Source organism: Haemaphysalis longicornis, unplaced genomic scaffold (assembly GCF_048455015.1).
Source record: "Haemaphysalis longicornis isolate Haplotype H1 unplaced genomic scaffold, Haemaphysalis longicornis Haplotype H1 scaffold_3, whole genome shotgun sequence".
Lineage (NCBI taxonomy): Eukaryota > Metazoa > Arthropoda > Arachnida > Ixodida > Ixodidae > Haemaphysalis > Haemaphysalis longicornis.
The window spans coordinates 46,386,770-46,505,836 of record NW_027526335.1 but is presented as its reverse complement, the minus strand read 5'-3'; the positions used below and the strand labels follow the sequence as shown (position 1 = coordinate 46,505,836).

At 47.9% G+C, this 119,067-nt stretch overlaps 3 protein-coding genes across 4 annotated transcripts; all 3 read right to left on the bottom strand.

Annotated features, from left to right (window-relative positions):
- Window positions 1–4,308: 4,308 nt before the first annotated feature.
- Window positions 4,309–42,778, bottom strand: LOC144174402 (uncharacterized). The gene is made up of 16 exons (XM_077703086.1): window positions 42,620–42,778; window positions 39,125–39,247; window positions 37,740–37,858; window positions 36,256–36,360; window positions 35,109–35,204; window positions 34,385–34,465; window positions 32,108–32,200; window positions 31,053–31,103; window positions 30,143–30,269; window positions 29,997–30,070; window positions 28,097–28,279; window positions 27,266–27,342; window positions 19,616–19,772; window positions 15,149–15,273; window positions 12,837–13,128; window positions 4,309–4,513 (listed from the first exon to the last, which is right to left on the bottom strand). Exons 1-16 carry the CDS (start codon window positions 42,660–42,662, stop codon window positions 4,412–4,414), a joined length of 1,848 nt encoding a protein of 615 aa, XP_077559212.1. The 5' UTR covers window positions 42,663–42,778; the 3' UTR covers window positions 4,309–4,411.
- Window positions 42,779–56,709: 13,931 nt separating this feature from the next.
- Window positions 56,710–89,123, bottom strand: LOC144175202 (uncharacterized). Its single transcript, XM_077704304.1, has 7 exons — window positions 88,474–89,123; window positions 79,118–79,315; window positions 77,563–77,783; window positions 75,597–76,795; window positions 59,266–59,467; window positions 58,375–58,675; window positions 56,710–57,064 (listed from the first exon to the last, which is right to left on the bottom strand). The coding sequence occupies exons 1-7, from the start codon at window positions 89,121–89,123 to the stop codon at window positions 56,710–56,712; spliced, it is 3,126 nt and encodes a 1,041-aa protein (XP_077560430.1).
- A 6,857-nt stretch (window positions 89,124–95,980) lies between these two features.
- On the bottom strand, window positions 95,981–115,963 carry LOC144174401 (uncharacterized). 2 transcript variants are annotated; one of them, XM_077703085.1, is made up of 6 exons: window positions 115,495–115,963; window positions 115,197–115,417; window positions 112,296–113,497; window positions 98,517–98,679; window positions 97,637–97,937; window positions 95,981–97,090 (listed from the first exon to the last, which is right to left on the bottom strand). In XM_077703085.1, exons 1-6 carry the CDS (start codon window positions 115,503–115,505, stop codon window positions 96,736–96,738), a joined length of 2,253 nt encoding a protein of 750 aa, XP_077559211.1. In that variant the 5' UTR covers window positions 115,506–115,963; the 3' UTR covers window positions 95,981–96,735. The 2 variants fall into 2 exon arrangements, with proteins under 2 accessions (XP_077559211.1, XP_077559210.1); XM_077703084.1 differs by having other exon boundaries at window positions 95,983–97,090; window positions 98,517–98,718.
- Window positions 115,964–119,067: the final 3,104 nt, after the last annotated feature.

Sequence of the window (119,067 nt, the reverse complement as noted above, 5' to 3'; positions counted from 1 at the left end):
TGCATGTGGCGAGGAATACGCTCAATTACTAAGTTTGGGAAGAAGGACCAAGGAGGAGGCTCGGGAGGGATTGGGGGAAGACTGACTGTTGGGTAGTTTAAGAGGGTCAGAATCACACGACCTGAAGCCGAGAGCGCTCGAGCTGGACCTGGAGGTGAGATGCGATCCGTTCCTCGAGGGTATTGTGGATGCCTATCCAAGCAACCACGGACGTCCGTGGGACGTCCGAAATACAGCCGAACATACAAGGCCCAGTTTGGACGGCCACTGTTGGACGTACATTTTCGGACGAACACTAGACATCCAGAAACGGATGTACGAGTCCGAACGACATCCGCCAACGGACGTAAAAAGTTACTATGAAGCATCAAATAATGGCTTAATTTAAATATAAAAGCAAAAACAAAAAGGTACTGTGCTTTTCAATTAAATAGATTTTGTACATCAACACCCTGGCTTGTAGGTTGCAAGTTTCATCTGCATATTTTTAATATCAGGCCTAATGTTTTTAATTTTTTTGAAGCACTTCACTAACTCCAACCATTACCTGTTTGGGGAAGGATATATAAGAATTGAGAACCGCTAACGAAACATGTGAAGCTTGCAAGTTCAAGCCCGGTAGTGCCTTAGCCTTGCTTGCTTGCAAACCATGTGTAGCGTGCTGGCCGTACGCGCAGTGTTCGACCTTGTGGACTCAACTGAGTACCCAGGGAGGGCGCTTCTGCAGTACTTTCTGGGAACTTACTGCTCAATGTCTTATGACGAACGCATTGCCGGTACCTATGCTGAGCAGTCACCACCATTTTATGCCTATGTAGTCAAAACACTGAGGAACGTCCAGTCTACCTTAGCCTAAATTTCAGAGAAAGTACAGCAAGCGAATTGTGCGAAAAATTGGCAATAAACCAATTAGATAATCAGCAGACAGCAAGATCACGCGGTGTCCGTTGGCATCAGCTGGCTTCGACGGAGCTTCCTTCTGATGTTAGGGATTTCGGATGTTTGCGTGGCTGGCAAGTTCTTCCGACGTGTGGCCGTCTGGCGATGATTCGGCATTGCGCGTTCCTCACGGTGCCCGCACTGCGGGCACACTGAAACATTGGAACATGCCTTGTTTCAGTGTCGTGTACCGGTAACGTTTTGAACTGTGCTAAGCAGGTTGTTTGGTGTTACACTTAGAATGAGCACACGTTCAAATGACACGTTGGTGAACTTCCTAATGTGTGCTGGTGCATTTGTATTACGGCGAAATCGTGGTGCCACGTGTCTTCGTGCCCGAACGCAACAGGCGATGTTTCCATTGTTGTGGCGTGTGCGGTCAATCCTTATGAATCACTTAGACAATGAGTTGGTAGTTCTAGGCGAAGAAGCCTTCCTGTTACGCTGGTCCACGTGCTTCATAGCGGTCAGAATAACATCCTGAGCATCACTATTGTGCCGTATTGACTTTCAACGAGTTTGTGAACTCTTTCTGTGAACGCACGTGAACTTTTTATGGATTGATTTCGGAGTAGCTTGTTTTACCACCATAGACATTTGTCGTGCAAAGTGTTGACTGCCCGGAGTATTTGGAAAGTGATTGGATTTTGTTTTTCTGTTTTTCGGGCAGCGCTGTTACCACTAGTCGCTGCGTGCTGATATGTGGTTTTATAATAAATTCTCTTCTCGCCTTAGCCTTGCGCGGTGTACTGTACTATTCGTTGTAAGAACATTAGCTTGTTATGTGATTCTGGAAATTTGGACTGAACATCCAAAATACAGCCAATTTCGGACGTCCGACTGGACGTGCGGAAGTGTTAAAATGGCACGTCCAACGGACGTACATGGTACGTCAATCGGCCCTGAAACGGACGTCACACGGACGTCCGCTAGAGACGGAATGGACGTACGGCGGACGGCCGGCGTCCGCCACAAGGCGTCTTAGCCCTATAGGGCTGGCTAAGACGCCTTGTGTGGCGGCATAATCACAGAAATGACCCTTGTCACGTTCAAAATCCTCGGAGTACGGCACTACTTGCACAGTGCGGAGTAACAGACCGGCTGCGGTGATGAGGCGCAGGGGCAACTGCCGCAACAGGAAAAAAAAAAAAAAAAAAAAAAAAAAAAAAAAACAGGAAAACGAGTATTTTGTGCCCAATAAGTTTTTTGTGCCTGCCCTAAGCAGCGCTAGTATTAAACCAAGAGTATAAAACATAGGTATATCCTTTTCGGTAAGATGATACGTCATCACCCCGCTACAAAGAGGAAACCAATAGCAATCATCATCGTAATCATCAACACCATTATCATCGTTGCCATTAGAGAGTTTTAGCAGTCCGTTTGTTCCGTCGTGTACGTAGTTACCGTGTTGACCGGGACCCGTCTAGGCACTGGGGCATTCGTTGCGGTAGGGGGATTAGTTCCGCAGGCCGGCCTTCGCCATGTCCGCGCATTCGTCACGGTGGAGTGCGCCTCCTCGCCCTTCCTCCTAAGGGGACGCTCCCGCGCCCTGGCCAGGTCGCTGATTAAGCACTCGAGCTCCTTAGAGGGGCCCTGCAGCACTTACCAGCGACTACTCGGAATGTATTTTGGGGTAAAGTCTACTGTCCCAGCAATCTCCTCCCGCAAGAATTATGAAAATTCGTTCACTATCAGCGAAACTACGCGCGATGAGAAATCGCGCATAATTGTTCTCTCTCAACTCGACCGCGTACAACGCTACGAAAGCTGCGCACGCTCTCCCGGAGAGAGAGGCGCGCGGCTCGCGGGTTTCTCTTCGGCGGCCTTTGATATATCACAGGCGGGGAGTTTTCTCCTTTTCTCCGCAACGTGGAGGGGTCTATTTCCGGTCTGGTGCCACAAAGAAGCAGGCATGGCTGCCTGCTCGCAAGCAAGCGCTCAGGCTGGTAGGGCGTTTTTGAAGCAATAAACGCTTGTTGACAAGTGGTCTCGGTGAAAGGAAAATATCGAGTTCGTCACTCAAACTACGCGTGCAATCAAAACACAAAAGAAACCCCAAAACTGTGCGTACGGTTTAGACATAGAAGAGGTTCAGCTTAAAAAAAAAAAAAAAACATGCGCTATCAGGGATTCGAACTTGCGAATTGCAAAACAATACACCTAGTGCTACAAACCACTCGGCCATAAGCCAGCGCTGCCAGGGGCGGAAATATGAAGTATAGGTAGTTACATTTTTATTTAGTTTTAGCACTCCAAGCAGCTTAGACGACTATTTCTTGATCAACACTCGTGCAGTAAGCGTCCCCCAAATTTACAGAAATATCTCGTCATTATCGAATGCATTTTTTAGGCTGAAAAGCGTCCGCAGATGTGTGCCTGTGCTGCTGACTGCTGTGCTAGTTCACCCAGCGCAAAAAGTGCTTCCCGCACTTTGGTTTTACACTGCACAATAAAAGTTCCAGTTGATTTTAATTCCTTAGTGCCTATTTTATTTTTCTGATTCTTCTCCCACCTTCAATTGGCCTTAGATTTTTCTACCAGTGTACCAGTCAGCAAAGTGTCGCATGTGCGCTTGTGTGGAGCCACTCGGACTTAGAGCTTGATACAGTCTACAAACTCATTCTTCCAGGCACAAACGAGTCGTGGCTTAGTTTCAACTGAGAGAACGAATTGTGACGACCCGACGGTGGATGGGTGACTAAATGCTGGGCCGACTGATTCTGCCGGAGGGTCGGCATGCCGCGCATCTTGTTTTGACGTTATACAAAACATCATAGGAAATCGGCAAGGAGGATGCAGAGAGGAAGAAAGCACTTTCTGATTGATTTTTCTACTGGATAAAGTCGAGTAAACGCAGTGAGAGTGGTCGAATCATGGCCTAGAGACCCGAGACTACAATTTGTGCCCGTAATCCCGCAATGTTTACAAACCACTTCAGTGTTTCTTTAAAGGTATGTATTGTGTTGATGACAGCTTGTCGGAATACATAGCCATGATTCTACTAACACTAAAACACTTGATATTGAAGTCATCACTTGAGATGAAAGTTACCTCCATATAAAATATATCGTAAACAAAGTTAAAAGCAGCAGAATAGTTTTTTGAGCCCATTTTCTATGATGAAGTAATTTTTCAAAGATGCTTAAACAAGCCCGTTTTGCATTGTCCTACAAGCTAGTTACTGAAGCCTGCTTGAGAAATTTCACATTCCAGTTCTCTACAATTTCTGCTTTGAATACGAAAATGACTGCACAGCGCTAGCATAGCATACTAGTATAAGTGCAAGCACAAATGTTATGAAAAATTAGTAAATGCTGGAATTATGTACCTTATTGCATGGTACTAACCATGACACCCTTCTTGTTGAAATCGCATAGCTCGTTTATTGAGCATAATTTTGAAGTTTACAGAGTTTTGAAGTTTACATGTTTACATTTTGAAGTTTACATGTTTACAGAGGTCAGTTGTGCAGTCAAGGAGCTTCTGACCACCTGGAGCACCTCCACAGAAGCTCTGCCGTGTGGAGATGGTAGCGTGCCACAATGGAGACGAAAGCCTTCCACATTTTTTGGTCCTGAAACAAGGAGGAGGGAACAATAAGACACCTATTTGGCTTTTAATCGGAGTGGAAGAGAAAAATAAACCATTGCCAGGACGATCGTGATGGCAGGTTGAGACTTTGAGTGGCAGCTGAAAAAAGATGAAGACCAGAGTTTCCCCCGTTTTGCATCCTTAGTTCTTTCCACTGCTCCGTAGGCTACACAGCTCTGCTTCGCACGCTGACGCTCTCGTTCATCTCCTCTTCCAACAACCAGGGATCTCCCAAGTATTTACAAGTCGCATTGTTCAGAGAAGCAATGTAGACATGTCCAGCTACAGTTTTGCTTGACTGAAAATGATGCTTTCTCTATAAAGGAATCCACATTTATTAAGAGGAGAAATTTCCAGTTAACCTCATCCAAAGCCATACAATGTACCAAAAGAACACCGATGCACCTGGGCAGACAGACAAAGAAAGCTGGACAACTACCATAACGTCCCAAAAGAACACGCACCCAAATTTCAGGGATATCGTGTGAAAAATATGGGATGGGCAATCTTTCGGGTCAGGTGCGAAAAAATACAAAAAGTGGCCGCACTGACAACCAAAACTGCGGAGAAATAAAAAAAAATACCAGATGGGTGAATTTTCGGGTAAGTGCGGAAAGGACAAATGAGTGATCGCATCAACACATGAATAGATGATTTGCGTTTATTTTGTTCACTCATCGGCGCTAAAGCCATCGATTTTAGGGGGAGTGGGTGACGTTTCGGGGGTGGGCTTTCGCTCAGAACTTTAACAGTGGTATGTTGACTTCATCTCGGAAGACACAGCCAAGCAGAAGCCGCTAACACTGTTTAGGCTGAAACAAAACAAAGTGCTTCAACCGACCGAAGGCACAGCCACAGGTTGCACGCTTGCTTTGGACCATTAAGATCAGGTATGGGTTTAAATTTGGCTCGTATACGACAACTAGAGCCCACATAAACTCTCAATGCTCCAATAAGAAAACCGGCAACCTGGGTTCCCAATAATTCGTCCCGATTTTCATGGCTCTCCTTCCAGAGCCACTCAGAGTTGAAATTCTTCACTCGGAAATAATTTTTTGATTTCACGCGTTTTTCCACTGCATCCATCTATTAACTGCCTTGACACCACAAAATACTGCCACAGTGTACACTGCTTAACGTATGTCGTGGGAGCTGCAAAAATCTGCACTATAAGCAGTACTGCGCTATAAACAAAACATGCGCGAATCCAACCGTATCGCACCTTTCAATGATTTTTTTATCATCACTCAAACGAACGCCACTGAAAAACGAAGGTACAGTCTTTATTTCGTCTTTCTATTTTTTTTTTTTTTCCACATCAGAGGCTGCTGCACAGTCTTACAAACCACTTGCATGTCTTTAACTTATACTTTGTGTGTATGTCTGGAGGGATCTGCGTTTCTTGTAGAAGAAAGGATGCGGCAGAGGGAGAAGCGACCCAGCTTATGCCAGTGAGACAACGTGATAAGAACGCAAGACAGATTTTTCTTTTTTTTCTTGTTTATCCTCGCCTTGCGTTTGCAATGCCGAAGGCGGTTGCTTATCAGCACAACGTTAAGGTGGTGGAAAACTTTGGTGTTGTGCCTCCGCTCGCTTCTCCAGATGTTCAAACAGGAAAAGGATGGCTGCTTATCTGCACAAGATTCTAATTGCAACAACTTAAAACGCCTGAAAGAGGGGGGGGAGCTCGCTACGCTCAGAGGTGTGCCGAGGGTGAGGGCAGTTGCAGTTATCACATGAGTGTAAATAGAACGTGTGAACTAAAGGGTGCTTATTTTTTTTATTTCCTGTGTCTACTTACAAGAGCGAAGGGAGCGCGGACTGCGTCGGACGGCCGATTCCATCTTTCTTTCTTTTTCTTTTCGTGACCCTAAAACGATGCCTCAGCTGCACCCGTCGACCAGCAGACCCACCAAAAAACTGCACTATGAACAGTGCGCTTATGCATTGAATTCTATCGCAGGCCTACTGGTGGTCAGGAAAACTCGCATTATACCTGGTCCCACGCTATAACTGGTTACGTTATAAATGGTCTGCACCGTATTTTGAATTTCAAGCTCAGTTATTCAGAGCCTGAAGCCCATAATATACTCAAATTTATGACGTCTCTTTTTGGTGGCAATCAGCCACGCCGTAATGTCGCCGGGCAAATGAAGGGGTGTGCCTTGAGATTTCTCCACTTTTTCGCTCTTTTATAATTATTCCGCCTCATTAATTTCAAATAGAATTAAGCTTCATGCATTTCTTAATCCCTGCATTTAAAGGGGTCCTGAAATACCTTCCGCCGGTGCATGGATGTACATGTACCCAAATAAAGCAATGTATTTGCAATCTCCTCCCGCAAGAATTTTGTTAAAGCGATGAGTATTAGCTGAGAAATCGTAAATCAAAAAACCGCGCATTATCGTCGCTCCGCGTTTCCTCCTCCTTTCGACTTACTCTCCGCTGTTGACGGCGCGCGAGCTTTGCCTTCCATCATGCTGCGCTCCGCAGCGGTGACGTACTTCCGCTATTGCGCTGCTACTGTCGTCTGCTACGGGCAAGCTTTGTTGACACCATGAATCCCGCACTTCGCTCAATGCTGGAAAACCGAACGAAAAATCTGGCCGCATGTGTGCGGCGGCCTCGCCTTGCCCTTTCGCGGTGTTCGTTGGTGCAGTTGCTATCGGTGGCACGTGACTTTTTATCGGCGGCGAACTCGCAGCCGTACGGGGAAGATTGTGCGCTCGTTCCCTTTGATGCACCGACACTGTTTATCCAAAAAGTGCCGTATCAGATGTGGCCCCGCTGGTGCCGGGTCTTATTTTGCGGCGGTCGTAATTCCTGCCGGCGACATGTGAAAAAGACATTTTAAATCGATACAGAACCCGTGCACAAAACACTTCAATCATGTGACCAGTTCAGCTTGGGGCGACGCGTGGTGGAGAGCGGCAACGTTGGCAAAGCATGCTCCACCGCGGCTCTGAGCTTTCTAGCGCTGGAGCGAGCGCCACTTCTTTGAGAATCTCAAACATCGGTTGCCTTGACAACAAGGCACAAACCACTGTAGAACTCAGTTACGGTTGCGTGTTCCCGGTTCAGCTCGGGGCCCCACCTCGCGACATGTGGGCACTGCAGGCGTACCACCCACTCCCATTGGGAAGTGCGAGATGCGTTTGACATTACAGGAGGCGATGGTGTGTGTGTGTTGTGGATGTCTTTGTTTCGCGATGCAATGCGACGTTGTGCTTCTGCGGGTGGATAGTGCTTCCCATGGTCTGGGTTATCTTTCTCGAGCGACGTACGACTCAACTTCGCATGGGGTATGTGCAGTGTGCGTGGCTAAAAGCCATCTCGGCTTGTGCGCCGGAGTTAAGTGACTTGCTGTTCGTCCCCGCAAACCGCGCGCGAGGTGAGTGCCGAATTTACGACGGGCAGGAGGAGGCAACCCATCGTCTTTCAATCGCGGTTCAGACTTGCAACGCATGTTGTGACGTTGTGTTCGTTCAAAACCCATCTCTGGATTGTTTTGAAGTAGAATAAAATGTATGCGTCAAACCCGGGCATTCGGCTCAGGGCGTTCTCTGCGATTGCACGAAAGAAGTGCCACGGGGCTTCAACGCTTTCTTTACGGAACGTACTCAGGTAAGGGAATATCCATGTCGTGTTATGGCCGTGCTGCATTTAATACAAACGGTTAAACGTTTGTTTACACTTGTTTCATTTGTCGTAAAATGTCCAAGCACTCCGGCACTCCGCCGGCAGATCAGCCGGCGAGCCGACGCTGAGCAGACGACTCATCTCTTTGCCGGAAGTGCGTGAAAAAGCCGCCCAATAGCAGGATGTCTAGCTCATGACGAACATCTGGGAATCGATGATGTAGACATGTGAAGATGGCGGCGTCCAAAAACACGAAGGAAAGGGTGAGAAAAAAGCGACAAACTTTGCAACAAAAGTGTGAGCTTTCCGCTGCGCGTAAAAGAGTAATACTTGGCACAGATGACGTTGACGACCCAATCTAACGATTGCGCTAGTTCATTTAGTGTGCTCAAAACGCCTTTCAGGGCCCCTTTAAATTTGCTTACTTCAGCAGTATGCTGTCCTCAAACCGCTCTAAATTGTAGCACGGATTGATTGATTGATAGTAGGATTTTATGTGCCGACACAATGCAGGCGATGAGGTGCACCGTAGTGGAGGGCTCTGGATTAATTTTGGCCGCCTGGGGGTCTTTAACGCGCGCTGAAATCTCGTACACAGGGGCGGAACAGGGTCCATGGGTTTGGGAGCACTCCTGGGAGCAGGCAAAAGTGCCTTTTGTAGCAGGCTTGGAGCAGCCAGAAAGGCATTTTTGGAGCAGGTTTGGAGCAGCCACAAATGCCATTTGGAAAAGATGTAGCACCATTTCACAGCACTATGGTGCGTCCCTAATCTCCGTGCAGGCCGCTGTGCAAGTTCCCTGCCAAGTACCTAATCTCGCTACTACTCTCACGCGTTCTACCATGCACTAGAACCTAATTTAAACCAGGAATGCAGTTCTTGTACTATATCTGGAGGTTTACAAAATGCGGAGTCATCTACCCTCGGCTCCAGAGTGTGCGTTGCATTATTACCGTTCGAAGGCCAAACCTCACGCGGAGAGTCGAAAGGGATCAGATAACAGGCCTTGCTTCGTGTCTAGCAAACGGCAGTGTTTATGTGACCCCACGGCGAAATTCCGTAAAACAAGGTGTCTGCTTGCATTTTTTCTATCAAACAGCGGTTTCAGTGCGTGCAAAGCTGAACATAGCTTTTTCTTCACCCGTCACAGGGATGCAAGAGTCTACAAACGTACACCGCAGACAACGTACCTAACTAGAGGGTGTCAGAAGGCCCTATTAATATTAGGACCACCCCCCACTAAGCAAAGCTAACTCCAAGGTTGAATTGAATTTCATTTAATTGAAGTTTATTTGTTCTTTTCTGAACACAGAAAAATGGAGGGGGGGGGGGGGAGGCAAAAGGCAACCAGCATCCCTCCGTTTAGCAGGGAGTTCATTTCAAGTTTCAAATTCATTTCCGTTTCAAGTTTATGGGCAAAAATGAGTAGATACCTCAAAGCAAAAGTGCACCGAATTAACAAGCGAGGGCAAAGCGTCCAAGCCCCTGTTTGTTCAATACGTGCAGCAACGCAAAGTTGCCGGCAGCAAAGCGAGTATCGTCAAAAATGGGCAATAAATTGATGTTAACCTCCAATAAACTATAACCTTCCATGCGGATATACACAACCTTGCAAATGCAACACACAAAAATTACCCCACCTTCCCGCGAGGGGAACCCTGTGCAGATGCGACACATCTTGGGGGTTCACTTGGTGTTTCCGTTGGGTTGATTCTCTAAATGCGTGAAATGTGTGAGGAACGGGTATGATGTATTCCTTATTTCTTTGGCCGGTGCTGGAACGACCGCGGCTATGACGCAACGACGCAACACAATCCACTTTAATCCAATCCAATCCAAGCTAACCCAATCGAATCCAATCCAATGCCCCTCGCGACAGTGTTCGCTATCGGAGAGGAGAGGGGGTGAGCGGCAGAGAGCGCAGCTCGTGCGGTGAGGAGAATGGGAGAGGGGTGTGGACGGACAACAACGCCGTATGGAGGGACAAGGCAAGCGAATGAGATGCAGTCGCATCTAAAATTTCAAACAGATGGCGCGTAGTGCCTGCTGCCTTATGGCTAAACCAAAGCCCGGTTCGATAGCTGCTCATATTCTTCATGAAACCGAAACCACTAATGCATTGATGAAACCGAAAACACGATGTTTCAGTCAAGTTTTCGGGCGCTGGGCATCATGGCGTCAGGCCCACGCGAAGGTGGGCCTCTAGACATTTTCTTTCTAAATTTTTAGTGCCAGATGGATAAAAATTAGCAGCCTTGATGAGCTGCTACGCTGATTTCAAATATGCAATTGGTTTTAACATAGCTTCATTTCTTCATGAAATACAACGTTTTAAAATTTATTTATTGAGGCAGTCCTACAGGGGTTTAGATCAAATTCGCTTGACCAAACTCAATAATGATTTGTATGGATATAATGAAAAAGGTCTGCTCTGCCAGGCTATGCTGCGTTTGCCTATTTTGAAGACTTCTGCAATGCATGAAGGAGGTGAACATTAAATATCAACAATTCGTGTAAAATTGTCTAAACTTTACTCATTTTTGCAAATAGGTGCGAACAGACAGAGTACTAATAAAAATAGCGTCACCTGCTAGATCAACTCAGTACGATTTCAATGGTACCAGTCTTGTCATCCTAGCCCAAGAGCAACATTACAAAACCCTTCTTAAGGCAGAGCATGGCCTTGCAAAAAAAGAAACTGAGAAAAATGCATTTGAAGTTTCAGATCATCGTAACTTTTGCTACGGCATAGCTCCAACAATATAATTAGCATCATTTTGAATCTGTTCTTCAAGAAAAAAAGCACACCAAGTATGTGACAAGGAGAACTCTGGAAAGACTGACATAAATTTACAAGAAAGCCGTACAAATTTTGAAGGTAAATAAAATTTTCTGCTGTTAAAACTTCAAAAACTGTATATCCTCTTTCACTTTTTTTTAGTGTCTTTTCAGAGTTGTTCAAATCACGTTATTTTTGTGCTATCAATGAGACTAAAGCACAGCAGTCACCCAGGACCAGACATTGTCCTGCAATGCATCTCAAACCTACAGCAAGGAAGGCTGTAGGTGATGTGCACTTTGGTGATCAACGCTTCAGTGATACAAATAGCATCACCTGCTAGATCAATTCAATACAAGTGAAATTATACCAGTCTTGTTATCCTAGCTCAAGAGTAAGATAAGAGAAACATCCCGTAAGGAAGAGCGTGATCTCACAAAATAAGAAACTGCAGAGCTTCAGGTGGACTTTAATTTGGCGATCAATGCCAGAGTGATGCAAACAGCCTCACCTTCTAGATCTATTTATTGCAAATGAAATAATACCAGTCTTATCATCCTAGGCCAAAATCCAGGTAATGAAACACTCCGTAAGGCAGAGCATGATGTCGCAAAATAAGATAGAGAAAAATACATCTCTAGTTTCTAACTCTTGCTACAGCATAGCCACAATATAAAAAGCACTGTGTCACTCTGTTCCTCAAGAGAAAAAAAAAAAAAAGGAATGCGACCGTACCACAAGAATAACCGGAAAAGCTCTATGCAAGTAATGAAAACCTTTGCGAACAGTGCTGGAAAACTACTTTTTGCTGAACTTCACAAACGGTACTTGCTACTTTGCACTTTCTTCAACGTCTATGCGAACTAAAGAAAAGCACGAACATATTGTGCTGCCAACTTTTTTTTCGCAAAGAAGACCAAAGCACAACAGCTAACTAAATCTGAACGTTTCCACGCGGCGCTTCTCGGACCGGATTTGTACGTAACAGCCGATCCCAGCACCGCCATTTACGGCGTGTTTTGTTGTTTTTTCGTGCACTTGCAGCGCGTAAATCGTTGAGGTAAAGGTCTCCAAGCATTGCAGCACGAGACAAAAAGATTGTGCCAGAATCACAGTCACTAACAGCAGAGAAATCGGACCCGAATTGAAAATACTACGGCAGCGGACGCGCTTACAAAAACAAAACGTAAAAAAAAAAAAAAAAAAAAAAGGCGGCTCAACCGCACCGGCCAATCAGTCACAAAACAGGGGGCTTGCCTCGAGCGCGCGTGCTCCCGTCAATCAGCGGCTCATAAACGATCTTTGCAAAATCGGCGGTGACGCTCATTCTTCTCATGGGACGCCATTTTGAGATAGCGCAAAATACGCACAAAGAAAGCAGCTACAAGGCTAAACCCAAGATGGCCGCCACGGGCAGTCTGCTTCGAGTGTGGCGCGCGCGCGAAGTTCAAGTTTTTTAGCCCGATTCTTGGCGTTTTGCGGCTCCCGCTGCGTTTACAAAGTCGATTTTAAGATCTTTCTCGACAAATTCAGCGGTGAAACTTTTAGAGTAGGTGCTTGAAGGTATGGAGACTTCAAAAATGTGTTTTTCCCAAAATGCATTTTTTTGCGATTTTCGACCATTTTAAGACCCGCGTCCCCCTTAATTTAGGCGGGTTTGGCACAACAGGGGTGGTTCGGCGCAGGATGGTGTAGCTAAACACGTTTGGCGCTCAATGGCGCAAATGGCGCAGCTGTTCCACCCCTGCGTACACACGGGCGTTTTTGCTCTTCGCCTCCATCAAAAAAGCGGCCGCCGCGGCCTGCTGCGGCACTACTAAACACACAAAAACAACGGGCCGTGCTCAGCTTTGCATCAGCTGCAAAGGTGGCAACCTTTGCATTACGAACCGTAGGAAGGTCTCGGGGCAGCACGCTGTATTTCCGGCAGAGAGCCTCGACGTCCCCCTGAAGTGCAGGCTGCCACCACAGAGCCAGGGGGCTGTCCCGACTGCCAGGCTCTGGGAGGCCTGCCGCCTGCAGGGTTTCTGACCGCAGGCACGGGCCAATGGCCCCCGCCTCTCGCATACCACCACGGAGCACCAGACCCAGCCAGGCCACCTGGCAGTCGTGCTCCACTAGCATCGACCGCACCCACGGTTGTGCCACGTGATCCCGGAGCTGCTCCAGACTTCGCAGATGCCTGCGACGGAAGCGAGAATTGTGCCACGGCCGCACAGTAAAAAAGTTTAGAGCCTTTCAACTACAGTCGAATCATGCTACAACAGAATTGACAGGACGTGCGAAACATTTCGCTGAAGTGGAAAGTTGCTGAGGCGAAATCAGCCCCAAGACACCACGAAAGGGCAAAAAAGATGGCACCGTATATTTTCCGCATCATTGACAGCATAATGCAATGTTTAGAAAAAGGAGTGACAGTCAATTACATCGTGTTTATTCAGATAGCAAACGTACCAGTGGTTATCTGTTTTTTTCCCTGGACATAAAGAGCGCATTACAGGGGGGAGAAATGAAGAAATGCAGTCGCAAAACATATTGCTGTACAAAAAAGCATATCGACTGAGCTGATTACTTGCACATAGCTGCTAGGCTGTCAGAAGCCACCTCTTGCTTGTGGCAGAAGCGGTGCCATTATCCTCTGACTGGGCACGGTGACAGCTGACTTTGGCAGGCAAGCCGCACGTGCTTGCATTTATCACGACTGTGTGCTCGCGACTAAGATAGGATGATGCGGGTTCAAGACTAAACACGAAAACATTATTTTTGCTCATGACTTTGAAAAATTGTAGAAGGAAAACTGCAATGACAGCTGCTCACAGCGTATACATGACGGCGCCGCACCAGCAGCAGAGTACATTCGCACGATTTCAACTGGATATGGATTGGCTGTAGCTCCGGCTTGGCAAACTGGGCCTGCGCCTCATGTAAAGATGGTCAGCCACATCGTCAGCACCAGCCAACAATGGTGGCCATCTATGTGTTTGTTTTTGTTTAGGGGTTGTGTGAACTGATCAAGAGTACAAATAGGGCATGATAATTCATGCAGGAGCACCTGTTTACCACTCTTTATACAAATGCTTAATGGCTGCGCGACTTTTGGATTACACGCACACTGTAACACGTCTCATTACTTTGCGGGTTCACTCCTCTGACTTCAGACATAAGCCGGAAATCTGACAGCCCATCGGACATTTTTGTTTAACCAAGATTCGTAGTTTTGCGGTTTTGAATGATAGTGGGGCGATACTGTTTTGGGCAGCTCGCCTAAGCGGTTGTGCTGTAGTCAAGTGGATGCACCAGGCCAATGCCATTTACATCCATTTGGCCAAATTGCAGCCAGTGCTCCTATGGGCAACTGAGAACGCTCCCAACAGAAAACATTCCCACCTTGTCCCCAACTGGAACCATTCGTAAATGGGATCAGCTCAATTGGGACCAGTTCAACTGGGTACAGTTCTATAAACCAGTCTAACTAGAACCAGTTAGATTCCAACCTGGAAATTTTTGCCTGGGGAAGGAATGGGTCCCTGCTGCTCCCTGCTCAATGCAACTGGCATTGAACATCACCTCGCAGTTTCGGCGCAATCCTGCCTTTCTGAGCAGGGCGGCGCTGGAAAAGCAGATCAGCGCAGCGTGGCACAAATGGCGCAGCACTTCGCCGCTGTATCTGGGACATAATTAACAAGTTTTTTTCTTTTTCTACACTGACATATGTGAGAAAAAAAATCGGTAGACAATATCGGTTTTTTTTTAAGCATAGCGAACAGTGATTAGATCCCTAAATCTTGCCAGGGCTTCGTTTGCTGGGCCAGGCTAGGCAAACGTTCTAAAAAAAATTCAGGAACTTCCGGCATGTAGCAAATGACCTCTAGGCATGCCTTGTTTTCCCGAGAAAGGCGCATTGTTTTTGTGAGCACAGCTGAAACCAAGTAGAATACATCTCTAATTGTGAATAAGTTAATTCAAATGTACAATTTAATTCAAATATGACTCGCAGTGTCTTTTATCGCCAATCTTTATCTTTAGTAATGAAGATTGCAGTGATGCATGTAAAACTCGTATTTGAACTACACGGCCAAAAATAACTCAACCAAGGCCCTTATTAGTGTGCAATTCGATTCAAACCTGCAATTTTCTGTTTGCCCGTATGTAACTGTGCTCACACGATCTCGCTGAGCATGTAGGCAACAATGTATGCTCACCTGTACAGCACTTTGCTGACACTTTCCAGGAGCAAGGGGCTGGACGAATACGCCGATATTATCAAACACTCCCACAGGGGCTGGCTGAGAACTGCAACTCTTGTCTGTTTCTGCACTTCCAACCGCTGCATAAAAACAAGCGGGCATAAATTCGTACAAATGCTCAGGTGGGAATCGTGAGACAGCGAATAAGCCTCTCTTCCCAGGGGCTCATTTCCGCATACATGCATTCCTCTACATACGTTTGCCTGGGAAGACCCGCTTTATATTAAAAAAGATAAAATTTATTACGGTCAAACCTGGACACAACGAAGTTGACAAAAATTCGCAATTTTTCATTACATGCCAGTTTTTGTTACATGCAGGTTTCAAGTTAAGGCTCATGAATGAAGCAGAAACGAAAACAAAATGCTAGACATCAGTGACGGTGAACTTACCCCTCAATAATTTATTCCACACTGAAAAACTGCGCGAGTTGCACTTGCCGCTTTCCCACAAGCTTAGCCACTACACGGCACTCCAATGAAGCAATGCCACTCACCTTCGTAGCTTACATATAACTTTTGCCTTTTGACAATCTTCGGTGCCTTAATGCGTTTCAAGGACCAAGCGTATGCTGAAAGGGCACCTTATTATGAACATGATGCTTTTTACCGCTCTCAAAACTGGTGAGAGGGTGCTAGCTGGTACCGGGCGGCCCTGCTCTTCTTGCTCGCCGGCGGAAACGGCATTTAAAATTGCAAGCTTGTGTTGGAAAGAAAAAAAAAAAAAATTGTTCTCTGGTAGCAGACGAATCGACGAACTGACACCACAGATAGCAGTGGAGACGTTCGACTACATGCTGACAAGCAGGACTATCACCTAACCGACACAACACTCCCACATGGAAACACACGGTAGTTTGCGTTGCGGACGAAGCTCGCTAAGTAAGTGGATTCCTCCAGCCGATTTTTAAGAAAAAGTACAAAAGACAATGGCTCATCAGCGTACAGAATTCGTTACATCAAAGTTAACCATCGCAACTCCTTCGTTACATAGAGTTGAGAAACACATGGGTTTCAACGTGGCTGGCCATTGGAAATGGAGGTTCGTTACATCTAGGTTTAACTGTAAACCCCAATACAGACTGTGTGTACAGTCTTCGTCAAAATTTTCTAGGCCAAACCGGAAACACGCAGGCCGCAAAAAAGCCTATGTAGTACAACCTCCCGCCCCTGGCGAGGCTGAAACTTTTGATGCCGGAAAGCTGGAGAAAACACCTTTCTTTCTTACTGTCATAAACTATTAGTATTGTCACATTTAAAGGTAAAGCTTGTTCTTTGCATTCTTTGTGGTCGAGAAGGCTTAGCATTGGCCTAGAAAATTTTGACAAAGGTGTACTTATGAAGTGCATGAGGGAGTTTCCGAAGGCTGCTTACGCATTAAAGTTATTACGCAGAACATGGATGCCATCTCAGAACCACTTTTGGCGGCAGAGCCAACCACCTACAATATGACACCACTAGTGGAACTGAACACAGCACTGGGCGGCTGATTGCGCACACACAGCCACCTGTTCTTGATGGTGCTGACAAAAAGCTCACGATGCCTAGTCGGAGTCCCCAGTTACCTTCAGGACTTGAAACTCAGATTCACAAATTGATGTGTCAAGTGCTACCAACTGCCTTTGCAAGAAGCCCACTTGAAAGAGTCTGCTTCACACTGCTTTGGTTCTTTCACATCCACACAGCTCCACTTATTCCTACTGGCTACTTTCACAGGGGCTTCACACATGGAGGGCTTGGCCCAAGAGACTGGACAGGGCCCATAGGCTGTAGGCCTATAGGCTTTGGCCCTGCAGGCCTTCCAGCAAGTCACTGTAAGTTTCTTTTACGAGATCGAACACTGAGATTATGTGTTAGGTTTCATATAGACTTCAGTGGGAGCGACTTTAATTTGACGATTGGTAATCATGTCCTAATTGAGGCTGGTACAGTCAAACCCCGCCATAACGAAATCCCACGACTATGAAATTCCTGTAGCAAAGAAATATTTTCGGATCCCTGGCAAACATCCATAGAAGCCCACGCATTTACAAAATGTTTTTGGACAGGGACCTTGCATTAACAAAATTCGCTGCAAGTGTGGTTGGCATTTTATCTCCCCATTTGAGGCTAACAGTGTCCAAAAAGTGCTCAAATGCACTTTTCGCATTTTGCAGTTTTTTGCGAACTGAAATTGTGTAAACTTCTGCCACAGCTCGCTCACATGGCTTCTGCCACATTTTTATACAAAAAAGGCCATGCAGCAGGCAGCCCACGAGGCAGCCTCGCAGTGACACCATTAGGGGGCGACACAATTTTGGTCGGGGTAGGTCAGGGCCGTCAGGGTGGTAACTCACAGCACGGCTTAGGCTATGGCTTGGGCTAGATGAACAGCACGTGTGCATTCACTGTGTGTGTGGCATTCAGTGCAATTGCTTTTGATAAGATGCCTCTGCCAGCCCAAAAGCACAAGTTTTTGCCACTAAAAGATAACACAGCCATCACTGAGACCCAACTGAAGGAAGGGAGGATAGCGCCAACAAGTTCGGAGCCACCTGCAGCTCGCTCCTTACCATTTTAAGGCCCAACCACATGAAGCGTATTTTCGGCGTCGCGCAAGTGTCAGCGTCGTTCAGCGTCGACGAGCGTCAGCTCACGCACCAAAATGCATGGCGACGCGGGCTGACGCTCGGGCAACGCCGATATCTACACTCGCCAGATATCGGCGCGAGCGGCGGAAGCGGCGCTGGTGCCAGTTTCCGGTTGTGCCAGTCCGTCTCGCTGTTTTAATGGTGGCCGGCATGCCGAACATCGACGCTGGGGCATTAATAACTGCAGTCGCAGCCCGCCCCGCTCTATGGCAGGCTAAACACAAAGATAACAAGAACAAACCCTGCAAACAGACGTTGTGGGATGAAGTGGCAGCAGCCGTGGCGCCTGGTGTTGCGGACGAAGGTAAGGCACTTGTCACCTGCGCTGCAGCCTGTGCGCATAGTTATTGTAACAAGTCGTCATTGTTTTCGTGTGTTTGTGCCGCAGAAACCATGCAGAAAAAATGGAAGTCCCTGTGCGACAAATACCGGCGACTGTTCAATCTCGTGCTGGACGCCGAAAGAAGCGTCGAGTGCGCACGCCGGCGCATGATTTCGCCGGTCCCATGCGGTTACTCGCCCTCTCCTGCGGGACCGCGCGTTGACGCCGAACGACGCTGACGCTCGCGCGACACCGAAAATACGCTGCATGTGGTTGGGCCTTTAAAAAGCAAGGCCACCATACTATAAAAAACAAAACAGTGACGGCTGGAACCTTTTTGGACGTCAACAAAGTGATGTTCCCTTGGTTTTGTGACCGGCACTGGAACAACAAGGTGCCACTGTCTGACAAAGTTCATTTACAGAAGAAGCTGGACTTCAACTGCACTCACGGGCACGCTTGGAGCTGAAAACCGGGGACAAAAACGTGCAGATGTGGCAAAGTGGGATGTTTTGAATGCGTGTGGCACGATTCGGTCTTTCTTAGGCATGCGTGACAACTAGCAATGAACCACTTCTTGGAGAATGAGAGCTGTGAAGTTGCTGCAAGGTTAGACTCGCAAAGTAATATGTTTGAGTGCGATTTCTGTCATTTAGATTTCATTCTAGGCGCAACGAAATTCTCGCAAAAAGCAAATTTTTTGGCTTTCCCCGTTGGGTTTGTTATTGCAGGGTTTGATTGCAATTTATTTTGGCAAAGACGTCTCCAGATGCTAGTTTCTTTGCTTTGTGGTTCCTGCATATAAATAATAATACTTTTAATGAACCTAGCAGAAATAATAATTTTGATGTGACTGGGTTTGACTCAACTACAGATTCGGTAATAATAAAACAAAAAAGACGGGCAGAGTTGAATAATGTTGAAAACGCTTGGCTGGCCATGGTGGGAGATTTCCTACAGTGTGGAACCCCTTCGGGCTGCAAGCAAACTTGAAAGAGCATTTTTAAAATACCATACGATGTGGGAAAAAAAAAAAGGAAGGTTAAGAAGAAAGGAAAGATAAAAAAAGAAAAAGAACGAGTGTGGTGAATGAAGACAAGGTGATTATAGCCCGCCCGAAATTGTCCACAATATAGGCTTGACAAAGATCAATTTCATTATTCATTTGTTTTATTTAGCTCAACTATACCGTGCGATTTACTTTATGAGACAATCGGTTAAATTCTTGAAAAAGTCTCGGTTTTTACCTAAGTGCAAGCTCGTACAGTTCTTTGGTACACCGAAATTGTACTACAAGCTTACAAACATACGATTTGCCGCAGCCTATTTTTTTTTTATTAGCAAGCTCATTATAAGTGCGTGTACAAGCTTTCATGCACAAGCTTGCGCATACATTGCCTTGAGTTCAATAGATGTGTATCTCTCCCCCTCCATAGGATGAGCACTTATTCCAAAAAGAAGCCATCCTCACCAGAAGATATAGGTCGAGTACGTGCATGGTAACCTCCACCATATGGTCCGGATTCAGCTGCAACAATGCCATGGCAATGAGGTCGAGGTTGACAACTAGTCGTGGCAGAGCTTCTATCATCACGTCAGGCTCGTACGTCCGTTCAAAGAAGGATCTCCTGAAATGTGGGACCATCGTTTCGGTTTCAAGAGGACCACATCTCACAGAATACCGCAAGGGTCTATGACAGCAGCCTGAATCACACTTTGGAAGCAGCAGTCAACATGGTCCAAAGACATTGATACGGCAAAATGTGATTTCACAATTAGAGTAGTCTTGCGATAATCCAAACTCCAAGGGACTCCAGAATTTTGTTTGAATTATCACAAAGTTGATTTACCAGAAGTGGAAACAGATGTGAGTCTCGGGGCAACATACCAACTTTCATTGTAATGAAACATTTACATACATTTAGTAATACAATATTCATACACCATACTAAAGTGCTATTCCCGTTAAAAAAAAAAAAATTATGAATGGATGACTACTTTGTCTTTTCATGAGAGTTCACAACAATGTTTTCGATGCCAGCACGTTTCGCCTTGACACGTGTATGCAGGTAATCGGCTTTATTTATGACTGCCAGTGACATAAGGATGCAAGTGTGCAGCTAGAACCGGCAAATGTAGCAGATATTATCCCACAAGGACAAGCAAAAAGTACAAATTAATCGAATTTACACAATGGGGCAGTGTGAATTAAGAAACTTTAAAATATATTGAATATATAGTGAGGAAGAGGAGAATAAACGTTTAATGGAGCAGTCAATGTTGTTGGGTTGACCGCCGGGTGGGGGACCTCCTTAGTCCAGGAAGCCCTGGGTCTTGGCGGCCTGTCTCGCCCCGTCTACCGGATGTTGTTGGTGATCCGGGTTGGAGCTGGTCAACCTTCCCTCCCATTGCTCAAATGAGGGATTTTGGTTTGGGGCAAGGGATGATATGTGAAGGCACTCCCATACCATGTGGTAGAGAGTGCATGGCTTCATGCAGAATTTGGAAGTGTATATGTACAATGTCGGATGCATTGAGTGTAGTAATGTACCATGTGGAAATGCGTTAGTTTGTAGCTGCCTGTAGATGCCCGTGTCTTCGCGAGACATGTTGAGATGTGGAGGCGGAAAGGTTCTTCGTCCCAAGCGGTAGTGGGCCAGGATGTCACTGTACCTTCTGGGGATTAGTTCTTGTGTTGGGCTTATGGAAGGACTGGCTGACATCCCAGAAGGAGGCACCCGGCGAGTATGAACTCGGGCTACGGCATGAGCCACCTCATTCCCTTCCAGTAACGAATGAGCCGGTGTCCATATGATGAAAATTTCGGGTAAGTCAGGGTGGACTGATAAAATTTTTGCTGCTGTTGATGAAATGCGTCCAATTTGAAAGTTTCGACACGCCGTCTGGGAGTCTGATAGGATGGTGACACGTTCTGTGCAAGTGGTAGCTGCCAGGGCAATGGCTGCTTCTTTGGCGGTGTCGATGAGGCAGCAAAAATTTCGACATTTGTTTGAATTAACCGAAAGTTCACTTATCCGAGTTTCAATTATCGTGAGCCAACTGTATTTTCATTTCCCAATTACCTTTTCATTGCAACATAAAAGCCTCACCTGGCAGCCATTTGCAACCTGGTAAAGCTTTCCCCTGAAAGGGGTCCTGAAAGGCGTTTTGAGCACACTAAATGAACTAGTTCAATTGTTAGGTTGGGTGGTCAACGTCGTGTGGGACATTTATAACATTTTTATGTGCAGCGGAAAGCTCACACTTTCGTTGCAAAGTTTCCTGGCGCTTTCCCACCCTTTCCTGCGTGTTTTTGGGCTCTGCCATCTTCCCACATGTACGTCATTGATTGTCCCATGAGCGTCACGAAGCAGAATATTCCCAATTGGACGGCTCTTTCTCCCACTTCCGGCAAAGAGAAGCATTGACGGGTCGCAGCAGCGCCTTTGGTTAATTACCACTTCCCGCAGCCCGCTTAACGCTGTCATGTTCATCCATATTTATCTTTTTTACTCTATTACCATGCTTGTCGTTAAAGAGGCCTTACAGGCAAAACATAAGTTTCGCTCATGAGAAAGACTGCCTCACTGAATCATACTGGCACCATTTTTAACGTAAACTTCACTCAAATAAGCTATATAATTAGGAAAAAAGGAAATGGCTATGTGACTCACTAGCTCATTTCACCCAACAGAACCCACGATGTCATATGCCCAGCGGTGAGATTGGCTGAGGCCGGCAAAGGTAAAAGCAAATGCAAATTAGGCAGGGCTTATAAACTTGCCGAACGAGCTATTCGCGCTTAAATTTAGGGCACATTATTTTTATAGCAGTAAGAATTGTGGCGTTATGAACGAACACGTAAACACTTATGAACGAACACATAAGTTATGAACGAACATGTAAACACTGAGCAGTTAGTGCGGCATGTTGCCGTCTGACAGTGCCGAACACAGCTGTCGGACGCGTTGGACTTGTCTGACACAACACTGACCAGCTGACATAAGGGGACACTGGTCTTAAACAACTTGTTTTAATTTCCAATTAAAACTTTGTGAAACTTGTCAGTCTTGCTGTTTGTTTCCCACTGATTTCAAATAATGCCGTTATTTCTTCAGTTGGTCAGTTAGTTCCCAAGATAATGACAGATAATTAGCCATTTTTGGTAAAACAATAGAAAAAAACAGTGGTGGTCATAAAAGTGTAATTTTTTACATTTTTCGATACTATGAACCTGGAGAAGGCAATAATTGAAGCAGTTTTTGATGCATCGCTTTGAACTAATTTTACAGCTCATTATACTTTGGTAGCACAAGTGGCACGCAACCATTTTGAGTGCCCATTTCAAACACCGAAGTTGTAGAATTAGTTCCAAGCGATGCATCAAAAACTGCTTCAATTATTGCATTCACCAGGGTTCATAGCATTGGAAAATATAAAGAGTACAGTTTTATGACCACCACTGTTTGACCAAATATGGCTAACTATTTCTAATTACCTTGGGAACGAATTCACCAGCTGAAATAATAATGGCATATAAACCAGTGCGGAAAAAGCAGCAAGACTGACAAGTTTCACAGAGTTTACTTGAAAATTAAAAGAAGTTGTTTTAAGACCAGTGTCCCCCTTCAGTGGCACGGTCACTTTCATGACCATGTTTGTCGAGTGGGAATCGTCAGTATGAACCGTAATAAAAATAAGGCAGGTATAGAACTCCGGCCAAAAGCAAAGTGCGAGCACTGGCACTTTAGCGGTATTGCAGTGCCATATATGAAAGTGGACAATAAGCAAGATAACCAAATGGCCGTCTATGTGTCACAAACTCCTCCCCCGAGTAATTGCGTCCGCTTGCAAATACCAAAGGAGGGGCGCGAGACAACAGTTATTTATATTTTAGCAGGGTGGCCGGCCCGTGAGTTTTCACGTGTGCCGAGATTGCTGGGGTGAATGAAATCACAACGGAGATGCTCGGCTACGTTTTGAACTATAAAGGTTTACTGTACAAACAAAAAGACTACAGGGCAACGCCTGACGCAAGAAGAGAAAAACCTTCACACTGCCATCGGCCTGTGTGCGCAGGCACTAATCCGCCGTGGCCTACGACTTAACCTTCTACCTCAAATACATAACTCAGACAGCTGTACGCGACACACTCTAGAGGCAAACACTTGTTTAAACCTCGACAACGCAACTACCAAAAAAATACTAACAATTACGCAACACGCAAAACACTCTAGGGGACAAACATCGTTAGTTACAAGTGACGCTAGAAAAAAAGCTGAAGCCGGATATCTTAATCCAATACGACAAACAGTTACGAAGGAGGGAGCGCGGGAAGAGAAAGTCTCTATGAGGCAAGGAGAACCCGCCGGTTCACCGACGGAAAGTCACGACGAGGTGGAGACGGCCTCGCCGGGCAGCAGCTCACGTGTTTCAGGGGTCCGGGGTGCAGAAGCTGGTCGGCCATGGGACTCGCGGCGACGGGCGAACTCGAGCGCTGAGCCGAGGCGTGGGCCGATCCGTCGCGAGCCTACCGATGCGCTTCCGCTAAGGCGCGTCACCCCCGGACTCTTCCCCACGTAGCACGTTCTCGAATCTCCGCCGACTGCCCCATGCGATCGCTTGTGTCCGCTTAAATAACCTCCGCCGGCCGTCCCGTAGCCCCACTTCGAAGTATTCCCATTGTTCCTTGTCACAAACTCGAGCGTACAACGTCTAAAAGTATCGTATAAATTTTTCATTTTATTGTACAGCGCCTAACTCTTCTTCAGTCGTCCGATTCATTCAGTTCGGTTCTATTCGCCCGAGACAAGGCTGGAACTTTCGCGAACGAAGGGGCGGTAACACGACCGCTTGCCGGCCCGCCGGCAAGAAAATACCAAAATAAAAAGCTTCGCCGCTCAACTTACACCGAAGCTTCGAGCACTATCGAGGAGGCACGGGTGGCCTTGCCAGTGCTAAAGAGCGTCGATGATTCTAGAAGGGAGAAGAGTGAAGTTATTCGCTGACGGCGGCGGGTGCGTTGTGCTCTCCCTCTTTGCGCCGGCACGGTTAAAAAAAGAGAACCCACGCCTAAGCAAACCAGCTACGTTTGGACGTCGTGATTGACAACGGCACCTGCCAGTTTGTACATCACACCATCGGCGACCCGCGCCCTGGAGGACTCCAACGTACTACCGGGCCTTGAATCACCGTGATCGTCTCGGACGGCCTGGCCTACAACGACGCCACGCTTCCCAGGTAGCCAAATCGCCTCCGACAGCGGTGCATCGTCCGGCCCGGTCGGTGAATATGCTGGGACTCTGTCTCTCATAAGCATCGAACTGGTCGTTTTTTTTCTTTTAGTTAACTACTCCGCTTCGTAACATTCATTTGTTAACACTCCTGTTTGTATCATTTTGTCTAATTGGACTGTTTCTTGTATTTGAATTCCATCTAAGTTGTCTGTCATTATCGATCCGTTACCTCGTGCTTGTGTTTCTGACTTGCCTGTCTAAATATAAGTCTTTGTGCTGTTTTTTCGTTCAAGGCTCTTGCTCATTCTTGCCGCTCTGGTCGGCGAAACCCGCACATCAGACGGCCACCCCCTTTGTCACCTGTGCCCTGTGGATTCGGTGGGGTTTGTTGGCTCTCTGGAGTCGACTCCACATATCTTCCGACAGTGCACCCGATTAAGGAAACGGGTGACATTCCTCTTTTCCCCCTCCTGGGGCCCTCGCCCCTTCGCTACGATCGCAAGCGCGCGTCCATGCCAGCGACCGTGACGTCACCCTCCGACAACAGCGCTGGAATGCGGCAGCTCGCATTGTCCTCGTAGCAGGCAGGGCGAAACAAAGGAGGTGCGCACAAAGCCGAAGGGGGACCCCGAATTCCTCCGCGCGGCGCAAAATGGCCGACTCCGTCCGGGAGGCCGTCCGAAAACAAAAAATGGAGGGCCTGGCCTGCAGTTTGTGACACTATGAGATGGTAGCAGCCCTGCTCAGCAGGCTATCTTTAATTTTGATGCCCTGCTCTGGATATGTCATTGTCGACGCCACAAAAACACACAAGTTTGTGTTTAGTGGGAGAATTAAAATTTCGGTTTAAAATGTTTAATTTCTCAGTGATTACAGCATCGTTTGCTGAAAGGCAAGCGCTAGGGGCACTATAAAACACTAAATCTTTCGAATAAAATAAACTTGTATTTTGTCTGCAAGGTGCGTTGGCTAGGCCGACACGACGACGACACGATGGCGACGCTGACTTCAAAGTTAGGAGATCGCCTTGTTGCACGACACCGACATGAACACGTTGGCCGATCGAAAGTCTGTGTGATGTGACTGGCTCGCTGACCGAATACGCCGACAATAGAGATCGGCCGAACAAACGGTAATAGGGAATCGATTGAGAAGCAAAAACTGCACCCTGACAACATTCGTGCCGTAATAAATGCGGCTCTGTTCTGTTAGTTCCTTAAGTGTAATAAACATAGTAAGGTTCATGAAGTTCATACCACTTAACACTAGCACTAACGCGATCCGTATTTCAGCTTACGACACTTCGGCTGTTCGCTCTGGCGGCAATTCGTTTCCCGGAATTGCAAACAGCATATTCGTGTGCAACCAGCAACGCTTGGAGAAAATATAAGCTCAGTTAAGAGCAGAAGAGGAGTTACGGAAGGTTTATTAGGTAATAAGGAATCAATATTAACCAACAATCTTAGTGTAAAGGGTAAAACAAAAGCAACTATTCCCACAGGGGAAATCGCAGTCGCAGCCGAAACAGTGATGTTGCTGGAGGTCAGCTAGGGTGGGGCGAAAATGCGGTGTCTTGATTTGCAATAGTTATTAACCCTACAAATACTCATCGCTTTACTAAAATTCTTGAAGGAGGTGATTACTAGGACATTGATTTACCTGAAAATGTGAACACTCATGTGTCGGTAAAGCACCTTTCAGGGCGCCTTTAAGTATAACTTCCTTATAGCATTGAGGTTCAGCTGTACTGCACAAGCAGGGAAAAACTGGAGTGAGGGTTTTGTTACCAGAACTGGACACTGCAAAATCAGCTACATAGGTGCACTTGCTTAAAACAGCTGTTTAAGGGGGCACATGGGTCTTAGACCAAAAGTGTTTATTTTTACAGTTATGATGATAAAAATTAGAGGACATATGTAGTTTTTGATTGTGATTGGAGGTATAATATTTGTTTTTGTGTAAAACCACTACATTCAAATTCATTTGGATTTCTATATTTGATTCTTTGACAGCTTTTGTAAAAGCACTGCTGGAGTGATGCAGCTGAACAAGGTACCAGTGAAATGTGCACAGATCAAGGAGTGCAATAAGACTGACCGTATCATTCTACCTGGTCTGTAGCAGAAGTTACGACTGTTTGAAGTTTAGGCTTGGAAGGTGGGAACCAGGAAAACCGGTTTTGCCTTCCAAGCCCAAACTTCAAACGGTCGTAACTTCTGCTACAGACCACATAGAATGATACGGTCAGTCTTATTGCACTCCTTTATTTGTGCACATTTCACTGGTACCTTGTTCAGCTGCATCACTCCAGCAGTGTTTTTACAAAAGTTGTCAAAGAATCAAATATAAAAATCAAAATAAATTTGAATGCAATCGTTTTACACAAAAAACAAATTTTATACCTCCAATTACAATCGAAAACTACATATGTCCTCTAATTTTTATCATCATAACTGTAAAAATAAACACTTTTGGTCAAAGACCCATGTGTCCGCTTAAAATAGAAGAGCAGAGAAGAACTTGGCATCCTTCTTTCTGCGAGACTCCGAGGGTAGCATTGCTTTGGCCTTGCAAATTCCTCTCTGTGAGCCATTCATCTGACGGCAACTAATAGACAGAACCAAATAATACCCTGCAATGTAATGGTTCTTTTATGATATTCTGAAGGTTAAATCTTTCAAAAGCATTGGCAAAAACTGAAGGGCATAGAGGGTGGTGGGGTTTTGTACTTCCCTGCGTCCCGCTAAACTTGCAACAAGTCATTTGCGAAAACCATACACACATAAGCTGACCTAGAAAAAACAAATGCTCTGTGAATCTGCATCGTACGTTGGTGTGAGCCAAAAATACCTCCAGGAAAGAAAAAAAGAAAGAAAATTGCAAACCTCCTTCCTTGTAGGCGGGGAACTTCCACGGCACTCCAGAAATGGCACAAATTGCTGAGGCACTGGAAAACTTTTATCTACAAAAAAGAATGGCACCACACGGAAAATCAACACTGCATGAGTTAAGGGAGGAAAAAAACAGGAGAAGCCTTATTATTCTTAGTTAATGTGGTCTACATTATTAGCTTTTTTTTTAAAGAAAACAAAGGCTTTTATTTAAATAACCCACACATCAAGGTGCAAGAAAGCATCCTCGCTACTTAAAGTTTGCATAAGAATTTTTTGCGTAAGAATTTTTAAATTAACATGAACAGGGCCTTTGGAGGAAGTAGTCCATAAAAAAAACAGTGGTCCATAAAAAAAAACCATACAGCAAAGCTATACCCACTAACGAAAGAGAGACCCTTCTGCCACTTGCAAGAAGACATGAACATCAATTGCCTCGCCTTTAGCCTGCATTCCCAAATAATAAAACTGCCTTTCGTGGGGCTTTTTATCCGACTTCGTGAAATTGTGATGTCTGATCCAGTGCGTGGCTTTCCTTCAGTGCGAGCAGCATGCTGAAAATTAGATTCTTTGAGCTCCCTTTCAACGTTCTGGTGTCCTCCCTTAGGCGAGACAAACTACGCCTGCTGGTGGTCTTTCCTTTCCTTGTTAACAATAAATTCATTCATTCATTCATTTCAACTGTGATGACAGGAATGCTACAATGTGCACAACTACTAACAAATGTTTCCCAAGATCCAGACACACATCATATTTTTGTAACAAAGTTGGGCGCTTGTCTACTCAGAGGGCAGGAAAGGAAGAAAAGGGTAAAAAGGCCTTCACCTGCATGTCGAGGCCCAAGAAGAAGGAGCGGAGAAACAGAGGCTTGAGGATGCTGAGGAAGAAGATTTCCGGGGAGGCCATGGGGAAGAGCGAGACCAGGGCCAGAATCTCCTCTGCATACTGGTCCCCGTCCCAGAAGTTCAGCCACACCGCCAGGCACGCCTCCACACAAGGCGGTATTTCCTGGTGGGGAACGCACACCGACAGGCTTGTATGCCACAAAGGCGGGGACTGGGCAGCATAAAAGGAACGCTGAACGAAACTTCTTTACCCGAAGTTTCAAGTTTCACTGACAAACGTTTCCTGTTGGTACACCACAACAGTACTACGTAGAAGCCCAGGCCTGTCTCATGAAAAAAAAAAGAGGGGAGGGGTTGAGCTTTTAGAAAAAACTCCCACCTCCCCTCGCGGGAACCCCTGTGTAGATGCTACGCATAGGCGGAGCGGCGAAGGGACAGCGTTTTATAGCGCGCATAACGTTGAGGGGACTGCGTAAGCCGGTCCCAGTCTATGACGACGTTGGCGTACTTGTAAAGCGGCGTGGACTCTAGGTGTTTGAGCCAAGGGTATATGTTGCTTCGCCGAAGAACGGTGCACCGGTTATTTGCGCAGCGCGCCCGAAGGAGAGGAAACCGCGGAAGAGAGAGTACTGCACGTGCGCCGGCCCCAGCGCGTCTGCCGCGGCTATGACGCAACGTGCCGCGGCTATGACGCAACACAATCCAACACAATCCACTTTAATCCAATCCAATCCAATTTAAGCCAAGCCAATCCAATCCAATCCAATCCAATCCAATCCAATGCCCCTCGCGAGAGAGAGAGAGAAAACATCTTTATTTGTCCTGCAAACGCGACGCGGCCTCATGTGTAGCCCCTCGCGAGAGAGTGTTCGCTATCGGAGAGGAGAGGGGGTGAACGGCGGAGAGCGCAGCTGGCGCGGCGAGGACAATGGGGGAGGGGTGGACAACGCCGACGACAACGACGACGACGCCGGAGGGACAAGGCGAGTGAATCAGATGCTCTGCATCTAAAAGTTTATCAACGGTGCCAGGGTAAAAAAAATTCTCATTTATTGCTGTTTATTTTCAGAGGCTAACATAAAAAGAAAAGGTACGGTGCTGATTGCAAATCAGCGGCACGGGTTAAAGGCCAACTGCACTCAAATTTCACCTCGACCAAATTTATTTTTATTGTGTAGTACATACCACCAAATCAGCTGGGACACGGGTTGTAGCCCTGTGAAATGCCTCGTCAATCAGTCAGGAGTGTTTAAAAACACTCCGCCACAGACCACGCTGCACCTGCCGGCGGATCGCGTCAACAGCCATGACACGCCTGTGATGCTCCGGCCGGTTGGGGCTTCTTCCTCTGACCAGCCACGCAGCTGGAGAACCGGTCGAGCTCTGCTGCGAACGCTTCACCTATTCACTGCCCTGTGCACGCGTAGAGCTTGCGCGCAGGCTTGCTCCCAAGCTGCTGATCGCCCGGCCACTTGCTGGACAGTTGAAAGGTCACTTGAATGGCCGTGCTGTCCTTAAATTTCGGTTTCAAAATCGCCGATTTTTGCTGGTCGCTTGCGGCATCCACGCGTGTATTCCGGCTGTTGTATTTTGCATCTTGCTTTCTTTTTCAGCAGACAATACGGAAACAGTGTTTTCAAGAAGTCGAAATTTCGAGTGCAGTTGGCCTTTAAAATGCCAAGACCACATATTCACAGAAGGATCTAGATTTCCACAGTTCAGGCTACTACAACATTTCCGTCTTTTCTTTTGACTCTATTGAAAAAACGGATGCCATAAGTTCTTTTCAACATCGTGGCTTTGTGCATAGCATCGGATCATATTAGTTAGTGACGGCCACAACAGCAGACGACTATTATGAGGTCATCTGAGCTCCTCACCTGTAACGTCTTGGACAGGACAACTACTTGGCCAAGCAGCTTCTTGCCCGTGTCGCTCTCCGGGCTTTGGAACACTGGGAAATTGGTGCACAGGACATGTGATCACCGCGTGCTCGCACGCCAAGCAACTGTGGTTGGCAAGGCACCTTTGTTGAGCTCGGCACGTAGCTGGCGGTCAAGACGGGCCCTCAGCTGCTGGCCCCCTTCGTTGGCAAAGCACTTGGCAATGCTGGGACTTTCAAGCAACGCTGTCAGGCTTTCTGGACTGTTGTTCTGCAGAATTGCGCGGAGGGAAGTGCCCTCAGAATGGGTCAAACAGACTCAGAAAAAGCCTCTGTCCAAAGACACAAAATGCTTTTGAAGTACAGAAAGCACTGGTGCAGTTACAGCAGTAGAGCAAGGACAAGTTGACGCGACATTGCCCAAGAATCACTAAGCTCCACTCAAGGCCAAGGTTGCTGTTGATTACTACGTTGCCTTCCTTGATTTTGTTCAGTTGTTTCTATTGAAAAACCTTTTTGTTATTGCACTGAGTGAGACTGTCCTAGTCCGGTCACCCTGAAACTACAAACCAACCCATACCCACACCCAACACGAATACGCACCATCTGTCCTCCACACTGTGATCCCCTCTGTATTTGCTGCCAAGCCCCACGCACACTGTACCATATTGTCTAAGAATGCCAGCTGAACCTAGATCTTCCCCCAATCCCAAACCGCTCACGCAAGCAGTGGGAGAGTACGCTGGCCAGCATCTATCCGGAAACACAGCTTCTCCTACAGAAAGGGTGAAGACAACAAACGAGTGCTTCCTTTCAATAAGCATGTGCAATTAACAGTAATATATAAGATTAAGTTATTGGTATAAAGCAAACATTCTTCATAGAATCGCACCTGGTTCACATAAACATGGGTGACTGTTCTCAGCATCAGCAGTTACACTTGCTGGTTGGTGCGCAAATCTCAGTGCTTTGCTTGATTGATGCCACAAGCGAGCAGCGTTGGAAAGCTTTATTGCATGCGTTTTAAAGACAGTAACAGTTGCAGTCAACCTACCATCTTAAACCCAGTGTCACCATTGTGGAAAATGTCAGGGGGAGGTAAAGCCTAGAAAGAAAAAAATACAAGCTTGAACTGTACCATTTTCTTTGGCTCATTTTCGCATTTCGTGCAATTCCAATTTCGATAAGCAGATAATGTTTTCCTAGGAACAGCCTCGCAGCACATAGCAAATGACTAAATGCACGTGCACGTTCACAATTTTCGAACAGCAATGTCTCAGTCCAGTCAAACCTCATCAATAAGTTCGTTCAAGTTGTTGCAATTTCCCAGAAAGCTCAGTCCGACAACTATTTGTGCACTACAGTTCAATGTATGTTCATTTAATGCATTTTCTCGTATCATGCCCTTTCTTTTTTTTCATTCCCCTAAATATGTAGCTCAACAAAATTCCCTATCCCGTTCGCTGTTCAGGAAAGGACAATGCAAGAAAGACAATCACATTATCTGGCAAAAAAGCCATCTTAGAAAAGAGTATTTCTTTGCATAGGGGCTCAACTGCCCTCGTAATATTTGTTTGAGTGCAGAAACTTGTTTGTGTACTTTTACAAGCTTACCTAACCCAGTACAGGGTTTCACAACATTGTTCCCAGGTTAACCTTCTGGCCCCACCCCCCTCTGCATTTATGCCTTTTCCACCCACTGTTGTTTGTTCCCTTCCTTAGTTAATCGACAATTATTGTAGCCAGTTGCTGTCAATCATGCTCCTTCCTGCGATTCTGGTTCATGCCAGATTCTGTTTCCGATTCACACCACTATGGTGTGCCGTAATTACAGCTGGCCAGAATAGAGAGACCCGGTTATACCCCAACTCAAAATTTGAAGTTTAACAAGTCACCACATGTTAAAGGGTCTCCTCAGAGTAACACATTCAATAAAGTCTAGAGACAAGTTTGAAAACTAAATTTTTATCTACACACTTGCAGTTGCAAAATATAAAGTTTGACTCAAAACTATTCAAACTAATTCCCCATTTACTCAACAGAGGTAGCTTTGGAAGCAAACAATTGAATATTTGGCACCGCCACATGCCTAGGGGGAAGTGCACCTACCTTTGCTGTGTATGGATGCATGATATACCCAAACAGATCCCTTTGCATCTGATGCATGCACTCTTGCCATGCCATGCCAAGGGCATCCACACTCTGCAAAAGGGTCAAAAGCAGCTGTCTCCCTCATTGGACTCAACCGCCACTTATCCGCAACTGCACAACAACCTCTATTAACCTGCGCTTCTCAAAACTGCCAGAAGTATGTAGCAGACCATGGTTCCACACTCAGAGAGCTCTTTTAATAGACTGTGCGCGCTCAAATTATGTTTGATATAAACAACAATCTATAAATTATAAGGTATCGTCGGTAGCCAACTAATTATGTTTTGCTTATGTAGAACTCTTCATATAAAAAAAAACAATACTGAAATAATGAACACATGACATTGGCAAATGGAAATGAAATGAAAAAGGTGGGTTACGAACATAGAAGAAGAGGTATGAAGAAAAAAAGAAGAAAAAAAGCCCATAAAGCAATCTACATTTAATAAGCCTGTGCTTCAAGTTACTATTTGCAACCAAATGCATATGAGTGCATTACAGGGCTGAGCATTTAGAAGATAGAATTCACTCACAGTGCATTACTATTCCTAGGCCAATGAGTCGGGAGTCTCAAAGCAAGCTTTCATGGGTTTCATGAGCCCCCATTGTTCCCTTTAAGTTGAGAGCTGCACTCTTAATAGTGCCACAGAATCGTTAAGCTAGAACAACTTTGCACAATTTTGTGCACCATATTTCTTGCAACAATGCTACTAGATCGGAAGGGTAGGATGGTAGCCATTTAGCATATACACCTTTAAGAGTACCCCACATCTTGCCGATGCCTGCATTTGAAAGTGATAAAGTTGGATTTCAGTGCAGTTGAGCTATCATGATGTTTCGGAAGCCCTTCCAAAAGAGAATTTTCGACGCGAATATCAATCAAGCCCAAGACAACGCAGCAAAGGCGACAAGCTTCGCCAACTTAACCAGGGCTTCGCCCCAGTGAGGCTCCAAAATGAATGCTCGTGGGCTTCATACACTTCCGTTATAGTTAATGGGCACAAAAAATATGAGCATACCAGGAATTGCAGAAAAGACAGAAACTGAAAGAAAGAGCCATCTCCTCCGAGAAGCTCTTTGTTTTACATAATTTGTTTCAGTACTCAGCAACTGCGCAACAACCACGTATGAAACGTCAACCGGCTCGAATAATTATACAGTAGACTCTCCATAAACAGAACTTCAAGGGACCGAAAAAATTAGTTCCATTTAACAGGAGTTCCGTTTACTGAGAGAGATGTGCGAAAGTGCAAATTTATGTGCGTGCACATTCTTAGAGGCGTTTCATGGAACTCTAAGCACTGGAAGGTGAATGTAACTGATAGCTTTTTAGAAAGCAAGAAAACTACAAGAGGTTTAGGCACAACATTCACAAAGTTTATTTGGCAACATTTATTCACTGTGCCCTAAAAATGCATGAAAATGCGTTGAAGAGCCGCTTTCGAAGTTAAGAATGATGTCCTTTTTTTTTCTAACGTAAGCGCATGGTGTGGAAGCCTCAGGCCTCGACTTAGCGAGTGCTTACTGTGACAAGTGTGTGGCGCCCCCCATCCCTGATATTCGTTGGCCTGATATTCCATTTCCCTGATATTCGTTGGCAATAAACACCGCCGAGCACGGCTGCTCGGCGGTGTTTATTGCCCGGCCACACACAATGTCGCCCACCGAGCCTGGTGGGGCCACTGAACTTAGCGGCCAACGAATATCAGGGATGGGGAGCGCCACACACTTGTCACACTTACGAGCCACTGAATTTAGAAGACGGCAACACGGTAACGAAGCACGAATAGCACCACGATGGCACAAATGACGCGGCAGGAGCTAAGCCCTGTAACCTCGGCAACTTGAATCGAGACCAAACGACGACAATAAGAACTGCGATGTTGCATTCATCACGCTAACACGGCTGACTACTAACAAGACGAGGCTTACGAGGCCAACGAGGCTAAAAAACCAAAACAAAAACTCAGCAGCCGGAACCGGAAAAAGGTGATGCTATTGGCCACGGGTTTGACAAGTTCCATTTCCAGTTCCGTTTACATGGTGGGGCGGAAACTTTAGGTCCGATTACTGAAAGTTTTTTTAGTTTTATCTGAATACAAAACCAACCAACTTACAGGCTACAGTTCCATTTAAGCAGCAATTCTGTTCAAGTGATTTTCGTTAATCGAGATTCCACTGTAATTTCCTTCACAAAAGTACAGTCAGAAACAGTGAATTCAGAACTGTGCTCACCGCATCGCTGAAAGTCACACGAGCTGCTGGACCAGACCAACACTTCTCAAACACAGTGGCAAGAAAAAGAAGCTCTGAAGGCTGCAAGAAAAGAACCAACAAAAAACCACCCCACTGGTGATTACTAATCAATTTGACACATTAATACAAATCATACACTTTCTTTTTTTTTGCTCATCTGAGAAGAGTAGCAAAGAGCATTTGACACTCCAGAGGCAGAGGTGGGGTGCTGCATGTCTTGCCATGCTTCACAGGCATCAATTTTGGGTGCACAGAGGATTTTTTACAGGGGACATGGGGTAGCCAGCCAGCCAAACAGTACATCAATTACACCGATATCAGGGTTTTACACACCAATGATAGAACTTGAGTATAAGGTGCTTTGTAGTGAAGTGCCATGGAATAAACCCCTGGGGTCTTCAACATGAAAAATTAATCTCAACGAACATAAAGGACGTTTTTGTATGTTACTTCTCTTCAACCAGGGCTAAAGCCCTTGGGCACAGAAGCACAATGCCCGAGCCATTACGGTATCATGGCCGGTGTTGAAAGGTGCTCATGGCAATGCAGCATGGCATCATTTAAGGCAAAGGTAATGAAGCAAGCTTTGTAGTTTCACTTCGTCAGGTAATCAGATGGCTCCACAATACCACCAAGGCGTGTCCACGCTGCCCAACGAGCAGTACACAGAAGTTGCTGGAAAACGTTCAGTTAGCTAGGTCACCTTCTTCTCTGAGGCCTTGGCAATCCGGGACATGGTGAATGAAGTGGCAGTCTGCTTCGAGGCCAGCAGAACAAGCAAGTTGGCAGCACAGGAAGCCTGCGGACAACAAAGGAGACAAAATCTGGAAGACACTTAACTTAAGCTTTGCCTCTCAGACAATTTGAAAAAGAGCACTTCGCATTGGTAGACCACACCGCGTCTATCGCCCACGTGCTGTGGCAGCAAACAGTGATATGTCGGGGTCACAGCACCGCTCAATAGATTTTGCAATGGATGGAAACTCTCCACCCCTCTACATGACCTGCATTTGCTGCAGCCCTTCGACCAATCATAATTTTCGCATCTGGCTTCTCGGCTCTACAAGCTCTTTACGGTCTCAAATTAAAATACACAACAGCCAATATCGATGCACGCTTTTAGAACTTAACCAAATATTTTGTCGCACCTATTTCCAACCCAAGATTGTGATACTCAAGATAAACCATGAAAAAAAATTTAAATGAACAAATTATACTTGCCATTTTTTCTACAGTGCAATAAAAATCAGGCGCCCGATTCGCAATGAGAGGACTGCCTGTGCCCTTGCAGCCGTGTCTGCTGAACAGACAAGCACTTGCTCAACAGAAAATCTGTGAGCGCACATCTCTGCGTCCAAAAGCAGGCATAGATGTGCGGTCCCTATACGATATGTATTTACAAAGGTAACAAGGGTGTTACATGGCACGCACAATGGCAGGAGCACATTTTAACTCAATGCCTCTGTCGATTGCTGTACTAGCTTGTGTGCCTGGGCTTTTTACTCCCCCAGGGATTCGTTTCAGAGGCAAGCAGTTCAAATTCCTCCAATCAGGACTCTCCACTGGCCACAGCTTGAATTCGACGAATGGAGGTGAAGGGTTGCATCAGGCAATTCACCGAGTGGGGAGGGGGAAGGCGACTTCCTCGGCGCTGCTTCGAGGCATGTAGGTGCATGTTCGCAGCCAGCCGTCAGACCACGAGGCGTGATTCTACCAAGCTCTTTCGGCGTGTTGTCAAGCCAAGCAAACTTTGTGTCGGGCACTCTGGCACAACAATGGGCTGTACACTGTAGACAAAAATGAAGACAGTAGCCAAGTCCATAAGAAGCAAAGTGCAGCAAAGGGCATACCACGGATGTGTCGAGAAGGGACAGCAGCACTCGGACAAGCAGCACGCGGTTGCAGCCGCCATCAAGGAGGTGGAACACGGCGCACATCCACTGCACGACGTGTCGCTGTGGAAAAAGAGGGAGCCTGTTTTCAGCACTAGACTAATTAGTGCACTCTTAAAATCTGCACCTAAGAAGGCTTCCCTATCACAGGAATGTGGTGCATCTACTGAGAAATTCGGTCCTATATACACTCCTATATCATGAACTTCTCCCACCACATTGTCATCTTTACTGGGAAATTGATTCGTATATAGAACAGGTACACATAGCGAACACCTTTGTGCAAATTATTTTGTAGGTATTCAGAAAACACTGCATGCTTTGACACATCTTTCTTTCCTTTGGTATGTGCACCTGTTTTTTACAGAGGGTAACGAAAAAGGTGACTGTTTTGATGGAAACAGGTTTTAACTAGGGTTAAACAATTAGCATAACAGAAGGAAGTGTGGCAACAAGCAAGTACTTTCTGCCTTGTTTTCCTCAGCGACATAGATACCAGCATGTGTGTTGAAGAAAAGAAATGAAAGAAAATTGTACGCACAAAAAGCTAACTATATATGTGGTTTGAATCCAAAGTAGTGCTTCTTACGAATGGCTGCACAGTGAAAAAAATTAGGGGAAACCCACGCTGACTAGATGGTAATGCATCTTAACTGCCCAAGCCTATGCAGCCGGGAATGTGACACGACCCCTAAGATGCTCTTGTAGCCGTGCCATGATTTCTGCTTATAGAAACTTGCCATCTTGAAGTGCACCGCAGATTTCAGTTGCCCAGCCTGCCAGAACTACCAAATGTCCGGTTAAGTTGAAATCATCACCTAATGACCTTTTGAGGGTGGGCTTTATCATCTGACACAGGAATGAAATGTTCGGCCACTTCATAAAGCTCATGCAATGAGCTCCAATTAGATTTACTAAGCTTGCCAAGCAACAGCCCTCCCTAGTTTTACTTCAAGTTGAACCACGTGCCCTTTGCAGAACAAAGCCAGCCATTTTGGGCTGCGCGCTTTCCTGAATGCAGCTTGAATTATGGTGAAGAAAGCCGAATATCTGCCTTCCAATCACAAGCTTCTCAATGACGGAAGGCGAAAAAGCCTGACCTTTCAAACAAAGAAAGGTACGGTAAGTCGTCTTCATTGTCCTATGAACAGAACACCCCGACAGCGCTACATGTACTATAGCCACTAAATAAGCTCTAAAATTACAACCTTTAAATTACAGGACAACTCAAGCAAAACCTTAAATTACCGGCCCCACTTTGTCCTTTAGGAATTTTTCTCCTACTTGTTGTCCAGTGAAATTAGGGGCGGCTTTTTGGCAGGCCTCTTTGAAAGCTAGAATGGCAGCCTCGATAAAGCCCAAAAAGGTGTCGCACTGAACCTGGGCAAAGGGTTGTGACAACAAACGCTAATGGTCACGCACAAAAAAGCAGCGAAACTTGCCTTGAGAGCGTCAGGCATCCTCTTGCTGCACAGCCCCCCAGCCAGGTTAACCACGACATCGTTGGTGACTTGCCCTTCTGGCACCATGCATTTCAGCAGGAACTGTGCCAAGGAGGGACCTGCAAGGTGGGCCTCAATCAGTTAAAGGGGCCATGCAGAAAAAGAACACAAGTTTGGCTCATTCAAAAGACTGCCTCGTTAGAATCGTACTGGCCCCACTTTTAACGCACACTTCGCTCAAACAAGCTATACAATTAGGAAAAAAGGGAATGGCCACGCGACCCACTAACTCATTTCCCGCAGCAGAACCTGTGATGTCGTATGCCCAGCTGCGTGATTGGCTGAGGCCAGCAAAAGCAAGCAAAAATTAGGCGGGGCTTATAAGCCTGCCGGATGATCTATTTGCGCTTAAATGTAACGCCTATTCATTTTGCAGCAGTAAGAATGGTGGGGTAAACAATGAAAGTTACGAAAATACACATAAACAAAGAAGTACCGATGTGCACTGCTGTTGGTACTGGGCGCACTATGCTTGTTTTAACTTCTAGCAGTTCCGCCGCTTTGCAGTTGTCTTACATGACACTGGCCGATGGGCGTAAGCGGTGTCTTACGTGACCCTGTTTGTCGAGAATACCTCATGTGTCATGAGGTGGTTACTTTCTATCATAACAAAAACGAGACAGATGCAAATATGGTCAAAAGCAAAGCAATGGTAGCCAACAGTTCACAGCTGAGTATGGAAATTCCATCTCTGAGGACTGATGGTAAGCAAGGCTGCAGAGCCTACTGATGCTCTGGAAGTTCGTTTGTATACCCGGCCTTATGACTTCATGGCAAACGTTCCGAAAACACATGATTTGGCGGGAGGATCAAAATTATAATCTAATATGCTCAATTTTTCAGTGAATACGGCATCATTTGCTGCTGGACAAGCACTCGGGGCACTATAAAACATGAAATCTTTCGAATAAAACAAACTTGTATTTTGTCTGCATGGCCCCTTTAAGTTTGTGAGGACTGCTACAGCAGCTTCACTTTTTTTTTTTTTTTAATTTGGTAGGGCAGAACACATGGCAGCCAATTACACTAGCTCAGGGGTGGGGGAAATTAATACAAGGACCGCTAAAAAAAAGCAAGGGGATTTCTCGTGCTTTGAAACCAAAGCACGAGAAGGCAAGGAGAAAATGCAAATATCTTCACGATGTAAAGAGCAACAAAAGTCATAGAAAAGCACAAATGCAAGGCCGCATAGTACTTTTTTTAGTTGTTCCACAATCCTCACATTAGCCAAGGCAGCAGTGAACAAAGCCTCCTGCCCCGACAGCCCTAATAAACATGACCCTGAGTAGTGAGCACTCACCACCATCAGGAGCCCTTTCACTTACTTGTGTCAGGGCAAGTGACTACCTTGCTGAGGCTCTCAAGGTGGTCTGCAGAAAGGCCTCGTTCTGAAGCACACTCCCGCAGAATCTCTGCATACTTCTTGGCACTCCTTGAGGTTTTTTTCTCTGTGAATGTCAAGAAAACAGTTTCATGCCTCGCATTTCATATTACCAAGTCCATACATACGACTTTGCATCAACCCATCAGCCAGCAATCGCACAGCCGGCACAGAAGATGAAATAGACCATAGAGGCAATGCCCAACTTATCTTCCTTCAGAAGAATTGGCCTCCCAGCAATCATGTTTTGAGACAACTATGGTGTGACCATTGAGGACGTTTACAATTACGAAAGATGTTTCAAGGTGTCTGATTCCATGACATGCCTGCTTCCGTAGTAGCGCAACGGCACCTGAAAGCATGCATGCGTAAGGATAAAGCTTTTCCCGCCACCCAATCCAACAGTGAAAAACAAATGTTTCACAATGTTCACAGTGATTCACTGCTTGAGAAAATTTGCCCGACTAGCATGTGCCTTCTTTCCAATCGCTTACAGATATCTGCCGTAGCTACCGCAGCAGACAGCAGTGCAATCAAGTGCTATCAAGGAGTGTGCCTGTCAAACTAAAAACTATGAGGATGTGCCAGGAAATTGCTAGACCGCTCTGCATGTACTGAGTGGCCCTCGTTCCTGTGTCTACCATCATGAAGCTTTTGACTGCACCTCTCTGTGGCACTTTAGGCATCGCAAACGGTAGAATAAGTTTAGCCAGCAATTCCGAACATTGCTCCAATGCAAAAAAGTAATCCTCATGCTTTGTTAAATGCCTGGCACCCTCTTCAGTTCCGCATATTCAACATTTATAACTTAGAAAACACATGTGTCGTACCTCACTGCAGAAAAGAAAAAAAAAAAGGGCTCACGACTACTATACTCCTTGTACTTTGGGCGCAGCGCGAACTGCAGTCTTCTCGGTCACGGCACATAGCTGCTGCATCTCAGGAAGTAATCGTGTGATCAGCGAATGCATGGCGGCGCTGGCTATTTTGCTATTATCTCGCATTGATTGATTGATTTATTGTAGGGTTTAACACACCGACGCAACGCAGGCAATGAGGCGTGCCATAGTGGAGGGCCCTGGATTAATTCTGATCACCTCGGGATCTTGAACATGCGCCGAAATCTCATACACATGAGCGTTTCTGTTTTTCACCTTAATCAGAAAAGCGGCCGCCGCGGCTGGGAATCGATCCCGCGTCCTCTTGCTCAGAAGCACAACAGCTCAGCCACTGACCCACCGCGGTGGGTCATTATGTCGCAGCGCGTCGCTGCCGCCGAGCATGTTGTAAATCGTGTTTGAGCCTCCCACACAATGTCACTTGAGTCGGATGAGCCATGCAACGAGGAGGACGCGAAGCACATTCGCCGGTTGCCTCACTTGTTCAGCAAGCACTCCTGAGTGCTGCAGTGCGCTGAGGTAGCACTCATGCATGGGTTCTCTCGATGGCAGCGATAGTAAGCCTCTGCGTCGGCAGCGCGAACTGCATCTCAGGAATGGACCGTGAACTGCGTCTCGGGAAGTAAACGCACATCATCGTCGAGCGCACGATGAAAAGCGCTGCTATGGCGTCATCTCACAGTGAGTCACTACCGCCCAGGATGTGTCTCTGCCTCCCCCTAACGCTTTCATCATGCGTCACCGTCAAGGAGAGTCTACCGCAGGCTCAGCATACTGCCCTCCCCCTCACACTTTCGCCAAACTTTCCTCCGCCGTTTCCTTCGTCTTTGCACCCTCGGTTACAACGCAGACGCCGATGTCAAACCACCGTAGCGGCCGCCAAAGCAATGCGCACTAAAACACCGACAGTACAGGTGCTGCAGTCAAGACGAACAGTTGTCAGTAGCTGTCGCCTTACTCTCACTCCTGTGGAATGTACAGCCTCTAAACTCCCGCAGCCAGGAGTGTAAACAGTTGTTTCTGACTCTGTTTCCTTCCTTTATTACCATACAGTCAACGTCATAGAGACTGCAATTACACGCAGGGGTTTGCCCAAACTATAGGTAAAGTTGCCAGGGCCACCAAGCGGCCCGAATGACTCTCTTTTGAAGAACAGGTTCCCTTCTTGGCTTGCTACTCGATTAGTATACTCCCACTTTTGAGGTGGAATTATTAGCAATGGTTTTTACTCTTCAAAACCTTCGGCATAAACTCTTGGATGTTGTTATTCTGTCTGACTCTCTCTCTGCATGTACCGCATTAACATCCAAAAAAGATTTTTCAATTATCCGCACATTCCAGTTCAGCAGCTTTGTGCGATTGAGCTAGTGTGGATTCCAGGACATGCAGGGGTCTCATACAGTGACGTGGCCTCATCAATTAGCCAGTCTGTCTCATGGTGGCTCCATGGTCGTACAACGTCCAAATGACAGATTTCTATTTGGGGGGAGATTTAGGCATTTACAAGTACTACAGACTCATCGGCAAGACGCCCTTCTCTCTTCTGGGGATTATAACCACCTTCGCCATTCACGGAAGCCAATGCTCTGCGAATCAAGGATATGCGAGGTAGCAGTCACTAAATGCGAAATTCCCCCATTAAATTTTAACCTTCATAAATTCATCTCCTCAATGACCTTTCTGCGGTGAACTGCAAAATATAGGGCACTTCCTGTTTAATTGCCGCAGCTTCTCCCAATGGGACGCGCGAATCTAGAGTCAACTGTCAACAGGCTCCACCTCTGCTGTTCTATCGATAGGTGCTTCCGCCTTTCACTCTTACGTTAGGGCTACAGGCCGGTTCTCCTGCTAGTCAGCTACGTGTTCGCATTTACATGCTTTCTCACATGGCATACTGATTCTACTGATTCTACTTTTACATTCTGAAAATTTACCTTGTCCTCAATTTCCTTTTCTAATTTTTGCATCTAAAGTAGTCTAGGTTAAATCCTGATTAGGTACACAGCTTCTTGGCCAATACCTGCGGGGGTGTGTGCCATGCAACCAACAACTCGGTGCGCCGCTTGTTCATAAACAGAGCTCCTGTACCTGCAAGACCGTTTCTCTCTTTTGTCAGTTGGAAACATGAAAAAGCAATGGGGACTCTATTTTTCGTCCAGTTAATCAAAATCACGCCCTTAAACGAAAATAACGACATTTCAAGCTTCGGGACAGCCTAGGCAGGGAAGACGCGCGAAAGATAAGGAGAGACAATAAACTTTATTACGATCATCGTAATGTGGGGTGGGCTAAGAGCGACGTTGGTTTATGCACGCAGGACATACTAATCGGTTCAGTGAACGCAACCGCTTGTTGCCGCCTGTAAAACTTCATGCGACTCGAATTCCCATGTTTTCACGTCAATAAGACAGCATCCAATGAAACTTTGGATGAAACATTTAGCGAGAGATGGATCTCGCAGTGACAGCACAAGTGATCTGAACTCAAGCGTTCCTCGTTTTCGAAAGGTCACTTCTACAAGACTACTCTGCGCCACTTACCAGAAGAGAAAAACCGTATAGCTTCTTCGCATTTCCCCAACATTACGCGGTTTGAAGGCTACGTTGGATCTGCCAGTGGCACACCAGAAGTTCAACCGTTTTACAGTCGCGGTTTTCGAATATTACCGGCGAATCATCGGCGAATCGAATGACTGGATTGGAATGGATTCGAACCGACCTTCTTACTAGCGGCACCTAGCGCCATACAGGATAAAGAAAGTGACAGAATTATACAAAGGAATGGAGTAAATTCTGGTGAAATTATTATGTTGATTTTATTTTAACGTCTAGAGCACAGAGGCTTCGGTGGGGGGGGCTGTGCGACACGCCTTGACTAGAAAATTGAACAAGACTGCGAACCCAGTAGACCATAAACCGTACTTCCTGTACCTCCGTGCTGCGTACGTCAGCTGACGTCAGTTTCTAAGAACGGTGACTGTTGCGTGGAAAAACCTACCGCGTGGTAAACAATAAGAGCAGTTAGCTTAACACGCGCAGGAAAGAACATACCACGGCTTATTATCAAGTAGGTATGTATGCCATGTGAGAGCGCGCAATGTATTCTGTTGCTGCTGCGCTTCAAGCTACCCTGCCCCGGGCACTTTTAAGTGCGAATGCACTTCTTAAGCGACCCTGAACCTGCGTCCACCGGCGATGTCCGCATAGCATACCCACGTGGGGGATTGGCCAGGAATCTCCTCGTCTTCCTTGGCAACGCGGGGAGATGGGCGCGCGCTGCCTGGCCGCTGACATATGGCACATACCCACGTGGGGGATTGGCCAGGAATCGGGCGTGAGAAGGGCTAATGCACCTGCTTAAAGGAGTACTGACACGAAATTTCAAAGCTGAGATCCGCTCTAGCAATCAAGTACAACGACAACACAAATAGGTGTCTGTGCATGGCACATACCCACGTGGGGGATTGGCCAGGAATCGGGCGTGAGAAGGGCTAATGCACCCGCTTAAAGGAGTACTGACATGAAATTTCAAAGCTGAGACCCGCTCTAGCAATCAAGTACAACGACAACACAAATAGGTGTCTGTGAATAAATGCATCTTTCTTTCTTTGTAGTTGTGTGTGTGTGTGTGTGTGATCTCTCTTTCGCGAACATTACCGAACCGCGCAAATTCAACTCGTGCATTCGCACTTTCACATTCTTCCCCTCGGGGAAATGCGGGGAATTTTCAAGTTTTTTAGTACCGCAGCTGATAAACACCTGATGATACGGCACGTCTGCCTGTACTTTTTATGGCCACAATCCCTCGAAATTGCGTTATGGTGTACTAGAATTCTAGCACCCTGCAGTTGCGTTGCCGCGCGGGTGATGACGATGATGATGATGACTCGCTTCATTCCGCCATTCACCACAATAAGAAGGGGTGACTCAGGTAGGTTCTAGCCACCCTAACTCGGGCTACAGCGAGCTAGAATATTCTAGTTCACTATGGTTAACTATTTTAGTTCACTATTCTAGTTTGCTCTATGGGGTGGCTGGCACGGCTAAAACGTTGCTTTCATCTGGTTGGAGCCGTGATCAAATTTTACTTCATAGAACAGAGAAGGAAAGAATAAAAAAGAAGCTGGCTATATAAGTACAATGACGACTCGAATTACCCTATAATTTAGCATTTTTACAATGTTGCTAAGGATAATTTGCTGAGAGGAAGAGTTCTTGCTAAGTTGCCTGTCACAGAAAAATTTGCACAAGTAACGTGTACGGGTCTGCCCTTTTTCAATGCCAAACGCATCAGTCCAGAGCGGCCAACCAAGCCATTTACTTCTACTCCTGCACCTCACCTCCAATTGCTAGCCTCCCCGGCGCTTTAGTCACGTGACCAGTTAATGTCGGGGCTACGCGTGGTGGAAAGCGGCCACGTTGGCAGAACGTGCTGCGCCGGGGGGCTGTGTTTTCTACCATTGGCCAGGGCGCCGCTACTTCGGCAATCTCGAACATCGGTTGTCTTGGCAGCCAGGCACAGTTATGGTCGGTCGGGTGATCCCGGTTAAGCAATTGGGGCACCGCTGTACGGCATGTGGCCGAAGAAGGCATCTCACTCGCTCCCATTGTGAAGCGAGCGATGCGTTTGGCATTGAAAAAATACAGGAGGCGACACACTCCAGCCTCCCGGCCCCAGACCTGAAGAGAGGACATAAACAGGCTAAGGCTGATACGTCATCATCATCATCACCAACAATCAAGGAACCATCATTTTAGGGATTTTCTGAATGGAATACAACCGGCTTCCATCTTGCCGTGTCGTTCGGGGCTGGTGCCCTCAGTATTATTGACTCCGGAGCACCAAAGCAGTGACGACGAGGATCGCGCTGATGGCCCGAACTCTGTTTTGGTACCCGGTTCTGGATAGTGACATAGAACGGCTGGTTGAATCATGTTGTACATGTGCGCAGGCCTCGGCAATGCCACCAGCCCAGATACCTTTAGCGTGGGCGGACACCGGCGAAAAATGGACCCGACTACATGCAGACTTTGCCGGTTCAAAATAGACGACCAGATGGTATTGGTTGTGGTGGACGCCGAAACAAAATGGATGGCAGCAGTTCCTATGAAAGTTGCCACGGAGCATTCAACGGTTGATGTCAATGTTTGAACGGTTTGGCCTTCCAAAAACGGTCGTTTCAGATAACGGACCGCCATTTGTGAGCGCTGTTTTAGCGAGTTTATGGCACGAAACAGCGTGCAACATCTCACAACAGACCCGTATCATCCACAATCCAACGGATTAGCTGAAAGAGCAGTGCGCATACTCAAAGAAGGGCTAAAGAAAAATCCCGGGCCATCTCCACTAAAGTGAAACCATGGTGAGGGGCGAAGCATGCAGTGCATAAGTGCATTCTTGGCTCGTTGGCGTGTTTGCCACCGGAGATAAATCGTTTGGGGGGGGGGGGGGGGGGTAGGGGTTTACAGCTTTGCTGTAAAGGTATCATGTCTTTGAAGCACGAACCTCTCTTAGCGCGAGCCGTAAACGAGTGTCCCGGTGTTTTTTAGTACGCGTTACGTTCTAGCGCGAGGAGAAAACGAGTTTCCCGGTGTTTAGTACGGTGACTACATGAGACGAAAGCAGGAGACGCCAACAGCCCCAGCCCCTAGGGGGCTTCGCTCCTAAAACCCCGGAATAAACCTGAAAACACGAATATCTGGGTTTCTGTTCCGATATCACCGGACGTCTGTCAAGGATGGCAGGTCATCTGCGGAGCTCTTACTGGGGTACCAGATAAGAACCAAGATGGACTGCATCACGGCGGCCAAAGGCACGACAGGAATCCAACCGAGAGCGATACAGACTAAATTTAATGCCGGTGAGCCCGTCTGGATGCGCAGTTTCGGATCAGGTCGTCGGTGGATTACCGGAGTTGTTCACAGTCACCAGGGCTCCCGGAAGGTTACTGTTAACTCGGAACAGGGACTTCAGTGACGGCATCTGGACCAGTTGAGAAGTCGGGCTGAATCACAAGACTGTCGCTCTGGAAGTGTTAACAAACGGGAACCCACCGAGAGTACCCCGACCTCATCGCAGGATGCTTCGAACTCATCTCCCGGTACTACGACATTGCACGATAGCACGGAAGCAGCCGAGGCGGGAGCTCACCCGCCAACTGTGAATATCTACAAGGCTTCGATGGCCCCCTGACTGCTACGGCTTTTCCCCTCAGCGCTCTACCTATTAAATGGGGAAGAAATGATACGTCATCACCATCATCATCACCAACAATCAAGGAACCATCATCATCACCAACAATCAAGGAACCATCATCATCGGGATTTGCTGAATGGAATAAAACCGGCTTCCATCTTGCCGTGTCGTTCTTGGCTGGTGCTCTCAGTATTGCTCGGGAGCGACATAGAAAAGACGGAATTTTCTGCTCCAATCAACGTTTCTTCTTACGAAAATGCCATATATGGCTCGTATATAAATTATATGTGGCCATACATAATTACATATGTGTTCATATATGGCTGACATTTGCCATATATGGCGGATGGCGCGGTCATCTCTCCTCTTCTTCCTCCTCCCCAAACGTTTAGTTAAATGGCTCCTTCAAGAGAGCGAGAGAGAAAGTAACATAACATAACAAAACTTTATTACAGAAGGTGGACGCGTCGGTCAGCATGGGGAAGAAAGGAAGGTGGGGTGGGGAGAGTTTAAAGGTTACATTCGGCGGTCGACGCCTGAGGTGCGCGCGAACTCCCACAGAGAAAGCAGCGTCTGCCGTGCAGTGGCGGGTTGCAGCGGGGTTGTCCACTCCACAAGCCGCTGGACGGCGGGCGGAAGGTACTGTAAACGGAGCGCTTGAAGGCCGGGACACTTCCAGAGCATGTGTGTACAGTGGGCGTGGTTCCTGTGGAGCAAGAGGTGCAGGTAACTGCGGCCACAGATTGCGCATCCTGGACAGCATGCTGGTGACGTTTTGGCACATACGTACGCCACTTGGCCAACACATCATCGGCTAACGCGGCACCAGCCCGTGCCCTGTGCAGAAGCACTTGTGCGCCACGGGGCAATCCAACGGGCAGGGGGGCGGGGTCTGGTGGAACCAAATTCCGCAACGACTGCTTGAACGCGTGCCTTGCTGCCGCCTTTGCTTCTGAGGGGTCGGTATTCGCCGCGAGATCGACATGTAGGTGGCGACAGCGTCGCGTTGCTAGTGTGGATGCTCCGCTGAGCGGCCCTGAGGAATGCACACTGTGGGCGCGCTTTTTGCCGTTCTCGCGCCGTATGCGCGCGCGAACGGCGCACACAAGAGTGGTGTGCTGTAGTTCGGTTCCTCAGCGTTCAATGCATAGCACTGAAGCGGCAATAAGCTTTCATTAGTACGCCAAAAAAGCGGCGCCCCATCGGGAATCTCAGAACGACCACAATAATGACAATGATCTTGTACGTCGTGGCTCGTCGCAAGCTCGATCTTTCCACACTATGGCTTTGAGCCTTCAATAAAAGCATAAATAGAAACAAATCAGGAAGCCTCTATCTCGTGAATTCAGTTTAGAACAGCCGTTCCAATCAATTTCACTGATAGCGTGAAGCATTCTTGAATCTGTAGGATGCCCCGAAAAGGTAATACCACTTTACTGCCCCGAAATTTTTTTCTAAGAGCTTACAATATTTCTTTTGTGTTCGAAAGGCAACATAAAATTATTGAATTTTAACCAGCGCAGATCTAAATGCAACCGTTCTAACAGGTCTTTTGCGCGCAGCTTTAGTTAAATGAAATTTTAGTGACTCTGGCGGCAGGTTTGATGAATAACGGCGTCGGATCACTTATTAAAGGCTTTCTTCGCAATTGAACTTGCGAATGAAATTCCTAACGGGGGCAGTACAGTGAACATCTGGTTTTTAGCTAGACTTACAAAATGACAAGCTGGTTTACCGTGTGTAAGCCTCTGGGACCTCACAGTGGGCACAGATTTTCTGTTACGGCTGCAAGGTTGACCATTTGCATTCCCTTTAAAATCTACCAGGTGCCTAGAACAGCGAGATGTGTTTGCATTCTTGCGTAATGTCGTTTAGGAACCATAAAGATGGCAAATGAAGTTGCCCTGTTGCAGATGTAGTAAAACGTTCCTTTTTATCTCTCGTTACGAAACAGCGCAAGGGGTTTCCGGTAAGTACTTTGTGTTGTAAACTGAACCTCGCTTTTGCCTTGGTATTTAATTCTTGAGGACAGGTTAAAAAAGGCATTGATAAAATTTTTCTGTGCATTTCGTTCTTTTTTGGGGGGTGAGGGGCTTACCAACGTTCTAAGCGCACCGAGAAGAAAATGGATGTAACGCGAAAAGCCAAACGTTGGTTATCCGTATTACATGCAATTAAAAGTACGCTAGGCGTCATGTTCCGCAGCGGTGAAAAAGCAGTACTTCAACAAGTAGACACAGGTATTTTCAAAACTAAGTAACACCCCTTTTGGCCCAAGATTGCCCAGGAATTGTGGCTCGTCTTTTTCAAAATTATATTGAAAGCGAGCATTGGGAGAAAAATGGCACACACCCCCCAAACATGTGGGCAACAACGTGCATTATTAAATTACGCGATTTTTCCTCCTTTAAACTTAGGTCCACCTTAAGAGGTTAAGGCGTGACCATATTAGCATTTGGTTATACTGAGTGAAACACATTTCTGGACAATGTGATTCATGTCTGGATTTGAAAACGGGATATAAAAAAATAACACACGAAAGACCACAGGACAGGCGCAAACTCGCAACTGCTTAATTTTACCGAGAAGTCCCCCCGAAATACTCTTGCGCATCCACAATAACGCATTTTAAATAATGTGTAAAATTCGGAACACAGTATAAGCAATGACTGTCCAAAAAAATGAAAAGGTACGGGAAGAATTCGATCACACCGGCGCTTGCGGGTGTAAAATACGTCCCTTGTAATCTGTGGGCGATAGCGCACGGGTCGTGTGCAGTGTAATTGTTTTTGTTTGTTTCTTCTGTCTATAAGGACCCAGCACAATTTTACAATTAAGGATGTGGCAAATGCACGGGTATGCACAGGTCTTGTCGCTTCTTACCCGATCGTGTATTAAACTTTTATCCTTTAAATAACCACTACGCCATCTTTAAAAATCACCATTCACGTTCCCGAAACGGCAGATGACTGCACTAATGAATCCGAAATAGAAAGCGGGGCGCAGTGTACAAAAGTGTCGCTTTACACCAACAAGAACGCGGCGGCTGGCTTGCCATTGTTATTTGTGTGCTCGCATTGCGAGAGCGGAATTCGAAATAAAAAAAGAGTGGCGTGCGTGGTCGGCCGACGGCCGCCACGGACGAACGGCGTTCCCCCGACAGCAGGCACTCAAACATCCCCCTCGCGAGGGGCACGATCAAATGCAGAGCATTTCCGCGGGGGGCGCGCCTGCAAGTCGTATGGATTACGTATTGGTTGTTGTTGTAATTGTTGTCTTCCAGCGTAGACATTGTCGATGAAGTCTCTGTTGAAACGTGAAACGTGCCGTGAACCCCCTGCCGCGGCTATGACCCAACGTGGCGCGGCTATGACGCAACATAATCCAACACAATCCACTTTAATCCAATCCAAACCAATCCAATCCAAGCCAATTCAATCCAATGCCCCTCGCGAGAGAGTCTTATAGCGCCAAAATCGCGCCACCACACGAACGCGTAATATGTTGACGTCACGATCACGCCACAGATGTTAGCGACCGGAGCACGCGCGAACGACATATGTGGTTTAAGCGCGAACCGACCGCGGCGAGGAGAGCGCGATGCGAGCGCCCCCACCTGTTCTTGCGCGCGAACCGACTGTTGATCAGCGCGAACCCAACGCGGCGAGAGAAGGTGTTGCGCACGTCCCCACCTGTTGTGCGCCCGAACCGAACGCGGCGAGAGAGGGCGTTGCGAGCGGAGAGAAGGCGAGGAGGACGCGGGGGAGAGGGCGCACCTGTGGCCGCCGGTTGAATGAGTCAAGGATATAAGGCGTGTTCGTAACCTTCCATTCTGTGTCGGCTTTGTGGTGCAGTGGGTAGAGTTCCGTGTACCTTGCGTTCCGCCCGCAGAGTCGTTGGTTCGAAACCTGGCGCCGGTAAGTATTATTGTTTTATATAGTGTAGGGGGAGCGATGCGGACTACGGGCGCCAACGCGGGTGACATCGTGAGTTACTGAAATGCTCTGCATTTAAAAGGCAGCAGAGAAATAAGCGGAGCGACACCGCCGCTTTGAAAGACACTGATAAGCAGAAAGCAGAGAGAGGGGGAGAGAGAGCGTCGTGAAAAGAAGGAAGTTAGATCGAGCGTGCCAGGAAAGCGAGTGTTCGGTCATCGCCGTAGGGTTGCGTCGTATGTGTTTTCACTTTCATCGGCGGCTCGATGGGAGCTTCAAATTCACAGTCCGCCAGCCACCTGAACTTTGACTTCTCGGAGTTGGCGCGTTGGCATACTGCTGCAACGTGGGGCCGTCGAAGGTTAACGCCAGCTCGCGAGTACCCGCCTGCTTGCTTGCGTCTGTTCAGCAAGTGATTTTGCCTACCTGCAAACCTTTGCACATCAAGCAGCGCCACACGGGGGTCAAGAATAAAAAAAAGTCGAGACGGGGAGGGGAAGCGGTGTAAAAGTTGGGAAAAAACACCGGCTTATCCGCGCCAGGGTCCGTAGTATGAAGCGGACAGCGTGCACCCGAGCGTGATATAATCGGGGGTTTAATGTATTGTTTCTATGGGGTGTTTGCCGGGATCGCGGTGATCTGTCGTAAGAAGCGGGCCGTCGTAAGTCCGGGCGACGTATCAGTGGGTTTCCACTTTATATCTACATATAAAAGCCGCCTCATTTCAGGCAGCTACTGGTGGCCTTCATGAACAAGCCCGCCAGGCTCCCCTGCTCCACCGAATAATTTGCGTTAGTCAGCCACTCTCTAGTGTAGTGTGGTCCAAGTAGTTTTGTGTTTGGGCTAAGCAACAGTCTGCAATAGCCACAGAGGAGCGGCGGCAATGCAGAATAAGCGACGACGACGATGACGACGACTTCCTTAAAGGAGCCATGAAGACAAAACACGACTTGGTTCATTCGAAAGATTGCCTCGTTAGAATCATACTCACACCACTTTTAACGTCAACTTCGCTCAAGTAAGCTTCAGAATTAGGAAAAACGGCAATGGCCATGTGACTCACTAGCTCATTTCTCGCAACAGAACCTATGATGTCATACCAAACAGCTCTGCGATTGGCGGAGGCCGGCAAAAAGAAGCAAATGCAAGTTATACAGGACTTATAATCTTCCTTCCCGAGATATTTTCGCTTAGATGTAATGCATATATTCATTTTATAGAAGTAAGAATGGTGGGGTAAGCATAGAAGCTACGAAAGTACACGTTAACATTGAAGTACCAGAGCGTGCTGTTGTTGGTACTGCGCACACTTGGCTTGTCATAGCTGCACAGCAGTATGGCGCTTTGGGGTTGCTTGACACGGCACAGGAAGATTAGCGTAAGCGACATAGTCTTACGCGACCCTGTTTGTCGAGTATACCCCATGTTTCACAACACGAGTACTTTCTACCGCAATAAAAACAAGCCAGGCGCAAATACGGTCAAAAACAAAGGAAAGGCGGGCAAATGTCAGCCACCAGAGCCTTCTGTCAGCCACTAAAGCCCCTTTATTTGGGAAAGTAGCGACTTTCTTGGATCTTTGCCGCCGTTTCCCTTACCCGCCACTGCCCTCCTCGCACACCCTCTCAGGAGGGGAGACGACGGGGCTTCCGTGCGGAAACGTCAACAAACGTCACCGTGACATCTCCGCCGCCCGTCAAGCGGGTGTCGAACTTGTTTGCATTTTTATTTTTTTTTTCCGCGGGACGCCATTTGCCGCCCTGTGGCCACGGCGACTTTCAGAGCGCTTGCGCTTCTTCGCGCTTGTTCATAATCGCAATGCCGTACTGCTGCGCCTACCAATATAATAGTAAAAGTGAAAAAGGAATCTCGCTGTTTACCATTCTGAGTGTCAAAAGAGGTGTCCAGCGCAAGAAGCAGTGGCCGCACAACATCGGAAGGAAAGACTTTGCGCATACCAGAATGACTTCTTGTGCGACGTAAGCTACGATTTTCGGTATTTCCGCGCGTGCACGAGGAGTTGACAGAATCTGGTGAACTCACTCTTTCACTTTCACAGCTATTCTTAATTTTTGCTAAACAAGGCTTCCCTTTTTTATGGAGAAGCGGGTCGGGACACCGCAAAGTGAGGTCCAGTAAAATGCGCGCCTCTGCATCGATTGAAACTCTAAAGCGGATTTACGATACTTTTATTAAAAATGTATACATTTATTGTGCCCTCTCTATTGGTCTGTAACGATGTGCTATTGGCGGTGAGCGCGAACACAGGCGGCGCTGCGAAGCGCGCCTCCGTGACGTCAGCTTAGGGATTCTCGCATTTGTCGTCTGCTTCACTCAGGATCGCTCTCCCTGCTGTTTCGTTGCGCTCGGTCAACGTCTGATGCTTGTCCGCACCAGAATTGGCGTGTGGGTAACTTTTTATCATAATAATAGGCTTAAAATCGCATACACTAGCTCATGGTGTCAATTAAAGTATAATTTTGGATACCGCTATGGGAGAAACATTGCCGGTGCCACCCCATTCCTTGCGAAGCCGGTCCTGTGCGGAGCGCGAAGAGTCGGAGCTAGGCGTCAGCTTCTCATGTAAGCATTCGAACAAAAGGAACAGTCAGCTGCCAATAACCGACAACAGCGAAAATGGAAGACCAAAACAAATTCTAGGCCTTCAGGACTGTCGGCTTTGGCAGAAGGCATCACGATTCCCGGTAATCATATGTAAGGTAAAACAGTTTTTGCAATCTTGTCGAACGCTCGAACGCGTTTTGTCACATCACTTTACGTTGTCAAGGCATGAAAGTTTGCCGACATGCACTATAGACTGCAAAACCTGTAGGTTGAGTTCCAAATAACCCAGTGTGTATATACGCGCGTGCTGATTCTATACCAGGCATCTAACCAGTATGGAGGTTTATTGAGCAAAACGAGTCACGTCTTCGTTAAATTTATAGTAACACATGTATGTTTGTTAAGACCTGGAGGGATATTTCGGAACATTTTGCACAGCCATATCTTCCCCATATTCGGATATGCGTTATAGGAAAACTGCACTCAAGAGGAGGAAGAGGAGTAAGGCGAGGAGCGGAAAACTTGGTTTAACAATTAAATCGATCTGGTTAGTGGGCCGGGTCCTCAGTCCAGGACAAAAGAGTAAAAGTAATTTTCTTCAAATCATAGAACGCTATCTTGAGTAGAATAGATTTGTTCTTCGCGCATGGAAGGGTTGAAAAGCAATAAAGAGCTACTTGGAATTCTTCTTTGGTTTCGAGTCTTGTAATATATGCAGGTATACTATTTATTACGTTAGTTAGCGAGTATATCATTTTTTCAACACCGTAATCATGTCATCATTGTTCGAGTTCAGAGTCAGTTCGTTATAATAACGATATAATTACGATGGAAATTCGGAGCACAAAAGCCGCCTTCGAGTACTGTGGACCACGTTGTTTAGGGCGCGATCGCGGTGGCGTAGCACAAACCTTCTCATTGTATTTGCATGTGAATAAACAAAGCATGCTGCGGAAATGCACCTTCTTGCACGCAGCCGTAATGAAAGCCAATTTGTGAAGAAGGGAATGTATGCCATACAAAATGAAGGAAATATCCACACGACCTTTGTGAGGCTCGCAAAGATCCCGAAACCTCCTAATAAGAAATTGGTGACGGCGCAGAAAAATTAATGCGTTGGGCAGAAAAAAAAAAAGCAAGAAACCTTAATTGTATACAAGACAACAACGAAAGAAACAAAAGAAAGCCGCTTTATTTCCTGCTATATGCGATGAGCGTGTAGAGGCCGCTGCTTGGTACGTAGTATTAGACTATTGAGTCTTCATATATAGCATCTCAAAAATACTGCAGGGAAGCCTACGCATTTTGAATACTTATCGAAAAGTTCTGATCGCTGTTCCTCGCGAATAAGCAAGAAATGACGAGTTACACACGATCTTCTGACCGATACTCTGAAGAAAGTTGTTCTCTATCTGTTCGTGTGTTGCAAACTTGTGGGGGATACAGCTTCAAATTATTCAGATGCGTCAGAAGCTGGCAAAATAACTGAGTCACTAGAAATACGCTTTTTAACGCACTACAGCAACGAAGCGGGCGATTTCTAGCCCAGGCACTGTTGCCCCTCACAAGCGGAATGTAGCAGACGACAGCGGCGCGAATCCCTAATCCGACGTCAGTGCCAGGGGGCGCCACTCAAAGATCTCACCGCCAATTTCGGTAGAATTTTTCCCACGTGTCTTTAAAAATTGCTGTACAGCTTTATTTTGTTTTAGACATGCTGTAAAGAAGTTGTTTTTGATAGTAAACAAAAAGCCGCTTACTTTAATATGTTAGTCATGTTCAGAAAAACGTATTTTTTTTTCAATATTTGAATTTCGGTATTTAAATTTGTATTTTGTATATTTACACGGGTTGTCCATTCGTGAGGTACTGGTTAGAGCTCATATATGAACTTCCACATCACAACAGGAGGACATTGAGGCTATGATTCAGTTCTTTTCTTCTTTTTCGCCGATCGGAAGGTTTTAAAACCAATACCAGAGAAGTGTTGGTAATACCACAGTTTCCAATAATCGTATTATTGTTTTGCACCTCCATTTTATTGAAGATCAATTCGAACCATTCATACTGAAGAAGTATGGGAAAAAGAGGCTAAAACCAAACGCCGTTCCAACTTTGCTTTCCCACCGGCCGGCTCCAAAGAAACGAAAACCTCCTGCCAAAAGATGCTAAATTCGCACACACTTGCAGCAAGGCCCTGAAAGACATTTTGCGTGTGTTGTTAAAGGGTCGAGTTCAAATGCTTGTCACGAATGAAGATGCAAAAGTAGCTACGATGAAAAGTAGCAAATGCGGCAGTAAAAGTGTTGGCATGCGTGCGGCTGTTGCGAGGTTCGGTGACAGTGCGGTGAAGTTATTTTGTGCATAATTTGTTAGAGAGATATGTTCATTCTTGTTCGTGTTATTTTCTGATTGTCTTCTTGAACTGCATGTATATATCCTAAAATGTAATGTACGCGTCTTTCCTTCGCGTGAGCATATGTCTTCGAAAAATGTATTTATATGCGTAGTATTTTGGGGATGCAGCACGGTGTCCTAATTATATTACAGACGAAGTACAAATAAAGAGTTTTCGTAGAGTGCTCTAATCAGCGTGTATTTATTTGTTTTTATAAATAATAACGTCACGGGCGAATTGACATTACAGAGGGGAGTGGGTACAGAAACATAAAAAAGTACCAAAACGCTGCTGAAGGTAGTGATTCCTAATTATGTATTGTTCGCTAAGAAACTTCATAGTAAATAAAAGCACTTTAAGCATGGTTCAGTATATAAAATGTTAGCTAGAGCGAAAAAAAAAACAAACGCAACAAACGGAGTGACAATGTACCTGGCAATAAAATAACAGGATTCTGTGTTTGTCGTCGCTTTTCTCGTCGCCACTTCTTCGTGAAGAGGTTAAAACCTGTACATCACAATCGTCTGGCCTTTGCATAGCCATCGTGACGTCTGCATGCGACAGTTTTAATAACAACACGTAAAAACGCCGGAGCAACACGCGATCCCATTGACCCTACCGCAGCGTCTCGAGAGCGCAGGGCGACAAAGCGTGCCGTGTGCAGCGCGCCGGCCGGTGCGAGAGTGAAATCCGAGGAGGAAAGCGGCCGAAGGGAGGAGAGTGTCGCTACTTTCAAAAATAGAGGGGTTTTATCAGCCACGGCATTGTAGCGCCATCAGGGAGGACTTCGGTAAACTAGACTCTGTAGTTCGCTGGATGCCTAGTGCCGCGTTCGGGTTCACTTCAGGGCCTGTGTTTCTGGCGTCATCGCGTACGACCTCACGAAACACAGGATTTGGCGGGAGAATCAAAATTTTTACGTAAAGTGATTAATTTCTTAGTGAATAAACTATCGTTCGCTGCCGGACAGTCCCAGACTAGCGCTGGAGGCAATTTAAAACACCAAACCTTTCGAATAAAACAAACATATACGTTGTCTCCATGGCTCCTTTAACGAGTATGGCGAATATAACGCAAGAACCATGCAAAGGCTTTTTTGTAGGTAAAAATTGCGTGACAGTAGCACTTCCCGTGGGGTTTTCTTCTATTTTCCGAAATTTTTTTTGCTCGCTACAGATACAAGCAAGGACTCAGATCGGTTCCTGAAAAATTTTATAAATTTTATGAATGCGACAAACGTGTTATTTATGTAGGAACAGAACTTCCACTTTCAGAAGCTATTTTCGGCTATTATACATTTATACAACGGGAATGATGATCCCAATACTTTCAACAGCTCCTGCTTTAAACAATATAGAGCTACAGTACTCACAGCAAACTGGACATGACTTTGCCCATGGAGCTTTGTGAGTTTATGGAGAACGCAGCAGGATATCTCTCTTGTTTATATCAACATGTCATTTCGCGTATACCAACTATTCGACTGTTAAGTCTTTGCAGGGCACGGTACATAACAATATAAGTTAACAAAACGGGTTCAGCACGGCACGTGCAGCGGCGGCCTGGTGCAGCCGAACGCGTGGGCGAAGTGCAGCGAGTGGAGGACGGCGTATCGGCAGGTGGCGGCCGCTTCGGGGTCGCCACATGTGGTGAGGCAAAAGCGGCGGAAGAAGACGCGCTTCAAGGCGCGCTGAACGCTGACGCCGCTCTCTGCATCGCCGTGCCTCGTGCCGCCGCGCGTGGCAGCCATGAGAGCCACGTCCAGGGCCCAGGGAAGGAAGGGCACGAACCGCAGCGCCCCTTTGCTCCAACTGCCCCCCAGGGCGCTGTTGGCGTGTTCCTCGACGCACTTGCGGTAGCCGCTCACGCTGGTGACGTTCACGTGTCCCCTCCTGGGTAATCGTAGGGTGGGCTGAATTTGTATGGGCGGCTTAAGAACTTCTGAAGCGTGAGCCAAACACTTCCATTATCGCTCGTATCACCTTTAATTAGGGACTTGTACCGAGAAAGCAACTCAACGTCCCATCTGGCACCGTTTGTACACTAAAGTTAGGGGATTTATAAAATCCGCCTGCTGACTTCATCGTACCTAGAACCTTTAAACCATACATGGAAAGCTTTGTCTTTTAAATGGACGCTGCAACACTTACCATGGACTACTCCGAATGTATTTTGGGGTAAAGTCTATTGCCCCAGCAATATGCTTCCGCAAGAATTATGAAAATCATATCCCAGAAACTACGCGCAGAAATCGCGCATAATTGTTCCCTCTCAACTCGACCGCGGACAACAAAGCTGCGTGCTCTCTCCCGGAGAGGGGGGTGGCTCGCGGCGTTCTCTTCGGCGGCCTTCGATATATCATATGCGGGGAGTTTTCTTCTTTTCTCGGCAATGACGAGGGATCTATTTCTGCTCTGGTGCCACAAAAAAAGCAAGCATAGCTTCCAGCTCGCAAGCGCACGCTAAGGCTGGTAGGGCGTTTTTGAAGCAATAAACGTGTGTTATCGAGTGGTCTCGTGGAAAGGGGAGAATTCAGTCCACCACTCAAACTCCGCGTGCATTCAAAACACAAAAGAAACACCAAAACTATGCGTACAGGTTCAGACATAGAAGAGGTTGGTACACAGCGCCGACGACAGCGGATCGTCACCGGAAAAACGATAAACAGGCCGCCAGCCATGGCTCAAATGACGTCGTTTAGGCCATGCCAGGGGTGCATAATGAGGAGAATCGAAGAGAGCGCGGATGGTTTTTCCGCTCCTTTCACAGCGATTCGCGCGCTTACCGCTTCACGTGCACGTGTAATATTTGGCTTAGGTATTCCTGGCAGTGTAGTCTAAACGTCGCGCAGGTTTACTTCCACTGCACAAAGAGTGTTGCAGGGTCCCTTTAAGCACACGTATGTCTTCATATCTGTTCCATAATGAGAACATGGTTTTAAGACCAGTGTTATAACAAAGTAGCATACAAAGCTCGCCAGCAGTCATAAAGGCTCAGGAACGCACGAAGAGAGCACAATGTATGATATTATTTGTTTGCTATCACCCTTAATTACGTAAGTAATGAAAGGACAAAATCTTCAAAGAACAGCAGGTGCTGCTGTTAGGGCACCTGCCCGATGGAGGGCGTCCCAGTCCAGTTCTCTTGGCTTCCGGATAATTACAAAACAAGTAGCGCTAGCTTGTCCGAAGACACCGCTTACCTGACCTCCCCTGCCGCAACCATAGTGGCCCAATCAGCGAGCAGGCGTACTCCTACGGTCGAGTAGTCGAGGGTCTCCTCCGAGGCCTCGTGGTGTAGCAGGTCTGCCGTGAGGTACAACGAGGGCACGGTAACGACGCCGTCGTCCTCGGCAGTACCACCACGCAGCTGCTGCTGCAGCCTCCTCTGGACCAAGGGCCAGTCCTCGGGGAGCAACGCCTTGCTCCGCTGGATGACGGAGGGCAGGAAGTCTTCGTCGTCCAGGGCAGGCACCTCCTCTCGCGCTTGTGGCACATCAGTGGCTGCGAGCGAGGCGGGTTCACGGTGTGGAAAACAAAGCGCACAACAGAGAGCGAGGGAAAGTATTATTTCAAGTGGCAAGTTTGAAGTACGGAGAACAACGACACAATTCTCTGAAACGATGGCCCGGTAAGCGTCGTTCTGCGTGTCGTTTTGGGCCATGGAGCAGCTGGAGTACACGGGGACGCGCCGTGTGTTTTCTACACTGGCCAACCCGAAAGACTCCCGAACCGAGCAGTACATGCAGTTGCACGTCAATGCCGCGTCGCTTCAGAGTGACGGGCTCGTTCTAGAGAACTGAGCCCAAAGAGGTACCGTGATGAAGTTGTGGCGGCTAGCAGCAGTTTGCCTTTAGCGCCCACTTTTCAGCACGCCCAGATCCTTGCGATAGGATTTATGTTTCAGATAGCCCGAACAAAATAAAACAATAAAACAAAAAACAGATCACCTTTCTCGTCTCCGCGCAACCGAAAAAGCAAGGTTCAATAGAACAGATTCCCAAGCACCGCCGTGATTGTATCGTTGCTCTGCCTTGCTTTTCTCTGGGGTGCCGAAAAGTCGAGACCACGGGGTAATGAGCAGATATGCTTACATATTGTCCTCATTTGGATGCCTCCAATCTCGGAGCCGCTGAGTGTGAAAGCAGCGGCGACGAAAGGGGTGCTCGCCGCCCACGTGTTGAGGTCTGAGACCATGGTGTGCAGGTATGGTCGTGCGTCGGGCGCCTCCGTCATGCGGGCCAGCCAGGACGGAAACTGTTGTGCGAAGTGGGTGGCGGTCGCTCGCAAGCAGACCTGCAAGTAAGCGTGTGCAACACTGCATTCAGGGAGGTTCAGTGCCCCAAGAAAGTGGACAGGAAGAGCATGGAGAAAAGGTAAGACACAATAGAGAAGGAATTTCGGTACAATACTAGATGAACAAGGATATTTTTAGACTTCGAAAAGGCGTTCGATCGCGTGTTACACCCAAAGTTACTTATCAAGCTCAGAGCAATACTCAAAAACGAAATTTTGCTAGCCTGGATTAAATCTTATCTTTCCTTCCGGGGTCAGACTGTAACCGTGGATGGCATGGAGGCCATGGTGGATGGCGTAGCGTCACGCACTGCCACAGTAGAGTCAGGCATTCCACAAGGTTCCGCTCTCGGGCCCCTTTTCTTTTTACTTTTTATTAATGATATAGCTCGCGATATCCCTGTTAAGATAAAACTGTTTGCAGACGACTGCATTATTTATCATGCAATCCGTAGCCATGGCGATCAGGCCCTCCTCAATGAATCTCTACGTAAAATACAAAATTGGAGCACCACCTGGCAGATGATTCTTACCTTAAAGAAAACGGTAGCATTGGCAATCACGCGCAAGAAAACGCCGCTGTCATTCACATATAGCATAAACAACCATCTGGTCTCGGCACTTGCAAGCTATAAATACTTGGGTATCATGATAACGTCGGATCTCAAATGGAATCAACACATTACTTACATTCAGAAAAATGCAATGCAGAAGCTAGGTTATTTAAGAAGAACTCTAGGAAAATCCACATATGATATAAAAATTCTAGCTTTTAAAACTTACATCAGGATACTTGAGTACGCCTCGTTCATATCCCGCAGAGTAACCAACATTTCGAAACTGGAGAAAGTTCAAAGAAAGGCTGCAAGATTTATGTTTAATTCCTGCAGTAGACTCGCGTCCCCTACAGCGCTTTTGCATACCGCGAATTTAGGAAGTCTCGCAGTTAGACGCTACCGTGAAAGATTAAAAACATTTTATTTGCTTTATCACCACAAATTTCGAATCGACACCAGTGCATACATCACCCCGTTTATTCGTCGGCAGACACGCTCGCACCACCCGAAAAAAGTCAGCGATTACGCATGCAAAACTAAATCATACCAACATTCCTTTTTTCCCCGAACAGCACGTGAATGGAACCTGTTGCCTGCACATGTTGTACAATGCCCGGATGTTTTATCATTTATGCGTGAGCTCCCAAACCCACCGAAATGTTGATTTGTGCTTGAATGATGTGCTTTTTTTTTCTTTCTTTGTTGTGCTGTTTCCTTTCGTTGTACCGCCCACTCCTGCTTAAAGCCTTGCCCCAAGGCTAGCAGTACCCCAATAAATAAATAAATAAATAAATAAATAAATAAATAAATAAATAAATAAATAAATAAATAAATAAATAAATAAATAAATAAATAAATAAATAAATAAATAAATAAATAAATAAATAAATAAATAAATAAATAAATAAATGAAAGGGTGCAGAGAAGGAATGAACGAGAAGCAACTTCAAGCCACGTACTCCCTCTAACCTTCCGTTTGTTTGCTCATACCTGCTTTCCTTCAGGAGCATTGTAAATTTCTACATCCTCGTGGGGAGGGCAGAAAACAGAGGCGCATGACCCCAGCGTGTGGCTTGCGAGAGAAAAGAAACTGGCCGCGTATCTGCCTGCGACGCTGAAAATGTCCTCGAAAGACGATAGTCTTCAGCCATCACTGCTACACATGTCATCGCATCTTTTCCTTGAGTTTCCTGGGCATGTCTTCGTGTTTACAGTTGGCGCTTCATGAGAACTGCTATGGTCACTGAAGGGAGGAAAACCGCATGATCTGGCGGAGTTCTTTCCAAAGCTACGCTGACGACGACGACGACGACGACGATGATGATGATGTGGCTATCCCCTTTGTATCTGGTGGGCACAACTTTGGCACCCTAGCCGTTGCTTCAAACTGTATATATAAAAAGGAGATTATCAGAGTGAAAGGTGTAGGCATGGCATAGGGCAGGCACTGTCTGCACGAATCACGGGGTTCCCTATGAGTCAGTGTCATCGTGTGCAGCACCTTTGTCTCTGGGCCCTGGTTGCCGGGTCCGCCACCACCACTGGCGCAGTCTCTCCTTCGACGTCGTCACCAGCTTGGATCTGGTAGCGCTGTCGCAGATCTCGAGTCCCAACGCTTGCTAGGGTGCCTCGATGCGCACCCGCTCCGCTGAGGGTGGCGCCAAAGGGGTCGCCGCCGCCAAAACCGGTTCTCGGGAGGCGCCGCCGTCATTTTTTTGCATCCCGCCCCCGCCGACTCGCGCGCTAGACGCGCGAGAAGCGGCGCTCTTCAGAAAGTCTCTTTGCAGAATTCCTGGGTGCTGCATTCCCCAGTGTTCCAACAGCGCTAAAAATGTCTGGAGGATGTTTTCGTTACCTATAGACCCAAAAAGGCGGCTTCTATGGGCGGTGGAGATCAAGCGGGACAAGTGGCAGCCGACGAACAACTCCTGCATATGCAGTGTAAGACCCGGCTTCCCAGCAGTGCCAAATCCATTTGGGGCTATTGTCAGCTTGTCTGTGTGGCTGTTTCTTGATACCAGACGCACGGTTTTATGTGTTTATGTTTGAGGTTTCATCATGCTTTTGCGGCGTCTTTGTAATTGATTCATGCAAACGGACGTGGACTCCTAAAGAGGGTGGCCGATATAAAACGTGTGGGGCTTTCCATCTTCAGCCATTTCACTTTGTGTCACGAAATAAGGCGCTCGTTGTAAGAAGGTGTGCGACCTTTCTCAGTCCCGAAGCGTCATCCCGGCGCATCACGCTTACTTCACCAAAAGCCCATTTTTGGCAGTATGAATGATATATCCCGAAGCGTAAAACTGCAAGCGACGCGTTATGCTCGCGTTTCTCCGCGTTGTCTCAAATTAGGGTCTGTTATAAATCTTATTGTGAGCAAAAATTATGATATTTAAGACATTTGTTCTCGAAGGAATGAACGAATAGAATGAACGAATGGAATGAAGGAATGAACGAGAAACAACTTCGAGAGTCCGTGCACGTACTCCCTCTAACCTTCCGTTTGTTTGCTCATACCTGCTTTCCTTCAGGAGCATTGTAAATTTCTACATCCTCGTGGGGAGGGCAGAAAACAGAGACGCATAACCCCAGCGTGTGGCTTGCGACAGAAAAGAAACTGGCCGCGTATCTGCCTTTCGACGTTGCAAATGTCCTCGAAAGACGATAGTCTTCAGCCATCGCTGCTACATATGTCATCGCATCTTTCCTTGAGTTTCCTGGGCATGTCTTCGCATTTACAGTTGGCGCTTCATGAGCACTGCTATGGTCACTGAAGAGTGGAAAACCGCATGATTTGGCGCCGTTCTTTCTAGAGCACAACCGAAGTGACACGGTGGCGCCATCAGGCATTGTCCCTGGGAAACGCAAGACTTTGCTACCCAGGGCCACGGCGAGGTGCGGCACCGTGTCCGCAGAGGAAGGCTTTTCTTTTATCTATGGCTCCGCGTTTTGCATTTCTACAGTGGCTAATATTTCGTTTGCCATCGCAGCACTTTAAAATGAAGATTGCATGTGTGGTTTAATGAAGATACACAGCCAATATCACCTATGTATTGCTGTTGTGGCTCAGATATGCGCAATGCTTTGTTTTTGCTCAACAATGTTCAGAAATATGAACGCACCCACCAGATCTAGATGTCTGGAAATGGTTTGGGCTACATAAAAGTAGTGTTCAACAACTGCCTTAACTTTGTCCGGTGGCTGAGTCGAGGAAAAGAGAGACGGACGGACAGGCAGACAGACAAACAAAAATTTCTGCGTTCAAGTAGCCCAAGAAAAACTCATCTGTAATATAATCCCCCCCTTCCCTTCAGTCCGCCGATAGTAAATGTCAGTGGCATCGTATATTCCTCCTCCCCCACTAGCTCAAAAATTTCGAGAGGACCATTATCAAAGCTGAGGCACTCATCGTTACCACGTCGACGGCTCCGCTCACATGGTCGCCATCGCGCTTATATGCTTGCGATAGCCACGATCAGGCGGAGGCTGGTCACTGTCCTGATGGAGCCCCAAGAGTGGCGCTGCGACTGACGTGCGGCAAGAGGAGGCTCTACCACGAAGCTAGTTCTTGCACGTACGCTTGTCTTATCCACGGGAAAAGCAGAGACCAGTTACCAGCGATGTTGTTAACATTCCCGCTGCGAATTTCGCTGTTCTGTAACCAAATTTTAGATGCGACGGCATCTCATTCACTCGCCTTGTCCCTCCATACGGCGTTGTTGTCCGTCCACACCCCTCCCCCATTCCCCTCGCCGCGCGAGCTGCGCTCTCCCCCCCTCACCCCCTCTCCTCTCCGATAGCGAACACTCTCTCGTGAGGGGCATTGGATTGGATACGATTGGATTGATTTGGCTTGGATTGGATTGGATTGGATTAAAGTGGATTGTGTTGCGTCATAGCCGCGCCACGTTGCGTAAAAGCCGCGGCAGGGGGTTCACGGCACGTTTCACGCGATGGGAGAATCAACCTAACGGAAACAACAACGGAACCCCCTATGCGTCGCATCTACACAGGGGTTCCCGCGAGGGGAGGTGGGAGTAATTTTTTCTGCACTCACGCGCGCGCGCGTGTGTGTGTGTGTGTGTGTGTGTGTGTGTGTGTGTGTGTGTGTGTGTGTGTGTGTGTGTGTGTGTGTGTGTGCGTGCGTGTGTCCGGATGATACAATTCAATATGTTTCTGTGAACATGGTATTTCATCATCGCGTCATCATTATCACCAGCCTATCTACGCCCACTGCAGGGCAATGGCCTCTCCCATTAATATCCAATTATCCCGGTGCTGTTCTAACTGCGACCAATTCATCCCCACAAACTTCTTGATCTCACCTACCCATCTAACTTTCTGCTGCCCCCTGCCACGCTTGCCTTCTCTAGGTATCCACTCTGTTACCCTTAAGGACCAACGGTTATCTTGCCTTCGCATTACATGCCCTGCCCACGTCCATTTCTTCTTCTGAATTTCTACTAATATGTCCTTAACACGAGTTTGTTCCCTGACCCACTCTGCTCTCTTCTTGTCGTTTAATGTTACACCTATCATCTTCCGTTCCGTTGCGCGCTGAGTCGTCCTCAATTTAAGTTGAACCCTCTTAGTGAGCCTCCAATTTTCTGCCCCGTAGGTGAGTACCAGTGAGATGCAGCTGTCATACACTTTCTTCTTTGGGGACAATGGTAGGCTGCCATTCATTATCTGAGAATGCCTGCCGAAAGCACTCCACCCCATTCTTATCCTTCGAATTATCTCTGCCTCATGGCTGGGATCTCACAACTTGGCCTAAGTGGATATATTCCCTTACCACATCCACTGCCTCGCCACCTATCTCAAACCGCTGTGCTGTCCCGAGGTTATTGATCATTGCTTTAGTTTTGCGCATATTAATTTTCAGGCTCACGGTTCTACTCTGGTTGTCCAGTGCGGTAAGCATGCTTTGCAATTCGTCCCTCGAGTTACTTAACAAGGCAACGTCATCAGCAAATCTAAGGTTACTGAGATATTCTCCATTAAACCTTACCCCCACCTGTTCCAAATCCAATGTTCTGCACTTCTTGTAAACATGCTGTGAATAACATCGGAGAGCTTGTGTCTCCTTGCCTGATGCCCTTCCTTATAGGTATTTTACAGCTCTCCTTATGGAGGATGATGGTAGTGGACTCACTGTAAATATACTCAAGTATTCTTCCATAATGCTCGTCTACACCCTGGTTCCGAAATGCCTGAATGACTGCTGAGGTTTCGACCGAGTCAAATGCTTTCTCATATAGTCTATGAAGGCTATATATAGGGGTTCAGTATACTCAGCGCACTTATCTATCATCTGATTGATCGCGTGGTTATGGTCCATTGTCGGATAGCTTTTAAGAAACCATTCTTGTTCTTTAGGTTGACTGAAACCAAAGAGAAATTCTGTTAGCTATTACCTTGGTAAATACCTTGTAGACGACTGACAGCAAGCTGATCGGCCTGTAATTTTTCAAGTCCTTCATGTCACCTTTCATATGGATTGGGATGATGTGCGCGTTCCTCCAAGATTCCGGTACACTCGTGGTCATAAGGCATTGCGTGTACAGGTTTGCCAGTTTTACTAGTACAATTTGTCCGCCATCTTTCAGGAGGTCTGCTGTTATCTGATCTTCACCAGGTGCTTTGCTCCCTTTCATTTCTTTTGCAGCCTTCCTTACTTCTTCTGTCGTTAGTGGTGGGATATGTCTATCTCTTCTGAACTACTGTCCCGTTCGGCATTATCCTTGAGTCCCGGATACTGTCCCGGCTACCCTATAGAACTCCTCGGCCACTGTGACTATTTCATCCCTATTTGTGATGACATTTCCTTGCTTATCCTTAAGTGCATACATCTGATTTTTCCCCACGCCAAGACGCCTTTTCACAGCTTTCAGGCTACCTCCGTTCTTTACAGCGTATTCGATCCTCTCCATATTATACTTCCGTATGTCAGCTGTCTTACGCTTATTGATTAACTTCGGAAGCTCCGCTAGTTCTATTCCGTCAGCTGAGGTGGAGATTGTCATCCTTTGCCGTTTCCGAATTAGATATTTCGTCTCCTGGGAAAGTTTACCAGTATCCTGTCTAGTCATCGTGCCCCCGACTTCTATGGCACACTCCGTGATAATGCGTGTAAGATTGTCGCTGGCTTCCTGTGACGTAAACTCTGCTTCCTCGGAAAGAGCTGAATATCGGTTCTGCAGCGCGATCCTGAATTCTTCAACTTTACGTCTTGCTGTTAGCTCAATGATAGGCTTCTTTCGTACTAGCTTATTGCGGTTCCTCCTCAAATCTACCTCACTTCGAGATCTTATCAATGTGGTGGTCACTACACCTTACACTTCCGAGTACTTCTACATCCTGCACAACGCCAGGGTTATCGCATAATATGAGGTATATTTCATTTTATGCTCCCCATTCGGGCTCCTCCACATCCACTTCCGTCTCTCCCGTTTGCAGAAGAAGGTATTCACGATGAGTGGATTATTCAGTTCTGCCAACTCGACTAGTAGGTCAACCCTGTGCCAACCCTGCTATTTCTACAGCCTAGACCATAGTTCCCAACTGCCTTGTCTCCAGCCTGATTCTTGCCTACTTTAGCATTGAAATCTCTCATAACTACGGAATACTGTGTCTTTGCTTTTGCCATTGCCGATCCCACATCTTCATAGAAGCATTCAACTACCTGGTCGTCGTGGCTGGATGTGGGCAGGTAGACCTGTACTACCTTGGGTTTGGGCCTCTTATTAAGCCTAATTACAAGACCGGCTACCCTTTCGTTAATGCTATCGTATTAGGCTATGTTACCAGCCATGCTTTTATGGACTAGAGGTCCCACTCCCAGATCTCTTCTGTCCACGTGACCACGTTAACTTAGGACGTGTCCATTTTTCAGCACCGCAAGGGCTTCACCTGTCCTCCTTGCCTCAGTAAGCCTATGACATCCCATTTGATGCCCTCTAATTGCTCGAGCAGCCCCTCTAGACGCGCCTCGCTGGATAAAGTTCTTGCGTTAAGCGTGGCCAGGTACAGATTCCAATGTCGGCCTCTCCGGCTCCAGGGATTCTTAGTGCCCTCTGCTGCGTCACAGGTCTACCGCCTCCATGGTCAGTTGCTTCGTAGCCACTGGAGACTGAGGGCCGTGGGTTAATTGGCGTATTCATGGGAGGTTGTGGCCATTACTACACCCGGGTGGACAATCCTGCCCTGCTGAGTGAGTGCGTTGCCGGCAATTGTCGCCAGGGTCCGGCCTCACCCCAAGTCTCATTCTGCAATTTCATCAACACACGAATTTTTTTAAATCCGGTTGGAATTGTCCGGAGCCGGGATTCGAACAACAGCCCTTCTGCACGCGAGGCGGATGCTCTGCCTCTACGCCACCGCTGAATATGGTATTTAACTGACATTTCTTATATTCATCCTGTTGCTTTGCTTGTTTATCCGTATATTTTTTCTTACAATGAATGGGGCTAGGGCATCTGTTTCGGCTATGTTCAGTGTTGAGGCTGCCCAGCTACGCACACAAGCCTGTGGGTTCGTGCGAGTTTCGGGTATTGCGAGCTTTTTGTGGGTTTCGGTGTTGCACAAAAAAATACGCAGAAAATGACAAGTGCTCGTGAGCGCGAGGCACGCGCTCACGAGGAACGCGTAGTAGCTTTATAAAAAAAAACTGGCAAAAACACAAGAGCGAGAAAATGCCGAGAGCTTGTGAGCGACCGCCGAGTTCCCGGCTCACCCTGTGGTGTAGCAAAAAAAAAAAAAAAAAAATCTCTGACGCTGTCGTTAAACGCTACTAGGCATAAAATGCGTGGCCTGAACCCGACGATACCGATGCATATGACGATGACTCCTACTAGCGAAGTGCAAAGCAACGACGAAACATGTAAATAAACAATTTCAAACTTGTACAGATGCGTGGTGATGTGTCCTTCGGTGTTCGCGTATAAAGAAATCCTGCAATGCTCACATACAACACCTTCACCATTCAAGTGTTGCGCGTGAGTGCAAGCTTTACTAAGTTTTTTAACCAGTCCCTAAGACTATTATTATTATTATTATTATTATTATTATTATTATTATTATTATTCCATTGAACAAGAGCTTATTACTCAATGCAACCGCAAGGTCCTCCTTCTTGGAGACTTTAACGCTCCTGGCGTTCAGTGGAGCCATCTATCCTGTTCCCACCATAACCACCACATTGAACAGAAGGGTAATAGATTACTAGATTTTTCGTCTTTCACTTCCATGGCACAGCATAATCACATAGAAAACTGCAGTGGAAACATTTTGGACCTGTGTTTTTCGAATTTTGATGATGTTAGTGTGTCACACTCTGATTTTCCTTTAGTTAGACCTGACAGATTTCATCCTCCTCTTTCTATTTCCTGTTCCCTTCCCACAATGCTCCACCATTCCGTAAGTTCCTGCAACACGCAACCTCGCTACGCTTTCGCCCGGGGAGATTACGTTGGGCTGTATGATTACTTTTCTGCTGTCCCTTGGTCGACAGTCATTGACGAACCTGATGTCAATGAACAAGTTGACCGTTTTACTGAGATTGTACTTTTGGGTATGAAGAAATACATCCCGCAATATTTACCAAAGAAGTTCAAATTCCCACACTGGTTTTCTTCTGAATTGCGGGATGCCCTTAAACTCAAAGAACGTGCGCATAGAAAGATGAAGCGCTCTGGTGCGAACCAGTTCACTCAGGAGTTTCGGCGCCTACGTGCCTTATGCAAAATATTGCACAAGCGTGATCATGCTTCGTACCTGGCATCAGTAGAAGCTAAAGCAACCCATCAACCGGGAGCCTTCTGGAAGTACATTAATTCAAGATCTAGTAAAACTAAAGAATCTATTCGTTTACTAGACTCCAACGGCAATGAGGTTGCGGAGGTGGCCGACTGCTTTGCTCGTCAGTTTTCTTCTTTTTTTGGAATTAGCGGTGGCAGTGATAACAGTAGCGCCCCTTGTCACCAGGGCGGTAACTCTGGTTGTTTCCAACTGGATGAGAACATCGTGCGGACCAGTATCAAGCGGCTAAAGCCCTCGCTTTCTTGTGGACCAGATGGTATTCCTGGCGCCATTCTAAAAACGTATGCAAACATATTCGTTCCAGTGTTCACTTCAATGTTTAATAACTGTCTCCGGTCTGGCACGTTCCCTCGCTCATGGAAAATCTCTCGCGTATTCCCTGTATTCAAGTCAGGCCCAAAAACTGACGCCATAAACTATAGGCCAGTCTCGCTCCTTTGTTCTGCCTCTAAACTATTCGAGTTATCTCTTCATATGGTGTTGTCTTTCTCACTTAAACACGTCCTCATTCCTAATCAACATGGCTTTATGCGTGGTCGTTCAACTTCCACAAACCTCGCGTGCTTCATGGAGCAGGCTGTCCCAGCAATCGTTGGTAGAAGCCAGCTTGATGTGGTCTACTGTGACATGAGCAAGGCCTTTGATGTAGTCAACCACTCGTTATTGCTTGCCAAGCTCATTCTGTTAGATGTCCACGCTTCTTTGGTGGGTCTTATACGTTGCTATCTCCAGCAGCGATATTGCTATGTAAGTGTTAACGGTCAAACTTCATTTAGGTACAAAGCAACCAGTGGTGTACCCCAGGGATCTGTTCTGGGTCCCCTTCTTTTCTCCATTTTCATTAACGATGTTGCTTCTGTAATTCAAAATTCTTCTTTTTTGTTGTATGCTGATGATATGAAAATCTTTAGAGAAGTGCGCAATATTCATGACTGTAATTATCTTCAGGCTGATATTGCGTCATTCCATCGTTGGTGCACCAAAAACGACCTAATTTTGAACCCCTCAAAAACGAAAGTTGTCTCCTATAGTAGAAAAACTCAACAGCTGCAATACTCTTATAAAATTTCAAGCACTGCATTGCCGAGGGTGACTGAAATTCGAGACTTGGGAGTACTATTTGATTCTTCTCTGACTTTCTCTTCCCACGTTACACAAATTACCCGTCGCTCTCTTCGATGTCTGGGTGCTGTTTGCAGGTATTCTAGAGAGTTTAAAGGTCCTCTTCCTTTTTTAAAGTTGTATTCTGCTCTCTGCCTACCTCTTCTCGAATACGGCTCTGTTGTTTGGAATGGAACTTGCAAGTCCAATAGTGACCGTATCGAAAGAGTTCAAAATAAGTTCCTCTTTATCTTTAAGCACCGCTTCCGTCATGTGCTAGAAGACGCTAACGGCAGTGTGCCTTTTCTGAAAAGTCTTCCTTCCCTTCGGTGTCGACGAATGCGAGCTGATATTATCTTTCTTTATAAACTTCTTCATGGGGATATTTTGTGTGACGACTTGGTTACACTTATCAATGTCAACTTGCCGAACAAACTTTTCCGAACATTTCGAACTTTTAGAACAGATGCTTTAAGTAGAAGACGCTCGTCCATCTGCAGAATACAATGTTCATATAATGAATATTCTGATCGTCTTGATATATTTCAGAGCTCTTTTTCTTTGTTCTCAAACGACTTGAAAACTGTTGTAGCTTAAGTGCCTTTAGTCATTGCAAATTTATGTGCTGTATTTATTTTAGGCAAATCATGTTCTTGTTTGTTTGTTTTTCACATTTCCTGGTTTTGCGTTGCTTGAATTTCTGTAGGTTTGAGTGCCAGTGCTTGTAATGCTGAACTTCTTTCAAAGTTGAAACTTCCGAACATTTTGTTATAAAACCTTCGTGTTATGCGTATAACTTATCGCTGTCATGTTCAGTGAGTATTTCCTGTTTTTCACGTGCCTTGAACATTTCGCTGTCCGAGTGTCATGGCTTGCAACGCTAGGTCTTCTGTTTCTTTTCTTTTCTTTTTTTTTTTTTGCTGTTTTGCTTTCTGAGATTACTGTAACTATCTTTACTTTATTGTTTCTTTCATGCATACTGTTTTGTGTGTTGTGTTGTCTTGATTTTAGTTTGTTTTTATGTACGATTTGTATATGGTGTACCAGTACCAAGACCCTAGGGTTGTTCCTGGGCACCGAAAATAAAGGTTGATTGATTGATTGATTGATTGATTATTATTATTATTATTATTATTCCTCTTTATCTTTAAGCACCGCTTCCGTCATGTGCTAGAAGACGCTAACGGCAGTGTGCCTTTTCTGAAAAGTCTTCCTTCCCTTCGGTGTCGACGAATGCGAGCTGATATTATCTTTCTTTATAAACTTCTTCATGGGGATATTTTGTGTGACGACTTGGTTACACTTATCAATGTCAACTTGCCGAACAAACTTTTCCGAACATTTCGAACTTTTAGAACAGATGCTTTAAGTAGAAGACGCTCGTCCATCTGCAGAATACAATGTGCATATAATGAATATTCTGATCGTCTTGATATATTTCAGAGCTCTTTTTCTTTGTTCTCAAACGACTTGAAAACTGTTGTAGCTTAAGTGCCTTTAGTCATTGCAAATTTATGTGCTGTATTTATTTTAGGCAAATCATGTTCTTGTTTGTTTGTTTATCACATTTCCTGGTTTTGCGTTGCTTGAATTTCTGTAGGATTTGAGTGCCAGTGCTTGTAATGCTGAACTTCTTTCAAAGTTGAAACTTCCGAACATTTTGTTATAAAACCTTCGTGTTATGCGTATAACTTATCGCTGTCATGTTCAGTGAGTATTTCCTGTTTTTCACGTGCCTTGAACATTTCGCTGTCCGAGTGTCATGGCTTGCAACGCTAGGTCTCCTGTTTCTTTTCTTTTCTTTTTTTTTTTTTGCTGTTTTGCTTTCTGAGATTACTGTAACTATCTTTACTTTATTGTTTCTTTCATGCATACAGTTTTGTGTGTTGTGTTGTCTTGATTTTAGTTTGTTTTTATGTACGATTTGTATATGGTGTACCAGTACCAAGACCCTAGGGTTGTTCCTGGGCACCGAAAATAAAGGTTGATTGATTGATTATTATTATTATTATTATTATTATTATTATTATTATTATTATTATTATTATTATTATTATTATTATTATTATTATTGATTGATTGATTGATTGATTGATTGATTGATTGATTGATTATTATTATTATTATTATTATTATTATTATTATTATTATTTCTTAGAATTTCTTAGAAATGTTGTGTGCTCCAAATTTTCTACTATTGTTATTACTGAAACTTGGCTTTGCGATGATATCTCATCTTCCGACTATTTTCCTCCGACCTATGAAATTTTTAGAAGTGACAGAAAGTTAACTGGGCCCAAGCAAAAGGGTGGCGGTGTTCTCATTGCCATCGATCGCTCAGTGCAATGCGTGCGGCGTGCAGACCTCGAGACTGAGGAATCAGTCTGGCTTGAGGTAGGCCTCAAGAGGGGCGAGAAGCTGCTCATCGGTGCATTCTATATAACCCCGGATATTTTACCTACTGAATATAATCTAAAGCTCACATCTATTGAAAATGTTTCCAATTCACACTCCAACCATAAGCTAATTATACTTGGGGACTTCAACACCCCAGGTATTCACTGGAACAGTCTTTCATTTCAGCATAAAAACCATTATGCAGCGCAGAAATGCACCATGTTATTAGATTTTCAATCATTCACCTCCTTGCAGCAGTTCTGCCACATCGAAAACTTTTGTGGTAATGTCCTAGATGTGTGCTTCTCGAACTTGAAAAACGTAGAAGTGTGTGCCTCCGAAATATCTCTTGTGCACCCCGACAAGTTTCACCCCCCTCTTATTGTCTCTGTCTCTGTCGCTGCCCAGCATTGCTATGGTGGTGTTGACGATTGTGCAGTCCCGCGATATGCTTTCAAGCGTGGAGATTATGTTGGGCTCTACCACTTTTATTCATCTGCTGAATGGTCTAGTGTTTTTGATGTCAATGATGTTGACGAACAGGTTCGACGTTTTACCGAAATTGTCAGGAGTGGCATGGAAAAGTACATCCCTTGTTATATGCCTGTTCATTCCAAATTTCCCCATTGGTTCTCTAAAGAACTTCGAAGTTCGCTTAAACTTAAGGACAGCGCCCACAAAAAGGCCAAGCGTTCTGGGCTCGACAAGTGGAAAGCGGAGTTTAGTCGGTATCGCTCACTTTGTAAAAGCCTCTACCGGCGTGACCACCAGCTCTATATAGAGTCGTTAGAGGCTCCTGCGTCTCAGAAACCGGCTGACTTCTGGAGGTATGTACGCGGCCGTTCTAAGGAGTCTAAAGAACACATTAGCCTGCTTAATTCCGATGGGGAACAGGTTGAGGATGTCGCCACTAGCTTTGCTCAGTACTTTCATTCTGTCTTTCAACTGCCAGATGGTCACGACGAACGCCTATCGTTTAATAATATGTCTAATTTTAGTACACTTATGTTCGATGAAAAACTTGTCAATGATAGCCTTAAACGGATGAAACCGTCATTTTCCTGTGGTGCAGACGGAATTCCAGCAGCCCTCATGAAGGTTTACGGCAACATTTTTGTGCCTGTCTTAACTTCCATTTATAATAACTGTTTACTTTTCGGCAAATTTCCTCGTGCATGGAAGATTGCTCGAATTTTTCCAATATTTAAGTCAGGTGATAAGTCAGCCGTTACCAACTATCGCCCAATCTCACTCCTTTGTGTCGCCTCAAAACTCTTTGAGTCAGCTCTGCACAACGTTCTTGCTGCCTGCGTCAAGAACGTTCTGATACCAAATCAGCACGGCTTTTTCTCGGGTCGATCGACGGTTACAAATCTTGCAAGCTTCATGACTCAGGCTTCGGCTGCAGTTTGTGAAAACGGCCAGTTGGATGTTATCTATTTTGACCTCAGTAAGGCGTTTGATGTAGTGAACCATAAATTATTAATTAACAAGCTTACTATGTCCGGTGTTGATGCAAGCCTTGTTGCCTTGTTGTCCAACTATCTCCTTGACCGGTCCTTTTACGTAGATGTAAACTTCAAAAGGTCTAGTGTTTACACTGCAACGAGTGGTGTACCTCAGGGTTCTGTGCTGGGTCCACTATTGTTTTCTATCTTTATCAATGATGTGTCAACAGTGTTAACAAAATCTTCATTTCTTCTCTATGCTGATGATGTAAAACTATTTAGGCACATTAGCAGTTTTCAGGACTGCTGTGCCTTGCAGAGGGATGTGTCGGAATTATCGGTCTGGTGCAGCAAAAACTGTCTAATTTTAAATCCAGCTAAAACAAAGGTTGTCACGTACAGCCGGAAAACCCATCGTCTACTGTTTTCCTACAGTATAGAGGGAGCTCCTTTGCAAAGGGTTGAGGAGATTAGGGACCTCGGAGTTCTTTTCGACAGTACCCTCTCTTTTTCTTCTCATATTAGGCTCATCACACGGCGAGCACTCCGAAGTCTTGGAAATGTGTGTCGGATTACAAAGGAATTCTCTTCTCCAGATCCATTTCTAATGCTATACAATGCAATATGTATCCCCCAGTTAGAATATGCTTCTGTTGCCTGGAACGGCATCTCCAAATCTAGTAGTGAATTAATAGAACGTGTGCAGAAGAAGTTTTTATCCATATTTAAGCACCGTCATCACAATCACAGTCCGGGTCCTGATTCTGACTTACCCATAGTTCCTTCCATTCCTTCGTTGACCTGCAGACGTATGCGTGCAGACCTTACATTTCTTCACAAAGTTGTTCATGGTGACCTTTCTTGCGCGGACCTGCTTAACTGTTTAGAGTTTAGTGTTCCACAGAGGCCCACCAGGTCGCATCGCCCTTTCTTGACCGCTGCGCGCAACTCCAATCATTCTCCAGTGCGCAGAATACAGAATTGCTACAACCGCTTCTCTGAACGCCTTGACATCTTTCAAAGCTCCTTTACAATTTACCGTACTGCGCTGTTGAACACAGTATGTTAAACATCTATGATATCTCCGTCGTTCGTTTTTCTTTTTTTTTTATTGCTGAAATTTGGTTTCTCTGCGGTTCTGTTTAACCAATATAGTTGCCTGTTTTTGAAACTGTTTACTTATCATGCTTGTCTTATCATTTGTCTCTATACTCTTGTCATTGTTTTTGTTGTCTTACTGTCAAACTTTGTTCTCTGCTTGTTGTGTATTCATTACAATAAGCTGAGCCACAAAGGCATCTTCTTTTTTCTTTTTTACCTGTACCCAGGCTCCGCCTGTGCTTTATTTTTGTAATTTTCGCTACTTCAATATGTGTGTGTCTTGTCGCTTGTTTGTTTCTTGCAATATGTTTCTTGTATTTTGTTTTCATATAACTATCCGTGCGCCAGCACTCAGGCCTGTGGCTGTTCCTGGGCACGTAAATAAACATGATTGATTGATTGATTGATTGATTGATTGATTATTATTATTATTTAGGCATGTCCTTTCAGACATTTCGGTGGAGGTTGCCAGTTTCCCGACACACAGCTTTCCGCTGAAGACGTAGGCAGTTCGCAGCCCCAGATATGCGCAGCGGCTACAGCTGGGGCTTGCACCAAAGCAGCAGACGGCGACAAGGAAGAAATACAGTGGAGCTTGCAACGCTTGCCGAGAGCACCGTCTCGGCCACACGCACGTTTACAGCCTACGCTGTAAATGTTTCAACCATGCTCAGCCACCGAAACGGAAAGCTATCACGCACTCACCATGGCAGCTTGGATGTGATCGTCTCCGTCCGGTTGTCGCAGAATGTACGAGTACTTGAGCAAGTGCGACGAGGTGACGAGCAGTAAGTAGAGGCCAGCTATGCTCACGTCGACAGAAGCGAGCACGTTGACGACGGCGGCTACCTTGTCCAGCGTGCGCGCCTGCAAGCGGGGGCGCCCGTTTTTATCCGCCCCATGGGATGGCGAGCGGCCACGCTCGTGTGGACGGTCTCTCAGCGCCTCAGAGAGCGCACTCAACTCAGGCAGAGGGTGCGGTAGGTCCGCCAGACTGACGACGCGGAACCGATCGACCAAGGGGTCGGCAGTCTTCCTGATGTCCTCAACCTGGGAATCCACAGCCAGGATGGCTTCGTAAGACTCCTTGCTCGCAGGGGGGTGAACCTCTGCCAGTGTGTCGTTGAGCAAACGTCGTACACGCTGGAGGTCACCGGCAGCTTCGTCGAGGGCGAGGCGCAGGGATTCCCCTAGGTCAATGTAGACGTCCCTACTGGCACTGAGCCTCGCACTCAGGACCGAGCAGAGGCCCGTGCCTAGGCAGCTCCTCATATCGTTGTCCAGCAGGGAAGGCAGAGTGTCGGCCCTTCCCCAAGCGTAGCCGTCGATTCCCGCCTGCTCCAAGAGCACCCGTAGTGATGGCCGCTGCGGCCCCAGAGTCGAGTTGTGCGCAAACTGCAAGCAGCTCGCGTAAAAACGTTCTATCCGGCAATCGCTGGTGCCGCAGAGACCCGGACGCTGCGAAGCGCCCTGAAGGCTGCGGTGCACGCGCGTAATGAAAGAGCGTAGGTTCGCCCGTGCGTAGCTGCCCGAGATGTCAGCGTTTGTTCGGCCAGGAACGCGGCCAGGCCACCCGCCACAAACGTATCGGTAGAAGTCGTCGCAGGGTTGTACGTCGCTGTCTGCGGTTTGCGCCAGCAGCCCCACGACTCCACGGCAGGCGATGCTGTAGCAGACGAGGCTGGCGTCGTTCTCGACAATGTCCGGCGCAGCGATGGCGGGTGCGCAGAGTGTTAGCGAGAGTAGCACGAGCAGCAGGATTATCCCAGCCGCCAGCGCCGTAGTGACGCAAGGCACGACGAGCTTCCGGTGCCGCGACGAACTTTTCTCTCGCAAGGTCCCGCCCGCCCGTTCCAATGTCTGCTCGCCGAAGGGCGCCGTAAATGTCCCGGCGCCGGTGGTCACTGCGGGAAAGCACAAGGGTCACGTGCATGAGAACACGCTGAGAATGAGGATCGGCACTGCGCGCCATCGACGCCTCGCGCTATAGGGACCGAGGACCGGATTCAGTAAGAATGTATACGAGGTACGTGCGTGTGCCACCACCTTGTTTTGTAGCGTCAGCTACACTGGCCATGGTTGAGCAGTTTCGCGTGGCTCCTGGAGAGCCGTGCTGCGCATGCGCGAGGAGCAGTGCCGTCTCACGGCGCACAGCTGGCGCGCCGGAGCCGCCGCTGCCGCGACTGGACTCGGCTGGATTGGATTTGATTGGAAATCGTTTAAGAAGCAGTAAGCATGGTAATCAGCTAATCCTATACAACCAGGAAACGTAAGAATTACCAGCTGAACCTTAGCTCACGCTAGATATATCCTGGCGTAGCCTAGATAAGGCACTACTAATTTTTCTCAGCAATCCAAAAAGGAATTAGCCCCTTATTTCTGCAGGCGCCAAATGAGGCGGGTGCACAGCACGCGCGTTACTGCCAATTTTAAGCTTATATTTATTTACAGCCCAACCATAACCGTAGAGATATTATAGCAGCGGGGCGGTATAACATTCAAATGACAAAATTATTTCCCATTGGTTATCCCCCTTATCGGTAGACCGTAAGCAGACTTGACTGCCTCGATTAAATTTTAACGACTACACTAAAAGAAGCCACTCGCTGCCAATGAAAGACGCGGGGCGAGTCGTGACGTCGACAAGAGTACCGTGCTCGGGGTCCTGTACCGCTTGCCGTGTCAGGGTCGTGCGGCTTGCAGCGTCTGCCGTCGGACGAAGAGGGTTTCTGAGGCCTGCCGCCGCCTTTCAGAGGGTTCTGGGTGAATCCGGGAGCGCGCGGTTCGCACCCCGTGGTCCTGCTGCGAAACAGTGTGTCGTGCACCGTGTCGATCGCTTCCAGCTCGGTGCTAGGACAGTACACGGACACGTGGGGTGTATTTTTGAGGCAGCTGCGGATGGAAATGAAACAGCATCAGCAACATAAGGGCGGTGCACGTGTTTGCCGATAAATCCCAAAAACACTCGCCGGTAAATTATTTCACAAATCGAACTCTTCCGACATACTCGAGTTTTAGAGGGCACGGTGCCAAAAAAAAAAAAAAAAGATGGTCGCGAAATTAGGACTGTAGTATGTCCCACAATTTGTGGGGACCGCTGGCCGACACCCCTTTTCCGCGTTTTAGTTAGTGTGCCTCAATTCACGCGTCCGCCGTACAAGGGGGGAGCCACCATTTTCGGTCACTCGCTGCCGCCGCAGCAAGTCATCGTGTCAAAACCGCGCTAAAGTTATCGCCGCAACGCGGTTTAGTGGTGAAGTTTGAATCATAGCATCTGTTTCACCCTGCTAGATCTTGTGGTTAACGAAAAGAACAACGCGTTGAGCGCTTTGACCTAATAGCGGCGGCACGGGACCGTTCAACGGGTACAGGGGCCGTCATCGAGGCACCCTATCGTTAGTTCGAACGGCCAGCGCCACCGCGGAGGGTACTTTTTGCATAGATTTTTTGCCTTCTCTCAAGGCACCAACGAAAAGACAGTTATCTTATCTCCCCAGTTCTGGTGCAGTGCTCGATTTGTGAATCCACATGAGACGCTTGAACAACGCCGCGCGTTGCAAACCTATGCGCCGATGCTTCAAATTAGTGTCCCCTGAAACCGGCACCATGCAGCTCACGAGTGATTTCGAAAGCTATCGGAGCTGTGGAATCATTAAAAGTGTTGAGCCTGCCGTGCTGGAGACTTCACACTGTCCGGTTTCCAATGCTTTCTCGCTGCCCGCTGGGGGTTGTCGCTGTCTGTCTGTATACCTCGGACGTTTAAAAGTGCATTTTCATTGCCTGGAATAATCAATCGAAAGCTTACCGCGCTTATATAGGGGACAGAAACCTTGTTCACAACGAACTATAAAGTTGTAACGCATACTAACGAGTATGGTTTGTAGAAAAGTATTTCTGCTTCTGTGTGTAGTATATGTGAATTCAAACCTTTCGTGCAGCTAAAACGCCCTCTCTTTGGTTGGGATCTGAGATCAGTTAACAGCCCTCTTATTTGTCATTTGAGACAGCTTAAAACTTCTCCACAGCAACTACGTATTTTGTTTTCCCATAAATTTTCTTCGCCGGGAAAAGTATTGGGCTACCCAGCTCGAAACTGCTCTGAAAAGAAATGAAAGCGACCAAACATTTCATCCCAGATGAAATGTTTGGACTATTGAGAATGCAGTTAAATTAGACTTTATAGCTAATAGCTTGTTTCGCAGTGTATTCGTATCAAGTAGACGTACCGCTTTTTATTCAGAGCGGTGGACACCACCGACTTTCGTGGGCCCAACGCCCGCGCTGCTTCAGTGCTTTGTCCGGGCTGCGGTGCTACAGCATTTGTCGGGTGCTCCACGGAAGGGAAGGCTTTATGGATGTCCCCGGAGGTGGCCTTGCCCTTGGTGCTTTTACGGCCATTCTGTTCGTCCGAGTGCGGGGAGCTGCTGAAAGATAAAAAAATTGTGGTTGATCTCTCTTTCATAGGAATCGGTAGAATACAAAAGTGAGATGTACCTTCACAGGATCAGTTTAATGTCTATTCTGCATCGATATGAACTTCCACATCGCTATTTATATTTCGTCAGTATGACCCCGGCAGACGCACCAACATTACACAGTGGATCACACGCGCAGGAGCACTGCGTAAACCTGAATGAAACCACACGCGCTCGCAAGCCACGCGAACGAAACCGAACCGGTTGCCGGCGAATCACTTTGTGAATCCGCTGCAGCGAAAGAGAATGATTTGCGGGCTGTATTGTGGGTGTGCTTGGCGAGCGACAACCGGCTGGCGCGTCGCTTTCGCAAATGTGCGACCACTGCGTCCCTGCTCCGTGGAGTGTACCGCCGACGGCTGCGTTGCGACGAGCTCAGCTGGCGCCAAATGTCGGCGCTCATTAGCATCGTAATGCACTATTTCGCTGCACCTCTCTTAGACCGCAGCACCATCGAAATAGAGAAGGGCTCGTTCATGCGGCCGTCTGTGCTTCAGCTCGTATCGGAGTCGGTAAAGCGCCTGGTACATCCCGTTGCGGCGACGGAGCACCCGGCTAGTATCCTGGAGTGACGGATATGACGGGAGTCACATCATGGGGAATGCGTTAAAAAAAGAAAAGAAGCAATTCGGCAAGCGGCCCAAAGCGACACCAGGGATGTGCTGCGCACACCGGCAAGAACGGTTTCACACGGGTGGCTAGCCAAGTGCTCATGCGCACGTGTGAAGGGAAGAATTCAGTAAAAAAAAATCAAAGCACCTGCCTTGCGAGAAAGACGGTTTAAACGAGAAGCTTTCTCCCGTGCAACCTAAGTCCAAGTCCAAATTCCATACTGCCTCGTATTGTTGTAATAACGAAACCGGATAGACGTCGGCATTTTAACGCCAGGGACCCAGGTTAGGTAGTGACCACGGGAGGCGCGTTTTTCCTCGAGTGCTTGATCTGCTTTTGTGCAAACCCATTGTGTAAGTTGGCTTTTCTGCAGTGCGCTATGTAGCGGCATCTAATGCCATCAGGGAGGAATAGGAAGCTTAGCTTTATTAAGCGCAGCACTGAGAGACAGCACGTCATAAGCCACGTTTACATTGACCCGACGAGGGAAAGTTGAGAAAAACGGGTTTTTTTCCCGACTCAACGCACCCATGTATAAGCGGACGGGGTGATGAGGGGTGAAGGGGGGGGGGGTCAGTCCAAAAACTGTTTATTTCGACTCGACGTGCCTCGTCGGATCAGCGTCAACGGGGCTCTACATACGCGGCCCGCGAGATGGGACGTTCGGCAAGACGATGCACAGCGAGTGCAATTGGACACCTCGTTGGACGTTTAATCTCACCTTTTACGCCTTTTGCTGGAGCTTCTACGGCGGGGCACTGGCGACGTCTTGAGGTGTTCCCCCACTGCAACTTGCGGCGAGACGGCGCTTGGAGGGGTACGCGCTTTCGGAGGCGTATTCGCTTCGCTCTCATTCGTCGTGATCAGGGGCTGGCGGCGCTTTTCAGTGTCGGGATATTGGCGGAGCTTCGATTTGTCTGCTTGCGGGGAGAAGGGGACGGGAGGGCTGGCCTGCCACCGCCAGGGCCTGGTTATCTTGAGGGAGGTCGTGCCGCTCGTCTCGACATCGGACGAGGTATCGGAGTCCAGAGGCGCTTCGTCACCTTTCATGGTCGCAGGCAGCCGATCGCGAACGGGCTATAGCAAATGGCGATGTGTCAGTCTAGCGAGCTACCCTACTCGAGAAATTTCTTCAAAAGATCGCGTGGGGCGCGAGTGTATTTTTCCCCTGCTTCTTTTTCATACATGATGATGATTATGATCATCATCGTCATACGCAGGCATCATCGTCCTCATCAGCGACGTGGTAGGGGGCGGCCGAAAGATAGATGGGCAGATGATATCAAGAAGTTTGCGGGGATAAATTGGTGGCAGTTAGCACAGGACAGGGATAATTGGAGATCCATGGGAGAGGCTTTTACCCTGCAGAGGGCGTAGATAGGCTGCTGCTGCTGATGATGATGATTACAACGCGGACCCGGCCCGCTGCTTTGGTTTCTGGGGCCATTAAGTCAGCACGGTCAAGAGGCATCCTGGAGTAGGGACGCCTCACCACTACCATATACTTGTTTTCGTTTTGCTCCAATAAACATTTACTACTACTACATTAATTTACCCTCTGCGCGGGGACACATTAGAGGAGGAGGAGGAGGAGGAGGAGGAGGAGGAGGAGGAGGAGGAGGAGGAACAACTTTATTTGAATCACCGGCAGCTAGGACGTGTTACCGATAAGGTCAACCCCATCCGCTCAATTGGGTCCTTCAAAAACAGTTGTCTAGCTGTTGAGAAACGGCGACAGTCGAGAAAAAAATGTTCGATTGTTTCGGGGACCTGGCACCGCACACATAGTTCTGTAGGTGAAAGTTCTGATCTGAACAGATAGAAATTAAGCCTTGGAACCCTGCAGCGCAGCTCGGTGAAGGTCACCTCGCATTGCCGAGAGCCACAAAAATGAACATTCCACCCGAACTTTAGATGTTGGAACTCTTCAAATCATAAAAGTGAATCGGAACGGGTGGCGTCTAAATGCCAATATCGTCTTAATCTCGCAGATGCAAATAGAGCCAGATTAGGAATTCTGAATTGAATGGGAGCTGTGGCAGCGACATTAGCTAAATGGTCCGATTGGTCATTGCCCCTGATGTCCCTATGGCCAGGTACCCAAGACAAGCGTACCTCCTTCACGTGCCTAGGAACAAAAAATAATAGTGTGCGGTACAATGGAGAGTCCGAAGAGGAAGTTAATGCCGATATAACTGCCATCCAATCAGATAATATGATGATTTTTGATACATGCTGCAATACTTTGCATAGGGCGAGAGCTATTGCTAAAAATTCGGCCATAAAAATGGGTGTGTAATCCGGCATTCGTAGCGAATAACTCCAATCTAAAGATTGTGAAAAAATACCAATTCCAGCTTTCTCGCCATTTTGAAATGCATCAATATAAATCACAGAAGAAGCAGGATACTTGGATAAATACTCATTAAAATAGCGGCTAATAGCGAGCATGGTAGAAGCTTTGCAGCGGAAGGGAAGGGGTTTGGAAGTAAAACTCAGTTTCTCGCTCGATTGTGGATACCGGAATAACCTCATATAACGTAACAGAAATACAATCCAGGCATGATTGAACGAATTGGGGGGAGATACGTTTAGGCCACGGAGATGTAAAAAATATACTCGGAGCACAAATAAATACAGGCTTGGCAGCCCCAGAGGGGGCTTCGTACATGCGGAGGTAAGTTTGCACCGTGAGCAAGAGAAAACGGACCTTAAGTTCAGGAACGCGTGCCTCTAAGTACAGAACTCGGTTCGAGATGAACCGGGGAAGGCCAAGACAAAATTGAAGAATGCGCCTCTCCAACAGGTATCACGGACGCAGTTTGTAGATAGGACAACTGCAAAACAAGACGCACCCAAACTCCATGACTGGCCGGGCGTAGGCTCGGAACAACAGCAAAAGTGTGTCCCGGCGCATTCCTGCTCGTTTCCCACGTAGTCTTTTCATGCGACCAAATGCTCTCTCCGCTTTTGTGGCTGATGCGTTAATATGTGCCTGCCAATCAAGAGTAGACGTATATGTAACACCAAAATATTTCAGCGAATCGAGCTACGGAATGACTTGATTTTTGTAAGCGAAAGAAATTGAAATTGTTCCTACAACCGGGAAGACAAGCAAAGCACTCTTCGACACATTTAACGTTAAATAAATGCTATCAAGCCATGTCTCCAAGGCAGATAAATAGGCCTGCAAACGGTCATATAGCGAATGAATGTCGACTGCGGCCGCAAAAAACGCTATATCATCCGCATAAACGTAGGTTGTTACATCTGGGGATATAGGAATGTCACTCATAAGGATGTTAAAAAGTAAAGGCGATAAAACCGATCCTTGAGGCACACCTCTTTGTGGAAATCTTCCTGAAGATAGCCTTCCGTTTGTACAAAAGAATTCCCGATCAGCCAAAAACTCCCTAATCCAAGGAAAAAGGTATGTAGGCAAGTTTATACGCGCTAGTTTGTCAAGTAAGATACCATGCTCGACACTGTCATAAGCCTTAGCTGCATCTAAGGTCACTAGTGCCGAAACCAGTTTCCCTTTTTGTGCTAAGCGGATCCTCGCCTCTAAGTCCACATGAGCGTTCCAAAAAAAAACATCCCCGCCTAAAACCAATCTGAGCAGGACTGAGTACTTGCCTGTCCTGCATGAAAGAAGTCATCCGTTTGAAAAGTATTCGCTCTATTAATTTTATTATGTTGGAGGTCAGAGCAATCGGCCTTAAGTTGTCTAAATCGTAACCCTGACCTGGCTTTTTTTGGAGCAAAATTATCTTGGACACTTTCCAGTTGAGTGGAATCCAACAAAACCTGAGGGATGATTTTATCACATTCAATAGAACCACTTGGAATTCCTCAGCCAAAAATTTAATACCACCAACAGTCACGCCATCAGGCCCCGGCGCCGCAGAACGTGTGATGGACAAGGCCTCCGTCAGATTCCAAGATGAGACTGGCATAAAATCATCCGTTTCTGGAGGACCGATAAGACGGAAGTTATTACGACGAGAAGAAAAGCGAACCGCAAGACCTCTAGCAGAGCGCTCAAGAATCCTGGCCTCTTCAGCAGAAGTCAAGACCTCAGATGACTGTAACTCCTTGATAGAAACCGCCCGATTGCTTGCCATGAACTTATAGAGCGCTGCTTTATTTTTTGAATTCGAAAGAAAGTCATTGAGATTTATAATGTAATTCATTTTAGCTTTAGCAAATGTACGTTTGAACACTGCTGCCATGTACTTATAGTTTATCCAATTTACAGGACAGTGATTGTGCAGAAGAGTCCTCAGAGCTGCTTTTCTACGGCGATAATCTCGGCTGCAATCAGAGTTCCACCAGTTAAAGACCTTTTGCTGTGCGCTACAATTGACTGTGAACTCAGCGTTTTTTGCTGCTGCCTGCAAAGACTCCATCGTTTGCTGAGCATCTACAATGGACTCAGTGGTCTGCATTGATGTAAAGCAATCCCGCAGTGCCCCCTGATAAATTCGAGCGTTAATAAATTTTTTCTTTCTGACCTCAATTCTAGTTAGAGGGACACCTACCGTAAACTCAATAGGAAAATGACCACTGCTTGAACCGCAGGGTAATGTACCCCAGGACGCGACTTGTACATTGCCTGAGGAGAAGGTCAAGTCCACGGCCGATCGAGATCCGCCACGCAAAAATGTAATCGCCCGGGAATTATGACAGGAAAGGTAATTCTCCTGAAGCCAGTGCCAGAGCTCTAAACCACGAGAGTCCGTTCTGAAGCCCCAAGAAACGTGGTGAGCATTGAAGTCACCGGCAACAATAACTCTCGATTTACTGGCTGTAAAACTGTCCAGTTTATCTACTCTACGGAAGCCTACCGGAAAATAAACAATGACGATGGAGATCGGAGGACTCCCAGGAAGAAGCAAGTCTACCGAGAGAACTTCGCCACTGGGTGACATCAGTTCCAAAGACGAAAATGCTCTGTGACAAAGTTTTGAAGAAACTAAGGTTAGTAACCCACCCCCTCTACTATTGCGGTCTAATCTAAAGGCCCGATAATTTCCCAAAGCAAAAAAATTGTCCTTAGAAAGCTATGATTCTTGAAGGAGGACAACATCAGGAGAGTAATTTGCAACTAGACACTTGAGATCAACAGAAGAAGAAAATTCATCTTTAGGGGAGATACGCCTCTTCTGTTTTGTGGGGAGAATTTTATTTGTGGAAACGTCATTCACTTCCATGACGTAGGAGTGTCGATGTCTACAGCCGGGGCGGCTTTTCCAACCTCGTCATTACTAACAAGCGAACTCCCTTCGGACCGACTGCCTCATCGCTACCCCAGTCTGGAACTGATTCTGCTGTATTCCGTGAGGAGCAGCCTGCAATAGCCTGGGCATCATGTGCTTCAGAGTGCGTTACAAGCTGAGGTTCAGAAGTAGAACATTTGGCCTGGTGGTTAATAGGAACATCCGGTAGTGAGCATCCTAACTTTGCCGCCAAAAGGTTTGTGACATGCGTCAGCGTGACAAGAGTCTCAGTAAGCGGAGCGACCACTTGCTGCATTACCTGCGTGATGGACTTTTCAATTAGTGGAGTAATAGTCGCTGGAAACGCGGCATCAGCAGCGGAACTTGTTTCGTGAATTGCGGCCGCATAACCATGTGTACGACTTTTCAACAGAGCCGAAGCCTCAAACCTAGAGCAGCGGTTTTTTCTCATTATCTCTAAGAGGGAACGTTCATGAGACCTGGTCGGGCAGTTGGAATACGTCGCTTCGTTGGCTACCTTACAGAGACAGCAGAGTTCGATGTCTGATCGACAGGATTGCGCATCATGACTGTCTCCACACTTTTTGCACCTAAGACTGGACTTGCATCCTCGAAATGTGTGGCCAAATCTCCAACACTTCCGGCACTGCAGTGGCCTAGGCTCAAAAGGGTCTACCCTATACACCAGCGGCCATGCCATCAACTCAGAGGGACATTTTAGTCCTGCAATAGTCACGATAACAGACACGGTTGGGATCCGCCGTCCATTCTCCCCTCTGCTACAGCGGTAGACTGCCGTCACACCTGCCATCTTGAACTCATCTAGTACTTGTTCGGGAGACTGGGTGAGATCAACGTCCCGAACAATGCCCCTCACACAAGCGAGGTGCGCCGGAATGAAGGCGTTCACGGGAACCGAGGCAAACGATGTGCACCGCAGCAGGTCCGCGACACAATCTAGGTCTTTAGATCGGCACAAAAGGCCTGCCCTGCCGTATTGCCTTACTTCCGAGATAGCCATGTAATGTTGGCTCACTAGTTTCAACTGCTCTTGAAGGAGTTTTGAATTTTTTGCTCGAATCACCCCGTCATCGGCGGGGACAAGTGCCACCGGAATGCTCTCTACGCCGTGCCGCTTGAATGCCTCTAAGGGTAAGCTGCTTGCAGCCAAGCTGGCGGACCAAGACGCCATGCTGGTCCCCGGGGAACCTAGGGCCATAGCCCTAATATCCCCCACCGCTACAGGATTGCAACGATTTGGCCCAACTTTAAGAACTTTAGCCCTGGCCAAAATACCCACTCACGGTACCGATGTGCAGACGTGACAGCCTCAGAAGGCACAGCGAAGAGTCGAAGAGTCTATTGGCGCATCAAAGCTGGGGTTTGCAAAAAGGGATATATATAATTGCATTCAAAATTTTCTTTCTGCCTCAGGTCGTTTGAGTTGCTAAAGGGTGCTGATTAATGGGTAATTCGGGTTTCATTCACAACGAAGTTTCCTTTTACAGCCTCTTCCCGGAAATAAGCATTTTGAAGTCCCCATGCATTATTTAACCCGTTTAGCCCCATAGGTCGGCGTACTCACTCGTGAGTACACTCATTTGTACTCATTTGTACTCAAACTCACGAGTGAGTACGATGATGAGTGATCACACACCCAGAAAAAAATAGTGAGTACGATGACGAGTGAGTACAGGGGTAAGTCCACTACTCGTGAGTACAGTACTCATGAGTACACTACTCATGAGTATGAGTACTCATGAGTACAGTATTCATGAGTATGAGTACTCATGAGTTTGAGTACTAATGAGTATGAGTACTCATGAGTACACAGCACTCATGAGTACACATCACTCATGAGTACACAGTACTCATGAGTACACATCACTCATGAGTACACAGCACTCATGAGTACAATACTCATGAATACTGTTTTTGCGAGTGCTTGCACTCTTGAGTATATGCACTCCTGAGTACAGTAGTGCAAACAGTAGTGCAAACAAGAAAACGGACGACAAAAGCTGCCACCCGAAGACACGCAGAAAAACGCAGTTTACGGCCACGGCTGCACCGACAACCCCCGAGCTCCCCTGAGCCCGACCCGGCCTGAGAACAAGAGGAGACACCAGACGCAACGCGAGTGCTTACGTTCCGTTTTGCTTTGTCGCATGTACTTGCCTTCGCGCAGTAAGTCGCCCAACGACAGTGCACCGCGTCAGACGTTTTCTTCCTCTGTCCTGATTTATATGTAACCTGTGTTTTTCTAATCAATTAAACAATTTATTTTTTCTACTTAGTCTTTCATTCGAGTTACGACCTAGCTAACAGTGCAGATAAGTTTATTATTCGTGAGTAATACAAATTGAGTACTCATGAGTACAGATTGAGTACTCATGAGTGCAGAATGAGTAGTACTCATGAGTGCAGAATGACTAGTACTCATGAGTGAAAAATGAGTAGTACTCATGAGTATTACTCATGAGCAGTAGTACTCATTGAGTACTCATGAGTACAGATTGAGTACTCATGAGTACAGAGTGAGTACTCATGAGTACAGATTCAGTACTCATGAGTACAGATTGAGTACGAATACTCGTGAGGACAAATGATTTTGAGTACAAGTGAGTACGATTACAAATGACTATTTGATGAGTGAGTACGAGTGATTTTGTGAACAGACGAACTTTTTGAGTCTGAGTTTGATTGAGTACAGCGTGAATGAAAAAAATTGTGATTGAGTTTGAGTGAGTTCTTTCTGTTTTGCCGACCTATGTTTAGCCCTGGCCAATCCCCCCTTGTGGGTACGTGCCAAAATGTTTGAGGGCATCATCATCATCATCAGCTAGGACATGGCCGTTACGTCGCGGAGACCTGCCTGGTGCCCGGGCCTACTCACGCTTCCCAGGTGGGGTTGCGTTTTCGGGCCGCTGGCGTGCCAGGGCAGCCTTCGCCTGCTGGACGGCCTGGATTTGTGCACTGTAGTCTTTAGCGTTCATGGCTTCTGTGATATGAGAGGGCAGAGTTCCTTACGCTGCCTCGGCAGGCTGTGTCCTGCAGTTCCAGAGTATATGACTGAGTGTCGCACGCGCACTATCACATACACGGCTCATTTCACTTTTGCATACACCGGGGCACAGATATTTTGCAAGCACTGGGCTAAGGAGCGATTCGGTCTGTAATTGTCTGTAGAGAACTGCTTCTCCCAGATTTACATTTGGGTGAGGTGGCGGACGTCGTCTTCGGGTCTGCCGGTACCACTCCAAGATGTCCCCGTATGTGGTGAGGGGGTCGGGCATCTCTACGTCGCCGGACGGGTCCGGCGAGGAGGCCAGACTCGTGGACGCCGTGTGTCTGGTGAGCTCGCGCGCGGCGGAGTCGGCCTCCTCGTTCCGGTTCGTCAGTCCGCCGCGGAGGCCCAAGGGACCCACATGGGCGGGGAACCATCGGAGTGCCACCGGCAGCCCGTTGGTACGCGCACTGCACAGCACTTTCACAGTGTTTGGGTTCACTTGGTTGGTTGCGTATGCCAGCATTAGCATTGCCGACTTGGAGTCACTTAGTACCGTGGTTGTTTGCGGGTCCACGATGGCCAAGGCTATAGCCATCTCTTCGGCTTGCTTCACATTCTGCGCCTTGAAGCTGCTAGCTGACTTTACTGAACCGTCCGTGGCCGCCATCGCCACGGCAACGTAGGTATTGGGTCTTGCGTAGGTATTGCGCCAGTGTCTGTGGCGTACGTAGATGTGAGGGCCCTCGCCCGAGCGAGCCGTGGTTTCTTTGTTGTGTTCCGAGTGCATATGCTTGGGCAGTGGGTGCACGTACAGCCTCTCGAGCGTGCCCTTAGGCAGGGAGGCTTCGTGGTCAGACTGGAGCTGCCTTGGTTGTTGCTGTGGGCGCAAACCCATGGGCGCTGTAGGATGTAACGGCTTGTCCGGGTGGTCGTCAGCCTCTCGAGTTGTGCTGTTTGCTGTGCTTCGGCAATCTCCTCTAGGGTGTTGTGTACCCCTAGTTCTAGGAGCTTGTCTGTGCGAGTACAAGCATATAGCCCCAGTGCTGCCTTGTATGCTTTGTGGATGAGCGCCGCAATCTTCCTTCGCTATGCGGCTTGCCAGTTGTGGAAGGCCCCGACGTACGCAATGTGACTGACGACGAACGATTGAACCAGGCGCAGAAGGTTTGCTTCTTTCATTCCGGCGTGAAGGTTGGAGATTTTGCGTATGAAACGAATGGCCGCCGTGGTCTTCGCCTCCAACTTGTGGATCGTCAGACCGTTCCGTCGATGGGCGTCGAGGTAGAGGCCTAGGACGCGCAGGGTCTGGACCCGTGGGATGGTGGTACCGTCTCTTGTGTGTAGTCTTATGTTGTCAGCCGCGGAAGCGCATGGCTTGCGTTCTCGATGCGATAGGATTAGCAACTCTGATTTGGCCGGCGAACAGACCAGACCCGTGCCTTCTAGGCGGGTCTCCACTACTTCGATGGCACGTTGCAGGGTTTCTTCGATGTGGCCGTCGCTTCCCTTCGCTACTGAGAGCGTAATATCGTCAGCATAGATGGTATGACCAAGGTCCGGGATGCGTGCGAGGTGGTTGGCCACGTCGATCATTACTAAGTTGAACAAAATGGGGAAGATCACCGCGCCTTGCGGGGTCCCAACACTGCCTAAGGTCTTAGGTGATAGCTGAGTGTCTCCGGCATGGATGGTTGTGGTGCGGTTTGACAGGAAGTCTTTGATGTAATTAAATGATCTTTCACCCATGTTTAGCCGCGAGACCTGGGTCAGTATCGCCGCGTGGTGGACCTTGTCGAAGGCGCTTTGTAGATCTAACCCCAGCACCGCTCGATTGTCGAGGGGCGGGGAGTCGACTACCTCGTGTTTGAGCAGTAGCATCGCGTCTTGCGTGCCTAGCTTTGCTCTGAAGCCCACAAGGGTGTTGGGGTACAGTTCTGCCGTTTCTAAGTATAGCTGCCATCTGTTCAGTAAAACGTGTTCGAGCACTTTGTCCACGCAGGACGTGAGGGACATCGGACGAAGATTGTCGACGTGCGGGGGTTTGCACGGCTTGGGGATCAGGACCGTCTTTGCTTTCCATTGTCTAGGTAGCCTGCCCGAATGCCAGCACTCATTGAAGCAACGAGTGAGCGCTGTAACGCCCGAGTCCGGCAAATTTCGCAGCATCTTGTTTGTGACGTTGTCGGGACCAGCCGCCGACTTGCAGTTGATAGTTTGTAACACCGCTCGTACCTCCCACTCCTCAATGTCCCGATCGAGGAGGGCGTTCTCGTCCCCCGCGTATCCCGGTAACGGCTCGGGTGGGGTGGCAGGCAGGTAACGTGCATCTAAGCGTTTTCGGACTTCGGCTTCTCCGAGCTCTTTCGTGGCTCGGTGCAGGGTTCGTGCCAAATTGTGGCGTTGCGTACCCTTGGATTTAGTCTCGTCAAGTAGGTAGCGTAGGAGGTTCCAGGTGCGGCTCTTATGCATCTGTCCGTCCGCTTCCTGGCAGACCACGTGCCACTGCTGCCGACACAGAACGGTGCAGTGCTCCTCGATCTCGCGGTTGATCTTGGCGATTTTCTTTCGTAGCTTGGTGTTGTGGCGCTGGCCCTTCCAGCGCCGTCGTAAGGATTGTCTCGCCTCGATCAGGTGCGCCAGGTGACTGTCGACGTTAGCAACGGATTCGTCCGTCTCGATCTCTGAGGTGGCCGTTTCCGTCGCCGTTCGCAGCGCCTGCGTCCACTGCTCGATGTCTTCAATGTCTGTCGGTACGCTTTCCATGGACTTGCGGAAGGCGTTCCAGTGCGTGATGTTGTGCTTGCGCGTATTTGGGGCCTGCATTGCCGACCGTAGTGGCACGAGCACCTCGACGATGAAATGATCGCTGCCGAGGTTCTGCCCCGTGTTTCGCCACCGGGCGTGCATGCCGTTACGAGCGGGTCTGTAGAGCGTGAGATCTGGGTTCGTGTCTCGGTGGACCGACGTGCCGATGCGGGTAAATGCGTTAGAGAATTCGCTAGAGCTGACTATACTTACAGTGGGTATAGTGATGATAATTTAAGTAATGTAGAAAGACGGAGAGAGGAAATGACATTTGTCTTGGCTTGGCTATAGGTGTCATTCATTGAAAAGTTTAGCGGTCAATTCCTTCGCTTGGCAACACTGGAAACGGCCACGGACATGGCCGAAGCTCCATGCATATATGGCACAGCCTGTGCTACTGCGTCCGCACCATGCAGGAAAAAGAAACACCGGCGTGCGTTGTCTTCTCCGTTTCAACCCGATTCTCAACGGTGGTGTCAGAAGAGATGTTGTTAATTGGACTGATATTGGAGTTGAAACATTACTTTGCATTCGGTGGGGTAGAGGTTGGAACGTCCCGCACACAACACGTTCTTGCAACGCACGGACAAGTACCGCCATCCCGCGAAGCCCGACGTAACCAGTGGCGGCGCACTGACATAGTTGCCTGCATGCGTGCCTCGCCAGTGAATAGAACGTATACACCAGAATTTTCTCCGCGTCGGCCATTTTTCGGCGACCGCTGCGCCATCTCGCGGGTATTTCTTGGGGGGTGCGGGGCGAGCAGACGACGTCGCCTTCACATGCTGCAGCTCCGTGCCGCACGAGGGTATCGGACGTCTGAGCGGAATCGAAAATCTGTAAGTATTATTGATACGGTATGTTAACCGCGCGAAGTTTAACAGTGCTTCAAGGAGAACGTTCAAAGCGTCCGAGAGCTGTCAGGTTTGCCTATAAATTCTGTTTTCAACCCGCGAAGGCGGCGTGCCACCCGACACGCGCTTTGTTCTGACGGGGCTTGCCTGTGAGGCTATACGTCTCGCCATGGCAGCGAGACCAGACGGGCCGCATAACACAGTGTTCCCGTTAGTGCAGCGGCCCGTCAGGCCGCTGCACTAACGACAGGCTCCGCGAGCATGATTACAATGTGACTCGTGCTGTGAGTGCCCACCTCGGTATCCACTCCCGTGATTGTGGCTGCCTTCCCGATTTTACACGCACCCGCATTTTGGCCAGGCATAAAGACAAGACGGTTCGGGAGATTATCGAAGCTGCCGAGATAGTCAGGCTGAGGGAACACTGTGTAAGTGCGCCTTCAGTGGCTCTGACGCATAAAGAATTGGCCTTCCTGCGTGACTTTTCATGTCAGCGATGATTACCTAGTGCCACGTGTGTTTTGTGTACTTGCGTGTGTGCACTTTTAGCGATTACTTGCCTATAGGTTTTTTCATTCCTGACCGGTGTAAAGTAGTTGAAAGTTAGCGCTCGTCCCGTTTGTTCCTCAATCGTCCGTCGTCGTTTTTGCGACCATTTTAACTATGTACCAACAAGCCCAACTGGTTCTCAATGACTACATAAGCTACTCGTCCGGGCGTCATTACGCCATTGTTGGCTGCTACAACAATCAACGTAATCGCAAAGTGCTCATACAAGAAACGTGCGAAGTGCACCACAACAAAAGAAGCGTCTGCATGTGCGGAGTATGTTCGCTGCACAGATTTCCTGCATCCGTTGAGTTCCACCGCGATTGGGTCGTCGCGCCGGATCGGAGAGACTTCGAACCTAGCAAATTTGCGAGAGTAAGTACGATCGTACGGTGCTTAATTTGGAAGCGCTGTTTATTCACCCTCATGCTCTATCTCAATAGTTATCGCACGTTTCTGGGCTCTCGAAGTAATCTCTCTTCATTTCATCGACTGGAAGCGGTCAAAAATCAACCCGATACCTATGCATGCAGCTCAGGTACACGAAAAAGGAGGCCGAAAGCGAAATAGTAGCGTCGCGGTGGCGGAGCACGCCCGGTTGTTTCGGTAAATCGCTGTTTGCGGTTTCCACCCGCCCCTGAAACACAGCAGTTCTTTTGAGCAAGCAAACGACCGTGAAATCTTGGTGTACCTCATTCGTTGCTTCTGTTTTGGTAGCAGAAAACGGTGTTAAACGGCGGCAAATATTGCTAAAACATATTTTACTTTTATGACCATGTGTGTCTACGACCTGCACAGCTAAACCGAATATATCAGGGCCTGGCTACAGAAACAACTCACGTTCGCGCACCGGCAGCAAAAGAGGCCATGCTTAGAAATTTGCCTTGCCGCGCGATCGGAGGCATTCGCTGAATGTGCCAACCCACTGGCTTCAGGGAGTACGTATACGAGGCATTCGCAGGATACATATTTGCCGCCGCATAACACTCTTTTCTGATACCAACACAAGGGCAAAGAATTAGGTACACGAAGATATCACGGCCGTTTGCTTGTTCAAAAGAACGTTTTTTTTTTCCGCGGCTGGTGCGAACCGTGAACAGCGATTTACCGACATGACCGGGCGTGCTCTGCCACCGCGACGCTACTATTTCGCTTTCGGCTTACCTTTTTCGCATACCCGAACTGCAGCATAGGTGTGGGGTTGATTTTTGTCGGCTTTCCGTCGATGAAATGGACAGAAAATAATACCTCATGAGCACAGAAATGTGTGGAGGATTGAGCATGAAGGTGAATAAAGAGTTCTTCCAGAAGCCCCGCACAACCGTGATTATTCTCGCAAACTTGCTAGGTTCGAAGTCTGTCCGATTCAGCGCGACGACCCAATCGCAGTGGCACTCAACGGACGCAGGAAATCTGTGCATCGAATAGACACCGCACATGCGGACACTTTTGTCGTGGTGCACTTCGCACGTTTCTCGTATGAGGACGCTGCGCCTACATTGGTTGTTGCAGCCAACAACGGCGTAATGACGCCCGGACGAGTAGACTCTTGACATGCCAAGTAAAGAAAATGACGGCCACATTCCCTGAATTAAGAAAATAAACATCAGTTGGTGATTAAACGTCGTGCGAACGTACCGCCATGTGTGAGTGCTGTTTCCCGCGAGTAAACGGCACGAAATAGCGTGCAACATCTCACAACAGCCCAGTATCACCCACAACCCACGGATTAGCTGAAAGAGCAGTGCGCACACTCTAAGAATGGCTAAAAAAATCCGGGGTCATCTCCACTAATGTGAAACCATGGTGACGGGCGAAGAATGCAGTGTATAAGTGTAATATTGGCACCTGGCTGAGATCTTCCCTCCAACCAAGTCCTGCCACAAGGCGCCCCACTTGCTGGGAGGCATGGGTCACACCCCCTAAGGAGCTTGAAGAGCTCTATTGGACCACGCTGGTGCACCACGTTAAAAACACGCCAGGACTATAGATAGCCAGGACTATAGTCCCTGCAACCTAACCAAGAAGCCGAGCAGTCCTTTGGACACAGGCTTCAAAATAAAGTTTATCTCTCTCTCTCTCTCGGCTTTTTTGCCACCGGAGATAAACCGTTGGTGTGGTAGAAATATACATCTTCGCTGTAAAAGTATATTGTCTTTGAAGCACGAAGCTCTTTTAGCGCGAGCCGTAAACGAGTGGCCTGGTGTTTTTTTTTTAGTACGAGTTAATTTTAGTACGAGTTAAGTACGAGTTAAGATGCCAACAGCCCCAGCCCTTACGAGCGTCGCCCCAATACCCTGGAATGGACCTGAAAACACGAATATTTCGGTTTCTGTTCCGATATCGCTGAACGCCTGCCAAGGACGGGAAGTCACCTGCGGAGCTCTTACTGGGATACCAGATAAGAACCAAGATGGGCTGCATCATGCCGGACAAGGGCACGGCAGAAATCCAACCGAGAGAGAGGACTAAATTTAATGCCGGTGAGCCCTTCTGGATGCGCAGTTTCGGATCGGGTCGTCGGAGGATTCTCGGAGTTCAGCACAGTCACCAGGGCTCCCGGATACTGTTGACTCGGAACAGGGACTTCAGTGACGGCATTCGGCCCAGTTCAGAAGTCGGGCTGAAGCAAACGACTGTCGCTCTGGAGGCGTTAACAAGCGGGAAACCCGACGAGAGTACCCCAACCTCATCGCAGGATGCTTCGAACTCATATCCTTGTACTACGACATCAAAAGACTGTCGCTCTGGAGGCGTTAACAAGCGGGAAACCCGCCGAGAGTACCCCAACCTCATCGCAGGATGCTTCGAACTCATATCCTTGTACTACGACATCAAAAGACTGTCGCTCTGGAGGCGTTAACAAGCGGGAAACCCGACGAGAGTACCCCAACCTCATCGCAGGATGCTTCGAACTCATATCCTTGTACTACGACATTGCACGATAGCATGCAAGCAGCCGAGACGGGAACTTACCCTCCAACTAAGAAAATCTACAAGTCTCCGATGGCCCACCGACCGCTGCGGCTTTTTACCTATGAAAGGGGGAAGAAATGATACGTCATCATCATCATCACCAACAATCAAGGAACCATTTATCATCATCGGGATTTGCTGAATTGAATAAAACCGGCTTCCATCTCGCCGTGTCGTTTGTGGCTGGTGCTCTCAGTATTACTCCCTAGGGAGCGACATAGCAAAGACGGAATTTTCCGCTCCAATCAACGTTTTTTTCTTACGAAAATGCCATATATGGCCCATATATAAATTATATGTGCGATGTTCATATATGGCTGACCTTTGCCATATATGGCGGCAAAGCCATAAATGGTTCGGTCATCTCTCCTCGTCTTCCTCCTCCCCAAACGTTGAGTTAAATGGCTCCTTCAAGGCTCTCTCTCTCAGAGAGAGAGAGAGAGAGAGTAAAAGAGTTCGATTAGAAAGTGAAGGAGAAAAGGAGTGGCTGGTTTTATAATATATAAAAACCGCCTCATTCGAGGCTGCTTCTGGTGGCCTTCGTGAAGAAGCCCGCCATGCTCTCCTGCCCCACAAACTGATTTGCGTTAGTCAGCCACTCCCTAGAGTAGTGTGGTCTAAGTAGTTTTGTGTTTGGGCAGAGCAACAGGAAGCGGCGGCAATGCAGATAAGCGACGCCGACGATGATGACGACTTAACGAGTCTGGCGCACACCTACAACCATCGACTTTCCGACGCATGGGATGGCCAAGAAAGTAAATGCTACCGCTTGAGCTGTAACATAACCTTTTTCTTCTATGTAACATTTATCGTAACACCAAAGTACATTTTTCGAGAAAAAAAACAATAGAACACAAGAACCACAAAGGCTTTTTGTGGGTAAAAATTGCGTGACAGCAGCCCTTCCCGTGGGGTTTTCTTCTATTTTCGGAAGAATTTTTTTCTCGGTACAGATACAAGCAAGGATTCAGATCGGTTCCTAAAATATTGGCCGCATTATAAATTTTATCAGTCGAGAAACAACTTGTAATTTATGTAGGAACAGAACTTCCACTTTCACAAGCTATTTTCGGGTATTATACATTTATACAACGGGAATGATGATCCCAATACTTTCAACAGCTCCTGCTTTAAACAATATAGAGCTACAGCACTCATAGCAAACTGGACATGACTTTGCCCATGGAGCCTTGTGAGTTTATGGAGAACGCAGCAGGATATCTCTCTTGTTTATATCAACATGTCATTTCGCTTATACCAACTATTCGACTGTTAAGTCTTTGCAGGGCGCGGTACATAACAATATAAGTTAACAAAACGGGTTCAGCACGGCACGTGCAGCGGCGGCCTGGTGCAGCCGAACGCGTGGGCGAAGTGGTGCGAGTGGAGCACGGTGTATCGGCAGGTGGCGGCCGCTTCGGGGTCGCCACATGTGGTGAGGCAAAAGCGGCGGAAGAATACGCGCTTCAGGGCGCGCTGAACGCTGACGCCGCTCTCTGCATCGCCGTGCCTCGTGCCGCCGCGCGTGGCAGCCATGAGGGCCACGTCCAGCGCCCAGGGAAGGAAGGGCACGAAACGCAGCGCCCCTTTGCTCCAACTGCCCCCCAGGGCGCTGGTGGCATGTTCCTCGACGCACTTGCTGTAGGCACTGACGCTGGTGACGTTCACATGGCCCCTCCTGGGTAATCGTAGGGTGGGCTGAATTTGTATGGGCGGCTTAAGAACTTCTGAAGCGTGAGCCAAACTCTTCCATTATCGCTCTTTTAATCTTTAACAAGGGACTTGCACCGAGAAAGCAACTCAACGTCCCACCTGGCACCGTTTGTACAGCAAAGTTAGGGGGATTTAAAAAATCCGCCTGCTAACTTCATCGTACCTAGAAACGTTAAACCATATATGGAAAGCTTCGTCTTTTAAAAACATATGTCTTCATATCTGTTTTATCATGAAAACATGGTTTTAAGACCAGTGTTATAAAAAAGTAGCATACAAAGCTCGCCAGCAGTCATAAACGCTCAGGAACGCACGAAGAGAGCACAATGTATGATATTATTTGTTTGCTATCACCCTTAATTACGGAAGTAGTGAAAGGACAAAATCTCTAACGAACAACAGGAGCTGCTGTTAGGGCACCTGCCCGATGGAGGGCGTCCCAGTCCAGTGCTCTTGGCTTCCGGATAATTACAAAACAAGTAGCGCTAGCTTGTCCGAAACCACCGCTTACCTGACCTCACCTGCCGCAACCATAGTGGCCCAATCAGCGAGCAGGCGTACTCCTACGGTCGAGTAGTCGAGGGTCTCCTCCGAGGCCTCGTGGTGTAGCAGGTCTGCCGTGAGGTACAACGAGGGCACGGTAACGACGCCGTCGTCCTCGGCAGTACCACCACGCAGCTGCTGCTGCAGCCTCCTCTGGACCGAGGGCCAGTCCTCGGGGAGCAACGCCTTGCTCCGCTGGATGACGGAGGGCAGGAAGTCTTCGTCGTCCAGGGCGGGCACCTCCTCTCGCGCTTGTGGCACATCAGTGGCTGCGAGCGAGGCGGGTTCACGGTGCGGAAAACAAAGTGCACAACAGAGAACGAGGGCAAGTATTATTTCAAGTGGCAAGTTTGAAGTACGGAGAACAACAACACAATTCTCTGAAACGATGGCCCGGTAAGCGTCGTTTTGTGTGTCGTTTTGGGCCATGGAGCAGCTGGAGTACACGGGGACGCGCCGTGTGCTTTCTACACTGGCCACCCGAAGGACTCCCGAACCGATCAGTACATGCAGTTGCACGTCAATGCCGCGTCGCTTCAGAGTGACGGCCTCGTTCTAGAGGACTGAGCCCAAAGAGGTACCGTGATGAAGTTGGGGCGGCTAGTAGCAGCTTGCCTTAAGGGACCACTTTTCAGCACCCCCAGACCCTTGCGGTAGGATTTCAGATAGCCCGAAGAAAATAAACTAAAAAAAAAACAGAGCACCTTTCTCGTTCCCGCGCAAATGAAAAACCATGGTTCAATAGAACAGATTCCCAAGAATCCCCGTGATTGTATCGTTTTTCCGCCTTGCTTTTCTCTGGGGTGCCGGAAAGTCGAGACCACGGGGTAATGAGCATATATGCTTACATATTGTCCTCACTTGGATGCCGCCAATTTCGGAGCCGCTGAGTGTGAAAGCAGCGGCGACGAAAGGGGTGCTCGCCGCCCACGTGTTGAGGTCTGAGACCATGGTGTGCAGGTATGGTCGTGCGTCGGGCGCCTCCGTCATGCGGGCCAGCCAGGACGGAAACTGCTGTGCGAAGTGGGTGGCGGTCGCTCGCAAGCAGACCTGCAAGTAAGCGTGTAATAACACGGCCCTATGCAACACTGCATTCAAGGAGGTTCAGACCCCCAACAAAGTGGACCGGAAGAGCATGGAGAAAAGGTGAGACACAATAGAGAAGCAATAAATGAAAGGGTGCAGAGAAGGAATGAACGAGAAACAACTTCAAGAGTCCGTGCCACGTACTCCCTCTAACCTTCCGTTGTTTGCTCATACCCGCTTTCCTTCGGGAGCATTGTAAATTTCTACATCCTCGTGGGGAGGGCAGAAAACAGAGGCGCATAACCCCAGCGTGTGGCTTGCGACACAAACGAAACTGGCCGCGTATCTGCCTGCGACGCTGCAAATGTCGTCGAAAGACGATAGTCTTCAGCCACCACTGCTGTATATGTCACCGCATCTCTTCCTTGCGTTTTCTGGACATGTCTTCGCGTTTACAGTTGGCGCTTCATGAGTACTGCTATGGTCACTGAAGGGTGGAAAACCGCATGATTTGGCGCCGTTCTTTCCAGAGCACCACCGAAGCGAAACGGTGGCGCCATCAGGCACTGCCCCTGAGAAACGCAAGACTTTGCTACCCAGGGCCACTGCGAGGTGCGGCACCGTGTCCGCAGAGGAGGGCTTTCCTTTTCTCCATGGCTCCGCGTTTCGCATTTCTACAGTGGCTAATATTTCGTTCGCCATCGCAGCGCTTTAAAATGAAGTCTACATGTGCGGTTTAATGAAGAAACTCAGCCAATATCACTTATGTATTGCTCTTGTGGCTCAGATATGCGCAATGCTTTGTTTTTGCTCAACAATGTTCCCAAATATGAACGCAGCCACCAGATCTAGACGTCTGGAAATGGTTTGAGCAACATAAAATTCGTGTTCGAGGACTGCTTTAACTTTGTCCGGTGGCTGAATTGAGAGAATGTGAGACGGGTGGACAGACAGACAGACAAAAATTTCTGCGTTCAAGTAGCCCAAGAAAGACTCGCCTGTAATATAATCCCCCACTTCCCCTCAGTCTGCCGATAGTAAATCGGCATCGTATATTCCTCCTCCCCAACTAACTCAAAAATTTCGAGAGGACCCTTATCAAAGCTGAGGCACTCATCGTTACCACGTCGACGGCTCCGCTCACATGGTCGCCATCGCGCTTATATGCTTGCGATAGCCACGATCAGGCGGAGGCTGGTCACTGTCCTGATGGAGCCCCAAGAGTGGCGCTGCGACTGACGTGCGGCAAGAGGAGGCTCTACCACGAAGCTAGTTCTTGCACGTACGCTTATGTTATCCACGGGAAAAGCAGGGACCACTTACCAGCGATTTTGTTAACATTCTCGCTGTGAATCTCGCTGTTCTGCAACCAAATTTTTCTATATGCGCGCGTGCGTACGTGAGCGTGTGAGCGTGTGTGTGCGTGTGCACGCACCTTGCGAGCGCGTGTGCGCGTGGGCGCGTGTGTATTGAGGTTATACAATTCATTATGTTTATGTGAATATGGTATTTAACACACTTATACTTTTTATATTCATTCTGAAGCTTGACTTGTTTGTCCGTGTCTTTTTTCTTACAATGGTGCTAGGGCATCTGATTCGCCTATGTTCAGTTCTGAGGCTCACCAGCTATACGCACACAAGCCTGTGGGTTTTTGCGAGCTTCGGGTTTTGCGAGCTTTTTGTGGGTTTCAGTGTTGCACAAAAATACCAAGAAAATGCCAAGCGCTCGTGAGCGCGTGCCTCGCACTCGCGAGTACGCGCTCACGAGGCACACGAGGCACGCGCAGTAGCTTTATAAAAAACTGGCAAAAGCACTAAAAGCAAGAAAATGCGGAGAGCTCGCGAGCGCGTGCCTCGCGGTGACCACTGAGTTGCTGGCTCACCCTGTGGATTTAGCAAAAAAAAAAAAAAAAAAGAACACACCTCCAGCGCTGTCATCAAACGCTACCAGGCATGTAATGCTTGGCATGAACCCGACGATATCGATGCATATGACGATGACTACAAATAGCACAGTGCAAAGCAGCGACGAGAGAGAGAGAAACACTTTTATTGAGTCTTGTGGTTTAGCAATGCGTGGTGGCCCCCGGTTGAAGTCTACCGGTGACGGTGGCAGCTCTTGTGACCAGGAGTGTTTGCACGTCCAGGTCCGAGCTGCCCAGCGCACGCTTCCACTGCTCATCACTATTTACATACTGGAAGGGGTCTTGGGGGCATGCCCACATGGAGTGGACAAGTGTGGCGGGGGCGCCACAGAGGAGGCAGTTTGGTGAGGGATAATGTGCGGGGTAGATGCGATGGAGTACTGCCCGACAAGAGAGGGTATTCGTTTGCAAAGTCGCCAGAGGCGTTCCTGATAGTTGGTGAGCCCTGGATGAGCGGGGGGATAATGGCGGCGGGTGAGGCCGTAATGCACAACGATGTCGCGATAGGTGATAAGTCGGTCCCTCGCGGATCGGGCACCATGGTAGGGGGTGAGGCTAGCCCCGGCACGGGTAGTGAGCCCTCGTGCCACATTGTGGGCCGCCTCGTTCCCTCCCAGACCAGTGTGCGCTGGGGTCCAAATCATTTCGACCGAGGAGGTCGGGGGATTTTTGAATAGGATTTTGGATGCCACGAGGAAAATTGACCCACGGGCGAAATTTTGAACGGCCGTTTTCGAATCTGTGATTATAATTTTCGGAGTAGGCCGGGTCGTTAACACAAGTGCTATTGCAGCCTCCTCCGCCGCCGCTGGGGAGGTGGTACGCACGGTAAGAGAGGTAGCAGGGGGGCTATCCGGGCTGTTGATGGCTGCGGTGGCATAGACTTCGTGATGGCGGTATTCTGCCGCGTCGACATACATGATGTCTGGTCGGATGGGCAATTTCTTCGCCAGTGCTCGCGCTCGCTCCTCCCTGCGAGCCCTATGGTACTCGGGGTGCATGTTCCATGGGAGGGGACGAACGCGGAGACAGGCCTGGGTGGTTCTTGGGATGGGGACCTTCGGGTCGGAGATCTCTGGTGCGCGGATACCCAAACGTTTTAGAATGTGCTCACCAGTGAGGGAGTGAAAAGTCGGCGGAGTTGGTTGATGTGATGGGCTTCAATCAGCTCCTGAGCCGTATTGTGGAGGCCTAGGCGTTCAAGTCTGGCAGTGAGTGCATTCTGGGTAATTTGCAGTGCTGCCCTGTATGCCTTTCTAATTAGATTATTAACGTTCGCCAGATCCGCATTGGTGACTCGAAGGTAGGGGAGGGAATAAGTAATCCGGCTGATGACAAACGCCTGTACGAGCCGTAGCCTCTCTTGTTCTTTGAGCCCATGATTTCGACCGGAAATTTGTTTAAGGAGTCCAGTCGTTTGATTTACATGGGAGCTTAATTTTGAGATGTATTGCGTGTTGCCTCATTTGCGTTGTATTACCAGCCCTAGCACTTTAAGGGCAGGCACCTCTTGGGTCAGGTGGTCATGAATGAAAACTACGATGTTTGTGGGGCTTCGCGATCCGAATTTAGATGGTAGAAGGAGCAGTTCGGATTTGGCGGGTGAGCACGCAAGGCCTGCCAGCAAAGCTTCTTCGGCAACTGCTTGGGCCCCTTGCTGCAAGGTGTCCTCGATTTGTGCGTCACTACCGCCTGCTGTGCGTCACTACCGCTCATCTACGGAACCAGGGGGTAGATGAGCATTATGTAAGAATACTAGAGGATATCTACAGTGGGTCTACAGCTACCATCATCCTCCATAGGGAGAGCAGTAAAATACCTATAAGAAAGGGTGTCAGACAAGGAGACACAATCTCTCCAATGTTATTCACAGCATGCTTACAAGAAGTATTCAGAACGTTGGATTGGGAACAGGTGGGAGTAAGGGTTAATGGAGAATACCTCAGCAACCTCAGATTTGCTGATGACGTTGCCTTGCTAAGTAACTCAGGGAACGAATTGCAAAGCATGCTTTCCGCACTGGGCGAACAGAGTAGAACCGTGGGCCTGAAAATTAATATGCAGAAAACTAAAGTAATGATCAATAACCTCGGGACAGCACAGCAGTTTGAGATAGGTGGCGAGGAAGTGGAAGTGGTAAGCGAATATATCTACTTAGGCCAAGTTGTGACCCCAGATCCCAACCACGAGGCAGAGATAATTAGAAGGATCAGAATGGGGTGGGGTGCATATGGCAGACATTCTCAGATAATGAATAGCGGCCTACCACTGTCGCTGAAGAAGAAAGTGTATCACAGCGTCATCTTACCGGTACTCACCTACGGGGCAGAAACTTGGACGCTCACTAAGAGGGTTCAACTTAAATTGAGAACGACTCAGCGGGCAATGGAGCGGAAAATGATAGGTGTAACTTTAAGGGACAAGAAGAGAGTGGAGTGGGTCAGAGAGCAAACTGGTGTTAAAGACATATTAGTAGAAATTAAGAAGAAGAAATGGACGTGGGCAGGGCATGTAATGCGAAGGCAAGATAACCGCTGGTCATTAAGGGTAACAGAGTGGATCCCTAGAGAAGGCAAGCGTTGCAGGGGGCGGCAGAAAGTTAGATGGGCAGATGAGATCAAGAAGTTTGCGGGGATAAATTGGTCACAGTTGGCACAGGACCGAGGTAATTGGAGAATAAAGGGAGAGGCCTTTGCCCTGCAGTGGGCGTAGATAGTCTGGTGATGATGATGATGATGATGATGACCGCCTGTTACCCATAGCGTTATATCGTCCGCATAGAGGCTGTATTAAATGTGGGGTATTACTTCTAGGCGTTTGGGAATATTAAGAATGGCCGAATTAAAGAGTAGGGGTGATAATACAGCCCCTTGCGGGGTACCAATGGAAGGAAGAGTGAGAATTTTCTATTTGAGATCTCCTACTTGGAGAAACGGCGTGCGCGCCGTGAGGAACGCAAGCACGTAGTTGTGCGTTCCCCAGGGGCCATAGATACTAGACCGCGCATGATGGCGGCGTGCGAGACCCGATCGAAGACTTGCCGAGGGCGGCGGCGCACGAAACTGGCTACTGTCACGTCCGTTTGGAGGATGAAATGATCACTTCCTAATGTGTCAGGAGTGGATGCCCAACATGCGTGTTTGACGTGATAAGTGAGGGTGAGATCGGGTGATAGTTGGAATCAACGGGTCTGATTCTGTAGTAAGCCGATGTGTTTGAATCTGATCCCAGAGAAGTCTGCCCTTTCGGGTACAATGGTGGTATCCCCAGGCTGTATGTGACGCATTAAAATCGCCTACTATGTTAAGCCCATGGGGTCCTACCGTCTGTTTAGCAAAAGAGAAGAGGAGATTAAATGTATGCCCTGTTTCCTTCAGACTGCTGTACACGTTGAGGATGTACAGCCGCTCAGCGTCTCTTTTGCTCGGAAAGAGAGTCACCAAATCATGAGGAACAGCGATGCCATCAAACTGTGTGCGTTCAGCAGGAATATTGCGATGAACTAGTACTGCTTTTGTGAGGTTGCCGTACCCTGAAATGCCTTATAGCCAGGGAGCTTAACTAATGAGCCTACTTCTTGTAACGCAATTACCGTAGGGGGAATTTCCGTCGCCTGGGTTAGAAGTTGCAGGGCCTGTCGTTCTCGCCGATACCCCCTGCAATTCCACTGCCAGACCCGAATGGGCCACGGGTCCTTCCTATTCCGTGGAGATGTCATAATTTAGGATGAGAGCCGGATTAAGATTGCAGAGGGTATTAATTTTGTTCACGAGCTCTTGAACGCTGTTACGCAATTCTAATCGTAAGGCCTCTACGTTAGCATGGACATTGGATATGCCGGCTTGCAGGACTTGATGAATATTCGAGAATTCGGCTTTTTGCTCTGTCAGCGCCTGCTTACAGGATACCTCAACCTCAGTAATTTGGTTTTGGACTTTTTCGTCTGGTTTAAGGGGCGATTCAGAGGAGGGCGAGTCGTCTGAAACCGCCTTGCGTTTAGGGGGAGAAGGGGTGGGAGAATTGGTGTCCTCTTGCCTAGGGGATATTAGCGACTTGAGAGCTTGGTTTTCCTGTCGCAGAGCCGGATTCTCTTGGCGGAGGAGGGAGATTTCAGCCCGGATAGCATTGAGTTCCCGAAGGATATCCAGTGAGGGGCTAAGGGGAGGCGGTGGGGGATTGATTGACGAGCAGTGGACAGGCGCTACCGTGCAGCTCACCTGGTGATCCGGGGTGGCTTGTTGTTTACCTGCAGGCGCATGCTTATGGTTGGCATGGAGTCCTTGTGGTTGGCCGGCTGGTGGCTTGAGGGGGGATCCCTTGAGGAGACCTTGGCGGCCGGCGGGTCCGGTTTTCAGCAGTGGGGGAAACTGCTGTTTATCGGTTTGTCCTTGGTTTGATAAGGCTGGGGCACCCGTTGTGACAATTTGGGCGTATGTAGGTGCCCGCCGTCGTGGTTGATGTCGACGTGGGCAGTCAGCCGATCCGGTGATGTGGGGGCCTTCACAGACTATACATAGTGGGGAGCAGTCGTGGGGTTCGGCGGGGTTAGTGCCGCCGTAACGGGGGCAGCGGGGGGTGACTTGAGCATTGGGGCACACATCTTGTCGGTGTCCCGTGGACCAGCAGGCATAACACGCTTCCGTCTTGCGGCGAAACGGCTTGCATCGGTAGAGCGAAGACCGATACCGAATCCAAAAGGGGACTTTCTGACCATCAAGGATCTGGGCCATGTTTGACGAGTTCAGCCGCTTAGCGTCAAGAATGTGAAAGTCCGGACTGTAGCTACATATGCTGTCGAACACTTGCTCAGGCGTGTCGTCTTCTGATGTATTAAATATGACACCGGGTGTTGGCTGGAGCTGCTACGTAAGCAGAGACCTCATATTGCTTCCCGCGGACCATCAAGGAGGTCATACTTGGGTACTTGTGGGCACGTTCCTCCGACGGGGTGCTAATGACGATGTACTTAGCGGTTTGTTGCACTCGAACTTGGTCTTCACGATTCGGCGCAACGTGAGCTTGAACGTGTATTGCGTCGGCAAGTGTAGTCTGGGCTAGTCACGCAAGGGCCAGGCCGCCTCGGGGATGTAGGACAACTTTGATATCAGTTGCCGGGAGTGGCGTCGCCGGCGGTGTCCGCTGAGCCGGACGCTTGCGGTGGGGTTGTTTCTTCGAGTAGAGTTGGAGAGGACTTACTTGCTCCGCCGTTGCCTGAGCAGCCGAGCGTAGGACATGCTGGCGGTGTCTGATGGTTGCCCAGCCTGGTCGTTCGAATTCGGCGGGGTCTATTTCTTCCCCTTCCACGGTGTTCTTCATGACTGGATATTAAGCGGTGGCCGTGCACGCGCCAGAGCGGCCGGTGCACGAGCGCAGCTGCGGCGGCGACGATGAGGAGAGCGAGGGTGCTAGGCCTGATCACGCCTAGCGAAGCCGGCATCATGGTGTGGACTTCGGGCACTCCAAACTAACCTTCTGGTGGTTCGATGACCGAGATGATGGTGTCCAGGTGATCCGCGTGACTTGCCGCTTACCGTGGAACCACTCTCGATGGCGTGGATAGCGATTACTTAGCGTAAGCGAGGGCGAAACTCGGAGCCGATGCGGGGGGCTTGTGCATCTTGCGGCCGCCTAGCGGGCAAGCAGCGACGAAACATGTAAATAAACAATTTCAAACTTGTGCAGATGCGTGGTGATGTGTCCTTCGGTGCTCGCGTATAAAGGAATCTTGCTATGCTCACAATAGCTTCGCCATTCAAGTCTTGCGTGTGAGTGCAAGCTTCACTGAGTTCTCTAACCATCCACTAAGACGTTATTATTATTATTATTATTATTATTATTATTATTATTATTATTATTATTATTATTATTATTATTATTATCTGGATTATCTGCACAAGATGGCGCCCAGTGCAGATGTCTGTGTGCTGTGCTCCGCCGTTTTTTACGGCAGACAGGAGTTTTTTCGCTGCACGTCGTGCAAAAAACGTGCGCACTCGAAATGTATTCAGCTGCCCGACACGGAGCTGCAAGCTTTGAAGACGGGTGAGCGGCCCTTTCTGTGCAACTTCTGCGCGTCCTCGGCGACGGAGGCTGTGGTTAGTCCTAGCGACGAGTCCGTGCCGGAGAGCCAGCGCATTTCCCAGGACGGCGCTCCCCGACCGGGCGACCTTGTCGGAGACGCAGCCGAACTCCGAGAAATGCTTTTCAACGCCCTCGAGGGACTATCTTTCTTGACCGACGAGGTAGCCAAGTTGAGAGAGGCCAACGACCGCCTGTGTAGGGAGAACGCACGTGCTTTCGCCCAGCAGGCAGGCGTAATTGCTTCGCTGCGGGCGGAAGTTCGCAGACTTCGAGGGGACCGGCTACCACGAGCCGAGCCCTTCCCTCCCGATCGTCGTCCCCTCCACCTTCCCCCCGCCGGCCACCTGCCGCCTGCCTCCCCTCCGACACCTGAGCTTGACGGGGCGCCGCCGACACCTACCCCGCATCTTGGGCTGCATGCATCGTTCGCCGCTGCTGTGGTGAAATCAGATGGAACACCTTCAACGCCGGAGCAGCTGACCTCAGCACCGGCAACCTCTGCTGTGTCTCCCGAGGAACTTTGCGACGCCTCGGCCCTGAACAACAAAGGGAGCGGACGTGCGGCGTGTGTGGGTGCGTCTGATTCGTGCCGCATCTCTGTGGTCGAGCGCTCGAAACGCCCTCGGCGCATCTTTGTATCAAAACTGTCCCCTTTCACCACCTCAGAGCAACTGACGGAGCACCTGTCAACAGTGGATGTCGTACCCCTGGCTTGCCAGCGGCTTAAAACTAAGTATACCTCGTACTCCTCTTTCTGTGTGACTGTCGACGAGGTCACCTTCCAGCGTCTCCGTGATCCTTTCTTGTGGCCCAAGGGCTGTCTTTACAAACCCTTCCGTGGCAAGCTGCATGCCGACATGTTCTGGCCCACCGATGTTCGAAATGACGACTAAAAGATGCGAAAAGGTGGAAATCTATTATCAGAATGCGCGCGGCCTTCGCACTAAAGCGACTGAATTCTTTTCAAATGCGATTTCTTCAAATTTTCCGATTATTGTTATTACTGAAACCTGGCTTTCTGATGACATTAGCTCTCACGATTATTTTCCAAAAAATTACCAAGTTTTCCGTAAAGATAGGGACTTTTCTGGGGTGAAACAAAAGGGAGGGGGGGTGTTAGTTGCGGTCGATAGCGCGTTTCTATCAATGCGGCGTCATGAACTGGAAGGTGACACCGAGTCTGTATGGCTGGACATTCGTCTGACTGGCGGTGAGAAGCTTTTATTAGGGGCGTTTTACATTCCACCTGATGTTCCTATATTGTCGTTTAAAAAGCTTCTTACATCTGTAGAAGAAGTCTGCTCATCACACCCGAATCACCAGCATATCATTCTGGGCGACTTCAATACACCGGGTGTACAATGGGAACATCTTACCCATCAACACTACAATTACTACGTACAGCAAAAATCCAGCATGATTTTAGACTTCGTGGATTTCACATCCTTGGTGCAACTTAATAATATCGAAAACAGCTCTCAACATATCTTGGATCTTTGCTTTTCAGACATTCAAAGCGCGCGTGTATCGTTGTCTGACATCTCTTTTGTCAAGCCCGACAAGCATCATCCTCCTTTTCTAGTGTCTGCTCACGTCTCGATTCAGCGTTGCAGTGCTACACTGAAGAATAATGAATTCGCTCCCTACTGTTATGCCCGTGGTGATTATATTGGTTTGTATAACTTTTTTTCTTCGTTCGATTGGTTGCAAATTCAAGAACTCCCAGATTGCGAAGCGCAGGTCGAGCGGTTCACTGAAATAGTCAAAAGTGGCATGAATCAGTTTATACCCAAGTGTAAACCATGCCGTTCCAAACACCCCTTTTGGTTCTCTAATGAACTTCGTACCGCCCTTAAGTCAAAAGACCGCAGCCACAGAAAATATAAGAAAACCGGGCTTGATGAATGGAAAGAGGACTTCCGCTCCTACCGTAAAACGTGTAAAAGTCTTTATGAGCGGGACCAGCGCTCTTATCTCGATTCTGTAGAGAGCAGCGTTAATTCCCAGCCTGCAACATTCTGGAAATATATTCGATCCCGTAAAAATAACTCTCATGAGCAAATCCGTCTCGTTGATTCCTCTGGGGAAGAAGTTCTTGATGTTGCAAACCATTTTGCTCAGCAATTTAGTACTACATATGGCCAGCGCGATGACAGCGAAATAAACCTAATGTTAAATAATGTACAGGGTCCTAGCTTAGTACAATTGGACGAGCAGTTGGTGCTCCAGAGTCTAAGGCGCATGAAACCGTCGCTTTCGTGTGGCCCTGACGGAATACCTCCCGCTATTTTAAAAACATTCAGTAGCATTTTTGTTCCTGTTTTAACTGCGGTATTCAATCACTGTCTAAACACAAACACATTTCCTCGTCAGTGGAAAATTTCTCGAGTGCGCCCCATCTTCAAATCGGGCACCAAATCTGATGCAAAAAACTATAGGGCAGTTTCTCTACTTTGTGCTGCCTCCAAGCTTTTTGAGACAGCGATGCACAAGGTATTGTCAAGTTCTGTACAGCAGTTTCTCACAAGTAAACAGCATGGTTTTATGTCAGGAAGGTCGACAACGACTAATCTCGCCTGCTTCATGGAGCAGGCCTCCGCTGCACTTTCTGAGCGAGGCCAGTTGGACGTCGTCTACTGTGACCTGAGCAATTGCATTTGATGTTGTCTGCCACGCGTTGTTACTTGATAAGCTTTTGCAGTCGGGCATTGATACACCACTCGTGGCGTTGCTGGGTAGCTATCTAAGCAATCGGTTCAGTTTTGTTAGTGTTAATGGGCAGACATCCTCTATGTATAGATCAACAAGCGGTGTGCCCCAAGGCTCCGTGTTGGGCCCTCTCTTGTTCTCCATTTTTGTGAATGACGTGTCAGTCGCAATTAGAAAGTCTTCTTTTCTTCTCTATGCTGACGACATCAAAATTTTCAGACGTATAAAGTCCATCGAAGACTGTGATGCCCTGCAGCAAGATATATTCTCCTTTGCTAACTGGTGCTCAGATAACAGACTAAATCTTAACCCAGCGAAAACAAAGGTCATGTCTTATACCCGAAAAACGAACCCCATTTTCTTTCGCTACAGTATTGATGACGGTTTTCTGTCTAGAGTCGACGAGATCAAAGACCTCGGACTGCTCTTCGACAGCGCCTTAACTTTCTCGCCTCATGTCACTCAACTGACTCGGCGGGCGCTCCGCTCGCTTGGTGCTGTGTGTAGGTTTTCAAGAGACTTCCAGTCTCCTCATTCGTTCCTAAAACTTTTTATGGCACTTTGTATTCCTCAACTTGAATATGCCTCTGTCATTTGGAATGGAACCTGCACATCTAATTGTCAACGTGTAGAGCGTGTACAAACCAAATTTTTATCCATATTTATGCATCGTTTTCCCTCTGAGCCTCTCCCGATAACTGTCTCTTTAAGTTACCGGCGAACCCGTTCAGATCTTGTTTTCTTATATAAACTGCTTCATGGTACAATTTCATGCCCGGAACTGCTTGCAGCAATCGGGTTTCGTGTTCCGAAAAAAGCAACAAGGCTTAACCACCCTTTCCACACAGCTGCTCAACTTAGCAGATGTTCTCCTCTTGATAGACTACAACGCCTATATAACCTTCACTCAGGGGAACTTGATATTTTTTGCCGTCCCCTTGGGGGGTTTTTGTCCGGGCTGTTAGCCGTGGCGCACTAACTTCATTTCGACAGTTCTCGTGTTCTTCAGTTATTTTCCGCATGTGTATGTTGTTTTCACAGAGTCTGTTCTCATTTGTTCATATATGTTGTTCATATATGTTCATATATGTTAGTGTTCATATGTTGTTCATATGTTGTTCATATGTTCATATATGTTAGTGCTGCGGGCGTAATCGTTGTATGTACTATGCTATACTTGTGTAGTCAACTCTTCATACATCTGTTTAAGTGGCCCGGGTGAACCAAATGTTATAGAAACAAATATGTTTCTATAACTTATCAGTTTATGTGAATAGTTACAAACATTTCCTGTACTTTGTTTCATACGTTTTTGTGTAATTGATGCTTCAGCCGATTGCTATGGTCATTGTACGCTGTGTTTGTGCAATGTACAATAACTTCGTATAATGTAGTTTGGATGCCACTTTTAATTTTTTCTCTGTGGTATTTCATTCACCCACATTTTTTCCTGGTTTTATATGTGTCAGCCGCTGATGTATTTCAATGCGGCATTTTTTCTTTTTTTTTTCTCAGTGCGCCAGCACCAAGGCTTCGGCTGTTCCTGGGCACTATAATAAAGGTTGATTGATTGATTGATTGATTATTATTATTATTATTATTATTATTATTATTATTATTTTCATGTACCTTCTTTTCATGTACAAATTGCTTCATGGTATTATTTTATGCCCGGAACTACTTGAATCAATCAGTTTTCGCGTTCCACAAAAAGCTACAAGGCTCGCCCACCCTTTTAAAGCAGCTGGAGCTCTCAGCACACGTTCTCCTCTTCAAGGGATGTAGCATCTGCATAATGTTCACTCCGAGAAGCTCGATATCTTTCAGCGTCCTCTTCGGGAGTTTTTGGCCGGGTTGTCAGCTCTGACACACTAGGTTCATCTTGGCAGTGCTCTTTTTCTTCACTTATCGTCCTGACGTGTGCATTGACTTCACCGAGCTTGTTCTTGTTCCTGTTATTCGTGTATTGTGCTGATACTGCGACTGTAATTATCGTAGAATTTTTCTTTTTCTGCCACTTTTATCATTAAAAGTTGCCATATTCACTTCATGCGTCCATCTGAAACTGAAAATGTACGCTTCCCGAATCTTGTAAAAACTTTCTTCTTTTCACTCACCCTTCCGTATAGTTACGCTTATTGTAAGATGTCTTCTTGCAATTGACCAGACATTACAGTTTCTATTGATTGTGTAATGTTGCCTAAAATTACAATATGGTATTTTTATTCTTCTTTGAAGTTGTAGCTTCTTCATATTTTTTGCTCGCTCACTGTTCTTTTGCCAGCTGTTGATGCATTTCATTGCTGTCTTATACCTTTTCTGTGCGCCAGCATGACTTGATTGTGTAAAGTCGGTTGAATTGCACTATTTTATTACTAATCTTCTTTGCCGTTTTTTGTAAGTCTTTCTGTATTTTTTTCTCTTTTTTTTTTTTGCTCACTGAGTGTTTATTAGCAAATTGTTGATGTACTACAGTGCTGCATTTTCCCCTCTGAGTGCTCCAGCACGAAGGCCTCCGCTGTTCCTGGGCACTATAATAAACATTGATTGATTGATTGATTGATTGATTATTATTATTATTATTATATTATTATTTCCTGTCAGACATTTCGGGGGAGCTTGCCAGTTTCCCGACACATATATCTTTCCGTTGAAGACGTACGCAGTTCGCAGCGCGAGAAATGCGCGAGGAGTCGAGTAAGCGGCTACAGCTGGGGCTTGCACTAAAGCAGCAGACGGCAACAAGGAAAAAATACAGTGGAGCTTGCAACGCTTGCCGAGAGCACCGTCTCGGCCACATGCACGTTTACCGCCTCCGCTGTGATCCGGGGGCCCTGTTTCAGCCATGCTCAGCCACCGAAACGGAAAGCTATCACGCACTCACCTGCACAGCAGCTGAGACGTCATCGTCTTCGTTCGGTTGTCGCAGAATGTACGAGTACTTGAGCAAGTGCGACGAGGTGACGAGCAGTAAGTAGAGGCCAGCTATGCTCACGTCGACAGAAGCGAGCACGCTGACGACGGCGGCTACCTTGTCCAGCGTGCGCGCCTGCAAGCGGGGGCGCCCGTTTTTATGCGCCTCATGGGATGGCGAGCGGCCACGCACGTGTGGACGGTCTCTCAGCGCCTCAGAGAGCGCACTCAACTCAGGCAGAGGGTGCGGTAGGTCCGCCAGACTGACGACGCGGAACCGATCGACCAAGGGGTCGGCAGTCTTCCTGATGTCCTCGACCTGGGAATCCACAGCCAGGATGGCTTCGTAAGACTCCTTGCTCGCAGGGGGGTGAACCTCTGCCAGTGTGTCGTTGAGCAAACGTCGTACACGCTGGAGGTCACCGGCAGCTTCGTCGAGGGCGAGGCGCAGGGATTCCCCTAGGTCAATGTAGACGTCCCCACTGGCACTGAGCCTCGCACTCAGGACCGAGCAGAGGCCCGTGCCTAGGCAGCTCCTCATATCGTTGTCCAGCAGGGAAGGCAGAGTGTCGGCCCTTCCCCAAGCGTAGCCGTCGATCCCCGCCTGCTCCAAGAGCACCCGTAGGGATGGCCGTTGCGGCCTCAGAGTCGAGTTGTGCGCAAACTGCAAGCAGCTCGCGTAGAAACGTTCTATCCGGCAATCGCTGGTGCCGCAGAGACCCGGACGCTGCGAAGCGCCCTGAAGGCTGCGGTGCACGCGCGTAATGAAAGAGCGTAGGTTCGCCCGTGCGTAGCTGCCCGAGATGTCAGCGTTTGTTCGGCCAGGAACGCGGCCAGGCCACCCGCCACAAACGTATCGGTAGAAGTCGTCGCAGGGTTGTACGTCGCTGTCCGTGGTTTGCGCCAGCAGCCCGACGACTCCACTGCAGGCGATGCTGGAGCAGACGAGGCTGGCGTCGTTCTCGACAATGTTCGGCGCAGCGATGGCGGGTGTGCAGAGTGTTTGCGAGAGTAGCACGAGCAGCAGGATTACCCCAGCCGCCAGCGCCGTAGTGGCGCAAGGCACGATGAACTCCTGGTGCCACGACGAACGTTGGTCTCGCAAGGTACCACCGGCCCGTTCCAATGTCTGCTCGCCGAAGGGCGCCGTAAATTTCGCGGCGCCGGTTGTCACTGCAGGAAAGCACAAGGGTCACGTGAGCACAGGGTGAGAATGAGGATCGGCACTGCACGCATTGACGCCTCGCGCTAGGAACCGAGGTCCGGATTCAGAAAGAATGTATACGAGGTACGTGCGTGTGTCATCACATTGTTTTGTAGCGCGAGCTACACTGGCCGTCGTTGCATTCTCGCGTGGCTCCTGGAGAGCCGTGCTGCGCATGCGCGAGGAACAGTGCCTTCTCACGGCGCACATCTGGCGCGCCGGAGCTGCCGCCGCTGCGACTGGGCCGCATAGAGTTTCTTACAGTATACACTAGAGAGGAATCTGGCACTAGCGTCTATGCGGCTCACATCAAGGTCGTCTGTGTCGTCATGGCTCGCCATTATACATCGCATGGAGGAAAGATGATACATCGCGTTCCCCTTAGTTTCATCATTGGCTTGGATTGAAACGTTTTAGTGACCGCAAATTTAAACAAAGTGCCACAAAAGTGCGAAGAATAGTGTGCAATTATGCAAGCGTAAAATAAAAACAGGCTGTTTTATAACTAAGGAAAAAGGAAGCAAAGCGTATTTTTGCCGGGACGGTTTTGCCCGCTATTCCGCAGGCCAAGGTTGTAGTTACGAACAATGTTAATATTTGGGGGGTAACTCATTAGAGAGTCGACTGGGATTTTATTAATTTTACCATTATTTCTAATAATAAGTTGTTTGAAGAGTTTCGAAAGTTTTTTGAGCGTGCCTATGAAAACGTTTCCTTCGTGGTGAACCGGTGCACCGACCGCCAGCTAGTTTATCAAGAAAAAAGAAAACGGGCCGTTAAACATTCGTGGACGATGACAAGATAGGACGTATACAAGCGCCCGTATCTGCCGTGTCTTGTCTTCGTCGAAGTACATACGTTTTGTTTCTTTTCGTCGGCTACAAATTTCGCGGCGGCATATTACCCGCTCAGTCATACGTCCTTCGACTGCGGCATGAGCAACGTCAGGTGCGATCACGCATTGCCTGCTGTTTCACTGAACACGGCTACCACAGAAACGGGAGGATTTCGGCTTCCTTGTAGCTCTTAAACATGCTAATGCATAGTGAAGAAAGCAAATCCCCAAAAACCGCTTAATTATCCAATTGTCATGCCAAGCCCAAGACAAAAAGGGGGTCTTCCCATGAACCCCCACGACGACATGGCTTACGAGGCGCAGTTTCCTCTCTAGTATACTAAGAAACTCTGCTGGGCCGGACTGGACTGGATTAGATTGAAAATCGTTTTAGCAGCAGTAAGCATGGTAACCAGCTAATCCTATACAAGCAGGAAACGTAAGAATTACCAGCTGAACCTTAGCTCACGCTACGTATATCCTGGAATAGCAGAGCTAAGCCACTGCAAATTTTTTCTCACCAATCCAAAGAGGAATCATCCCCTAATTTCTGAAATGAGGCAGATGCCGAGCATGCGCATTACTGCCAGTTTTAAGCTTATATTTACTTACAGCCCCGTCATAACCGTAGAGGTATTATAGAAGCGGAGCGGTATGACATTCAAATGACAAAAGGATTTCCCATAGGTTATCTCCCTTATCGCAGACCGTAACCAGACTTGACTGCCTCGATTAAATTGTAACGAAAACACTAACAGATGCCGGTCTCTGCCAATGAAAGACGCGGGGCGAGTCGTGACGTCGACAAGAGCACCGTGCTCGGGGACATGTACCGCTTGCCGTGTCAGGGTTGTGCGGCTTGCAGCGGCTGCCGTCGGACGAAGAGGGTGGCTCAGGCGTGAAGCCGCCTTCCGGAGGGTTCTGTGCGAATCCAGGAGCGCGCGGTTCGCACCCCGTGGTCCTGCTGCGAAACAGTGTGTCGTGCACCGTGTCGATCGCTTCCAGCTCGGTGCTAGGACAGTACACGGACACGTGGGGTGTATTTTGGAGGCAGCTGCGGAGGAAAACAGAACAGCATCAGCGATATAAAGGCAGTGCACGTGTTTACCGATAAATCCCAAAAGCACTTGCCGTTCAAACATTTCCTAAATCGGACTCTTACGACATACTCTAATTTTAGAGGTCACTGAGCCAAAAAAAAAAATGATGGTCGCGAAATTAGGACTGTAGTATATCGGATAATTCGTGGGGACCGCTGGCCCACACCCCTTTTCCGCGTTAGTTAGGGTGCCTCGATTAACGCGTCCGCCGTACAGGGTGGAGACACGTATACGCTGGCGCCACCATTTGTTGGTCACTCGCTGCCGCCGCAGCAAGTCACTATATCAAAACCGCGCTAAAATTATCGCCGCAACGCGGTTTACTGGAGAAGTTTGAATCATCTTATCTGTTTCGCGCTGCTGGGGCTTGTGGTTAACGAAAAGAAGAACGCGTTGAGTACTTTGACACAATAGCGGCGGCACGGGACTGTTCGAAGGGTGTCTTCACCCTGTGCGGCGGTGCGGGCATCGAGGCACCCTAGCGTTAGTTCGAACGGCCAGCGCCACAGCGGAGGGTATTTTGTGCCTTCTTTCAAGACACCCAACGAAAAAACGGTTATCTTATCTCCTCAGTTCTGGTGCAGTGCTCGATTTGTGAATCCAGAGGCAACGCCGCCTGTATCCAGAGGAGACGCTTGAGCAACGCCGCGCGTTGCAAACCTATGCGCCGATGCTTCAAATTAGTGTCCCCTGAAACCGGCACCATGCAACTCACGAGTGATTTTGAAAGCTAACGGAGCTGTGGTATCATTAGAGAGTTTTAGCTAACCGTTTTCGACAGTCCGCTCCGGAATCGGCGGCACGGTCAACACGACCGGAGCCAATGCCGTTCGCGGCCAAGCGCGTCACGCATGCGCAATGGCGCTCCCGCTTGCTATCGCCGCGGAGCGGACCGTGAAAGACGGTCAGCTAAAACTCCCTATTAACACGGTTGAACCCCTGTCGAGCTGGATACTTCACACTGTCCAGTTTCCGATGCTTTCTCACTGCACTCTGGGGGATGTCGCTGTCTGTCCGTAGCTCGAACGTTTGAAACTGCATTTTAATTGCTGGGAATAATCAATCGAAAGTTTACCGCGCTTATATGGTGGAAAGAAACCTTGTTCACAACCAGCTATGAATAAAGTTGTAAAGCATAGTAGCGTGTATGGTTTGTAGAAAAGTATTTCTGCTTCTGTGTATACTAAAGCCTGTAGCCAATAGCGAGGCACGCATGCAGGCAAGCATATGAGTGCGCCGTCACTGGTTACGTCGGGCTCCGCGGGATGGAGGTACTTGCCCGTGCTAAGCGCATGATCTGGTTTGTACATTCCAAGCTCTAGACTGTCGAACGCAAAGTGATGGCTCGACTCCAGCGTGAGTGCGATTAATAACAACTCTGTTGACACCACCATTGAGAATCGGCTTGAAACGGAGCAGACGACGCATGCCGGTGTTCTTTTTTCTTCGGCGTGCGGCCGCAGTGGCACAAGCCGCCCCATATCCGTGGCGCTTCGGCCATCCATGGCTATTTCCAGTGTTGCCAAGCGAAGAAATTGACCGCTAAACTTTTCAATGAATACCACCTATATGTTTGTGAATTAATACTTTTCGAGCAGCTAAAATGCCCTCTCTTTGGTTTGCATTGTTTGACATCAGTTAACAGCCCTCTTATTTGTCATTTGAAACTCCTCGAAACTTCTCCACAGCAACTACCTATTTTGTTTTTCCATAAATTTTCTCTGGCGGCAAAAATTTTGGGCTACCCAGCTCGAAACTGCTCTGAACAGAAATGAAACGACCAAACATTTCATCCCAGATTTTAGACGATTGAGAATGCAGTTAAATTAGACTTTATAGCTAATAGCTTGTTTCGCAGTGTATTTGTATCAAGTAGACGTACCGCTTTTTATTCAGAGCGGTGGACACCACCGACTTGCGTGGGCCCAACGCCCGCGCTGCTTCAGTGCTTTGTCCGGGCTGCGGTGCTACAGCATTTGTCGGTTGCTCCACCGCAGGGAAGGCTTTATGGACGTCCCCGGTGGTGGCCTTGCCCTTGGGGCTTTTGCGGCCAATCTGTTCTTCCGAGTGCGGGGAGCTGACGAAAGACAAAAAAATGTGGTTGATCCCTCTTTCATAAGAATCGGTAAAACGCAAAAGTGAGATGTGCCTTCACAGGATCAGTTTAATGTCTATTCTGCATCGATATGAACTTGCACATCGCTATTTATATTTCGTCAGTATGACCCCGGCAGACGCACCAACATTAGACACTGGATTGCACGCGCCGCAGCACTGCGTAAACCTGAATGAAACCACACGCGCTCGCAAGCCACGCGAACGAAACCGAACCGGTTGCCGGCGAATCGTTTGGTGAATCCGCTGCAGCGAAAGAGCATGATTTGTGGGCTGTATTGTGGGTGTGCTTGGCGAGCGACAACCGGCTGGCGCGTCGCTTTAGCAAATGTGCGACCACTGCGTTCCTGCTCCGTGGAGTGTACCGCCGACGGCTGCGTGGCGACGAGCTCAGCTGGCGCCAACTGTCGGCGCTCATTAGCATCGTAATGCACTATTTCGCTGCACCTCTCTTAGACGGCAGCACCATCGAAATAGAGAAGGGCGCGTTCATGCGGCCGTCTGTGCTTCAGCTCGTATCGGAGTCCGTAAAGCGCCTGGTACATCCCGTTGCGGCGACGGAGCACCCGGCTAGTATCCTGGAGTGACGGATATGACGGGAGTCACATCAAGGGGAATGCGTTAAAAAAAGAAAAGAAGCAATTCGGCAAGCGGCCCAAAGCGACACCAGGGATGTGCTGCGCACACCGGCAGGAACGGTTTCACACGGGTGGCTAGCCAAGTGCTCATGCGCACGTGTGAAGGGAAGAATTCAGTAAAAAAAAATCAAAGCACCTGCCTTGCGAGAAAGACGGTTTAAACGAGAAGCTTTCTCCCGTGCAACCTAAGTCCAAGTCCAAATTCCATACTGCCTCGTATTGTTGTAATAACGAAACCGGATAGACGTCGGCATTTTAACGCCAGGGACCCAGGTTAGGTTGTGACCACGGGAGGCGCGTTTTTCCTCGAGGTGCTTGATCTGATTTTGTGCAAACCCATTGTGTAAGTTGGCTTTTCTGCAGTGCCCTATGTAGCGACATCTAATGCCATCAGGGAGGACTAGGAAGCTTCGCTTTATTAAGCGCAGCACTGAGAGGCAGCACGTCATAAGCCCCGTTTACATTGACCCTACGAGGGAGAGTTTAGTTGAGAAAACCGGGTTTTTTCGACTCAACGCACCCATGTATAAACGGACGGGGTGAGTGCAAAAGCCGTCGGGTGATGCCGTTCTACTCGCAGGCAGGGGGTGGGTTGACGCGCTCGTCGGGCTGAGTCGGCGGGCCGTGCGGAGCTGAATACCGCATTTGCACGATTATAACGCGCCACCAATTTAAAAAAATTGACGCCGGCTCTACCGCGTACACGTAAAATACTTGACATCACGTATCTGGAAGAAAGAGATTTCATTTTACGCGTGCAACTGTGGCAGCCAAACATAAATTGTGCTTCGTAAACTTGCCTATCCAGCTCCTGCAGCAAATACAACAATAGCGGGGAACATTGAAGCTGT

Coding starts and splice junctions, on each gene's coding strand:
- LOC144174402 (XM_077703086.1), bottom strand. CDS start 42,662: ATGTTGGGGAAATGCGAAGAAGCTATACGGTTTTTCTCTTCTG. Junction 30,071..30,142: donor ACGTGCCGAGCTCAACAAAG/GTGCCTTGCCAA, acceptor CCAATTTCCCAG/TGTTCCAAAGCCCGGAGAGC. Junction 13,129..15,148: donor GTCAGCAAAGTGCTGTACAG/GTGAGCATACAT, acceptor CTTCCGTCGCAG/GCATCTGCGAAGTCTGGAGC.
- LOC144175202 (XM_077704304.1), bottom strand. CDS start 89,123: ATGGGTTTGCGCCCACAGCAACAACCAAGGCAGCTCCAGTCTGACCAC. Junction 59,468..75,596: donor ATCACATCCAAGCTGCCATG/GTGAGTGCGTGA, acceptor GCTTACTTGCAG/GTCTGCTTGCGAGCGACCGC. Junction 57,065..58,374: donor GTTGCGGCAGGGGAGGTCAG/GTAAGCGGTGTC, acceptor ACGATTACCCAG/GAGGGGACACGTGAACGTCA.
- LOC144174401 (XM_077703084.1), bottom strand. Junction 113,498..115,196: donor CAACCCTGACACGGCAAGCG/GTACATGTCCCC, acceptor GCTTTCCTGCAG/TGACAACCGGCGCCGCGAAA. Junction 98,719..112,295: donor ACGTCTCAGCTGCTGTGCAG/GTGAGTGCGTGA, acceptor GCTTACTTGCAG/GTCTGCTTGCGAGCGACCGC.